A 142394-nucleotide genomic window follows, 5' to 3' on the forward strand; every position below is an offset into this window, starting at 1 on the left:
ACAATCTATCCCTCCTTTCTACAAAGTTATTAGTTTGCTTCTCTTGTTTATTTTCAATTATACAGTTTTATAACACGTTATCAGCACGAGACTCTGCCTTCTCAAGAATTTTTTTGAAAGCTAAGGTATTATTTTTATTCTCTCTAATTTATGGCTAACCTTACAAAACTTGAGTTCATTGTCCTTGATAGTTCGGGCAAGAATTATCTATCATGGGTGCTAGATGTTGAAATTCATCTGGACGCTATGGGTCTTGGAGAATGGAGACACCATTGAAGAAAAAAATAAAGCATCCAACCAAGAAAATTTCAAGGCTATGATATTCTTGCGTCATCACCTTGATGAGGACCTGCAGATTGAATATCTTACTATTAAGGATCCACTCATTTTATGGAAAAACTTGAAAGAAAGGTATGACCACCTGAAGAGGGTCTTCCTCCCAAAAGCACGACACGAATGGATCAATCTAAGGCTACAAGATTTCAAATCAGTTATGAAGTATAACTCTGAGATGTTCAGAATTACTTCTATATTGACACTATATGGAGAAACGATTAGTGATTCTGATAAGCTGGAAAAGACGTTCTCCACTTGTTATGCCTTGAATGTGCTCCTGCAGCAGCAATATCGAGAGAAAGGTTTCACAAAGTATTGTGATTTGATTGCTCATCTTCTTGTGGCAGAACAAAATAATGATTTGCTAATGAAAAATCACGAGAATCGAGCTACTGGCGCTTCACCATTCCCTGAAGTGAATAAGGTGTATGCCCACTACTCTAGGCGTGGAAAAGGTCGTGGCCCCGGTCGAGGTCATGGTCGCGGTCATAGTCGTGGTCGTGATAATGGTCGTGGTCGTGATAGTGGTCGTGATCGTGGTCGTAGTCGTGATAATGGTCAAGGAAGAAATTATTTCCCTAGCGTTAATCATTCTTCAAATAAAAATTACTACCAAAAGGGGAAAAAGAAGGATGAGAGGCATGAAGTGCCAGAAGCACGTGGCTCAGAAAATAAATGCTATCGTTGTAGTGGAAGTGGACATTGGTCACGTACATGTCGGACGCCAAAGCACTTGGTTGAGCTTTATCAAGCATCAATGAAAAGGAAAGAGAAAAATCCCGAAGCAAAATTTATCTCTGAAAATCATGCTGACATCACACACTTGGATGTAGCCGATTTCTTTGAGCACCCTAAAAGAAAGATAGACCACTTAATTGGTGATGGATAAGTTGTTAGAGATGATTGAGTTGTTTGTTTTTAATTTTTGCTAGTCGTTGTAGTTAGTAAATAATATATGTAACAATAGTTGTTGCATGATCTTTTATTTATTCAATTAGTTTTAATTAGTCTAAATCAAGTCATATTGCTATAGTTGGTTATTACTAAAATTTAAGCATTCTGTTTTTGTACACTTAATGTGAAAGGCTCTGACCTCTCTCTACAATTCATCTCTCTAAAATCAACCAAATCTCATGGATCCCAACCTTACTCGACCGCCTGATCCACCTAATATAACAAATAAGATTTTGACAACTCAGCAAATCCAACCCGAAAATCCAAATAACGGTAACCTCAACCCGATAACGGATAGTTTAGCATCTGATCCAACTGGCGGCAAGGTTCAACCACCCACCGAAACCACCCCTGCCGCCGGAAAAAGCATTGAAATTCCCGTCAACAACCACCAACACAGCCAAAATGTTCTCAATCTTCCCACCTTCCCTCAAACCCCTCAAAACCCTATCCCTAAGATTTCTTCCAATTTTGACCCACCTGCAAACAAATCTGCTCAATCCAGCAAAAACCATATGCAAGAACCATTCATGAAAAACCCCTCGATTCCTACCCTACCCAAACACCTTAATGCGAATAGAAATTCCAATAACACAAACAGAGGATCCGAGCCATACACCAAACCTTTGATTTCTAAACCAACTTTTGCATCTACAGTGCAATCAAAGCTCCCCTCTCTCACTAATGATGATGCTTTAACTGAAATTAAACATGGAACATATCTTGGGAAACCGGCGGTGTTCTTTAGTGCTGAGGACTATTTCGTTAATTTGGCAAAAGAGTGTAGATACACCATTATTGGGAAATTCTACAGAAACAAGCCCGCAATGGAAGACATAAGAAAGACTTTCACTAGCCAATTTCAACTTACTGCTAAGGTTGATATTACTTACTTTGATCCCCACCATGTTTATTTAGACTTTGCAAATAAAGTGGATTATAATCATGTATTTGCTAAGGATTATGTTAATATTGGTGAGGCCCCTATGAAAATCCTTAAATGGACTGCGGATTTCAAGCCTCAGGAGGAAACATCCATCGTCCCTGTTTGGATTTTGATCCATCAACTCCCTTGGCACTTGTTCAATTGGCAAATTATTTCTAGATTGGTTAGTAGTATAGGGGTGGAAATTGCTCCGGACCAAGCAACTTACTCAAAATCTAGGGGTAATGTGGCTAAAGTTAAAGTCGAGATTGACTTACTGAAACCTAGACAGGATCAAATCTGGCTTGGTTTTAAGAGATTGGATGGCTCAGATGATGGAAAATGGTTGGATATTGAATATGAGAAAGTTCCCAGCTATTGTTTGTACTGTAAAATGCAAGGGCATTTTGAGTCACAGTGTAGAAATAAGGTCAGAGATGAAAGGATAAAGGCTCAAAGAGAAGACCAAACAAGAAAGGAAAAAGATCAAAAAAATGACCAAGAAAACAGAGACGATTTCCAAACTGTCTCTCGAAGGAAAGGGGCCAGAGTGAGATTTGTTCAACCAAATGAACAACAACAGAATGATAACATCCCTAACAACCAGATTGATAACAATCAAAGTGGGATAAATAAGCAAAATTTTACTCATCCTAAGGCTTTTAAAGGTGAGAAGAAAAGAAATGACATTTATATCAATGAACCTACTGATGTACAGAAGGCATCAAAAGTGATTGAGGTGCCTGGCAAAGGCAAGGATAAAGTGACGGGTGATGGAGATGACAACAATATGATCCACATCAAGACCAACAACAAAAAGAGAAGATCCAGAAACAAGAAAAATAACCAACAATGGGACACCAACTACAATCAGAATGTTAGCGTGAACCAAAAACCAGAAACCATCAGAGAGAAGGGTCAACCAAGTGGAATGAAGAATGCTATTACAACTGATATTACCGACAGCAATAAAGTAATCACCAGGAACCAGTTCACTATTCTTCCAAGCAGTGATCTATCAGCCAATATTACCAACACCATAAAGGTGAATAACACCAATCAACTTGCTCAAAATGAGGAGGAAGTGAACAGCAAGCTTGACAGTGTGAAATCCTATCCCGTTGATCCCGGTGATGCCCAAAACAATTATTTGAAACTGATCAGTGGTACCAGTCTAGAGGAAGATCAAAATGAAGAGGTTAACACTATCAAGCTAAGTCATCAAGCAGAATCCTCGTTTGAAGATGATGGTAGTTCTGAGGATGGTGATTATGAGGATGATATGACTTCAGAGGAAACTGATGAATTTGAAAGTGTTGACAGTGAAAATTTTGACTATGATGATCACCTGGACAGCATAGCCATCAATGATCAACTAACCACTGATGAATGTCTAATTGAAAGCGTTAGCCACCAAAACCTTATAGATATTAACATCAGCTCTGAAATGGGGAGACTTATTGATCAATACCACATTTCGCCTAGAGGAAGAGGAAGAGGCAGAGGTAGAAGCAACTTAAGAGGTGGAAGACAAAGCGCAAGGGGAAGAGGTAGCTACGTCACCAACCAATTGCATGTGATTACGTCACAGGAACACAACCTTTCCAATTAATTTTAATGTTTAAGTCTCTATATTGGAATATAAGGAGCATCAACTCAAGTGGTGCTCTAGACAGACTGAAACAACTCATCAAATCACAAAAGTTCCCGTTCATAGCAATCAGTGAACCATTCCACAAAAGTGACCAGTTGGACAAATTCAAAAGGATTCTAGGCTATGAAAATGCACATTCCAATTGTAATAGCCAAATATGGATTTTCTGGGATGAGCTACTTGACTGTAGAGTTGTAGAGCAAACTGATCAACATGTGACTTGCACTATTGAATGGATGGGATCAAACATCCTGGTTTCGTCTGTTTATGCAAAATGTGATGCTGAATTAAGGGAAGAGTTATGGGACAGTCTTAAGAACATCTCCCATAATTACAATCTGCCTCGGTTCATAGCTGGTGATTTTAACTGTATTACGGATCCTGATGAAAAATTTGGAGGCAACCTTCATAGAATATCCAAGAGTATGCCTATTCTGCAATTCATCATGGACTGTGACCTGATTGACCCTGGTTATTCTGGTTCTAAATTCACTTGGTGTAACGGCTGGGCTCCTGAAAAAAGAGTTTGGAAAAGACTAGATAGGGTGCTGATTAATCAAGAGTGGATGAATCTCTTTGATTCAACCAGTGTCAATCATCTAGTTAGAACGGGTTCTAACCACTCACCACTTCTTACTATTGCTAAAGCTACTAATCAGGAGACTATTAGATATTTTAGATTTCTTGATTTTGGGCTGAAGAAGATGGTTTTAAAGAAGTGGTAAATCTGGCCTGGAATATTGAGGTTCAGGGATCCCTCATGTGGAGGTTCCACCTTAAGCTTAAGAACACTTGCAGAAACCTATCACAATGGTCTAGGAGGTCCATTGGGAATATTTTTGATATGGTTAAAGACTTGGAAGGAAAGGTTGCAGACCTTGAAAGCAAGATCCTGTTGGACAACTCTGAGACTAACAGATCTGATCTGAACAATGCTAATGCTCTATTAATTCAAGCCTATAAAAAGGAGGAGTCCTTTTGGAAACAGAAGTCTGGCATTAAGTGGTTTGTTGAGGGTGAAATCAATTCCAATTTTTTTCACTCTATTGTCAAAGGAAGGAAGAAAAGACTATCACTCAAGAAGATTAGAAAGGAGGATGGCACCTGGATCGAGGGCGATGAGAATATTGCTATAGAAGCTGTATCCTTTTATCAGAATCAATTCTCTAAAGAGGATATTGATTCTAACTTCTCTATCCTTAATTATATTCCTAAAGTTATTGATGATCTTGACAATGACAGTCTCTTTACTATCCCCACTATGGATGAATTAAGAGATGTTGTTTTTTCCATGAGCGCTAATAGTGCACCTGGACCTGATGGCCTTTCTGGAAAATTCTACCATTCTTGCTGGGACGTTATTAAAGATGATTTGCTTCTTATGGTTTTTGATTTTTTTGCAGGAAATCAAATCCCAAAATCCATCACTCACACCTGTCTCACTCTTATTCCCAAAGTGGACTGCCCCCAAGTTTTCACTGAATTAAGACCTATTAGCCTAAGCAATTTTTCTTGCAAAATTATTTCCACTTTGGTTAATAAGAGACTTAGTCCTATTATGCACAAATTGATCTCCCCTAATCAAACAGGTTTTATCAAAGGGAGGTCAATTACTGATAATATTTTATTAACTCAAGAAATGGTCCATAACATTTCTAATCCATCTACATTTGGTAATGTGGTACTGAAACTAGACATGGCTAAGGCTTATGATAGAGTTTCCTGGGAGTATATCTGTAAAGTCCTTAGACAGTTTGGTTTTAGTGAAAGATGGATTGATAGTATATGGAGATTAATGTCTAATGTCTGGTATTCTGTTAATATTAATGGAAGTAGACATGGATTTTTCCATTCCACCAGAGGTTTAAAGCAAGGAGATCCTTTATCTCCTTCACTTTTCCTCATAGGGGCTGAGTTGCTTTCTAAGCTCATGGACTCTCTAAAATTTTCAGATTTTATTCCTTACTCTATTGATACAAACTCTCCTTATATTTCTCATCTATGCTATGCTGATGATACCATCTTGTTTTCTTCAGGAGACCCTGATTCCTTGAAACTCATGATGGATAAATTGGAAAGCTATGAAAGAATTTCCGAACAGCTTATCAACAAAAATAAATCAGGGTTCTATGTGACTTTTGAGGATGATGACCTGAGAATTGACATCATCAAACACATCACTGGGTTCTCACACTGCCAGTTTCCTATGCAATACCTTGGATGCCCCATTTATGTTGGGACAAAAAAGATTGTCTATTTTAACAACATGGTGGCTAAAATAGCCAAGAGAATGCAGGGATGGCAAGGAAAACTTCTTTCTTATGGAGGAAAGGTTGTCCTTATTAACTCAGTTCTTCATGCCCTTCCTTTACATCTGTTAGCTGCAGTTCAACCCCCCAAAACTGCGCTATATCAGATAGAGATGATAATAGCAAATTTTATTTTTGGGGTATGGATGGAAACAGAAATAAAAGACACTGGATAGCATGGGATTATTTATGCTTTCCAGTGAAGGAGGGCGGTACTGGCTTCAGATCCCTCTCTGATATTTGCAAAGCCTTTTCAGCCAAAAGTTGGTGGAAATTCATAACTCAGCAGTCTCTTCTGAGGGATTTTCTTGAAGCTAAGTATTGTAAAAGATTTCATCCAGTAGCCAAGAAGAGAGCTTCGGGACAGTCCCATGGGTGGAGAAGGATGATGGACATTAAGAGCTCTGTGGAACCATGTATTTTTTGGAATTTTGGCAAAGGAGACGTCTCTTTCTGGTGGGACTCTTAGACTAATCTTGGACCCCTTGCCCTAACAGTTCATAATAGAAGGACTCCTAAAATAATTATGGTAAAGGACTTCTTCAGGAATGGGACTTGGAATCATAGTAAGCTTATGAGAACTGTTCCTCAAAATGTGTTTAATGTCATAATGGACATCCATATCAAATTTGCTAGGGATGATCAAGCTGTTTGGATGCCTGATCAATCAGGTAATTTTAGCTGTAAATCAGCTTGGGAGTTGGTGAGAAAGAAGAAAGGTAATACTCTATCAAGTGTTAATATTTGGCACAAGATGATTCCTTTTAGAATCTCCTTCTTCATGATGAGGGTCCTCTTGGACAAAGTAACTACTGATATAGCTGTTAAGAAATGTGGAGTCAACCTTTCCTCTATTTGTAACTGCTGCACTATTCACAAAGAGGAGAATGCTTTTCATCTGTTCAGTGAGAGTGATATGGCCAATAAAGTATGGGATTTCTTTTGCAATTCATGTGGCATTATTGTGAACAAAGGATTGGTTAGACATAGGGCAATGAAGTGGTGGCTTGTCAAAGCCAAGAATGATGTTCATAGAACTGTTCTTCAGTGTATACCAACAGCGATCTGCTGGCATATCTGGAAAAGCAGATGCTCAGCAAGGTTTGACAATATTAAGATGTCGGACTGGTTCATAATTCAACAAGTGATCAAATTCATTAAGTTGGTCATCAATTTGCAATTTCCAGACCTTCGGATTCCTATAGATTGGCATGATGTTTGTAAGGCAGTCGACCAGCTGAAACCTATGATTGTGTCTGTGGCTGTATACTGGCTCAAACCTGACCTCGGTTGGGTTAAACTTAATGTGGATGGCTGTAGTAAAGGGAACCCGGGATCTTCAGGAGGGGGTGGCATTATTAGAGATCATAATGGATCCGTGATATGTGCTTTTGCTGAGTATTATGGGGATTGCAGTAACAATCTTGCAGAAACTAAGGCAATGCTTAGAGGTATCATTCTATGTATCAATAATGGTTTCACTAACGTGATAGTTGAATTAGACTTTATGATTATTCTAAATTTGATCAAGAGAATTAAAAAGCCACCTTGGCAGCTAAATCACATTATTGAACAAGTTATGGATTTGATCAAGAATGGCAACTTTATCTTCTGTCACACTCTTAGAGAGGGTAACAACACTGCAGACATGCTGGCAAATCTAGGAGAGGAGGCCAAGAATACATTTATCTTCAGTGGGACTGTTTCTATTCCTTCTAATATTAGAGCCTCAATAAAGTTAGAAACTGATGGACTACCAAACTTCAGATTCGGCAAAAAGAAGAACAAATATGTCATTCATGACAGTGGATAATCTTTTGTTAATACTCTCCACTATGTACATAGCGTCACTTAGCGATGCTACAAATCCCTTAGGGGATTTCAAACACTTTTATGCACATGCTGGATATTTTTGCTTTCATATTTATCATAGGTTGGTGATAGCCAATTCTCATCCTGTTTTGGAGGCTAAGATTTATGTCCTCCTCCGTGTAATTATGATTTTTGGTAAATATACAGGTTGGAGTCACTGCCTAAACTCCTCCATCATATAGATGGAACCTTCGAGAAAAAAAAAAAAGCATTCTGTTTTGATTAGATAATATTGCGTTGGTATCGTGTTTCTCAATGTTTTGTGAAAGGGATCTTCTATTATGTCTAAACCCTTGGTCACATGTATGTTGAGAAGTTAGTTTTGTTTTTAACAAGAAACATCTGTTACTATTATTTTTCTTGCTTCCAGATTTCGCACAATTAGTAGTACTTTAAATACATAAGATGTTTAAAGAAAATTAAATGGTAGTTTAATTAGACTAATACTCTTGTGTTGTATCCTAATGGGTGTTTTTGCACGTGTGTATGTAAATTGTACTATTTTTCACAATGCATTTAATATCACACAGAATGTAAACATTGGTTTGTTACATTCCTTAATCTTCACTTTGTACATTCTAACAATCCTAATATTTAATGTATATTTATTTTACCTTATGTATGTCATTTCGTTTGAAGATATGGATAACTCTCAAAGCAAGTTTGGATTAAAATTCAATTATGAAGATATTTGTTTGATTGATTCTACTACTACACACACGATATTTAAAGACAAAAAATATTTTTCTCATTTACTTATAGGTAAGGCAAATGTTAATACCATTTCTGGTAGTACTAATTTGATTGAAGGCTCCGAAAGAGCCATCATAATTTTGCCTAAAGCAACAAAACTCATTATAAACGATGCCATGTTCTCTCCTAAGTCTCGAAGGAACCTATTAAGTTTTAAAGATATCCACAAAAATGGATATCATATTAAGACAATGGATGAGATGAATCTTGAATATCTTGGTATCACCAAGAATGTCTTGGGCCATAAACATGTTATAGAAAAGTTTCCCGCTTTATCTTCTGGCTTATATTGGACAAAAATTAGTTCAATTGAGGCACATTCTATTGTAAACCAGAAGTTTACTAATTCCAATACTTTCGTACTTTGGCATGATCGACTGGGACATCCCGGATCTATAATGATGAGGCGAATTATAGAAAATTCAAATGGGCATCCATTAAAGAACCTGAAGATTCTTTCAAATGATGAATTTTCTTGCACTGTTTGTTATCAAGGCAAGTTAATTATTAGGCCATCACCAACAAAAACTGGGATTGAGTCCCCTGCATTTTTGGAACGCATACATGGGGATATTTGTGGACCTATTCACACACCTAGTGAGTCGTTTAGATATTTTATAGTCCTAATAGATGCTTCTTCTAGATGGTCTCATGTGTGCCTACTGTCATCTCGCAACCTGACATTTGCAAAATTGTTGGCACAAATAATTCGATTACGGGCACAGTTTCCTGATAATCAGATCAAGTCTATTCACCTTGACAATGCTGCTGAGTTTTCATCCCAAGCATTTAATGATTATTGTTTATCAATTGGGATAAAAATTGAACATTCTGTAGCTCATGTTCACACTCAAAATGGTCTTGCAGAATCATTAATTAAACGTTTGCAATTGATAGCAAGACCATTACTGATGAAAACAAGGTTGCCCACTTCTATCTGGGGTCATGCAATTTTGCATGCAGCAACACTTGTTCGTCTCAGACCGAAAAACTATCATAAATTCTCAGCGTTGCAATTAGTTTTGGGTCAAGAACATAATATATCCCATTTAAGAATTTTCCAAAAATTAGGGGGAGAAAATAGTGAAATCATAAGAGAAATTTTGTGGGATAATCCATCATTATATCATCTTGATCCACGTACTTCTATTTGTGAGCAAGAGGTTCAAAAAATTATTCACCTACAGAAAATAGCAAATCAAATGCCAGACGCATTTACAGATTTGGAGAATTACCAAATCACATATTCCTGCAGAGAATGTCCCGGTTCGGATTGATGTCCTTGTAAGACCATCTACTAGTATCGTAGCTAATGAGTCCAAAGCACGCCTGAAGCGTGGTAGACTATTGAGTTCTAAGGATCAAAATCCTATAAAACGAAAAACAAACGGACAAGACGACACTATGAAAGAATCTCATAAAGGAATTCAAGATTTGAGCAATCCTATGATCCTTGAAGAGATCAATGAGCCTGAGACCCAAGAAAATGAGGAACTATCAATAAATCAAATTGATGATGGAAACAATTTGAATCGATTAGAAATAGTAATGGATTATGTCTTTGCATATAATGTTGCAACAAGAATTATGCAAGATAGTAAGGATCTTGAACCTCAATCCGTTGGAGAATGTCGACAAAGATGCGATTGGCCAAAGTGGCAATAAGCAATTAAATCAGAGTTGAATTCACCTGCCAAATGTGAAGTTTTTGGACCTGTAGTCCAAACACCTAAGGGTATTAAACATGTCGGTTATAAATGGGTCTTTGTGCGTAAAAGAAATGAGAAAAATGAAATTCAAAGATACAAGGCACGCCTTGTTGCACAAGGATTTTCATAAAAATCTGGTGTCGATTATGAAGAAACATACTCACCGGTTATGGATGCGATAGCATTGCGTTATCTCATTAGTTTCGCTGTCCATGAGAGAGTTGAGATGCATTTGATGGATGTGGTTACAACCTATCTTTATGGGTCACTTGATAGTGAGATATATATATATGAAAATCCCTGAAGGATTTAAGATGCCTAAAGCATGTAGTTCAAAGTCTCGGGAAATATACTCAATCAGATTGTAAAGATCATTATATGGTTTGAAGCAATCAGGACACATGTGGTATAATAGCCTTAGTAAGTATTTATCGAAGGAAGGTTATATAAATAATGCCATTTGCCCATGTGTTTTTATAAAGAAAACAACATCGAGATTCATTGTACTTGTTGTTTATGTTGATGACATAAACCTTATTAGAACTCCAGCAGAGCTTCAAAAGGCAATTGATTATTTCAAGAAAGAATTTGAGATGAAAGATCTTGGAAAGACAAAATTATGTCTTGGTTTGCAAATTGAACATTTGACAAATGGCATTTTTGTCCATCAATCTGCCTATATAGAGAAAGTGTTCAAACGGTTTTATATGGATGAAGCACATCCATTAAGTACTTCGATGGTTGTTCGATCACTTGATGTGAATAAAGATCCGTTCTGACCTCAAGAAAAGAATGAGGAAATTCTTGGTCCCGAAGTACCATATCTTAGTGTAATTGGTGCATTAATGTATCTTGCCAATACCACAAGGCCTGACATAGCATTTTCAGTTAATGTGTTAGCAAGATATAGTTGTGCTCCTACAAGGAGACACTGGAATGAAATTAAACACATATTTCGATATCTAAAATGGACTATCGATTTGGGCTTATGTTATTCTAGCAATTGCAGTCCTGATCTTATTGGTTATGCCGATGCAGGGTATTTATCTGACCCACACAAAGCTAGATCTCAAACAGGCTATGTATTTATTTGTGGGGGTGCTGTCATATCTTGGCGATCTACAAAGTAGGCTATTGTGGCTACCTCATCAAATCATGTTGAGATAATAGCTATTCATGAAGCGAGCCGTGAAGTTGTGTGGCTGAGGTCAATAATACATCTCATTCGAGAAAAGTGTGGTTTGAAATGTGATAAAATACCCACAATCTTATATGAAGATAATGCAACATACATTGCTCAATTGAAGGGAGGATTCATAAAAGGAGATAGGACAGAACACATTTCACCAAAATTGTTCTTCACACACGAGCTCCAAAAGAATGGTGATATCAGCGTGCAATAGATTCGTTCAAGTGATAATATAGCTCATTTGTTCACTAAGTCTCTACCAACCGCAAATTTCGAGAAAATGGTGCACAAGATTGGAATGCGAAGGCTCAAGTATTTGGACTGAAGTTCTCATCCGGAGGAGTCAATACATGGTGTACTCTTTTCCATATAAGGTTTTGTCCCACTGGTTTTGTCTTGTAAGGTTTTTAATGAGGCAACCAAAATGTATATTTTTAGAAATATGTACTCTTTTTCGTTCACTAGATTTTTTCCCACTGGGTTTTTTCTAGTAAGGTTTTAACGAGACATATTATCTATCAATGGACATCCAAGGGGGAGTGTTGTAATATATATATATATATATATATATATATATATATATATATATATATATATATATATATATATATATGAATGTCCATATAGCTTAGGTTTTCCTCATGTCCTAAATAAGAATAAGCACATGTACGTTTAGTGGCATGTAGGAAATGAAGAAAATGAAGTAACACAAGTTTGATTTTAACTCTTGGTGTTGTCATTGATGACTTCATCAAGAGATTTACCATCTCTATAAATAAATGGTTAAATTCTCATTTGAAAAGAGACATTAACAAGAAGTGAAATACAATCTGTCTCTCATTTCTACAAAGTTATTAGTTTGCTTCTCTTGTTTATTTCCAATTATAGAGCTTTATAACAGGTTCAAAATTTTCACAAGGCTTCTTTGTCGTTCATTTTTAGTAGCAGTGGCTTAAAAGAAGACAACCACTACTAAAAAAAAGGGCGTTTTCGACCAAAAAATTTCGACCACATTTTTGGTCGAAAACAAATCGACCACGCGCGGTCAAAAAATTAATAATTTAATTTTTATTTTATTTTCAGTAGGATTTCGACCACACGGGGTCGATTTTTTAAAATGAAAATATAATTTCGACCACGTGTGGTCGAAATTAAATTTTGTATAAATAATAAATGGGAAACGTTTAAATTAAAAAAAATAAGAAAAAAAACAATTTTCGACCACATGTGGTAAAAAATTGGACCACATTTGTATATACACATTTCGAACAGATCTGTTCACGCAGCACACTTGACCACATTTGTATTTTTTCTTTCTCTCTCTTTCCTCTCTCCCTTTCCTCTCGCTACCCACACACACCACCTCTCTCCCTCTCCTCTCTCTATCCACACCACCAGCCCACCGCCCCACCAGCCCAGACCCTTAACCCACCGCCTCCGACCACCGCCAGTCCACCGTCGGCGGCGCAGGTACGTCTTTTTTTTTCCAATGTCATGAACACTTACCAATGCATAATAATCTCATGTTATTAGCTACTTTACCTTTTATATTTAGTAGATTTGATAACTTTATTTAGTGTTCAATATTTGTTTTAGGGTTTATTTTATGTTATTTTTTTGGATTTTGAGTTGAAATTGAATGTTATTTTTTGGGCTGTTTTGGTCCCTTTTTTTGGGGCTATTTTGATTCTTTATTTATGTGCTATTTATTTATTTTGGGATTGTTTTTGTTAATTTTTTGGACTGTTTTTTGAGACTGTTTTTGTGGACTGTTTTTTGGGACTGTTTTTTGCGGATTGCTTTTTTTTTTTGGACTTTTTTTGGGACTGTTGTTGGTCATTTTTTTGTACTGTTTTTTCTAGTTGTTAATACATGGGTGGTTATTATGTAGTTATTAATTAAAGTTAAAAAGATTTAGGTACTTTATCTATCTAGTTTCAAACTGCGCATTACCAGTAGGAAGGTTATACTTTGAAATAAAATTCTTTTACTAATCATATAAATTAAATATGTTTTAACAAGTTCAAATTTTCTGCAATTTGTGTAGATGGAATCTCGTAGTTGGATGTACGATAGAACTAATCCTGGTCGATTTGGGTTGAAGAATGAATTTGTAGCCGGCGTTTATGATTTTGTTGACTATGCTAAAACACTTGAGGATTTTACAATTCATGGTGTGGTTAAGTGTCCTTGTTCTAAATGTGAATGTATGAAATTCAAGACCCAGAGATTGTTAGGCGACATCTAATGGAAAAAGGTTTTAAAAGTAATTATACAATTTGGACTAGTCATGGAGAAACGCATAACAATTTGGGTGGATTTCAGAACTTTGTTGTGGGTGAAAGTAGTAGGACGGTAGAACCTACTATCCAGAATTCTAGAATGCACGACATGGTTCAGGATGGTTATGGCATGCATTGGGGCTTTGAATCAAGTGGCCATGTTGAAGAACCTCACAATGAAGAGGCCAGCCGTTTTTATAAAAAGTTTAAAAAAGCTAGTCGGCCCTTACATGATGGTTCTACCCAGTCTCAATTATCTGTCGCTGTTAGATTATTGAGTATCAAAGCAGATAACAATGTTCCCCAAGGGGCAATGGATTCTGTGATTGACCTTATGTATGAATTGGTTGACCCGACTCTAGAGATACCCGATAATTACTATAAGGCAAAGAGATTGGTATCTAAGTTGGGACTCTCGTCGGTGAGAATTGATTGCTGTGAAAATGGCTGCACGTTATAATATAATGATGACGTCGATCTAGAATCTTGTAAGTTTTGTGGTAGTGAACGGTTTAGGGATACATGTAGCGGGAAGAGAGTGGTTGTTAAGGCGATGCATTATTTACCTCTAATACCAAGGTTAAAGAGGTTGTATGCATCTAATAGCTCTGCTCCTCGTATGAGATGGCACAGTGAAAATAGAAGGCCACCGGGTGTTACGTGTCATCCATCGGATGGTGAGGCCTAGAAGCATTTTGATAGAACCTATCCAGACTTTGCAGCTGAACCACGTAACGTTAGGTTGGGTTTATGTTCTGACAGATTCACTCCGCATTCTGGCTCTGCTGCTTCATATTCTTGTTGTCCTGTGTTTATAACACCGTATAATCTTCCCCCAGAGATGTGTATGACTAGTCCATATATATTCCTTAATTGCATTATTCCTGGCCCGCGTAATCCAAAAGTCTTGATTGATGTGTACTTGCAACCTTTGGTTGATGAGCTGAAACAGTTGTGGGTTGAAGGGGTTGAGACATATGACATTTCGCGTAAGCAGAATTTTAATTTGAGGGCCGCTTTAATGTGGACTATTAATGATTTTCCTGCGTATGGGATGTTGTCTGGGTGGATGGCAGCCGGAAAGTTAGCGTGTCCTCACTGCATGGAAAATACTAAGTCCTTCACTTTAAAAAACGGCAAAAAAAATTCATGATTTGATTGTCACTGTCGGTTCTTGCCGATGGATCATCCCTTTAGGAGAATGAAAAATGCATTCAAGAATAACACAATTGAACAAGATTGCCCACCTCCAATACTGTCTGGTGAGAATATTTGGGAGAGGGTTCAACACCTTCCAAAAGTTACCGAAGAAGAACCGTACAGATTCGATGGGTATGGGGTTTACCATAACTGGACAAAGCAGAACAATATAGGTGGATGTATCCATCCGAGAGGTAATGAGTCAATTTTTTTTTTGTTCCTATCTAATCTATTTTAAAATTTTTTAAAAATACACCATGATTTAAATGCAGGTCTATTGGTAAGTTAAAAAGGGCTATCAAGCAAAAATTGAAAGTAGAAGGCTCAATGTGCGAAGTTTATCTTGCCAAGGAAACATCCCATTTTTGCTCTTACTACTTTCAGAACGATGTGCCTTGTTTGAGAAACAGGCCTAATCGACACTATGATGGAGGTGTGAATAACTCTTTGTTGAAGCCGATATCGATCTTCAATCGACCAGGTGATGGGTCCAAAAAACGTGAGAGACCATTGAATCAAATGGAGTATAAATCAGCTTCGACACATAGCTTGTTAAATTGCCCAGAAGTTCAACCTTATTATGAGTAAGTTTACCAAAAATTGTAAAATTTCATCATTTAAATTGAGAATACGGGCTAACCTAAATTCCATTTTGTTGAACAGTCTCTTTGTGGAAATACATGGCCAAGAAACAGTGTCCGACCAATTTGGGACTTGGTTTAACAATTATGTAAGTTTTATATATAATTTTCTTTAGTAATGTAGCAACATTACTAAGTTTTGAGTTCTAATATTTCTAGCTTTCTAATACTTAACTTTTAATAGGTTTATAAGAATCCGTGTGGTTTTCATGAACAATTTTTGATGGACTTATCTTAGGGACCAACTAGTGTCCATTGTATGGACAAATATGTTGTTAATGGTTTCAAATTTAATACCCGAGAGTGTGCTAACCATATGAAAACTAATAACAGTGGTGTGTGGGTTAAAGGTGCTGATGGTGTTGATTATTTTGGTGTAATTGAAGAGATCTTAGAGTTAGATTATTCTGGTTGGCCTCTCAAAAAGATTGTTCTTTTCCTATGTAACTGGTTTGATCCAACCCCAAAAAGAGGTACGAGGGTACTGGAGGAGTGCAATATAATTGAAGTAAAGCACAAGCGGAGGTATGCAGGTTACGATCCTTTCATTATTGCACACAATGTTAAGCAGGTGTACTATGTCCCTTATCCATTAAGACCAGATAAGTCAGATTGGTGGGTGGTTATTAAAACCAAGCCGGTTGGTCGTGTGGAAGTTGAGAATGATTTGTCTGCTGCCTTTCAGACCGACGACACATCACATGTTAACCAACTAGTCGACTCAGAATTAGAAATTGAACTGGAGCATCCAGAACATATATTAGAAAAAGTGGATGTAGCACAAGTTACTGATGAAGCAGAAGAAAATGATAAAATTGAAACAAGCGATGAGGAAGAATGGTCAGACGAGGAAGAAAATGATGAAAATTAGCTTGTATTTCATTTTAGAACTATTTAATATCTGTAGTTTTATTTAATATTGTAAGACTTATAAGTATCTGAATCTTAATTGAATGTAAGATTTATAAGTGTCTCATATTGTTTGGGTATTTGGTTGGTATTTTATGTTTTGCAGATTTACTAACTTTAGTAGTTCAATGCTAATGTCATTTTGGTGTTTTTTGTTTTGTGTTTTAGTATTTACCATTAACATTTAATCTTTGTTTCATAATTTAATTGTTGTACTTATATTTATTTTGTAGATGGCAGGTGATAAAAAGGGTAAGGCTATTGCGAAAGCCCCAAAAAAGTCAAAAAAGAAGGGTTTGTATATACCACCAGAAGGCATAGAGCCAGGTCCCTTTCGGATTGGAGCTAGAGATCCTGCACCTTGCCTTCCGCCACTTGGCCCTCCGATGTCAGGTGTTGCAGATGGGTTGTCATGGAGTCAACAGACTGGTCATGTCGCAGTGCCACCATATTTTTGGCCTCAGGGCCAGACAGAGCCACATGCACGACGATCTCCGTCCCCTATCACACCTTTGACGATCCCACGTGGCCTCCCTGAGTTTTATCATGTGTCACAGCGAGCGGCCAGGAGTGGTACTCCGACAATTACTCCTAGCCCAACTGTGTCACAGCCATCGACATCATCTACTCCACATGTTGGGACGTCGGAGCGTGAAGAAAGTTGCTCTGATTCTGATGAAGAACGTCCCAAAAAAGGAGACCCTCCACAGATTTTGAATTTTGATATGAATGGTCATCTCATAATCGAGCCAGTTGGATACACGTAAGTTTATTTAGTTTGCATAACTTATTTATTTTATTATAAGACATCTAATTTTATGGCATCTAATTATCTTATTGTTTTAATGCAGCTTCTATCCAGGCAAAGCAACTAAAAGGATTTCAAAGACGATCAAAGGACTCTATAGAGGCACCATTCTGTCTTGGGGCAAGGTGCCAATGAAAATGAAGAAGCAGATGTTTCTCGAGTTTATGGTATTTAATATTTGTAGTAAAATACTATATGTTGATTGCTTATGGGATATTCCTTTAATATGCTCCCTAATCATATTAATTTCTTTGCAGACAAAGTGTTCCTGGAAGCCGGAACATCATGATTTAGTAGCGCAAAACTTTGAGGAAAAAGCGGCTAAAATACTTAAGGATGCGTTACTTAGAGCTCGTAATAATTGCGTGCAGCCTGATTGGATCCAAGATGAATGGTGGAAGGACCTGCTGCACTACTGGGCAACTGATCCGACTTTTTTGAAACGAAGCGAAAATGGGAAGGCCGCTAAAGCGTCAGTGAAGGGTGGATCGCTGCACACTAGTGGCGCCACGAGTCAAGTGGACTTGATGAAGCGGCTGGTATGTCTCCTTCTTTAGCTTTGTCAAGTGACATTTCTTATTCTTGTTGGATTGTGTTGGTTCAGTTATTTGGGACTGTTTTAGTTCAATTTTGGGATGGTTTTAGTTATTTTGTTGGACTGGTTTTTGGGGACTGGTTTTTTTGGACTGTTTTGCGACTTTTTTTGAACAATTTTTTGGGACTGTTTTTAGATTGTTTTTGAACAGTTTTTTGGGACTGTTTTAGTCATTTTTTGGACAGTTTTTACGGACTGTTTTTGGGACTGTTTTTACGGACTGTTTTGGTCATTTTTGGACTGTTTTTTTTTTCGGACTGTTTTTGTGTACTGTTTTGTGCGGACTGTTTTTGGTCATTTTTTGGACTGTTTTTTTTTTTTGGACTGTTTTTGTGGACTATTTTTTGAGGACTGTTTTTTTTTTGGCATTTTTTTGCGAACTTTTTGTTGGGACTGTTTTTGGGGACAGTTTTTGCGGACTTTTTTTAATTGTTAATTTTGATTTGTTTGTAGGAGCTCCAGAGGGGTCAGGCGGTACCTCAAGATGAGATCTTCAAGATTACTCACACGAGAAAGGAGAAGAATGCTGATGGTACAGACCGATGGGTTGAACCAAGGGCTGAGCGAACTTGGGTAAGTCGTTAGTTAACAATAATAATATATTTTTTGTACTAAATTAGACTACTAACATTGTATCCTTCAATTTTAGAACGAATTTCAACAACACTTTGGGGAGTTTCGAGCCACTCAGCCAAGTACCACGCAGATGACCGACGAGTTAATACAACAACAATGGATTGAGAAGGTTGCTCCCCCAACAAGGCATGCGACAATTTATGGGATGCCTAATGGAGCCTTTCGTCGATACTCGTCAGCCCTTGAAGCCGTAGGTGTTACTGATGATGAGACAGTTGATCCTAAGGAGTATGAAGCTATGAAGCAGCAAGTTGACCTGCTAACAAGAACACTTAATTCCTCGGAGGCCGGGATGTTGGGTATGCAATCCCAGATTAATAGCTTACTTAATTCGCGGCAGTTTCCGATTCCCCCGTGTCCTGGGGATGCTCGTAGGTCACAGCCTCCTAGCCAACCCCGACCTTCCCAAGGTAGACGACGTTGGTCACAAGCTGGGATAAATCATGCTCTTGTCGATGAGTCTAGTAGGGAGGATACGGATCATGTCTCTAACACCGAACATTGACTTTTTTTATTAACGTGCTTTTGGATTCTAATTCTGCTATGTTTAAATGGATATGTATATGAATGTAGTTTTAATTTGAACTAGAAGTACTTTTAATCTTAAGATGTTTAAGCGTTTGATCGTAGTTTATGATGTTTAAGTGTTTGAATGGACAATGTTTAAGTGTTCAAACATTGTTTATGGTTGTTGTGTTGCATTGTTGATGAATTGGATGACTGTTTTGGTTATTTGAAAATTGGCAGGTGGGATGTCAAAAACAGGCAAATGCTGAAAAAAATATTCCAGAATTTCGACCACAGGTGGTCGAAAATCAGCCCAGATATTTCACAATTTCGACCACATGTGGTCGAAATTGTACCCAGAAAAATACAATTTCGACCACACGTGGTCGAAATTTAGCAATATGGTTGCCATATTTCGACCACATGTGGTCGAAATTCTGGGTTCAATTTACAATTTCGACCACATGTGGTCGAAATTGTGAAAATAATTTTTTTTATATTTAAACATATAATTTAATATAAAAATAATTTTTCGACCACATGTGGTCGAAAATAATTTTCTATCCCTTAATTTCGACCACACGTGATCGAAAAAAATTTCGACCTACCTGTTAGCGACCTACACGTGTGGTCGAAAAAATGGTCGAAATAAAGGCCTTTTCGACCTCGTGTGGTCGAAATTTTTGGTCGAAAAGTCCGATTTTTTTAGTAGTGAACAAATCAGGGCATTTCACTTATTATGATAATAATTAGTTAGCTTCGAATTGCACAGTCAGGCTTTAAGCTCTGCGACTTTACTTTTAAATAATCTAAGTTTACAAATAGAATTTGAAAAATAAGATAACAAAATATCAAAATACTTATTTTAAACTTGAATTAAATTAGGTAAAAAAAAAATTATAACAATTAATTTGAAGGCAAGCTTAATTAGATAACAGTAACAAATTTGGTCACTATTGGTATAGGTGCTCCATGCTTATAAAGAACTTTGTTAGCCTTGTAGGTTAAAAGCAAGTAGCTATTTTAATGATGACATTGTATTATGCAGGAACCAAAAAAGAAAACGAAAGCTGTGAAGGACTAGCTCAGCCATACAAATCAAGATCACAGAAAAGGAAAATATATTCCAAGACATCAATCAGAGAAGGAGTATACATGGATCAAGATCTAATCTAGCCAATCAAGAAGATGTATATGGAAAGAAGTAAAATCAGCAGGATAATACTATACAAGATCTGAAGTTTAACAAAGGAAGATTTATCTCGGTCACAAAGGAAAGAAGATCAGCAAGATTTCACGGCAAATCACATCATTGTCACAAAGGAAAGAAGACCAGCAGAGCATATTCATATCTCAGACACAAAGAAAAGAAGACCAGCAGAGCAGATTCATATCTCAGACACAAAGAAAAGAAGACCAACAAGATTTCAAGGCAAATCACATAATTGCTACAAAGGAAAGAAGACTAGCGAAGAATATCTAAAGATCAATCAGGAAATCACTCAAATCCCTGATTGAGGATAAATTCCCTTGGGTTACCTTAGAGCGAGCCAAATCAGAATCAATCCTAGGAAAGATTGATTCATTGCCAAAATCTCCAGACATGAAAGAGAGACATCACAAGCCAAAGATGATCACAACTTCACTTGAGCAAAAACATCTATTCATTCCTCATCTTGTAAAAAGCACTATAGCTTGTAAAAGTCTGTGAGTGTTAGAAAAAGAAAAGAGAGAATAGATAGCTATACAAGTAGAGGCTGTCACAGAGGATAATTGGAGAACTGTCCAAAACAGGAACTACGGTTCAAAACGAACCACTACTGTAATCAAGTTACCACCAAGGCTCTAAGGAAACCCTTGTAACCCAAGGGGATTGGATTAGGCACCACACGAGTGATCCGAACCAATATAAAATCTCTGTGTCTCATTACTTTTTGTTCTCTACTGTTTACTGTAATCTGTCCGCTAACCAATGTTTGAGTCTTTGCAGGGAAGTCGACTAACTATCCAGACAGTCAACTAACTTAATCTCAATTCACCCCCCCCCCCCCCCCCCCCCCTCCTTGTGTTTCAAACTTGAATCATCAAGAAAACAGAATTGAAACTGCCGTACCAATATTATTGCCTTCTAAAACATTTATTTCTGTAACGTCCAAGAAATAAACTTGATTAGTATTCGTTTGAAGATGGATTAGAATTTTATGTTAGTGGACAAATTGTCACATGGAGGAAACAAAATCGAACACGAAACTAGCTAAAGCATGCCCAGTGAATAGACTATAGAGAGAAGAAATGTGTGACCACGAGGAAAAGACAAGTGAAGAGGGAAAGCAATAGAAAGTGCCTGTTTGGGTCTCTGATTGGCTATATATTCCAAATATATGATATGAAAGTTGTTTTGTCCTCCTCGATAAGCCAATTTCCTTGCTTGTTTTATTGATGAATTTGGTGACCAAATTCTAAGGTGTCGGTATCAATTTATTGGTAGAAACAAAACTGAGTGGTCGATTTATTTTGTTGCAAACTGAGTTAGGCAATATTAGTTTTGCAATTTTATTTGATTAGTCTAACTTTAACTTCTTACTTGAATAATAAATTTTAAATTGAAAAATTAATTTAAGGAGTTAAATAATGTTTTCACTAGAAAAAAAAAAGAACTTAACGGAGAAAGTGAAGTTGTCTTCAATTTTTATTTTTATTTTTAAAACTTCCAACTACAAATACTTGAATTTTACAATGTTAAAGCAATGATTCTGCTGTCAACCCAAATGTGGTGAAATAGGCCCATGTTGAAGTCTGCTTTAGGCCTTGGGCCACGTAGTATTTGCAACAATTAGCCAATTTTACATGTAATATTTAGTTTTTTTTTTTTGGTTTTGAAGACAGCTTTAGATTAATATAATTAAGAGTACACAGGGAGCTGATGCCCAAAGGCATCTACATCAGTAGTAATACTAGTACAAGGAAATCCTACACTAGATACCATTGGAGATATAGAGTTCCGTTGATTTCCTAAAGGATTGTTAACAAAGGTTGATGACTGTGCTATTGAAGCTGTGGAGACCGTTGATGTAGAACAAAAAATCGTTGTAGCGTGCTCTCCAGTTGGTCTTTGATTTTTCACATGTCGAAGGTGCATGTTCCCAGCATAGTCATCCGAGAGAACTTGATGAACAAAAGGGGGAGATTGGTCAAAAAAAGTTATCCGGCTTCCCGTCAAGTCTGCACCAAAATGTGCAAGCTTATCAGCTACAAAATTCTGCTCCCTGTATACACGACGCACTGGAGGATCATGGAGCTGGAGAAGGAGGTACTTGCAATCATTAACAAGAGGTGATTGAAGATGTGGGTGAGAGTTTAGCATTGTAATGACCACTTGAGAATCAAGATTAATTTCTAAATTGTAGAAGCCATGATGTAAGGCAATTTGCAAGCCTCTAAGAAGGGCAAGGAATTCTAAATTTAAGGGGTTTGTATTATGACCAATGCCAGAGAATCCCATTATCCATTTTCAAAGAGAGTTTCGAATGACACTTCCAATGCCAACTTTACCTATGGAGGGGTTTAGTGAACCATCAGTGTTGAGTTTAAAAGTTCCCTGTGGTGGAGGTTCCCATTTAATATACAAAGGAGTAGTAGCAAATGTGGTCTGTTGTTGCAAACCTAGGTATTGGTATTCTAGTGCCAAGTTCTCTACTGAAGAGAGATTTGGTTGATGTTTCTTGGCTTCAAACAAGAATTTGTTTCTGGTAATCCAAATATGCCAGAAGAGAAAAGGAAAAACCAGTGACGAAGGGAGTTTTTTTGGAAGAGAAATGGAGTTGTCGTGGATGACATCATGAAGCCATGAGCTTGGAGGTTGTGAAGTGGCTGCCAATGCAGAAACTTTGTCAGTCAACTGAAGTTGTATAAAAAAAAAGTTAATTATTTATTTAGTTATATTAAAAAAAAGTTAATTATTTAACTTATAATTGATGTTAACAAACTTTAGACCTGCGCTGCTCCTCTTCCTCCTCATTTTTGGTAAATTGTAATAGAGTAGTAAAACCAAACATTAATAGTACATAAGGATTTTGGTGCTTCTTTCGATGTATAAGTCAGTCTACTTAGGAGTATAAGTTTATACTTTATATATAACATTTACCACATGAATGCTCTAAAGTAATAAAATTGACCCTTGTTTATAAAAGAACTACTTTAAAGTTTAAACACTTCTAAGCATGCTATGAATGTTTACATGAAATTGTTGCCAAGTTTCAATGGCTTTTAACTTCCTAGGTTATGCTGACTTTTTACGTTCAAGTCTAAAGTTACATAGTAGTTGGATTCATTCAAATCGGAGTTCAAAAATCAAATTCAGAGTATGAAGTTACACTTTGACAAGCTTAACTTTATACCCATAAATTAGCACGCATCAAATTTCAGCCCGGATTCTGCAATTTCAATCCTGCAAGTTTGAAGTTGATTTTGAAGCAATTAAATATTAATCAAATAATTTATAATTTCGGCTATTCTTTACATAGCAGTGCTCCAAGCGTGTCTCCGCGCATTTACAGGAGCAGAAAATTTGAACTTTAGCTGGAGGGAAAGAAAAGGCCAGCCTGAGAATTGAGATACCATTAATATAGTACTAACTACTAAGCTCCAGTTAACTTCCCAAATCCCAAATCTAGGTGCGTTCTAAATTCTTGAAAAAAAAAAACTTTTTCCGAGTCATGATTTTACTGTTCTTCTTCTTTCTTTTTTTTTCCTATTCATTTGCCAAATTTAGTTGAAGCATGGTATTATATGGTATAGGAAATTTGACCCACATTATAGAAAATTGTAGTGTAAATTTATTTCATTTGATCTGGAATTTTGCTGGGTTCTTTTAGCTTAGGCGAGACAAATGTTGAACATCAAATTGCCTCTTTTCCCCCTGTAATTTGGAGCGCTTAGCACATTAAACAACGATACATATTCATCTAAATTTATTTCACTGAGTATGTTGTTGTTATATTACAATGCCACAAATATTTTTTTGGTGTCAATACTTTAGATAGCTCTATTTATCAGTTGAGCATGAAGATGGAGATCATACAAGAAAATCCCCTCTTTTTTTTTCTTGAGGTTCTGGGGTATTTCCTTTTTTTAGTTAGAAAGACCATGCATATAAGTTATTAGTTTTCATCTTTGCTCCCACAGTTATGTGTCCAACTTCCAAATGATCACATATAATTTGATCTTATCTCTCTTTTCTTTTTTCATTCAGCTCAAAGATTTAGTTGAAATATGGCATTATATTAATATACACAAAATATACATGGCAGTTTGGTATTCCAGAAGTTAGTTATTCTGTTAGCAGTTAGTTACCTTCACAAAGTTAGTTATTAAGTATAGTCAGTTCACAGATGTAGAGGATCAAATTACTTGTATATATAGGTGATTCACTCATTGTAATGATAAACACATTGAATAATATGATGCAATAATCTTCTCTCTTCTTCTTTACCAGACTCTTTTCTCTCATCCTCATTTCTTCATCTTGTTCATAATAATCTCTAATCATTAATCCACAGATTATGACATGGTATCAGAGTTTGAGACTCGATTCAAACTTTATGTAGTTGTATATTGATCACTCATTGATAAGAAAACAAAATTGCTTCCGCTAAGTTTGAAAATCTTGAAATCACTTTTCTGTAACAAGAATGGGAACCACTAATACACAGGCAAATGCAGCAGTGCAGAATGGTTTGAATTCATCACAAGATACCAATAATGAAACTGGATCTACGACTCAAATGAATGCTGGGATCGACTACTTGCATCCTCTCTTTAATCATTCATCATATGTGAGTGGTATACAGATTATCACCTTCCAACTAACATGTACTGAAAACTATTTCCTCTGGCTTAGTTCAATGAAGATTGCCTTAAGGGGTGAAAACAAGTTAGGGATGGTAGATGGAACTAGTAGTAAAGAAAAATACCCAGAAAGTATGTGGGAACATTGGGAAAGAGTCAATGCAATAGTCTTGTCTTGGATTATGAATATTGGGAAAGAGTCAATGCAATAGTCTTGTCTTGGATTATGAACACTGGGAAAGAGTCAATGCAATAGTCTTGTCTTGGATTATGAACTTTGTGTCAAAAAATCTTCTTGGTGGTTTGATGTATGCTACTGTTGCTGAAGTTGTCTAGTTAGAACTGCAAAAAAGGTTTAGTAAAGTTGATGGTTCTCGTACATTTAATCTTCACAAAGAAATTTCCACCTTAACTCAAGGAAATGCATCTGTCACAACCTATTTTTCAAGATTGAAAGAACTATAAGTGGAGTTTGAGGCTCTTGTGCATGCTCCTACTTGTAACTGTCCACAATCTAAAGAGTTCAAAATGCATCTTTAAAAACTGAAACTATTCTAATTCTTAATGGGTTTGAATGACACCTATAGTCAGGCAAGAAGTCAAATCTTGATCACTAATCCTCTACCAACTATCAATCAAGCTTACTCCATGATAATGAGTGATGAGAGTCAAAAAAGTATTGCTGCTTCTGCTGGTATTTTGGGAAATCATCCAATGGCAGGAACATGAGGGTTTGAAGGAGCAATGTACACAAAAGCTCATGGAAATCATGGTTATCAAGGAGGAACTTCTAATTCAAGCCAAAATTACCAAGGAGGACACTCAAAATTTAAAAGAAACTACAATTTGTTTTGTGAAATTTGCAAGATCAAAGGACACACCAAAGAAACCTGTTACATAGTGGTAGGCTACCCTCAAGATGGTAGGTTTAAAAAGATAAGGTTTGAAGGATAAGAACATGGTGTTGCTCATCACGTTTCTAGTGATGAGTTGAGATACAATCAAATGAGTTTAGGAGAATTTCAATATGGTCAGAATACTAATGTGTATAACATTGCAAACAACACAATGATAGGTGGATCAAGTGGCTCATCAAGCAACACTGGTGGAGATGACAGCCTTGCTCAAGCTCAGTTAAATCAAGTGAAGAACAACCATCCGTTCACAAAAGAGCAATATGAGCAGATTCTGAGTTTGCTGAACCAGAACAATCATATACTACTGCTATACATGCTGCAAATACAGTTGGTATGGATGGTACAGGTGAAAACAATAATGATTTACATTAAAACCACAGCTTGATACACACGTGGCATTACTGGTGCCAAATAGCCCTGAATGGATAGTGGGCACTAGTGCCCCTAACCATGTGGCTTCAGATATAAATTTGCTAAATAAAGAAACTATAGTTCAAACCACTACTCCAAAAAAAGTACATCTTGCCACAGGAGATATATCAGTGGTTACTCATACAGGATCTAGTACTATATCTACTAGAAGCACCATATCAAATGTGTTTTATGTGCCTCAATTCAAGTACAACCTTATATCTGTATCTAAACTAACTAGAGAATTATAGTGTTTTGTTTCTTTTTTACCTGAATTTTGTCTTTTTCAGGATCTCTTCACTAGAAGGGTGAAGGATATTAGTAAAAAAATCAATGGTCTATACTTGTTGCTTAATTAAATCACAAAAGATGGAAAGTATATCTGTGTTACAGTTCAAGCACCTGATCAACCTGTCTTACTAAATGTTTCACTTTGGCATAAGAGACTTGGACACTCTTCTGTCTCAATGCTTAATAGAATTCTTCCTACTAGCATACAAAGTATTAAAGAACAAGTCACTAAGTGTTTTATATGCCCCTGTGCTAAGCAAAGTAGATTACCATTTGTGACTAGTAGCATCAACAGTGTAAACTGTTTTGATTTGATTTATGTGGATCTTTGGGGACCATATAGGATTCCTACTTTTGATGGCAATAAATACTTTCTTACTATAGTTGATGATCGTTCTAGGTTTACTTGGATTTTATTACTTAAGCAAAAGTTTGAAGTATATCTTTCATTACAACATTTCTGTATATACACTAGAAATCAGTTCAATAGATCAGTAAAGTAACTAGAACTGATAATGGCACTGAATTTATCAACTCTTTATGCAGAAATTTGTTTAAACAACTAGGAATTATTCATCAAACAACTTGTGTATACGTACCACAACAAAATGGAGTAGCTTAAAGGAAATATAGACACATACTGCAAGTAACAAGGGCTATAAGACTACAAGCAAACATACCTATCATTTTTTGGGGACATGGTGTCTTAGCTGCAGTATACTCAATCAATAGACTACCTACACAAGTTCTAAATGGATATTCACCTTATCAAAAACTCTACAAAAGAAACCAGCACTAACTCATTTAAAGGTGTTAGGGTGTCTATGCTTTGCTAAGGACAATAATCAGTATGATAAACTGATGTCCAGGTCCAAAACTGTTGTACATATGGGGTACTCAGAAGTGCAAAAGGGCTATGTATTATATGACTTATCTAACAAATGTTCTTTGTGAATAAGGATGTCATTTTCAATGAAGATATATTCCCATTTCAAAAACAAGAGACCAGTTCAACACCAGTATTCTCACATAATGGACCAAACTCAGACAATGCAGATGAATGGCAGATCAGTACTATAAGACAAGGACAACTTGAAGTCACTAAAAGTAGTAAGAATGCACAAATACCACAACATGTTCAACCACCAATCATTCAGAATGATGTGCACACACCACCAGCACCAAATACAGCAGAACCAGAACAGAATCAGATGGTTGAATTAGTTCAAAACAATCAACAAACTCAGAATTCTCAATCAAGATAAGTTCCTACTAGAAAATCATCAAGAGGAACCAAACCACCAATTTGGATGAAAGACTTTGTATCATTTAATATTCATCAAGAAGTGCCATATTCAATGGACAAATACATCAGCTATGAGAACATATCAGACAAGTACAAGGCATAAGTTGTTGTTGTATCCAATGCCACAGAAACAATGACATAGTCTAAAGCTACAAAGGACCCTAAGTGGATTCAAGCCATGAAAGAGGAAATACAAGCATTAGAAAGTAATAAAACTTGTCAACTGGTGTCATTACCACCTGAAAAGACAACTATAGGTTGCAAGTGGATGTACAAGATCAAATACAAGTCAAATGGAGAAATTAAAAGATATAAAGCAAAATTGATTGCCAAGGGGTATAGCCAAAAGTGTGTTTAAAATAGTCACTGTGAGGAGTGCTTATAACTAGCAGCCTCGCAAAAATGGCACATCCATTAAATGGATGTGTACAATACATTCTTACAAGGAGATTTGACTAATGAGATCTACATGGAATTGCCACAAGGATTTACCACTCAGGGGGAGAATAAGACATTGTGTAGATTGGTAAAATCCTTGTATGGACTTAAGCAAGCACCTAGGCAATGGAATGCCAAACTATTAAAGGCATTAACTGTTACACCTCGAAAAATTTCATGTCATAGTATGGTAGATAGACTGACGCAGGGTAAGAAGTATATAATGTTTCTACAAGTAAGAAGTAGTACTTAATAGTTCTAACTAAGATTCCAAAGACATTTGAGGCAAGAGAAGAAAGTTCGTTGAAGAATGTCAAGCATAAGCCGTGTCTTGAAAAGGGCTTGCAAAGTACCGAGCTAATATGGATTTAGTAATGTCTTGAGAAAAAGTTATAACACTCCTTATATATATATATATATATATATATATATTGTTAATGATGTGTTAAATAAGTGTTAAGAAGGTTACATAAGGATTGGAGATCAAACGAAACGACGAGAGCAACTTCAAAGAAACTGGGAGTTATACGGCAAACTTATACGGCTCGTATAATTTATATGGTCCGTATAAGGGACCGTATAACCTGTCCAGAGAAGGGTCCTCCACTGGAAGTATTATACGGTCACATATACGGACCGTGTAAGTTATACGGACTGTATGTGTGTCCGTATAATACCCGATGGGCAGATTTTTAATTTTATATAAGGAGGCCCCAAATTTATTTCTTTCATTTCTCATTTTCTCTCCAACACTCTCAAAACCTCTAGAACTCTCTCTACACCATACCAACACATATCCAAGGGAAAATCAAGATCAAACACCAAAAAGTAGTGGAATCAAGTGCAAGAATGCTAACTAGGGTTGTTGGAAGCTAGAAATCTCCTTGAAATGAAGTAAGGGTTTTCTCCAAGTGAAGTATTTTCATCCAAAGACCATTCCTACGTAATCAAAGGTGAGTTTTATGTTCATTTCATGCTATTAAGAGTATTGAGTGGTTGAAAGACTTGGATTATGGAAGAAAGTAGAAAATGAGTTACAAATATGAGAATAGTAGTATTCTTGAGTAGTAGCTTGGCATGAATCATGATTCTTGACATGCTATGAGTTAATCTTGTTATAAATGGTATTAAGAATATTGGAGAAGCATTATATGAGGATGAATGTGGTGTTATATTATGGCTATGGTTATGAATGACTTTGAGAGGGAATTTTGAGAATTGGATAATGTCGAACTTGTCGAAGTTATTGATTATGATATTATGAATGTTGTTAATGATGTTTGGGAGTTGTTATATTATATGGAGAAAGTTGTAGAAACAAAGGAGATGCTGCCCAATTTTCATTAGCTTTAGCTTAGCTTCAAGTATGTTCCTGATTATCTAATCTTAGTACGAATTCCCTTGAACGTAGAATTACGAACTTGGAAGGAAGCGTTTAATCGGCAAGTTAGAAAGGCGTAAAGGTATGTGAGGCTAGTCCCTTCTTTTTCTAAGGCATGATTCCCATGACATGACTTCCTTTATCTTTTCATGACCTTCTTACATTCCAGAAACTATGAGTGTATGTTTATAAGAGCTTCTCATGAGATAAAGATAAGAGATATGTTACGAATATGATAATGATGATGATGAGTCTAAGGCCTCATTTGTTTACATTAAGATTAAGATGTCTGAATCTGAATACACATCTGAATATTAAGATGTGCATTAAGATCTAGATGTCTGGATCTGAATGCACATCCGAATATTAAGATGTGGTCTCTAGATCTGAACACTAAATGATTAAAACTGTTTGTTTTCAATATCTGAATGTGAATGTCAAAATTACACTATATCAATAAATTAATATAAAAATCTCATTTCAGCAAAATATATTTATTTTTTGGATTAGAAAATAATATTTTGAATATTAATTTTTGATAAAAAACATTTAAGGTATCTGAAATGCAAACTGAAACTTATATATCAATATAAAAAATTATTGTAACAAGGTAATTATGAATTCTTTACCAAATGCTAATTCAGAAATAGGAAAATCAAGAACGCATAATGTAAACATGACCCATGTAGCTGAACCAACTGAAATGGATTTTTTCACAATCAATGATGAAACGAAATGGTATTTCGGGATTTGGTTTGCTTCAATTCCCACACCTATATACGGTAGAAACCGGATATGAGTCATATCCGGAGAAACTATGGACCGGAGGAAGAAGAGGGCCGGGAGTTCGCACGAGGGGCGTCACACCTTCCCGGATAAGCGCTTTAATCGAAGTTGAGCAGGGGCGCCCTTTGGTCCGGTCTCTGTGCCACCGATGGTTCGGGGACTCTACCCGAGGGTTCGTCACCGTTGATCCGGACACCGTTTGCCCGTGTATCCGTTGGTCCGTTATGACCGTTGCTGAAGCGCACTAGTGGTGTCACGTCATGGTCGGCCACCAACTATGCGTGTGTCAGACGGCGCCGTCAGTCCAATCCCACCAAATCCGTGCAGGGGCTGTCCTTTTTATTGGTATTTTATTAATTCCTATTGTATGAGGCCCATGGGCTCACTGCTATAAATAGGGCATATCTACCTCCTTTGAGGAGGTTGGGCTCTTCTTACTTTCCAAGAACATTTGTAATAGAGAAACTCTTGTATACTAATTATTTCATCATTTAATTCGGCCAAGGCCGCCCGTTATTGTGATTAACGCATTTCATCTATCAAGTATCATACATTGCTCACAAACCTATATATATCGCTAACCTTCAAATATTTTGTTTACTTTGCCTAGTACACATCAAGAGCAAAACACATATCCTATACCCACCTATAAATTTAATTGATCACCCGAATCCGGGGTAAACAGTTTGGCGCCCACCGTGGGGCTAGGATAATAGTGGTCTTTGGCCTTGATTTCTACCATATTCATCAAAGCCAAAAACGTCCCTACCCATCTCTGTGAAAACGGTTCAAATGGCTGACGTCGAGCAATCCGGTCATGTCAATAATGCCGAGATCGTGGCGGAAAACGAAAGGAGCGGACTGCGGGCATTGCCGAACCCCGCTGATCCGAACCCCGTTGATTCGAGGGAAGGACTCAATCGGCAAAATACCGTAGATCAAGAGAATGCCGTTCCACCGGCGACCGACCCCCTAAACACTCATCATTCCGTTACATTGTCCCGGGATTGGGGCCGGAGAGAACCGGACGCACCAAACGATGGCATTAACTTGCGATTAATCTTTGAAATGTTGCAGGAACAAAGGGCGGCAATCGCCGAGCAAGGATTAGCGATTGCCCGACTGCAGAGCGGAAAGGGTGAAGCTGGGCCTGAAAAAGCTAAGGGTACAGTGGAAATCGGAAGGAACGAGCCACGGGTGGTCGAGAGTGATGATTCTGGGGCCGGATCCTCCACCGAGGTTCTGAAGATGCTCGAAACTTTGGCACAGCGAGTGGATTCCACCGAAAAGAGGGTCGAGACGTACAACTCTCGGGTGGATCAGATACCGGGGGCTCCACCTTTGCTAAAAGGGCCAAACTCAAAAAGGTATATTCAAAGACCTTTTCCTCCGAGTGCGGCCCCCAAGTTGATCCCGAAGAGATTCAAGATGCCGGATATTCAGAAATACGACGGCACCACGGACCCGCATGAGCATGTGACCTCGTACACCTGTGCTATAAAAGGCAACGATATGGAAGAAGATGAGATAGAGTCGGTATTGTTGAAAAATTTTGGAGAGACCCTATCGAAGGGGGCATTAACGTGGTACGACCATCTACCCGAGCATTCGATCACATCTTTTGAAATGCTCGCCGACGCCTTCGTCCGAGCCCATGCCGGTGCCATAAAAGTGCAGGCCCGTAAGGCTGATATTTTCCGGATAACCCAAAGGGACGACGAGCTACTGCGAGAGTTCGTCACCCGGTTCGAGAGGGAACGGATGGAACTCCCCCCGGTGCCAGAAGAGTGGGCCGCACAGGCTTTCACAAAGGGCCTCAACATGCTAAGTTCGGTGGCTTCGGCCAAATTGAAAGAAAGTTTGCTAGAATACGAGGCCGTAACATGGGCCGACGTCCACAATCGGTATGAGTCAAAGATTCGGGTGGAGGATGATCAATTCGAGCTCCCACTGGTAAGGATCAAAGTAAATAGAGGTTTCGAGGCACCAAGGAAGGGATACGAAACGAAGTCCGAATCATCGAAAGAAAGATTTCGGCCGTATCCCCATTCGGAGAGACAAAATGTCAGGTCAGAAAAACTAATCGAGAGTCCAAGCCATTTCTCTGGACGGGGCAGCAAGCGGGTTGAGCGCCCGTCGAACAGTCGGGGACTCTCGTTTAGGAGCGATGCCGGAAGTTCCGCCAGTAACAAGGTTCCGCCAAAAATTTCGGAGTACAACTTCAACGTTAGCACTTCGGGACTTGTCTCGGCCATTGGGCGTGTCCCCGATGTAAGATGGCCTAAACCATTGAGGTCGGACCCGGGTCAGCGGGATCCGAGCGTAGTGTGTGAATACCACGGAACCCACGGTCATAGAACCGAGGATTGCCGCCAATTGAGAGAAGAGGTAGCCCGGTTATTGAAAAATGGCCACCTCCGAGATTTGCTGAGCGAGCGGGCCAAGAATCATTATAAGGAAAGAGAATCTTATCAAAGGCCCGAACCTGTCGAACCCCAACATACAATCAACATGATAGTGGGGGGATTGACGCCCCTCGAGGGCCGGTAATGAAGCGGACGAAGATTTCTATTGTTCGTGAGAAGCGCACTCGAGGTCATTCGACCGAGGGATCCATCTTCTTTAATGACGAAGACGCGGAGGGCGTCATCCAACCCCACAATGATGCGTTGGTAATTTCTGTACTTGTCTTTAAAACTAAGGTCAAACGTATTTTGGTTGACCCAGGTAGCTCGGCCAACATCATCCGATGGAGAGTGGTTGAACAGCTGGGGCTGCTCGGTCAGATCGTACCAGTGGCCCGAGTGTTAAGCGGGTTCAATATGGCAAGTGAAACCACGAGGGGAGAGATCTCGTTGCCCGTAAACGTGGATGGCACCATTCAACAAACGATGTTATATGTGATCGAAGGGGACATGAAATATAACGCGTTATTGGGCAGACCTTGGATACATGGTATGAAGGCGGTTCCTTCAACATTGCATCAGTTGTTGAAATTCCCCACTCCGGAGGGGGTGAAAACCATCCGGGGCGAGCAGCCCGCAGCAAAGGAAATGTTCGCAGTAGATGAGGCGGCTTCCCGGCCCGAGAAGCCGGCTCAGGAAGATAAGGGTGCAACCGGAGGGGAGGTCCCCCAATAGCAATTAAGGTACACTGGACCGGGTCCAGTGCACGAGGAGGACGACTTCGGGATGCCCAGATCCTTTGTCATGCCGGATGACTCGGACGCGACCAAGTCAACCGTGGAGGAGCTGGAGCAGATCATCTTGTTTGAGTTCTTACCGGACAGAAAGGTATACCTGGGCACGGGGCTCACCCCGGAGCTCAGGCGTAAGTTAATTGAATTTCTTCGAGCTAACGCCGATTGCTTTGCATGGTCGCATATAGATATGACAGGTATATCACCGGAAATAGCATCGCACAAACTCAGCTTGGACAGGAAGTTTCCCCCGGTCAAGCAAAAGAGGAGGCCCATGTCGGAGCCAAAGCACGCCTTCGTGAAAGACGAGGTAACGAAGCTTTTGAATATAGGTTCCATCCGGGAAGTGAAATACCCGGATTGGCTTGCTAACGTGGTGGTGGTGCCCAAAAAAGGTAATAAATTTCGAATGTGTGTCGATTATAAGGATTTAAACAAGGCATGCCCGAAGGATTCATTTCCATTGCCTCACATCGACAGAATGATCGATGCGACGGCCGGGCACGAAATGTTAAGTTTTCTCGATGCTTACTCCGGGTACAACCAGATCCGGATGCACCCGGAGGACCAAGAGAAAACATCCTTCATCACCCGTTATGGGACTTACTGTTATAATGTCATGCCTTTCGGATTAAAAAACGCCGGTGCAACTTACCAACGCTAGTTAATGGGATGTTCGAAGAACAAATAGGAAGAACGATGGAAGTTTATGTTGACGATATGGTTGTTAAGTCCCTGGAAACAGAGGACCATTTAAAGCATTTGCAGGAAACCTTCGATGTACTCCGAAGATACAACATGAAGCTCAACCCCGAGAAATGTGCCTTCGGCGTCAGGTCAGGTAAGTTCCTGGGATTCATGGTGTCAAACCGGGGAATTGAAATCAACCCGGATAAGATCAGGGTCATCGAGGACATCGAGGTCGTGAACAACATAAAGGGGGTACAGAAGCTCACCGGGCGGATAGCGGCGCTGAGTCGCTTCATCTCGAGGTCCTCGGACAGGAGTCACCGTTTCTTCTCTTTGCTCAGAAAGAAGAACGACTTCGTTTGGACGCCGGAGTGCCAAGAAGCCCTAAGGGAATTGAAGAAGTATTTATCCAGCCCCCCGTTACTGCACACGCCGAAGTCCGATGAGGCACTCTTCCTCTATTTGGCAGTCTCCGAAATGGCGGTAAGCGGCGTTTTAGTCCGAGAAGAATCAGGTACGCAATTCCCTATCTATTATGTAAGTAGAACTTTGGGGGATGCGGAGACCCGTTATCCCCATTTGGAAAAATTGGCCTTAGCATTGGTAAGCGCTTCCAGAAAGCTCAAACCTTATTTTCAATGCCACCCCACCCCATATGTGTGGTAACCACTTACCCTTTAAAAAGCATCATGCATAAACCTGAGTTAGCCGGTAGGTTAACAAAATGGGCTATAGAAATTAGCGGTTACGATATCGAGTACAAGCCTCGGACGGCCATCAAATCCCAAATCTTGGCCGATTTTGTGGCAGATTTTACCCCGGCCATGGTCCCCGAGGTCGAGAAAGAACTTTTGCTGACCTCGGGAAAGACCGCGGGCATTTGGTCTCTACATACGGACGGGGCCTCGAATCTTAGAGGTTCCGGCCTTGGGGTTGTCCTTAGGACCCCGGCCGGGGAGGTCATCCGACAGTCCGTTAGAACTGCTAGGTTGACTAACAATGAAGCCGAGTATGAGGCTATGATTGCAGGTTTGGAATTGGCTCGAAGCATGGGAGCCGAAACAATAGAGGCAAAGTGCGACTCGCTTCTGGTCATGAACCAGGTGAACGGCGTATTCGAGGTAAAGGACGAACGAATGCAGCGGTACCTCGAAAAAACGCAGGTGGTGCTTCATCAATTTAAAGAGTGGACCATGCAGCACATACCGAGGGAGCAGAACAGCGAAGCCGATGCATTAGCAAACTTGGGATCCTCGGTTGAGGGGGAGAAAATCAACCTCGGGGCAACGGTGCACTTATCAAACACGGCCATAGAAACCGTGCACGCCGAAATATACACAATGGGCCTGACCTGGGATTGGCGCAATAAGTACATCGACTACCTGCGTGAGGGGAAGCTCCCAAAGGACCCGAAGGAGTCACGATCGCTGCGGACCAAGGCTGCCCGTTTTTGCCTGGTGGATAGTCAACTGTATCGACGGTCCTTCCTCGGTCCTTTAGCTAAGTGTTTGGGCCCCGGTGAAACGGAATATGTGATAAGAGAGGTGCACGAGGGGACCTGCGGCAACCACTCCGGTGCAGATGCTTTGGTTCGGAAAATCGTCAGGGCCGGTTATTACTGGAACCGGATGGACAAGGACACGAAAAATTTTGTCCAAAAATGTGACGGTTGTCAGAAGCATGCTCCGATGATTCATCGACCCAGGGAGTTGCTGCATTCGGTCATCTCACCTTGGCCTTTCATGAAGTGGGAAATGGACATTGTTGGTCCGTTACCTCGGGCACCAGGTAAGGCCCGTTTCATTTTGTTTATGACTGACTATTTTTCTAAATGGGTTGAAGCGCAGGCCTTCGAAAAGATAAGAGAAAAGGAAGTCATCGACTTCATATGGGACCACATCATCTGCCGCTTCGGCATCCCGTCTGAAATTACCTGTGATAATGGCCCCCAGTTCGTGGGTGGCAAGGTCAACAGTTTCCACGAAGGTTTGAAGATCAAGAAAATCGTGTCAACCCCGTATCACCCGTGTGCAAATGGGCAGGCAGAATTAACGAACAAAACGATAATCCAAAATCTGAGGAAGAGACTTGAGGCATCGAAGCATAATTGGAGGGAAATACTACCGGAGGTGCTCTGGGCTTACAGAACCACATCCAAATCAAGCACGGGAGAAACCCCGTTCTCGTTGGTTTACGAAGCCGAAGCCCTCATCCCCGTGGAGGTTGGCGAACCGACCCTCCGTTTCAGATATGCCACCGAAGAATCAAACGGGGAGGCTATGGCCGTGAAGCTCGACCTCGCGGATGAGCTACGCGAAGGAGCGTCGGTCCGCATAGCGGCACAAAAACAGAGGATGGAAAGGTATTACAACCGAAGAGCCAACTTTCGGCATTTCCAAGTGGGGGACTTGGTGCTTCGAAAAGTCACATTACATACAAGGAACCCCAACGAGGGAAAGCTAGGACCGAACTGGGAAGGACCGTACAGGGTAACCGGTGTAACGAGCAAAGGATCATACCAGCTGGAGTCCATGGATGGGCAATGCTTGCGCAACAACTGGAACATAGCCCATCTAAAGAGATACTACTGCTAAGGTATGATCTCCCCACATGCTTTTTGTTAACCGTATCTTTCTTTTGCAGGAAATCAAGGACAGCACAAAATTAGAAATTTAGGACTGAAAGCACGCGTTGCACTCTTTTCCTTAGTGCGGTTTTGTCCCGAAATGGGTTTTCCGACGAGGTTTTTAATGAGGCAACAAGTACAACGTGCTACGCAACAAAGATAAAGGGCCAGCACTCGGACACACGAGGTCACACCTTCTGAGTGGGGGCTTGATAACACTCACCCGACCTCGAAGCTCGGATAAATGTTAGGGGGCACAACACCCACATCGAAGCACGCCACGATAAAGAAAAACGAAGGCCGGCCACCGGTCATTGCCATCGATGTAAGGACCAAACGATCATAATGAATCGTGTCCCATTCAGCATTTGCCACAGCAAAAATAAAGGCTGGCCACCGGTCATCGCCTTCGATGTAAGGACCAAACGATCATAATGAGTCGTGTCCCATTTAGTGTTTGCTACGGCAAAGATACAAGAAATAAAAATTCTCATATGTACAAACATTTACAATACAAAGACCATGGCATTGGTCGTATTTCGGCGTTGTTCAATTTATACGCCCTACACCGGGCACTGTGGTCGAAATTCGACAAAGTCAACGAGGTCATTACGAACCGGCCACAAAAAATGCCGGTCCTAAAGAGGCGCCTATCACGGGCACGGAAAGATCCGAGGTCACAAAACATCTTAGTAAGCCCTACGGGCAGAATTAATCAATGACTACGGGTCATCTTGTCCGAAAAATGGACCGATAATTCAAAGCAAAATAAAAACGAGCGCTCAAATGAAGAAACAAGAAAAGTGCAACTTTCATATATACATAAGGTACTTTTACAAAGAACGCTTTCACATCAAAGGTCAAAAAGCCAGCAAAGACAAAAGGCAAAAGCCAAGTAAAAATCCTATGTTAGATGGCTGGAGGCAGAATGATCGGACTCGGTTCTCTCGGAATCGTCTGAATCGAACCCGAGGGCGTGGTTTGCCTCCTCCTCCATTCCTTTGGCCTGATTTATCAGGGCCGGGAGATCGGAGAATCCTTGCTCGGCTTCCTCGAGGGTGAGCCGCCGAGACTTCCACTTCTCGTACTCGGCGACGATGGCAGTATGAGCCTCGGCCGCCTCCACGCCTTTCCAGGCTTCTTCTAAATCAGTCTCGACTTTAGCTAACTTAGTCTCCAGCTCGGCCCGGTTTGCCACAGCAATATTCCTTATGTGAACAGCAGCTTCTAGCTCAGCCTTAAGAACATCGTTGGCGCTCACCGCCTCCTCCAGCTCGGCTTTCAAGCCCTCACATATCCGAGACCGCTCCTCGGCTTTCCCTTCAAAAACTCTCATACGTTCTTTATACAGAGCGGTGTCGGATTCCAGTAGCCGGTTCCTCTCGGCTAGGCCCGCTGCATCGGCCTTCACCAAATCCAGTTCCCCCCGGAGTTGGGATACGGTGGTCTCCAGCTCGTCCAGCCTCGACGAAAAATGGGCCTCGTCTCGGCTAAGGCCAATCTTCTCAGTCTCGAGGCTTCGGTTATAATCAGTCATGGCGACCAATTCGCTCTTCAAATGACGATTTTCGTCCTTGGCCGCATCGAGCTCGGGACAAAGGTTGGCAAGAACAGCCGCCCGACCCAACTCTTCATCTTTTTCTCGGAGAAGATGCTTATATTTCTCCGTTTCTCGGCCTTGGGCATCTAGTTGGCCTCGAAGATCGTCCATCTCGTGTTGGGCACGGATGAAGGCCTCATTGACCAGTATCACACTCTGCAAGAAAAACAAACATAAAGAATCAAACAAAGTGAGCATAAAGTCTGATGATATATAAAGGTGGCTGAGGGTCTTACCTGGTTGCCCGCGTGCATGCCTTCGTTCATAAGGCACTGCCAGGTGACCCCGGTCATTTTACGCTTGTCCGAGTCGGAGACAAGAGGCCGTAAGTAGCTTGCTACTCCCACCGGGCGCGATAGAAAGCCGCAATCCTCGGGGACAGTGATTACGGCCGATCTAGTCCTTCTTGGTTCTACGCTCGGGGCTGGGAAGATGGTCACCAGGTTATCTCTAGAGCCAGATTTTGACTGTCGGTTAGCCGGCCTCGTGGCCCGAGGAATTGGCAGATGGCCGAAACCCGCAGTTTCACCGGTAGCAGGAGGAGTGGTTGAAAACATATCTTCAAAATCTTCAGCTCTCCGAGCCGGGGTAGATGAACTTGGCGTGGACTCAATGTTTCTGGCAAAGACCGGGGGCTCCGCAGTGGAAACAGGTTCATGGTCGGGAGACGGATGTGCGTGAATGGGGGCTTCGGTCTCCGGAACTGGGGCAATCCTTTGATCGGCTGCAGTGACAGCCGTTTCCCACGGTCCCTTCCTCTGCAGGGGAGTATCTTCCGGAGAAGTTCCACCTGAAATGTCGACAAAGTCAACCGACCGGAGGGGAGCCGGGGAGAGGATTTCTTCCGCACCTGAAGGAAAAACGGAAATCAAGAGACCTTCGTTGACAGAAGGCAAAGGCGGAACGGAGGCGGTCTCCTCGGGTACTGGAGTCTTTGACGGAGCCGGGTCGACCCTCCGAACTATGATGTCGGGCTCCGCTTCTTCTCTCGGGGGCCGGGCAACACCTCTTGCCTTCTTCCGTTTGGGCGGCTCCCCCTTTTCGGAGGGCCGTTTCCTTTTGGCAGCTTCGGCAAGAACGCGGGAAGAACCCGCCGTGTCGAACGCGGACGCCGGAGCAGGGGAAACGACCCCCGACTCCGAGCCCTTCGGCAAACCTGAACGACAAAGGCATAGGCAGGGCTAAGAAAACGGACGACCGCGAATGGCTAAAGATACAACAGAAACGGAGGAAAGTCAAACATTACCATGATTTTGAGCAATCCATCGACCACGAGACAAATGGGCCCATGTTCGGTCCTCATAGGGAAGCTGGCCGAGGAGTGTCGTGACCCATTCACTCAGATCACGAATAACCGGGGGAACAAATCCGTTTGCTGCAAAAAATAAGGAAAGGGCAATAAGGAAACAACACTAAAAACAGCTAAACAAGTAAAGACGATTGCTCAAAGGATCGAACTTACGCTTATCGTTCCACTTCTCCGGAAAAGGTAGATGGGCGGCCGGGATTATGTCCTCGGTTTTCACCCGGACGTAGCGTTCTAGCCATCCCCTGTCCCGGTCTTCGTCCATCTTCGAGAAGAACGGGTTCCGGCTACGCTTGGTTAGTTTTATGACACCGCCCCAGAATATTCTCGGAGAATACAGGCGTATTAGGTGGCCCAGCGAGAATTCCTTCTCGGCTCTGTTGGCCAGCAGCCGGAGGCAAGCAACGACCCTCCAAACGATTGGGCCGATCTGTGCCAAAGTCACACCATAGGTCCGGCACATATCCAGTATGACCGGATCAATCGGGGGGTCGAGTTTAAGGGTAAAGGGATAAGAGTACACGTACAAGAACCCTTCCCGGTGGTCGGTAATGGATTCGTCCGGCCCGGGTGCAAAAACCCTCACTGGGCGTGTGTTCCACCCGCAGTCTGCCCGGACCATGTCAAGCTTATCCTCGGTTATAGAAGAAGGATATCGCCTCACGTCGTAACCCCGGTCTGAGATGGCAGAGGGCTTTTTCACCTCGAGGTCTTTATTGAAGTTAAATTTGGCCGGTATAATATCCGAGGCCGTGGTCTCGGGGTTGCTCCTTTGTTTAGTCGGAGACACAGTCTCGGCCCTCGGGGATGAAACCAAAGGAATTTCGGGAGAAGTGGTTTCAGACATATTGTAGGAATGAAGGAAAGGGAATTTCTGAGGATAATGCAAAGGAAACAGAGGAAATGGTGATTTGAAGAGCAACTGGAGCAAAAGGCAGTTGGCGAGAATGATGACAAAATTAATCTCCCTTTCACGTAAAAATAAGCGAAGATTTGGTAGTAGATTTGCTGTAGAAAGGATGAAGGTAGAACGCAGAGGAGAGAAGAAACAAAAGAGAAGATCGTAAAAGTGAAAAAAATGAGGAGATGAGGGGCTTTATATAGGCATAAGGAGGGGAACGGTTATCGAGAAGGGCCAATCGGGGATCGCCACGTGCCCCATCATTAATGCGAAGTGACCCGAAACGACGTGCAAAAGGCGGTTGGCAGGAGCGGACCATCCGGAGCAGGGCACGTGGCCGTCGAAGGAAAAGGCATGACGCAACTATTCCCGCCAAAATGAGGAGATAAGAATAGGCCATCCGGGAGGTCAGTTGTATGATTCGTTCACTTCCCGTTACTCCGATGGATCGTTGACCCGGGAAGCGTGGGGGCTATCTGTATACGGTAGAAACCGAATATGAGTCATATCCAGAGAAACTATGGACCGGAGGAAGAAGAGGGCCGGGAGTTCGCACGAGGGGCGTCACACCTTCCCGGATAAGCGCTTTAATCGAAGCTGAGCAGGGGCGCCCTTTGGTCCGGTCTCTGTGCCACCGATGGTTCGGGGACTCTACCCGAGGGTTCGTCACCGTTGATCCGGACACCGTTTGCCCGTGTATCCGTTGGTCCGTTATGACCGTTGCTGAAGCGCACTAGTGGTGTCACGTCATGGTCGGCCACCAACTATGCGTGTGTCAGACGGCGCCGTCAGTCCAATCCCACCAAATCCGTGCAGGGGCTGTCCTTTTTATTGGTATTTTATTAATTCCTATTGTATGAGGCCCATGGGCTCACTGCTATAAATAGGGCATATCTACCTCCCTTGAGGAGGTTGGGCTCTTCTTACTTTCCAAGAACATTTGTAATAGAGAAACTCTTGTATACTAATTCTTTCATCATTTAATTCGGCCAAGGCCGCCCGTTATTGTGATTAACGCATTTCATCTATCAAGTATCATACATTGCTCACAAACCTATATATATCGCTAACCTTCAAATATTTTGTTTACTTTGCCTAGTACACATCAAGAGCAAAACACATATCCTATACCCACCTATAAATTTAATTGATCACCCGAATCCGGGGTAAACAACACCCACTTATATTTGGGTTGCTAATCATCAAAGACCCATCAGGAATCCATCTTTAGCTACTGTTGGAACTTTTTCTGATAGTTGCATCATACATTGAACTTCCTTTTAACCTAACGTTCTTTTTACATTTTTTTTTGTGGTAAATGTGGAAGAGAAACAGAGACTAGAACCTAGGGAAGTGGTACTTTTGTTGCATCAGCAAGGGAGCAGAGGCGTGAAAAAATGGTATTTGGTTGAGAAGAGAAGGCAGAGGTGTAAAAGGTTTTGTGAATAACGCCTGTTATGAGTCTGAATGAAATAAGACTCTCTCCTACGGATCTGATTTATTCAGATCCATTAAGAGGCTTTATAAGGAAACAAAACAAATGCACTTAATGGGCTGAATCTGAATAATTAAAATTCAGACCTTAAAACCAAATGCACTTAATGGGCTGAATCTAAATGATTAAGATTCAGACCTCCATTAAGTGCAAACAAATGAGGCCTAAGTCTAGAGATTCCAAAGCTCATGATATGACATTTTTACGAAGCTAATGATCCTTATACGATTCTTTGATGTTATTCATTGTTGCTAGACTCACCTTATAATGCTAGTTCCTTCAAGGTGAGGCATGATGATCATGGCTACTCCATAATGGAATTGGGGGTTCTTAACCTTACGTCACCCCGATGGAGTTATAGTTTGTCTTTGAGTTCTTATGCATGCTTTATGATAAGTATATGATAATGAGATTACACCGTGCCTATATGGCCGGGCAGACACTGCTAAGGCGGGGGGCATATACACCATGTCTAGATGGCATGGGCAGACACCACTAGTGGGCGGCATAAGATGGTTACCCCGAACGCGGGAGGCTTAGACGCGGGCTAATGATGATCACACCGTACTTATATGGTCGGGCAGCTTATATATATACATACTTGATATGATGTTGTCTATGATGTAAGTTAGCATGCATTATTCCGTCTTAAGTGACATTCAGCTACAGGTTGTTTCCTTACTTGATGTTGCCTTATCTCTTCGATATGTTATTATTGTTCATGCCTTACATACTCAGTACAATGTTCGTACTGACGTCCTTTCTTTTTGAACGCTGTGTTGATGCCCACAGGTAGACAGGGAGGTGGCCCAGTTTCATAGGAATCTATTAGCAGCTACACAAGAGCACCCCACTATTCCGGAGGTGCCAGTTATTAATGTATTCTTTTGTGTACATATATGGGTATGACGGGGTCCTGTCCCATCTTTATGTCTCGGTACTCTAGTAGAGGCTCGTAGATACGCATGCGTGGGTAGCGGTTGTCTCATGGATATAGCAGCGTATATTTTTGTATATCATTTTTGCAGCCTTGAGGGCTTATGTATATTCACGTACTGCCTTGGAGATTTTTATATGTTCAAGTTGGGTATGATGATTAGCATAACGAGTGGTGCTCGGTAGTAAGCTCCGGGTACCCGTCATGGCCCCCTAGTCGGGTCATGACATTAACTAGTTTCAAGTTCAAACAGTCTTAATATAATCATTCTTTGTTCATTAGAAGATCAGATCAAGAAACAGTTATAGTCTTCGTCTATGTAGATGAAATATTAATCACAGGTACTAGCTTGGAACTGATACAAGAAACCAAAGCAGCCTTGCAGAAAACTTTCAAAATAAAGGATCTGGGAGAACTCAAGTATTTCTTGGGCATAGAATTTGCTAGATTAGCTTAAGGTATAACTATGCATCAAAGAAAATATGCCTTAGAACTAAAACAGGTATGGCTGCTGCTAAGCCTGCAGTGACACCAGTTGATGCCAACACTAAACTTACAACTAAGCAGCATGATGATCAGTTTGAAGACAAGTTTGATGTCTAAACTATTGAAGATCCATTGGTTGATCAAGAAGCATATCAAAGGTTGATTGGGAAACTACTGTGCTTGACAGTAACCAGACCAGACATAGCATTTGGTGTTCAAACTTTGAGTCAATTCTTACAACAACCAAAGAAAACATACATGGATGTAGCAGTAAGGATTGTCAGGTATATCAAAAAGGATCCCGGTCAAGGATTACTTCTATCCAACATACACAAGAATGAGGTTGCAACCTATTATGATGTAGACTGGGCTGCATGCCCTTTGACCAGGAAATCTGTTACAATGTTTCTAATCAAAGTTGGTGACTCACTAGTATATATCATGGAAGTCAAAAAAAATAGACTACAATGTTAAGAAGCTCAGCTGAAGCTAAGTACAGGAGTTTAGCTACTACAATAGCTGAATTAACTTGTTGCTTGGAATGCTAAAGGAAATAGGATTGAAAATCACTTAACCAGTGATGATATTCAATGATAGCAAGGCAGCGCTACAAATTGCAGCTAATCCAGTTTATCATGAAAGGACAAAGCATATAGAGATAGACTGCCATTTTTGTTTTAAGGGAAATGATTCAACAAGGCATGGTGATTACAAAGTACATCAACACCAAAGACCAACCTGTTGATATACTAACCAAAGGTCTGACTAAGGTGCAACATAAGGTCTGACTAAGGTGCAACATAAGTATCAATTCACCACATCCATTTTGAGGGGGAGTGTTAATATACAATGAATATACGCAAACTATACACAGACTATACACGGCAGTTTGGTATTCCAGAAGTTAGTTATTCTGTTAGCAGTTAGTTACCTTTATTGAGTTAGTTATTAAGTATAGTCAGTTCACGGATATAGATGATCAAGTTACTTGTATATATAGGTGATTCACTCATTGTAATTGAATAATACAATGCAACAATCTTCTCTTATTCTTTACCAGATTCTTTTCTCTCATCCTCATATTGAATAATACAATGCAACAATCTTCTCTTATTCTTTACCAGATTCTTTTCTCTCATCCTCATTTCTTCATCTTGTTCATATTAATTTCTTATCATTAATCCACAGATTATGACACATTCTAATGGATGATGAATTTGAACCAGCTCAGTGAAAGCAGTGGTGAAGCTAAAGGGAGCCAAGGGGGTTCAATTGAATCCTCTGTGCCAATAAGGTAAATACAACTATTTTTGGTTATATATGTACTATAATTCTACTGTAGTGGTAAACGGGTTCAAAAATTGCCCCAAGTCACAAGTTCAAATCCAAGGTGCAACACTCTAGTAATCTTTGAATCTCCTTGGATGAATTTCTCGCTCCGCAAATGTGTGTAAGTGTATATCATTAGTGTGGAATTTGATTGTCCACTATTTGTGTAGGTTGTTGGGTTGTTCATTTTAGTTAGAAAGATCATGCATACTTTTTAAGTACTTAATTTCATTTTTGCTCCGGAAAGTGTATAAGTGTTCAACCTCCAAATGAACACTTGTAGTTGATCTTGTTTTTCTCCCTCTCAGCCGCCAGGTTTTTGTCGAAACATGGTATTCTATAGAATGGGGATTTGACCTAGATCACATAATGGTTTTGCTTCCGCTAGGATCTATTATCTTTAAACTGTTAAGATGATAATGTTTCGCTCTCTATACAGAACGGCTGTAATGCTAGGCTTGTTATACCATTATAATGTAAGTAAAGAAGCACATACAAACTTTTGTAAAGGTATTGAAGATCTTCAAAGTAGTGAAGCTTGTTTCTTTTCTTTTATTTATTTAGGAGTTATTAAGCTAGTTTACGAAATCAAACAGAAAAAAATTTCCGCTTGGCAATCAAAATCAATCATAAGAACCAAACAATAATTAAAATTTAAGCGAGCCACAATGAAGCTAATGACACTTCTTGTGATTGCGGCAATCTCAGGCCTAAACAAATTTGAACGAAAACCACATGGTACCTAGCTAATGCAGTAATCAATTTTCAGAGTCTGCAGAGGCACTAGGTTGCAGCGCTGCCTAATTTCCATCACTCACCTGTGTATTCCATTGTGAGCCAATCATAACTCAAATCATTTGTAGTTAAGAGATTTGGATAAGTAATTGGCAATTTGGAAGAACCAATACCTTTTTTTGGTGGCCAAAGTGACTTTGATTAACAGTGTGCTTGACAGTTTCCCCACTCATCTTATATCTTTGTTCTAATTCAAATAGCCAAATAAAATAAGGAGGAACTTCTTATAGAAAAGGGCCAGTGAGCAACATAAATTCTACTTGATAAGATGGCATATGGGTTAAAACCTAAAGAGAAGGGGGTCTTGGAATAAGGAATTTGCTATTAGACAACAAAAGTCTACTTATTGAATGGCTTTGGATATATAATGATAATGAAGATGCCTCGAGGAGGAACATTCTAAATGCTAAATATTGTACTCAGAGTTACTGGTGTAATAAAGTGGTTTCCTCCTTATATGATTGGGGTCCTGGGCACGGTATCAGGGATTTTTTGGAAGTTTTTAAACCAAGTTCTGTTTGGTAAATGGGAGACGATATGGTCTGGCATGATCTTTGGATAGGGCAGACTAGGAATTCCCTGACCTGATACAGTTTCTCTCCATTGCTGAACTGCAGCTGCACAACGCAGACGCAGTTGGAATGGGAGATAGTGTCAGAAGAATTGACAAAACTGGGAGGTGGAAAGCCTAATGGCATTACTAAGTACTAGTAAATTGCTGCGCAAACTGAGAATTGGCAAAATGAAACGGATTGGTGACCAAAGACTAAATAGGCCTGTTCACATTAAGGCTTGCCATCATAATTTGATCAACTAAGTAATATAATTAACAATTGGCCATGGAAGCTGGTCTTATGCTATGTTTAGCTGAATAGCTTTGTGTGAGGCGTGCCTGACTCTGGAAAACTTATAGAAGAATAGGAATCGTTCTTTGCAATAGGTGTTGAAAGTACAATACAGAGATGGAGTCTAAACATCTTTTTTCTACACTGCACAGTAGCTAAGATATATGGTATTTATGTTTTGATCATTGCTGGTGTACACTGGGTAATGCCCTACACTCACAAAGATGCATATGTTAGCTGGTGTGGCAGGTCAGGAAACCCTTCAGAAAGATATGGCATACTATAGCGGGCTGCACTCCGTGAACCTAGTGGAGAGAAAGCAATCTTAGATGTTTTACAGGGGTTTTCACCCCTATTCCCTCTTTGAAGGACTAATGTTTGAACTTACTTTTTGGTTTTTCTGAGATTTGCAATAATGTGGATGGATGTTTGGATTTCAAAGCTCCATTAATTTTCTAAAGGAGCTTATGGTTTTTGTGAGATATGGCATCTTCTAGATGCTTTATCTTATTAATAAAGTTCATAAGTACTTTGTCTAAAAATGACCTTTCTCGTGGTTGTGTTGCTATAAAATGAGAACTTTCGAACACTGACCAGATTGCAACAAGGAAGTTGATGGGGTAAGGTAAGACCTCCACAGTTGTGGTGGCAGGGCTGTGTTGTGGAGGAGGTGGGCAATGGGAAGAGGGGTTGCTCGGATGAGCTGGACGAGATGGTAGGATAGCTGCTTCAATGTAATGGGGCAAAGCCGGTGCTAGGGGTGTTGCGGTGTAGTAGCCTCTATTAATGAAGAAATATTTCTTTCTTTATATGTTCCCCGTAACCTTTTGTGTTTCTACTCTACAGTGTGAAACAAAGGAAAAAATCATGGCTGTTCTGGATAGCCTTAATTCAAAAGCCGTTTTTCTTCTTTTTTTGGCTTCTAAAAGTACAAACTGCATTTCTACTTTCTGTTCTTTTTATGGTCAAGCTGAAACCAGAAAAGAAAAAAAAAGTATTGTAACTGGACACATTTTTATATCCCCTCCATTTTGTGTAACTCCCAGATTTCTCATCCCTCGTTTGTTCTTATGATAGTGCATGTTCTTCCTGAAAGAGTAGACATAACTGAATGACTTAATAATTTAATCCATTATCAATTCAACAATATTGAGATTCTTGAAAACCTTATAATGGTAATAAAAGTAGTGAGAAAAGATTCAAAAACTTTATATAGGCAAAACTTAAAATTTTGTCTAAGAAACAAGAAATTGCTACTCAATTTCCACACGGCTTTGGGCAATTCCAATCATGTTCCATGACTAATGTCTATCATACAAGCTGTTAAATGACAAGACTAGATTGGAGCTTGCTCAGGTCAAGTGGCAATCTCTATGGAACATCATGGGATTGGATTATGATGTCTCCTTGCAAAGCTGCTCAGGCCACAAAAGGATTAGCAAAACCTTCTGGTCGGTTTCCCCTCCAAAGATTATGTATTGAAAAGCTCAATGGTAACATACATGAAAATAGTCGTGGTTAATGCTAGAGTTGCCTCCATCAGACTTGGACATCAGGGAGGTGCTTGGCCAACTATCTGTTAACCTAAGTTGCTTATGGACAAATTATCTAATAATGGAATGAATAAAGCCGGACGGGTATAGCGGATTATATCAGCGACCCAAGTCCCAACTAGCATGAGACTAGGTTGATTGATTGATTAATGGATTAACCTGCTTGCTTATCAGAGAAATGATTTAAGGTTTGCCATTATTCCAGAAACCTTGGAGAAAGCATTTTAACGTGCTTATGATGAGGGATCAAACCTGGGACCGCTTTCTCTGTAGTGTTGTCATACAAGATAAGGCTATAAGCCAGCAGGCTGGGCGAACCTAAGTTATCTTCTCATCTTCCTTCAACTTCTTTTAGCCTGGATTAGTATGAATTGTTCAAGTAAAAATTAGGAAACAGATTACTGGTAAATCCAATGTGAGCCACAAATCAAAGAAATCATCAGATAATGTAGTTTTCACTCTTTTGGGGTATTCATAACGACGTGTCGTGACAGACAATAGCAAGGGGTTTACAACATGTTTTGCATAATACACTCTTGACTCTGCTTTATTGTTTGTTACTCTCTACAGTATTGCTTACTATATGCTGCAAAACAAACTCAATTAAACTTGATCATAACTTAGCATATCTCTTGAGATTTTCAGCAGCATCTTTGGCATTTTCAGGTACAGACATGTTGACCTTAAGAGTAACTCTTGATGATGCTAACAAAGTCTTGTTTTCCTCATTAGATGGATCAATCTTCCAAAGACAAACTTCCCAAACATGAATGGTTTTTCCAATATTGATTGGTACAGCCTCAGCAAAAACAAGGTCACCAAGATGAGCACTCTTAAGATGATGGATACTGAGATGAACTCCAGCCACTCGAGCAAAACCGGAAGCCACGTGAGCTCCCATACTTGCCAAAGACTCAGCTATTAAAGCTGAAACTCCACCGTGCAGCACCTTAAATGGCTGGCAACACTTTTCTGTCACAGGTAGACGACCAGTGAGTTTGTGGGGTGTGATTTCTACAAACTCAAAACCAATTCCATGAAGTGGAATATCTAGAACTCTAGCCTTTACCCCTGATGATGATGATGGTGGTGGTGGTTCCATATTCTCTGTTATCTTTTTCTCTCTTCAAATCTTGGGAAGAAAACTCTTGGTCTTGGAGATTGACTTCTGGCCAATAGGGTCCAAATTGGACTGAACTTTTTCTCACACTATAGTTCCTACAAAGTTGAGTAAGGCATCCATTTTTCAACAAGATGAAGATATTTATACAAGAAAGTTTCAGTCTTGAAATCAAATATTGTGATATTGTGAGTCTGATATGCTCATGGGTATGAAAGAATCTTGATGGAAGTGCCACAGAAGAACCAGATTGAAGATAAATATACAAGAAAGTTTGAGTCTTGAAATCAAATATTTATGAAATTGTGAAATCTGATATGTTTATGGGAATCAAGAATCTTAATTTAATGTGGCAGAGAAGAAGTTGTTTGAAGAAGAAGATTTAATGATTGGGGTTTGGTTGGCTGTGTGGAGGCACAAGGTCAAACGGTAGAAGATGGTGGTAGGTGGAATATGAAAGTGGTGTTTGGCACGAAGCTAAAATTATCCCGGTATTATAATTTTAGGATTAATTTATCTTACCTTTTGGGATAAATTTCATCTTTCAGATGGGATAAAATAATCTCAACCTTAGTGTGATAAGGTGGATATCTCACCCTTGGAATTATGCTTTATTTTGTATCATGTTTGGTAAGAGGCATAAGTTTATCTTACTTCTTATCAAATACGGTATAAAAAATTAGTGCCGGATATTTCGGCCTATATGCACCAAACGACTCTTAAGGGTAGAGTTTGGGCCTAACTCATAATTGAGGGGCAAATCATAATGATCGGCACCTAATTTGCGAGTGATGTCCCTTCCAAATTTCACAATGTGAAAAGTACATTAAATTAAAACAAACAATAAGGTGTTGGACCACATAAGTCTCATCGAATTTCGGATAGATTTGTGAAAGAAAATTATTTTATTGACAAACTCAAATAATTCTCTATTAATTTTTCATCAGAAAATAACTACAAAATACTACTGTTTCTATTTATAATAATATGAAATTTACTTTGACTAAAATATGAAAAACATATTTCTATATTCCTAGTTAGACATGAATTAAATAAATACTAAATCTAAATAAATTTGATTTCCTACCATTTTGAGTTTTTCTTTGTCAATTTATAACTATAAGATTCTTTGTTTCCTTCTTTTTTATACTAGTAAAACTAATCAAATAAACAACTTATTTGATAGTATCCAATAATTGATGATGAAGGGTGGAGCTCCTGTGTTTGTTACGGATTTGACTGAACCCAATAATTCTTATTCAAATTTTAAATATGTCTTAAGATTGAATATGTAGAAATTATTGAGTTAACTCTTAATTTAAAAAAAATTAGAATCTCGAACTTATAAGCTTACTATTTAACTCTGCCACTGCTGCGGAGTGCTGCAACATCTAACTCCAATTTCGTCTGGTATCATGATTCTTTAGCACAATTTGTTATCCTGTCTGAGTAAACTTTCGAAAGGTCAAATATATTTATTAAAAAAAAAAAACTTATTCTAAAGAAGGAAAATAGTCAAAAATGTTTCTCTACTTTGGAAAAATGACTAAAAATATTCTCTATTACAAATTTAAATAAAAAACTCCTATCATATCATTAAAGTTTTCAAATGTACCCCTATCTTAATGAAAATCTCTAACATAACCCTATTTCATTTTTAAACCCGCTTCATTTAAATCAAACTCAACAAAATAAAAAATGCATATGGGTTAATTGTTCTTGTGTCTAGTGGCTCCAAATGTAGGACTCAGGAATAAATTGATCGCATATGTGTTTTTTATGTAGTTGGTCTGATTTAAATGAAGCAGGTTTAAAAATAAAAAAATCGAATTATATTGGGGATTTCAGTTAAGATAGGGATATATTTGAAAACTTTAATGATTGGAGGGGTATTTTTGACCCAAATTTATAACGAACGGATATTTTTAACCTTTTCTCCAATAAGGGGCATTTTTTACCCTTTATCTATAATTTTCAAATGGTAATGAATTATTTAAACTTAATTTTTAAGATAAGGAGTTGTTTTTGTCATTTTCTCGTACAACATCGAGTCCGGAACCAAAATGCCTCAAAAAAAAAATATTTTGAATCAAAATACCCCAACAAAAAAAATACCAAACTACCTTTAGCGCAGTAATTTACTGCGCTAAAGCAGTTAACGGGGACGGCTCTGTTAACTACTATAGCGCAGTAATTTACTGCGCTATAGTGTCCCTCCCTTTTGGTTAACCCTTCTTCCATTACACTTTTTAACGTACTTTGACCATAGATTAATCATGCTTCGGGACCCCGAAACTTTAATATTTTATATAGAACCCTACTTATTTTTGTGCGATTAATAAGGTAGGATCAATACATCAAGGATACAGAAAAGTCGGATGGCCGTTTTAGTGGTTGAAAAGTGCTCGAATGTCATTTTCGTTTGAAGGCTCGGTGACATTAGCTTGAAGTTCTTTATGAATACTTAAACTTGTTCATTAATAATTAATTCAAAGTTAGTCAAAATGGCAGCATTCATACAAAAAAAAAAAACTTAATTAAATTGCATCATTCATAACCTTGAGTAGATGAAAATACTTAACATACTAATATTCTTCAAAATAACAGCATAATCATAAATTAAACTTAAAACTAAAATTACAAAATTCTTAATCATCATCAGAGTACAAGTCCTCAATATCGTCCTCAGAAAAATATTGGCGGTTTCTTAAGACACATCTTTTTTCAGTAGCAGTTAGTTCTCTACCGGTTGATGATGTTTGTTCTTCGGCCAACTTTAGCATGTAAAATCTACATCGTCTTGCCAGCATTCTGTTGTTTTCTTTTCTAATCCTTTGCACGGTAAGCTCGCAAGTTTTTGGACCTACTCGAGGCATGGTTAAGGAGTGCCTTGTTGGGATTGGAGCGTTGAGATTTTTCAAGTCACGAACAAGACGTTCTGATTCGACAAGCCGATGTGACCATTCTCGGCGTAAACCGCAATAATATTCCCGCGGATCTGAATATTTCACACTGCGGAAATCATCATTACGCTCTATTAGAAGGTGGGATTTAGCTCATCTAGTTTGAAATCACTGGTATCACTCGAAAAACTGCTGTGATTTGAACTCTCATCGTCACTGCTATTTGGTTCTTTTGGAAGGAGTAAAGACCAAGCTGAGTTTCTACTACTCGACATTGAATATGGTGTAGTCTAATAACAAAAGAAAGGGCTACTTAAATAGTTGCAAACCCCCAAGTACCCCCGGGGGAAGGGAGAGGGTCTTTATGACCCTACCTACTTACCTTATTGTAAGAAAAATATTAATCTTCATCGGACATTTCACAGTCCGAATCCCACTTGGATCTAAATCTTGTGCTACTTTGTATACCATATTCTACCCTATGGTAACGTATTTGCATCCGATTGTTCTCTTTGCGAAAATGATTAAGAGCCAAATTAAACTCTTGTGGAGTTTCGCGAGGCATTGATATAGCACGTTTTTTTGGGCGTTTAAGCCCTACTGACGTTAACTTGTGCTCCAGTGCTGCAGCCTCCCTAACACGCCAATCTCATTCCTCTCTCATTTTATTATTGTATTCTCGATTGAATCTATCGTTAGGGTTATTTGAGTAATGAAAATCATCATCATCTAGTTCCCAGGTCTTACCTATTGCTTCAAATATGTTTGCTGGAGTGAACGATATAACACGACTAATATCTCTAAATTGGTCAAAAAATGACATAGTAACTCAATTTTGTGTGGAATGTTGTGTGGTTGGTAACAACTATTCGTCAAATTACGTTATATAAAGTTTGATTTGAATCATGACGGTTTTCTGTTTGACAGTTAAGGTGATGATATGGGGCAGGGGTATAGCGCAGTAAAATAGTGTGTTATACTAGTATAACGCATTAAATTACTGTGTTATACTGTCATAACGCGGTATTTTACTGCGTTGTGACAGAATAACGCAGTAATTTACTGCGCTGTTCTGACATAACACAGTTATTTCATGCGTTATGCAACACTCCGTTCTTAATTTGATTTGACGTAACACTGCAAGACACTGTGAATTGCATGCATGCGTTGGTTCTATATTCAAACTTCAAATCCTATTAATACCGAGTTCGTATAAGGCAAAAAAAAACAAAAAATTCAAAGTTTCATCTAGTTTTTGCATTTTGTATTCCTCTTAAATTATTCAAAATATGGCAGATGTTCCAAGAATTAGAGTTTCTTTATTCTGGGACGGACAAATTATATTCGAGGAAAATAATTTGCGCTATGGTTCTTCCCCAAAATACCATGTTAAGTTTCCACGTGACTTAAAATTCTCAAAACTACTCCAAGCCTTGTATAATAGACTACAAGTTAGTAGAAGTGATTTTGATCTAAATATAATTGGAAAATATCCAATGTCATTTACGCCGCAAGGTGTAACTAGTTATGGACAGTGGGTCATTCAAGACGATGATTCTTTGACTGATTATTTGAAGGCGCCTTATGATTATAGGCAATGCATAACTTTAAACGGCCTTGAAATGTATATAGAGAAGGTCCCCATTAATCAACTTGAATTCATGGCTAAGGCTCCTCGGGAAGCCCGAAATAGACCTCGTCGGGAAGCCCCGTCTATAATTCAGGCCGAAGTCACTCAAGCGGAACCTACTTATCAACACAATTACCCTGACATGAGTACGTATGAAAGCATTTTGACTAGCCAAATTCCTTTGGATAGTTTAAGTCAGCAATTTGACGGGCAGTGGTAAATATTCATTTTTTACATTATTATTATTATTATTATGTGCAGTGGCACTTGAATGCTACTAATGATGTCGACTATATTATTTAGGGGTTATACACCTGATATGGATCATATCGGACGGTCTCCTCAATCGGGATGAATGAATCAGGTTGGAACATCCTCAGCCTATCCAACAACTCAAAGCGATGGTCCTTCCTCAAGTTTCGGTGCAGTTGATTACTATCGATACATCTATTTTTTTTAACATCAATAGTGTTATTTGATGTGTAGTAGTTAAAACACCCTAATTTCTTATGTAGGGAGAATGTGGTGGTTGCACCAAATTATAGGCAAAGGCCTGCTATGGATGGTTCGGATTATTCGAATTATAAAGTGACATCATCCAGCGATAGTGAGGAAATACCTAATGCGGAGCAAAGTGACGATGAGATTGAGGTTGGAACTAATCCTCAACATCAAGTAGAACTGTTGCAAGACATGATGAACAGTCCGGCACACGAGGAGGAACTGAATTCACAGCAACTATTTGAACAGCAAGAGTCGACTCCGATTCAGCCGCAAAGCCAATTTCAACAGCAAGAGTCGACCCCGATTCAGTAGCATTCCGATGAGATCCCCTATCTTGATCACCTTGAAGATCGCCCAGATGCCTTTGCCTTTACTGGGGATGATGATCATATTCGGCGAAATTTGTGGAAAGAGCCAGTGGATCTTTTAAAACAAAAGGCTCATATTGAAAAAAAAAGATGATTTTCAGCTCGAAAAAATCATTGCAAAGGGATGTTAAGATTTATTGCATCCAGGGGATGAGGGAGTTTAAAGTTGACGATTCCACACGAAAACTTTGGCGATTGGTCTGTAAGAGAAAATATCAAGGCTGCGAATGGATGCTCTGTGGTAAGGAAACTACTGAAAAGATGTGGACTATTTCAAAGTTCTACACAAAGTACACTTGTGATATGGGTGACCTCCCAGATGATCATTGCAATCTAGATACTAATTTGATTGCACGTGTATTAGTTGGCGACATTAGAGAAAACCCAAGGTATCCCCTTCGCTTAAGTTTATTTTATTTTTGGTGTTAATATAATGTTCCTCGTTGTTATATGCTGATATTTCAACTTTTTCAAGTTCCCTATTAAAGATTTTATTAGAGCCGTCCTGAAAGTATATAGCAAAACTGTTACTAGGAGGAAGGCGTATCTTGGGCGTAGGCGTGCACATGAGATAGTCTTCGGCAATTGGAAGGGCTCTTTCAAGACGTTGCCGAGATACATGGCGGCTCTACAACACTTCAATCATGGTACTGTTGTTGAATGGAAGCTCAAATCGAAGCCTGGTGTGCCCGGTAATATTTTTGATTTTGTGTTTTGGGCCTTCAAACCACGCATTGATGGATTTGCTCATTGTCGGCCTGTAATATCAATAGATGGAATACATGTGTACGGGAAGTATGACATAAAGCTGCTAATAGCAGTTGGAATGGATGCAAATGGAGCTATATTCCCTCTAGCTTTTACAATTGCAGCTAATGAGAGCATTAGTACGTGGGGTATGTTTTTGGACTACTTAAGGCAACACGTTATTAAGGATCACATGGGAATATGTGTGATATCAAACAGACATACTGGCATATTACACAATATGTTCAATTTGTAGGGGTGGCAGCCACCCTTTGCCTACCATCGTTATTGTTTAAGGCATTTGAAGGCAAACTTCCAAAAGACATATCGAATCCCAGCACTTTGCAATTGGATGTGGGCGGCTGCAACAGAGCATCAGGAGAAGAAGTTTAACCTGCAGATGGACATTATTAGGCGGGCGAATGAGGAAGCCTTCCACTGGTTGAATGCAATTGATAAAGACAAATGGACATTACACCAGGATGAAGGTAGGCGATGGGGTATGCTGACAACAAACAGCTCTGAGTCATTCAATGGCTTGTTGAAATCTGTACGGGGACTACCCGTCACCGCAATGGTAAGAATGACATTTAAGTAGGTTGTGGAGCGGTTCGTCAGTAGATTAAAAGAGGCCAAAGCACATGCAATAGCAGGTCTAAGATGGATGCCAAAACCGTCAAAACTGTTCGAGTACCACAAATATAAGGCTCAGAAACATGACCGGATGGAGTACAACCCTGCAGAGCGCATATTTGAACTCACAACAAGTGTGCACCAAGGTAAAGGAGGTAACGTCCACACAATTTGTGAGATTCCAAGAACATATACATGCGGCAAGTGGCAATCATATCACATGTCATGTTCTCATGCCTTCAAGTGTTTTATCGCAGTGGGAAAAAACGCCTCCCCGTACATGGCTGAGGAATATACAATTGAAAATTATGCAAGAACGTATGCTGGAAGGTTCTACCCACTTGGTAGTGAGAGTTATTGGCCACCGGATCCATTTTCAATGGTTGCAAATAAAGCATTTATCCGTAAATTCAGAAAGAATGCATACTCGCGTATTCATAATGAAATGGATGTTCCACCGGGGAAATACACTCGAAAATGCTCATTTTGCAATTATGTTGGTCATGATAAGCGCAAGTGTCCCTTACGACATGGTGGTCAAACTACATCTCGCGATGGAAGTAGCTCTCGTGGTGGAGGAAACTTTCGTGGTGGAAGTACCTCTAGTGGTGGTGGCACATCTCGCGAGCACATCTCGTGGTGGTGGCGGAAGATCAACTCAAGGGCATTAATTGATGAAAGTTTTTTAAGTTTTTTTCTTACTTTGATGATTGTATTTTAAAAAGTTTGAGTTTCTTATTAATGAACAAGTTTAAGTATTTTCATCTACTCAAAGTTATGAATGATGCAATTTAATTAAGTTTTTTTTTTTTTTTTGGTATGAATGCTGCCATTTTGACTAACTTTTAATTAATTATTAATGAACAAGTTTAAGTATTCGTAAAGAACTTCAAGCTAATGTCACCGAGCCTTCAAACGAAAATGGTGTTCGAGCACTTTTCAACCACTAAAACGGCCATCCGAACTTTTGTGTATCCTTGATGTATTAATCCTACCTTATTAATCGCACAAAAATAAGTAGGGTTCTATATAAAATATTAAAGTTTCGGGGTTCCGAAGCATGATTAATCTATGGTCAAAGTACGTTAAAAAGTGTAATGGAAGAAGGGTTAACCAAAAGAGCCGGACAAAAAAAAAAAAAAAAGGAGGGAACTATAGCGCAGTAAATTACTGCGCTATAGTAGTTAACGGAGCCGTCCCCGTTAACTGCTTTAGCACAGTAAATTACTGCGCTAAAGATAGTTTGGTAATATTTTTTTTTTGTTGGGATATTTTGGTCAAAATATTTTTTTTAGGGACATTTTGGTTCCGGACTCTACAATATCCCATCGCCTGGCCCACCGAGTCGGTGACAAATTTTCCATTCACTCCACCTACGAGTAATCACCACTCAGGACCCATATGCATTCATATGTCCCCTCAATTTCGATAATAATCTGTTCGACAGATTTATGTAAAGCTATCTTCTCGAGCTGCTCCTTCCAAGACAAACATAGTACATATTTGGTTCTGTAGAAAAGGAAAAGAAAAAGTACTACTACTGTTAATAGGAAATGATTTTAAGTATATCTAAATACCTTATCTCTTCAAAATAATTTTTTTCTAAATAAGCATTTTTGGTTTTGGAATTTTTTTGCCCACGAGTTATTAATTAGTGATTAGATGAAAGGGTACATGTACTTCAATGGAACAGTACATGAATAAAAATCAGAATAAAATAGTAACTCAATAACCAGAATTAACTATTTTTCCTTCTTAGAATGTCTCTAGTTGTGCTGTTTGGTGCTCTGATTCTAGAGAAGGTTGATGGGATCAGAACATAATAAATTTGAAATATTTTATTCCATATCCATTTTAACTACTATTTGTTGTGTTTTTGCTTGAGTTGTACGTAGATTTGAAAAAAGAAAAAAAGTATTTATGTGTTTTGCTTGAGTGGTAATTAAGTAGATTTGGAAAAGAATAAAAAATCTTTGCTCGCAATTACATATTTTTATTTTATCGAAAGGGATAAATAGAGGTGACGTGATATCTCATGTAAGCCTGTTATCCAGTTTGAACCGGATCGGACCGGTAACCGGTTAGTAAACTGGCCAGTTTCCGGTCTAAAAACCGGAACCGGCCACCGGTTCCGGTTTATCGGTTTCAAACTAGAAACCGGACCGGTCCGGTCCAAAACCTCTTTTTTTTTTTTTTGGTATAGTATATATATATTATAGTATTTATTAGTATATTGTAGGTATATTTACATATGTTATATAAGTTTATATATTTACTGACTAACAACATATACGTATATATATATTAAGTTATATGCTTAAGTTATACTACATATACCTAAAATATACTAAGAATATACTTATATATATCAATATACTTAGGTTATGTAACTCATATATATATATATATATATATATATGTTTAAGTTATATGCATACTATATATACTTATATATGTTTAAGTTATATGCATATTATATATACTTATATATGTTTAAGTTATATGTATTATAACTTGAGTTATTTATAGCTTAAGTTTTTTCTAAGTTTATAAATTCCTATTTTATAAATTAAGTATATTTATATTATAAGTATATTCTTAGTATATTTTAGTTATTTTTCAAGTATATAACTTTCTAGTTTTTAATTTAAGTTGATGTATATTATAAGTATATTCTTAGTATATTTTAGGTATATTCCTAACTTAATATAAGTAAAAATATGAACACAAGTAAATAGAAGAAAGCTCAATGAGCCATATATTTTATTCATTCATGGATAACATTTATTTGTAAGTTGTAATTTTTTTTTAACTTGCAAATAATACATGAGTTGCAAAGAAATAATAGAATAATAAAATCACCAATTGTCAATCATTTGGTTAATATCCGCCATATCATATTCGGTCATGAAGATATCTTCAAAGTCTTCCATTTGGTCGGCTCCACTTGCTATCAAATCTTCAATCTCTTCCTCTTCGCCTTCCACCGCTTCTAAGTTTTGGTTGCGTCGCTCTGATCTAATCCAATAGCGAATGCACACTAATACTGCAAGCTAAATCCAGATAATGAGTGTCTATGGTCTCCAATTTGTTGTCTTCCTTGGCTAAATGCACTCTCCGAAGCCACGATTGATATTTGAACCGTAAGGATATCTCGAGCCATTCTTAAAAGTATCGGATGACTCGCCTTGTATTTCTTCCACCATGCTAAGACGTCCAAATCATCAAGTTGATCGATATCCACATTTTGTTGCATCAAATAAAGGTGATATTCATCAAAGTTTGCATTAGAAGAAGGAGTTGGATGTGAATGTAAAACGTTTAAATGCAACAAACCCGACAAGCCCTTTTTGCTACTTTGAGAAGTAGTAGGGCGTGGAGCAACGGGTGTAGCATTTTCTTCCAAATTAGAATAATGACTAAAAACTTTTCTAAATTCGACATCAATAGCGAGCTCGACTTCAGCTAAAGATGGTTCAACTTCCTTCAACTTCTAAAAAGGTATAAATTTGATTAACCAATGCTCTACTATAAGACATTTTTAAACAAAGATTTAAAAGAGAACCCAATATAAATAAAGTTGGGATGGAAAAAAAATTCTTCTTAAATTTTGTTGTCATATTAAAAATAGCCGCTTGATAACCGGATTTATATTTATACTCTTGTAAAACTCTAGTTATTTCCGCTAAGTAGGCTAAAATTCCGGTTACCGTGAGATAGAATTGTCTAAAAAAAGCAAGAGTTGCATTATAAAATTTTTGTAAGAGTTTAACACATTCCTTAACATCTTCCCAATCGGTAATATTTAACCAATCATCATTATTCGTATTAAAATGGTTGTGAACTTGTTGTATGGGAATCCTATACTCATATGCTTGTTGTAACATAATGTAAGTGTAGTTCCACCTAGTCTCAACTTCTACTTGAATTTTCCTAGGTCTAAGGCCATTTTCCACACAAGAATTCTTAAAATCTCTCAGTTTTGCCCTATTAGCATTACAAAAAAGAAACGCAACCGCATTTCTAACTTTTTGAATAGAATCTTCAAAACACTCAAGACCATCTTTAACAATCAAGTTTAAAATGTGACAACTACATCTCACATGAATTTTTTTTTTATTAGCGGAGGGTTTAATTCCCTTTTTAAAAGACCAACTGTCTTTGTATTATTAGAAGCATTATCTAAAGCAATACAAAGTGTTTTTCTATAAATGTTAAAAAATCTCATAATAGTAGACATTGAATCCGCTAAAACATTTTCATCGGGACGACCTTTCCCTTCATCATATACAAAAGCTATAATTCTTTTTTGCATCACCCAATTATCATCAACCCAATGACATGTAATAGCAAAAAAATCTAACTTGTTAAGACTAAGACCCAAATCGGCGGTAAGAGAAACATTACAATTTAAAGAATTAAATACATGGCGCAAATAAAATCTATTTTTTTATACAAATCTATAACATCCGCTCTACAAGTACTTCTAGGAATACCCTCAAATAACGGATTATAACAACATTGAATATAAGTAACTAACCCTAAACCCGAAGGAAAGGAAAATGGTAAACAATCATAAGCTACCATTTTAGCTATTTCTACACGCTCTTTTTTCTTGTCATACTTAAAAATTTTACCGGTTCGTGGGTCTATCGTCATTTGAATACCCCCCATATTTGAACCCGTTTGCTCTCCCCAAACATCCTTATGTCTACTTTTCATATGATTCGTTAGTGTACTCGTTCCACCATCCTTACTAGTTTGTTGCTTAAAAAAAATCTTGTTTACATATATTGCATGTAGCTGTTTCTCTTTCCTTATTCTTAGTCATAAATCCCCAAATTTTAGCGGTTGACTTACGAGTTCTAGGCGGTTTGTCTTGTGTATGTGATTGTGCAGGACCTGTATCTCTTATGGGATTTTCGGGGGCTTGTGTTTTATCATCATCATTATCATCAATTTCATTAAAAGTGTTGGTATAATGTTGTTGCATTGCCTCATGATCTAAAAGTGGATTATTTCCACCAACATCAATACCTAAATTAGGTGTTTCGTTCACAAATGTTTTCTCATTAAACTCACCCCTAACGATACCACTACTACCGACACCACGTCTAAATCTCTTCGCCATTATTAAATAGAATTAATTTAAATCACATTCAAATAAATCACAAGAAAATAAATTGCAACAAATTAAATTGCGTAAATTAAATAGCGAAAAATAAAGATAGAGTTGGAACGAAGGTACCAAATTGCCGAACTAATTTCCAACAAAGTGAAGGCGGCTAGAATTGCAAATCCACCAAAGCTACTCCGAATTGTTGCAAAATCACCAACTCCACCAACAATATTATAATTGCAAAATTAATAATTGAAACTAGAATAAGACTTTATAATATTTAATTGAGAGAAATTTAAAGTGGCTAATTGTTGCAAAGTAACTATAATTGAGAGATTGAGAGAAAGAGAAGAGTGAATTAGTGTAGATTAAAATGGAAATGGAGAAGGGTTTATATAGGGGTGGGGGATGGGTTAAAGTGTTAAAAAAAAGTTTGGGAGGGAGGGGGGTTGGGGGGCCCAAAAGGGGAGTTTGGAACCGTTTGGCAACGACCATTTTTGCAAATGGACCTTTGGCCAACGGTCCAGCCCAATGTCCCAATGGCTACATTTAAAAAAAAATAAAAAAATTGACCGGTTTAACCGGTTCCGGTCCCAAAAATATCAAAACCGAACCGGATAGTATTAAACGGTGAACCGAAACCGGTTCCGGTTACCGGTTAACCAAAACCGGTTGACAGGCTTAACCTCATGTATCTTTCCTTCATCATGTTGTAGAAGTAAGAATAAGAAAAAAGAGAATGACCTTACTACAATTGTTGTGGTAGTTTTAAGCTTGGCTTAATACATACGATGATAGGCAACCCCTTAAATTTGTCAATAAATTTCATTAACACATTTGAATTATAATTTGTTCCAATTGAGCACCTGGAACTCGTAATAAAGTGTTTCAATTAGACACTTTCAGTTCAAATTTTGAAAAAACTTTTGCGTGTGGTTACAAGCATCTATTAGGTTGTTAAATTGCGTATGTCATCTCCTTTAATTATATGCATCAACCTCAATTACAAAACATCTGGATTTTTACGACTTATTAAGGTGAATGCGTATAATTAAAAGTGATGACATATTTTATGTGACTAACTTAACTACCTAATAGACTCTTGAGAACACGAACAAAAGTTTTAACAAAATTTGAAAATTGAAACACTTTATCATATGTTTAGGTGCTCAATTAGAGTATGAATCCAGAATTTTAAAAGGATGGGTTCACCATTTTAAATAAAATAAAAAATAAAAAAAAGGAAGTGCATTTAGTTGGGTTTGATCCCATGACCTTAAGGGATTAAATCTAGCGCTTAAACAGTGCTCCACCCAATCTAGTTTGATCATGTGTTCCTTTAGTTAATATTAAATATATTTTAAGAACTATATCATAATATACCGAGTTTAGTCGAGTGACTATGTGTTCACATAATTCATTTTTTATGCATAAATTCGTCCTCGAGAACAAGTCACAATTCAAATATCTAAATAAAATTTACTGTCAAGTTAAAAGGAGTTACCTATGTATTAAGTCTTTAAGTTTTTTGTACTATGCTCTTCAACACCCTATGATTGCAGTAAAAAGCATAGAGTGACATCACTTGAAAGCTCACTCATGAATGGACAAGTTTTACTGCAAATCTTGCTTTAGAGGAGATTGAAAGCCCGTTTGGATTAGCTGGAAAAAAATAGCTTTTAAGTATAAATGCTTAAAGTACTTTTTAAGTGCTGAAAGTTATTTTATAAATAAGTAATTACGTGTTTGGATAAAAGTGTTTAAAGGATTTTTAAAAGTAAGGGTAGTAGTGGAATTAATAGAAAGTATAAGGGATAAAAGGGTAAAGTTGTTGGTCAAACCAAAATGACTTTTAAGCCCCCCCAAAAACAAAAGTTAGGGTTGGGCAACTTCTTGGTTTTGGCTTATTTTAAGTACTTTTTAAGTTAATTTAAGCTGTTTTTTATTTTACCAAACATCTAAATAGTTAAAAATGGCTTATAAGCTGGTTTGACCAACTTAGAAGCCAATCCAAACAGGCTCTGCTATTGGTAGTGTCACATTCAATTTCGTCTTTCAGCCGTTTGATTGGTAATCACATCGCCCATCATAACTCATAAGATAGTCTATCATCTTGGTTGGAGAGAAAAGCTCGTAGTAAACCTTTGTAAGATAAAGGTATTTTCAGTAATTTATTGAAACTAGTAATTTATCAGAACTTTACTAAAATCAGTAATTTATTAAAAACCAATAACTTTCCAGTAATTTACGAAAATCAGTTTCTATTTTTCAAAACCAAAAACGTTAAAGGCAGAAATTAGATGAAACATAATTTTTTTTTAGCCCACAAGTTTCTTGTGTGTCCTTAAGAAATTCAATCCCTTCACAGTTGTCAAGGTTACTGGATTAATTTTTCCTAGGATAGAATGGAAAACTATTCTGCAATAGCGGCAATGCAAATTGCAGAATTTCAGCGAACTCAAAAAATCACACTGAAAACTTACGTTTTGCTATTGAAAGAAATGCAGAATGTAAGAGTGAAGAGGGGATATAAAGTTCGAATCAGTGACCCAAAACTGAGGCAAAGCCTTGGAATTTATAGCAAAAAATTTGGGTATGAACAGGTGCGAAAATACCTGTTCATCAAGTGTTGTGTCTGTTCGGTAATACCAGTTATACCGTTGGGAATAAACAGTCCACGAATTTTATTTAAATTAAAATTCGGCGAAAAAATTAAATTATTAAGGGAAAATAAATAATTGAATTTTAGAAATAATTTGGTCCAAAAAGATTATCAATCAATTGACCAAATTCACAAAGCCGAAGCCGAGCGATGATGACAGCGCGAGGGGAGTAACTTTTTAAGAGCTAGAAGATGTGATTCTATATATAAGCTCACAATAAGTGCTTCCCCCCACCAATGAGAGACAAAGTGGCACAAAGTGCCTTCGCAAAATGAATTTATTTGAATTTCATTTCTCTCCATTTTATTTTCTCATCATTTCCTAATTCACACTACACTCATCTTTAAAGTTCATGTCTTTAAAGCCCAACAAAAGGAGGATCATATACAGGGTGGGTAACCTTTTTACCTTTCTTTTAGTAGGCAGTTATCTTCAGGCACTCCCTTTTGCCGGTTATCTCTTCCTGAGACAGTTGTTTAGCAAAAACCTTTTTCTATTAATTTCTCTTGCAATATATTAATCTTTTTTATCTCATCTGGATCTCATTTGAGCAAATTGAAAATCCTATGAGAAAATGTTAGGCTATAGTCAAAAACTTTGTAAAATATTGCAAACATTAGACCACAATTTAATATTTTATTTGTAACGTTGAACAACGTAAGAGCAAACATTAGATCCGAGATATCACAATATGAAAGAATAATTACGCAAGGGTTGTATTTACATAACTTTACAAATAGGGACAATCCAAATAATGGCCTAAAAAGGACATTTGCGTAAATCCACTAAAATAAAAGGCCATGACAAAAAAAATAAAGGGAAAAAAAGAATTTTTGAAATTAAAATTAAAAAATATGTTTGGAAGACAAGAGTGCTTGCACATGATTTTCACTTTTAAAAAAGGTTGAAATTTTATGAGTGAACCATTATTTCACTTGTCAGATCAATTTTTCTACTTGAAGTTCAAGTTAAAATAATTGATCAAATTCTAAAATAAGCGTTTATTTAAAAATAATATTTCGAAGTTTGAAGTTGATATAATGAGGATACTTTATACTCAAACTAATAACATGTGGGAAACAAAAAAACCAAAGAACAACAAAGTCGCCTAAATTTCCGAATCAACCATTGTTTTAATTCACTATCTTCCTAACTTCAATCCTCCTCTCTGTTTTTGCCTTCCAAATTCATCTTCCACATAAGTAAAAACTTCTCTCATTTGATAGACAAAAAAAAAATAAAAAATTAAAGCTGAGAGAGAAATAATGAATTTACAGCAATGGACACCACCTTGTAACAAGCAATGCACCAATAAATTCTCGGCTCTCACCCAAATTCCTTGTAATTTACTCTCTTAATTCCCTTCTTCTTGTAATTTAAAGGTCACTTTTTTGTGTTAATATATTACCAATTGGGCATGTTAAATTATTGAAATTGATTGAGTAGTCATACGAGACTGGGGATATATTTGAACTTGTAACATCACTCATAAGTACAAGTAATTCGATTCATTGTACATTTTGATATTATTTGTCAAGATTCTCTTTAGTTTGACCAGAGACTAGTATGCCATAAACTTGATATTTAGAGAACATCTGATTTGTTGTTTGTATTAAATGACAATTGTTTAGTATGCAATAAGACGGCCCAATAGACAGGTGATGCATCGATATAGATAATGCATATAGGCGAACCCAATGAGACTGGGATTAAGACGCAATGCATTAAGTAATAGTTCGAAAAAAAAGAAAAAAAAGTTGATTGTTGCACATGTTCAGTACACTGCAAACTCGTGTATAACACTTTGATTATTACCGTACATAATCATATGGGTGCATACTTGCTGTTGCAGACACCTTCAACCTTTGAAATTATTCTTTTCGACGTTGTATAGTTTATGCGTTCCTCCTTTTAGTAGTTTATTTCTTGGAATGCGTCTAACTTGAAACTATAACTCGAATTTTAATGATGTGTAAATTTTTGTAGGGAGAGTTTTCTGCAAAAAGGCCTGTGATGCTGATGGCGATACATGGGAGGAATGTAAGTTTCAAGATTCTATTTTTATGAACGTTGTTGGTTTCAGTTGCATGTGTTCTTTACCTTGGTTCGTAAATTGTTATGACTTATGAGGAACGTAACTATGTTGCATGTGAAAAGATTGCACCAGTTAATATAAAGTTTCTAATGTTGCATAGGTATGATCATGTTATTAATTAGGAGTGTTGGCTTAGGACCGCTTAGTTTGTGAACAAGCAATTAATTCATGACTCATATTTGCAGAAAGTCCATGAAGTTGCTGCCCTTTGTAATTGAACCAAAAACATATCGTTGAGACGTTTTTTTATTAGATTAATTAATTAATGGTTAGGAGACGTCTTTTTGTTAAACTTGAAAACTTGATGCTTCTCTATTCAATTAAGGTAGAATAGAAATGAAAAGGTATATGCAGGTTTGGAACAATGTGATGAGATGTGCTATAAGAGTGCTGTTCTGAAGGATAAACAATGGAGTGCTTATATTGATCGTGCCCCCGGTTCTGCTAGCTATTCCGAGGTTTACCATCTCTTCTTTTTACACTTGTTGTCAACATGTGTTTTACTAAAAAATCATTCACTCATCAGACATATTGGAAATTTGAATAAGTACTCACTTATACGATGTGTATATGTCTTCAAAAGAACTTGATGATAATGCTGAGAAATTGTCCAACAGAACATGAATTCGTGGTAACTGATAAAACAAGTATAAGGTGCGTATTAACTGGACTTGGAAAAAAATTTCATACACCAGATAGCTAAGATTTGTGAATTGTACATGTGCTATACTTCTGTTTCATCTTTTACATTAATAGTTGGCCTTCTAATTTTGACTGAATTTTAATTGCAAAGAAGAGAAGAGGTAGCTCCTAAGTTTTTTACATCTTTACTATGTCGCCAACTGATATGTTGTTTGGAGTACAACTTTCAAGTGGACGTACGAGTGGCATTTACGATGTTCGTACCTGCAGATGTGAGTATGACATATACTGTTCTTTTATGGATGCAGGATTGTCATCGTGCTTGTGCAGCTGGTTGTGGTTTCAAGGTCAGTTTGTCTTGTTTAAAAAAAATGGGGGAAACATGCTATAGAAAGTGTTGATGATCAAAATATTTTTTAACTTCTGTACTTTCTCAATACCCCACATTGTGGGATTTCACTGGGTATATTGTTGTTGTTGTTGTTACTTTCTCAATCCTTGCTGTGACTCTGTTTGTTAGGACTAGGAAGAGTAAGAACAAAAGAATAATGAGATCTTGAAGAAAAAGGACTAGTAGTAAATCTTTCAAATTCTTATGGTTTAATGCCTATGCAATTCATGTCCATAAGTCAGAGGCGGATCTAGGACGAGTATTGCAGCCTTTGCAGGTTCAACTAAACCTATTACTTTCTGCTTGAACTATGTATACATACGGAAAAATAATTTAAACATATACGTATAATAACATCATGCTTATTCTGAACCCTCACTGACTCTGGATATATATTACATTAGCCTCTTTTTCTCTTGCTTCATTGGATGATGCCAAGTCCTTCTACAAAGAATGCATATTCATCTGCATTTCTATATTTCATTTTTATCTGACTATTTACTGTTTTGTTATTCAGTTTGATATTCCTTCTGAGGAAGTAGATAAAATCCAATCAAGCAGGTCCTCCAAGCTACCTGCAGAAGAGGAGCCAGCTGATAAAAAGAAGTCAACATAAATACAATGCAGAACTTTTGTGACATTTCCCACAAATGATTGTGTAATGTTCAAGAATAGCAATTAGTATACATAATTTATTCTACTAGGGGATTACTCCTTTAATTCAAAGATTTGTTCTACAGCAGATAACATGGGGTGAAAGTTGAGTTTTGAGATTTATAGCTTCATTAGCATTTTACTTATGCATGTGAAAGTGCTGATTTTTTGTATAATATTTACTGTGAAATTTTCTGCAAAACATAACAGAAGAGAAATTTTCACCAGGTTGTCCTTTTTGGGACAGCTGTTTAGTAAATGACCATTTTCTGTATTTCAACTTATGGACCTTTTAAACCATAGTTTATCCCTTTTAAGCAAACTGAAAATCTTATGGAAAACGTTGCATAATAATCTAAACTTATGTAAGTTGTTGCAAATGTTATACGACAATTAAATATTTTGTTTATAAAGTTTAGTAACATATGGGCAAATATTAGCAGAGTCTTATATTTCTGAAAGGGTGATTTTTTAAGGCTATATTTACACAACTTTTATAAATAGGGACAAAATCTAAATGATGATCTTAAAAATGAACGTTATCATAAATCAACCCGTAACAGAACGGTCCAATTCATCTTGGGCCTTCAAAGCTCAAACCACAAAAGATTTGCCGATTATCCCTTGATGGACAGCTATCTATCAAATGTTAGGATAACTATATAGTAAATGAATTTTTTCTTTGACCTTTTAGACTGTCCACAATCTAAAGATCTTTTGAGCAAAATAATTTATTTATGAAAAAACGTTAGGTCATTATTTATTATTGTGTATGTTATTGTTGGTGCTAAATGATAATTTAATATTTTATGGTGAGGTTGAGCAACATTAAACTCGAAATTATTTAAAAATAAAAAAAAAGGTAAATAGTGGCTCAGAAAGGGTAAATCAGCGTCAAGAAGTTTGTGGCCCAAATAGAAATAGGAAAAGAGGTTGTTCATATGTCGAAAACCGTACTGCCTCAATACAATATTGTGTAAAATGTTTATGAATGGAGGTTCCTAGTTACAATTTTCAAGATTGAGGAAAGCTAAAACCTAGGTTGAGAAATTGAAAACATCTATACTAGTATAACTTACAATGCCGCAGGTGAAGATCGTTGCGAGGAATTTCATGGACATGGTGGCTTCGTTGCCTGCTGTGAAACTCGACTTGCTTTACGACAATTCCTTTATCTGTGAAGCCATTCTTAGGTATTCCCCTAATTTTGATCCAAAGTGCATAACCATTTATTTTCCTCGTTTCTTAATCTTTTATGTATTCCCTTTAGTGATTTTTCACCAATTTAAACCATGTGCTGTGTAAATTTGGATGTAAAACAAGTTTACTTTGTCTTTGTGCTTATTATTCTGGAGAAATGGGACTTCGAGCAATAGCCATCCATATAACATACACCAAACACAAATTTATAATGTTGAATGCTCTTAAAGAAAGTATTTATACTTTGTTTTGAATACCTACATTGCAACAAGAGATTGTTTACTTAGCAACCACTATCCAAGAATATACCTCGGGCTATAGTACGGAAATACTATGTCAACTGACAAGAAATATGACTGTGGAGGTTATTGTCATTATGAACCTGATAAAATGTGGTCTTACAAAGAGATTATATTTTGAGTATGATGAATCTAATGAACAAAATAAGCCTTAGAAGACCTTTTTGATAAGATGTAAATTTGTAGATATATGTTGCTCATGATTAGTTGTACATCTCTGAGCAGAGTAGTTGAAAATATGATTTGAAAAAGAAGAAGAAAAAAAAAAATCTCTTTTGGTGATATTATTTTGAATATGTGCTATTGGATGTGCTTCATTTGTTCATTTCTTCTGCTAGATCGTTACCTCCCTTAGCGAAGAAGTATCTGCTACAATTGTTGTATATAGACATACCAATCTCGGCCAAGTCGATGGAGGAGTGGGTGCTTCCAGATGGATTCTCAAAGCATAAAGTTGCCATTGATAGATTGATACAGCTGAGAGTAATGACGGAAACATTTGACAGGTTGTTGAGCAGATTCTTCTCTTTCTTGATAGCTACTAAATTTTCCTCTTTTGAATAATTCTGCCGGCTTATTCCAATTTTAGTAATGAAAGTGATGGTTAAACTTTCTGTGCGCCTTAGCTAGATACTGGAATGCTTCTCAGGCAACATAGGGAGGTTGGAGTTGTAACTAATATAGGAGTGGAGTACTCGTAAAGGATCGAGTGAGCCTGAAGACATACTTTTACGCAACTTTGTGTTCTCAGATTTCTAGAATCGACAGACTTTAGCTTCTACATCCTAACAGTAATTTATTTCTTTTACTTCGCTGCTTGATCTCCCAGACCCCACTTTTGGGATTACACTGGGTATGTTGTTGTTGTACTTCACTGCTTGATCTTTATGTGGTTGTCATATTTTTACTTAGCACTTTAAATAATGGCGCGCAAGCAAGAGTAGGAACTTTGGTCAAAATAAGCAAGCATGATTTAAGGGAATATCTTGAAATGTCAATGCTTTCTTATCTTTCTTTTGTTTTTCCTTTTAAATTTTTGCTCTTTATAAGCATTAGCAGTTTTAGGTATCCGAAATCATGCCTCAACTAGTGGAATGACAGAGCCTGGTCAGGGGGTGGTTCACAATTTCTTTTCATGTTATTTTAGTCTGTTTTAGATTGTTGAGCGCCACCATTTTCCTTTGATTTTTTACAGGAAAAAGGAAGCCACTTATCAACTAAACCCGAAATTTCAATTTAATCTTCAGAAGCATATAGTCCATGGGTAAACTTCATTATCTTATGTATATTATTTTTTGTGGTAATATTTTTTACTCGATATCGAAATATCTGTCATATCCTTGGTCTCGTAATTGCACTGTTTGGATTATAACCTTTGAGTTCAATTACTGTAGGGGAGTCTTACCAAGGGAACCAATGCCTTCTAATATCACTGTGAGGCTTCCTAGCTTGGAGGAGTTAGAGGCATATGCCATTGAACAGTGGGAGGTATGACTTGCATTTTGTTAATAGTTCTTGTCCATTGATTTTCCTGGAGAGTTCAGAATATGTAATAATATGTTGTGAGACAATCTGCTTTGCTTTCGGTCTTGATCAATCTGCAGCCTGAATATAATTTTGGCAACTCTTTTTATGACTTGCAACTGTCGCAACCAGTGCTTTCTGCTGCACCTTATAAGCTCCAGTGAAGCTGGGAAGACCACAAACATAAGCTCTTCGATGATGAAAATTTTCCAGCGTGGACTTTTAAGTCAGAGGTACCGTCCATTTCAGTATTATGGATATATATGTACTCACACACATATGTTTAGTTCCTTGTCCATGTATGGATGGAAGATTTTTTAATAATTGACATAATCTCCATGATTTCATGCCTTCTTAAGCAGAGATGACAGAGAACCTCCAAGGTTGACTGAAAGTGGGTTCCAGTTCTTGGTACGAGTTACTGAATTATCTCAATCAATCAACGTTTCATATGAAAATGTATTGACCGTGGTGTATTACAGCTAATGGACACAAATGCACAGCTTTGGTACATCATCAGGGAGTACATAACAAATGCTGAGGTAATAATTCTTGATGCTTTTCATAGTATTCATTTGTGACCACCTCCTTCTCTCTCTCTCGGGTTTGCTTTTTCATCAGAAGCACCATTCGTCCATTTAATGAAGATTTCCTCTGTATTTTTCGTATTAATGCAGGAGCGAGGTGTGGATTCAGCAGATCTTATTGCATTTCTTTTGGAGCTAAGCTTTCATGTTACTGGAAAGGTATTATTAGAGAGATTCTTGAATTAAGTTTGTCCTGGAACTGTAGTAAATGATACTCCCTCTGTCCCAATTTATGTGATACACTTTCCTCTTTAGTCCGTCCCCAAAAAGAATGATACATTTCCTTATTTGAGAACAATTTAACTTTAAACTTTACCTTTTACGCTTAACGAGATGATCTGTAACCACACAAATATCTTTGGCTTGTTTTAGACCACAAGATTCAAAGTCTTCCTTTTTTTTCTTAAACTCCGTGCCCAGTCAAACTATATCACATAAATTGGGACGGAGGGAGTACCCTTTTTTTGAACTCTAAATGCATGAATTTAGTTGGTTTTGGAGCTCTGGTGTTTGGTTGAAAAGTGGTGAAACTGTTTTTGCAAAATGTTCACTTTGTTTCAGGGCAACAGTAATAAAAAGTTTGAAAAACTGAAATTATTGCGGAAAAGTTTTTCAACCATTTTGCCTACCAAACGCTTGTAATCCTCATTTCCTCAGTATGCTTGAGTTTCGTATGTTTCTTGAATTGTCTTCTGATATAGGCATACAACACAAACACATTAACTGATCTCCAGCGAAGTATAATTAAGGACCTTTCAGATTTGGGACTGGTTAAGCTGCAGCAGGTGAATACTACTAATTGCCCCATCAATGAGCTCACGGAAATGAATGAATTTATCTTTTCCATGATGTTCTTAATTATCCATTTGATGTTGTTTAGGGAAGGAAAGAGAGTTGGTTTATTCCCACCAAACTGGCGACCAATTTGTCAATTAGCTTAGCAGATACAACTTCAAGGAAACAGGTGTGCTGCACTCTCAAGTGTTCCCTAGAGTAGTTAGGTCAAGCTACACAGAAATCCAGTTTTATTTATTTGTTTTCCATCTTTATTTACAGTTTTCTTATGAAGCAAGCGTGTCTCAGAAATTTAGAATTTTGTGCTTCCTCAGTTCCTGTCATCCAGATTTAAATTCTCAAATTTGTTTGGAAGGAGTTCAATGATACCTTACTGACGGCAAATGCATCTTTTTTTCCCTTCCCACCCACATTCATCAGGGATTTATCGTTATTGAAACAAACTTCAGGTTGTATGCATATTCAACATCAAAATTACACTGTGAGATCCTACGCCTTTTTGCAAGGTATGCAAAAAATTTGCTTCTGTTGGTTGTGTTTCTTTCTTTCCAATTTTATCTCTGTTATGCCTAATACACTCTGTGTTTGGCTGTTGAGTGTTATTTTCTAGTAGTAGATTTCTTTCATTTAACTGCAGTGGTTAGATCTGCGAGTAACAAATTTTAGCTGCAAATACAGGGTGGAATACCAGCTTCCAAATCTCATTGTTGGTGCTATTAATAAAGAAAGTTTGTATAAAGCTTTTCAAAACGGCATTACTTCTGAGCAGGCAAGTTTCAGCTGCTATTTGTTTATTGACAAGCATTGTCTTATTTCAGATACAACTAGTTAAAATTGTCTGAGCAAGTCAACTGTATGTGGAGTGCTATATTTGTATAAAGCAAAAAGTTGAAAAAGATTGATGGTGTGGGACATTTTTGTTGGAAATTCTTTTTAATTCTTTGTCAGCTACATTTAAGAAAGAAAATAATATGTTGGCTAGCTGATAGATGATGATTGTTGATTAATCGCGTAGCTCTCAGAAAAGGTCTTTTTATACTTTTGTTTCTGGTCCCTCAATCCACTTATCATGTTTATCACGTTGGTACACCTTTCAAAATTAGCACGCACTTGAATGCATGAATGGGTTACAGGAAACTATTGCGCTTTTGGTGCTATAGTTCTTACTGCAGTACTGCATTATAGTTCTGTATAAATTAGAAAAAGTTAAATATGACAAAATGGAAACCTTTGCTTGAGTTGTTTGGAGTGGTTTATGGTCGACTTCAAATTATCCTCATCTATAGCTATCCAATATATTGGCTTAGATGTCATGGTGATTTGTTCAACCCCCCACCCCCACCCCCCCCCACCCCCCAAAAAAAAAAAAGGACCAAGCTGTCATGGTGATTTGTCAAAATGTTTCAAGTGATACTATAAAGTCTTCTGTTTGGACGTAGTTATACAGCACAAATTGAGCAGCTACTCTGCAATTGTCTTCGCTTGAAGTTAAAGTTTTGACTGCTGTTGTGATTTTGATGCATGGATTGCAGATAATTTCTTTCCTTCAGCAGAATGCACATCCTAGGGTTGCAGAGAGGACGCCATCTGTGCCGGAGAATGTTACTGATCAGGTTTCTTCACGATTTTCGATAGCATTGATATTGAAACAGAGTGTATTTTGGTTTATTTGAATTATTACTAATTGCACCACATTTGATTATCATTTGACGGACTCTTGTAGAATTTATTCTTGACTAGTAACACGTTCCCACAATTGTGGCAGACTAAAATCTATTAAACCAATTCAACAAGATATGGTTCATTGACAAAGATAGACTAATGAAAAGATTTATTGGAAAATAAGTTGTTGTCCAATTAACTAATTCAAATACCACTTTCTCATGCCAGATTAGATTGTGGGAATCTGATTTGAATCGCGTTGAGATGACGCCGGCCCACCTGTACGATGAATTCCCTTCTAAAGTGAGCGCTAAGCACCATGATATTTGCTTTACAAACTTAATTTTGATTAACAATTTGATATGTTTTGCTGTTTAACATGATTGTTTTTGCTTACTAAACTGTAGGATGTCTTTGAGGCTGCATGTGATTTTGCCAGAGAATATGGAGGATTACTGTGGGAGGACTCTAAGCGAATGCGTCTCATAGTTAAGGCTGATATTTTGACTGAGATGAAGGAATTTCTTCGTCGTCAAAAATAATAGCTCCCTTCTTTTCTGAAGGCCTTCATTTTGTACGGTTCATGAAGGGTTTCATCAGTTGTCCTCCGGCTATGTATTTTTTCCCAGTTTGTCTTGTACATGAGTTTTATTGTGGGTGCATGTTTTCATTGTGGTTCGGCTGCCTTCTTTCGACACCTTGTGATATCTATACTCACGATGGGATTACAAATCATCTCTCTCTCTCTCGCAAATGCTCTTTGATTTTGACCGTGATTTCAGTGACAAACATATTAGCTTTGGGATAGAGTGAGCGAGATAACACGATTACCAGCAGCTATTATTTATTCTAAGCAATATATTCAAGATTTTGGAATTGGTTCAGTCGTAACAGTAGTTGTAAAGTAAAAGCCCAATTAATATTCTCCTTTTCCTTTGGTTGCGTTTTTGCGTGCCCCCCTGTTTGAATTCAACTGGAAGAGGATGAATTCTTTTAAGAGAATACACAGCAAAATGAAGAAAAGAAAACAAAGGTAGCTTCGTAGCTAAAGACATTCAACTCTCTTAATAACCTAAAAGAATCTTTTCAATCTATCACCCAAACATACATATTAATTATAATACAATGACAATGTTCTCTATATTTTCTAAGCATGTTATCACACATTACACTACCAAAGCTAACTAGTTGCAGTCATCAAACACTGTCTACATAGAATCATTTTGTCAAAATATCCCTAGCACGAGCTAGCGCTCCTCCAAAATCTTCTGATGCTAACATGAAATTTTGGAAATAGACAGTTGTTCTCCTGTCCACATCTTTGGACAAAGACCGTTTTTGAGTTTATATAAGCTCAAGAAGGAACTCATAATTCAGTAGGTCCTCCAACAAAGTAGATAACTGTAAGCTCTTTCTTGGAAATTTCCTTTTTTTAGCCTATCTGGGCAATCTTTGCATGTGCATGTCACCATCACTGTTCGCATTTCTCACAAATTAAGAATTCACACAGTTATAAATCATATCAATATTTTTCCTTTCAAACATAAGAGCTAAATACCTAGCAAGTGCTCTTCTATTTTCCCTCCCAAGTGTGTGAACAGTTTCTCTTTAAAATTCAAGATGGTAAGACCTCTAAAGAGTTGCCTGCAATTATCCCTCAAGATTGCAAACATAACAATAGGATTTATGGGCATTGCGATGCTTATTTATGGTGTATGGATGATTAGAGTTTGGCAGAGAGATGCTGCGGACTCACCATCATCCCCTGATTATGCTCAGTTTCCTTGGTGAGTTCTCAACTTTGTTCAATTACTTTGACAACCTTGTTTCTTTTTTCATTTTGAGTCCAGAGGCGGATCCATGGATTCTAATAAGGAGATTCACGAAAATATAAGAATGTCACACTTGAGATACAACCTTGCGAGCTAAATTCATTTTTTGAGCCACTTTGGTCGCTTACTAGGAAACTGCTCTTATATTAAGGGGATTCAACAATCTATATGTATATGCAAAAACAAAACTTTTTTTTTTAACCATATTTGCACAGTATAATTATGGAAGGAACCCCTCTCAGACCATGTAGTGCCGTCAATGATTTTGACTCCTTGCTCTATAATACAGTCTTTGCATATAAGAGAAATGCTAATACTGCTGAAATAATGGCAGGTTCATCCATGCATTTCTTGGTGTTGGTACTGCTTTATGTGCAATCACTTGCCTTGGTCATATCGGTGCGAACTCTGCCAATTCCTGTTGCCTCTCATTTGTATCCTTCTTCTTTATAGTTCTCATATGTCATATATGTTCTTAGGAAAAAAAAATTGGCGCAAGGGGGGGTTGTTGGAAAAAGAAGCTGCATAGACAGAGATCAAAAGACTGGACCTTAACTAAAATTATAGTATATTTTCATCATATTTGTGCTTCTTCTATTAGAGATTGGAATGGGAGCTGATGTTTTCTTGAACTCTGACTGGGAGAAGGTATGCATCTATTGTTATTCAAACATTGTTGTTCAATTATCTTTTCGTATTCTCTTGATCCTGACATCAACAAAACAACCTTGCTGCTTCTCTCCAATGTTCTCATTATGTGTTACCTAAATCAGGATTTACCAGAAGACCCATCAGGAAGGTTTGATGATTTCAAGGATTTTGTCAAGTCAAATAGCGATGGCTGCCAATGGATTGCCCTGCTCTGTGTTCTAACACAGGTAAGAAAAAACCCTTCGAGAAATTTCAGTATGTTTTTTAATCTGAAACTATGTTACGCAATACTTAATAAAAACTTTTGTTAAGCAGGTGGGCTGTATCTTATTAGCTACAATTCTAAGAACTCTTGGGCAAGTTAAGGAATATAGTGATGGGAATGAAGGTGAATATGCAGAACCATCGGCTCCGCTTCTGCGATCTCCAGAACTGCCACCAAGTCCACTGTATCCATATGTTATTGGTGAACCAGTTAATAGTGAAACAAATTATGTCTACAAGATTGTTTGAGTTTTGGAACACAAAGGTTAGATCCATAGTAAAAATTAAATCTTGAAATTTCTTTTGGCTTTTTATGTTATTGAAGTATTCCAGTGTCTGCAGAAGCTGAAGTGAATGAAGTTTTCATCTATGGAAAGATGGTTGCTGAGACAGCACTAATTAGCACAACTCAAGTATTGAACTTGAAGTTTGGATATTGAGACAGAGATAAAACCTGCTAAGGCAGCTTAGTCAGGAGTATTGCCTGTGATGTAGCTTCTCCAATAGCTTAAGAATGAATTTTATGAGAGACAGATAAGACCATATTTGTGTATTTAATAGTATTATTTTGTAACTTATGTTTTCCGCGGTATCATTTCATTTATCACGGTGAATTATATTTGTTGGATATGCTATTGTAGTATTGTCAATATAAATATTGAATATTGAGTAGAAAAGATGATTGGCATCTTCCTCCGGAAACTCTAGCTATCTTAGACAAATTTTCATTAAATGAGAAGCAAAGGCAAAAATTAAAGACCAACGATTTGAGGGACAAAAATTAAAGACCACCCCAAGATAGGGACATTCATGCGAATTGCCCCATTTGCAAATTTTTCCGGGCATTTTGCACGATTGCCCTTATTCGGGGGTGGTCTTTAATTTTTCCCTTTCGCTTAATGCCTCGAGGTTCTGAGTTCGAACCCCGGCTCAGTGAAAAAAGAAAATCGCAAGGCAGAATTTCGTAACAAAATTAAGCTTATTCGGGCAAAAGTTAGGCCTTAAGGCAGAGATTTGCATTAAGAAAAACTTTTGCCCAAAATTAGGCCTTAAAGGCAAACCTCTGCCTTAAGGCTAACTTTTACCCAAAATTAGGCCTATTCGAGCAAAAGTTAGACCTTACAGCAGAAATTTCGCGAAAGCCTTGCCTTGTGATTTTTTTTTTTTTATTGAGCGGGATTCGAATCCAGATCAAGATATTTTCGATTACTTTTTTGAGTGAAGGACAAAAATTAAAGACCGGTGCGCTTGAAGGGCAATCCGCACAAAAAAAAATGAACTTTTCCCGAGCGACTATTGAACACCAAAATATTTCTAGGTTTTATGAACCGTCTTATTAAAAAGTAACAGCAATATCCTACTAGAGGTGGAGTCTGAATCTGGGTTCTACATGATAAATTGTTTGTACAAATCTTATATATATATATAAAAGCAGGCAATAGGCTCGCCTACGTGGCGCTCTAAAAAATCAGAAATCATATTTATCTTTTTTCCTTTTTTTTTTGCCTCTTTACTCCTTTTTTGCCACTTAATTTGCTAAAGAAAATTAAAAGGACACGCCTTTTAAATTGACAGTTTTAAAACCTCCCTTTGTTAATTACTATTCCTCTTTCCCTTTTCCAACTAAAGCTATTTTTCTTCACTTTCCGTCCTTCTCCTTTACCTCTCCCTCCCACTGGCCAGCAAATTCTCTTTTCCTCTTCAACATATATTTTTTCCACCTCATTTATGTTAATTGTACTACTCAGTATTTTGTCTATTAGTTGTTTCGTTGCTCACGCATTGAATTAAACAAGTTTCATTTGATATGGTATGTGCTCTTTAATTTCGGAGAAGCCATCAAATTAAATATGGATACACCGATGACACTGGAGACGGTAACAAGTTTTGTTAAGAAAACGAGGCGGGCAGCGGAAATGATAGCACCAATCATGGCAGAAACAGAGTGTCTAACTTAAATGCAAAGACAAATTTGGAGTTCTTCCAAAAGAACGATCACCTCACATATGTACGTATCCTTTTAAGATTGACTACCTATAGAAGTTAAAGTAGTCGGGATTGATAGTTCCAACACCCATATTGTCAAACAAGACAACCTTATAATATATTTGTTATTTAGAGCCACTCGAAGTTGGTTTCCGGAACCAATTTATTTGGTTTTAAAACTATACATGTACAAGCATTGATTTTTATTGTTTTAGGTAAGCCGTTTTGTACTTCCTTTGATAATCTAACCTACACAAACCCGCGTTTTACAAACTTCTTTCACTATTTGCAGTAATACAACATTATTGTTTTTCTGGCTTCTCGCGCGGTGTCCGATACTTGCATTGACGCTCCGATTAATCAAGGTCCAACTCAACACGGTAACACAATATTAATCATGCATTTAAAATGTTGAATTACCAACAATTTGATTTCTTTTACTCAAAGATATGGTTTTTTTTTTCTAAATAGAATTTGCTTATGAAAAATTTATAATCATATGTTTTTAAGCATATGTTTGTTTTCGTTCCACTCTTTGTGTGAAATTGCTTATATGGAAAGTGTTGCAGCTAACTAGAAAAAATGGGTATGTATGATAGAATTAAGTCATTAACTTTAACATGCATATACAAGCAAATTTATTTCTATATCGATCAAATTTATAAGAATAATATATACTCCTACATAATTTAAGCAATATTGATCATAGAACTAACTTTTATATGCATATATATGAAAAGTTATTCCTATATGAGTGGAGGACTATTTCTTGAGAACTCTATTATAAACTTATAAAATACATATGAGATGCTTCTACTGAAGGTTTTTTCCCGTTTTGTATCTTTTCTCTTATATATTAATTTTTCTAAAAGATCTTTCATATGTATATCTTGCATATATTTGTTACTTTCAATTTTTCGTCTGCATGTATTAAAAGAAGTTTATTGACTGCGCGAAGCGCGGGTAAATTTACTAGTTAAATAATTTTTTTAATATAAATATAAAATTTGAACCAAAACTATTAAGTTCTACCCACCGTCGTTATCACTGTGGCTCTAAAAAATAAAAAATAATAAAAAAAAATAATAAAAAAAAAACTGTGGCTCTGCCCCTGTATCCTACTTCAAAATGCTTGCAAGAAAAGGGAAAATTACAAAGTGGTAATTAAATACATCTTATATTGTACACTCTCAAAGGCAAAAATAAATTGCAACCATAAAACTCTGTAGTTGACAAAGCCACAACTGCTGGTAATTATGGCATACCTGAAGATTAGAAAACAAACAAAAAAAGAGTACACTGTGTCTTCAAGAAGTAAACTGTAACTATACAGGAATTTACAAATTAGGAGATGCAATTAAAAAGCTCCATTTTTTGGCTAATCTAACTTAGATTCAACCCCTGCCCTCGATGACTCGGTCGGTCCTTCTAATCAGAAAAGAAAAGAAGACTTTTAGAACTTAAATGGTCTTAAGGATGCCATGACATTTTTGTGCCTGTAAATCATGTCATCGGGGGTATGATGGAAACTAAAAATGTTTGTAAATCTAGAAAGGTCATGCTTTAGGGAAAAAGATTAAAAAGGAAAGAGTGTCACATAAAATAGAACACAGGGAGTAACAATTTCCCTAAATCAATAAGACATATGCAAAGGCTTTCCCTAAATCAATAAGAATACTCAAAGGCATCCGCTTAGCTTCCCACGAGAATAGGAAAACACTACTTAGTTTCAGAAAGCACATAGAACTAGATCAAGGTTGAGAATTAGGCTCTCGAATTAAAGGGTCATTTTAAGACGGGATTATGGAAAAGGATCAAGAAGGCTGCAGTCCATCTTTGTACTGAAACAGGAATGCGAAAACTTTCCTCGACTCTTGACCTAAACAAATACACACACACACAGAAAAGAGAGAAGGGGAAAACATAGTTTCAGGAATGTGTGAGAGTAAATAAGATATAGCAGGACCGTATTTACTCCACCCCAAGATAACTGAATGGTGGAACAACTTATATCCAGCAGAAACTTTATGCCTCTAGTGCTTTACAGGACCATCGAAACCTGTTATCTCACTTTTAATAGGAAACGGTTTCTCATGGAGAGGCAGCAACCTAAGACTCTATTTACCATTTATCATTTAAGCCGTTAAGTGGGAAGAAGCAAACTTAAAGGACTAGGAAACTAGCTCCAGCTAGTCTCTGTGTGTGTGTTTGGGGGGGGGGGGGGGGGGGGGTGTTTGTAAAAATAGCCCCTGAAATTCTGCAGAATAGCAGCATATCTAGGTCATTGCAGGATTTTCACATTATAAAAAGATTCCATCAGCAAGCAAAAGAACCTAGATCAGAATACAAAGGCAAAGAAACACGTCCATTCCTTTGCAAGGGCCACAGAAGAAATATTTAGTCAGAACTTCAGTTTAGGTGGTCTGCCGCTTTGCATTTAATTCATCATTTTTCATTTGGTCCTATTTTGTTAGGTAACATTCTCCCAGCCATGCAGAGTGAGGGTCGTAAAACAGCTCGGAGCATGTTCAAAATTAGACACTAAAACCCAGTACTACAGTGACAGAAAAGAGCAAAGATGCACTCCAGCTTCTCTGACATTGCAGAGTTTCCAGTTAGCAGGGAAAATCATAAACACTCGGGCTGCAACATTGGAACAAATTTCCACTGTAAACAGATAGATAAGATGATTACCACTAGTTTGATGTCAAGCTTAAAACAGACAATACACTCAGTCAATAAACTGAAATAACAGTTAGAATTTAGGATAGAGCACTTCCCCTGGACACAGGCACCACATCATAAAGACACAAAAACACTACAGAAGAATGTATAAGCACAAAAATCGGACCAGCCTAAGCTTCAAGCTATATCACTTAAAGTAGTTCTCTTTACCAAGTTCTTGCTCAACTAATCTGGAAAAGTCTTCTCTAAGGGTAACGTAATTGAGTGAAATTCATTTTGTATCGTACAAGAAAGGAATTCCATTTGTGTATTTGCTCCTGATAAAAAGAAATAAGGTACTCTATTCCATTACATACATGGATCTGGCATGCCGTTACGCACAGAGGAAAAACTGGTACACCTCTGAAGCATTTATCATAACTTATTAAATTGCCACAAGCAATTTCATTGTTTTATTGATAAGTTCATCATTACTGATTGATATTACATAACATTTTCACTATGACAAATTACCAAATGCCAACCATCATTTTCCCAAGCATGTCATCTCTATAATGTATTTCAAAAACCAAAGTACAAAAGAATCAGCTTAAGAAAACAGACTTTTGCTCAAATTCTGTGGCTACCATGCAACCAAAATATAAATCCTGACTTGATCCATGCAACCAAAATATAAATCCATACCTAACCCTTTAACAACCTAGACTTAGCTATTAACTTGTTCCTGCCCTAGCCGTCTTTGATCTAGCTGGCCTGATAATTGCCTAATTGGGGAAAGAAAGCCCCAGACTACCTAATATTGGGACCACCCACAGGACCTCAAAACAGGAAGTACTTAGTGGCTGTTATGCACAACATTTAAATGTATTCATCGAAGGGGGATAAAAAGAGTACAACTGAAACATTATTTTCCCTCTGCAAAGATACTTAAGTCTCTTAGGATATCTTAGATTCTGCAGAGAATTTTCAGAACTTCAACTGTGGGGGAGGCATGGGATGGGAGAGTTACTGTTCTTAGAAGTTGCTCAAAATTTACAAGCTACTCTGATATTCAAGAACAGACTATGAAATCTATTATTTAAACTTAACAAATTCTGCCCAAACTCTGCGGCTATCGTGCAAACAAAATATAAATCCTGACCTAACCCTTTAACAACCTGGACTTAGCTATTAACTTGTTCCTGCCCTAGCTGTCTTTGATCTAGCTGGCCTCATAATTGGGGAAAGAAAGCCCCAGACTACCTAATATTGGGACCAGGAAGCACTTGGTGGCTGTTAGGCACAACATTTAAATGTATTCATCGAAAGGGGATAAAAAGAGTACGAACTGAAACAGTATTTTCCCTCTGCAAAGATACTTAAGTCTCTTAGGATTATCTTAGATTCTGCAGAGAATTTCCGGAACTTCAACTGTGGGGGAGGTATGGGATGGGAGAGTTACTGTTCTTAGAAGTTGCTCAAAATTTAAAAGCTACTCTGATATTCAAGAACAGACTGTGAATTTTATTATTTAAACTTAACACGCAGCTTCTATCTTCACATAAACCACACATGAAACATACCATTCACGATAGCATTTCAAGCACAGCGCGTGATTGCATTTGGGAAGGAAAATTTTGCTGTTCATTTCCATGCAGATTCCACATTCCTCTTCCTTTTCAATGTCCGAGTTAGAACACTGTCTGTAATCCTCGTCATCTCTTCTCCTGTATCTCTCCTGGCAAACCGCTTTTTGCTTTTTATCTTCTGAATCAGTAACACCTCTTTCAAGTTGAAGTAAGGAGGGATTAATAACAGCTGCACAAGATCAATGATTATTAGCAATCATTATAGCTGATTTGTCTTAATAGTTTACAAGATTGTATCAAATGAAAGAAAATGTAGAAACTCACCATAAAACTCCCTAATGCTTGCTTTCGACAGCTTGTGATATCTATACTAACGCTGGGATTACAAATCATCTCTCTCTCGCAAATGCTCTTTGATTTTGTTACATCCCTCGTTTTCACAAGTTGGAAAGCGTACGAGTTCAATGACATTAGTAACAGAATAAGTTTGATGAATTTTGAAACTGTTATATATGGTCTTGATATAGTATTTTATTTTAAGTAAATCCCTTTTAGTAAATATTTGATAAGCATGATTTTCTATAGTTATTACTGTTACTACTTTTGGGATACATTTTTAATTATGTGTGCGGTATGAGGACATTTAGAAATGAGATTTTATTTGTTATGGGTACATAAATTATTTTCTCTTATGAAAAACTATCTTTTTCCATTATGAGAATTGATAGTACAATAATTTGTACTATTGATGTTAAGTTGAGGAAAGATTATAATTTGACGAACATGATTTCTAGATGTATTAGTTTTTATGAAATACGTGTATGTCTTAAGTTGATATGATATTTCAATAACAAAATTTTTGGAAGCTTATGTATTTCAAAGAAATATTAAAATATTAGTGTATGAGATTATATCTTATGATTTTACTTTTTACATTAAAATAATTGGAGGGGTGGCATATCATCCACGTTACCACATGAATTTTGGACATGTATTAGACATCATCATTACCTATTCATTCTTTATAATTAAGAAATTTGGCCAGCAATAATCTTTTTCTGATAAGTTTCCATCTTACTCCATAACATCCCGTATTTTTGGACTAGGAAATTGAAACATCCAACATGAACAAATTTACCTGAGCCCGAAGAATATGGTCATATTCAAGCATGAAAATTAAGAACTCGATGTATACAAGGAATAAAGTCCCGAAATGATTTAAGATGGAAAAAGTGTGACAACGATGATTGGAAATAATATTTTGCGTGTATCAAAAAGAGCTATGAACTAGTGTCATGTTGCATAATCATGATAATGAGTATATGAAGTATATTAAGAGTAGTCCATATTTAATTAAATCAAGATTAAGAAATAAATTACGTGTAGAATTATTATAAACATTCTATTGATTTTAAGGGAGACAACATGGGACACATCGGTCCCACCAAGGGAATTACTAGCATTGGATAAAGATTAACATCAATAGTTGGAAAAGGATTAAATGGCCTGTCCAAGTGTTGCTACGTGGAGAATTCATGTGCTTACAAGAAGCTAAGTTAATTCTAAGGGATGAGTAAAATAAGGGACACATGTCTTCTTATATACCAAGTAGACTAACTGCTTCCAACACCCATTTTCGTTAATTTTAGCAACAAGTCATTGAGGGAATTAAACGTTGGCAGTACCTATTTTCTCATTTTGGGAGCAATTTCCAAACGTAACCAGCAGCCCCAAGTTATACTTAGCTAAATAATTTCTCATGAACTTATGCAGCAACGTTTCACACTTATTTTATGAAAGCAAGTATAGTTCTTGTTCAAATATCTAACAGGAGCAAGATTGTTCTTGGCAAATTTAAGTGAAAAGGATGGTTGATAGATTCATCAATTAAGGTATGTTTTATCCTCATATCTTGTTAATTAAGTTGTTTACGAAAGAATTCCCTAGTTTAAAGTGGCGGAAATGGTGCTACGAAAGTATTAACTAGTTTGTTGACATGATTGCCTTGTGGACTATTTTGGTGAGGTTTTTGGGGAAATTCTCAAGTGGTTATGTTGCTATTTAGTGTTGTTGCTGTTGTTGGGGATATTGTACGTATTATGGACCGTTTTGGAATTGGATTGGAGTAAGGGTTATAGAGGAAATGCTACTCGAATTTTGTTAAGTTCCATTTGTATGCAAATTAAATTGTAAATGGTGTAGGTGGTCTAATCGTGATGTTATCATCTTAATTGTAGTCTTACGAGTTCGAGAAGTAGACGTTGGACAATTAGATAGAAACCCAGGTATGTAAAGCCTACCTTTCTTTCTTTTGGCATGGCCTTTATGAAACGAACAAATAACACATATGTATGCTTTTAAAGAAAATTCTATTCTTAAAGCCACCAGGATAGCCAATATCTTTGACTTCCATAAGCCATTCCACATGGTTTGATACGTACTTATGATGTTCGAAGTTCTATTCGATATGTTTCCGAATGTTGTTAGAAAAATATTTGATATGGCTAAAGTCTTGGATATATATTTTGATACGTACATATGACTCTAAAGGCTCCATTTGATTTGATCCATAAGGATATTTAAAAGTTCCCTAATATGATTGTTACTTGAATTTTCAAAAAGAGCTTCTGAAACGTTTTTAGAACGTTCTGTACTTCAAAAGTTTGTAACTTTCGTATACTAATTCCGGTTGACCCGAAACTGATTTCTGAGCCTTCGGATGTCGTAAATATATTTGTCCATCGAGTTTTGGAATTTATTTAATTATATGCATTTAGTTTCTCACTACTCCACTCGTGGATGCCTCAATGTTTCCTTCACTGAGCCCGGGCCAGGATATGTTATCACGCGTATTCCACTGCATTGTTCGCCGCGCCTCGATGTGAGGGGGCAGGTATACATGTACATGGGTTGTGGAGTATGTTGTGCCATGTACACATATTCTGATATATGATGATATGATATGATATGGCCATCTGATATGTTTGACATGTGCACATTCTGATATGATATGATATGATATGTTACGGAGTTATTCCCTACTCTGGAGTTATGCTGTGTTGTGGCGCCAGTGTCGGGGTGGCGACCACGTTCTGTTTACCCAGTCCCGTAATGGGACCAGATATGACATATGTTTTCTGCATGCACTATTTATGCTTTATGATCAGCATTTTGCTATTCCGGATATTCCGTTCATTTTCTGTACCTTCTGCTTCGGTTATGACTTTGTTTACTACGTTCCGTGCTTTACATACTCGGTACATATTCCGTACTGACCCCCTTTCTTCGGGGGCTGCGTTTCATGCCACGCAGGTACAAACGACTGATTTACCGATCCGCCCGCTTAGGATTCTATTCTGCTGTCTTGGAGTGCTCGGTTGTCTGGAGCCTACGTCTTGGTACAGTCTTTTGCCATTGTACATATGTATGTGGTTCAGGGGTATGACGGGGCCCTGTCCCGTCTTGTGATTCTGTTGCTATCTGTAGAGGTCTGTAGACATATATGTGGGTCATGGGTCGTGTTTGTTCGATTATGTCTGTGACTTGTGCCTTAAGCGGTCCCGTTTGTTATTATGCCCAAAACGGCCCATATGTTTGTTTATGTGTGTATATTTGGGGCGATGTGTATTCCGCCAGCCTACAGGATTGATATGATGTTTTTGTATGGGTGACCGCTTAAGATGATGTCTGTTCTCAGTATTTGTGCAAAAGAACGTATGCTAAATTTGGATAAGTCTTTGATATGTCGATCTGGTACGTAAGTCTGTTTGGGTGTCCAATTAGGGCACCAGTCGCGGCCCACGGGGCTGGGTCGTGACAGATTTTGACCGTGATTTCAGTGACAAGACATATTAGCTTTAGAATAGAGTGATAGAGATAACAAAACCGTGACTTCCATGATTACCAGCAGCTATTATTTATTCTAAGCATCATAATCAGCTCATATATTCAAGATTTTGGAATTGGTTCAATCGTAACAGTTGTTCTAAAGTAAAAGCCCAATTCACCCGATTAATATTCTCCTTTTCCTTTGGTTGCGTTTTTGCGTTCCCCTGTGTTTGAATTCAACCGGAAGAGGATGAATTCTTTTAAGAGAATACACAGCAAAATGAAGAAAAGAAAACAAAGGTAGCTTCGTAGCTAAAGACATTCAACTCTCTTCATAACATAAAAGAGCCTTTTCAATCTATCACTCAAACATACATTGTAATTATAATACAATGACAATGTTCTCTATCTTTTCCAAGCATCTTATCACACATTACACTACCAAAGCTAACTAGTTGCAGTCATCAAACAGTGTCTACATAGAATCATTTTGTCAATATGTCCCTAGCACGAGCGAGCTCTCCTCCAAAATCTTCTGATGCTAACATGAAATTTTGGAAATAGACAGTTGTCCTCCTGTCCACATCTTTGGACAAAGACCATTTTTGAGTTTATATAAGCTCAAGAAGGAACTCATAATTCAGTATGTCCTCCAACAAAGTAGATAACTATAAGCTCTTTCTTGGAAATTTCCTTTTTTTAGCCTATCTGGGTAATCTTTGCATGAGCATGTCACCATCACTGTTCATTTCTCACAAATTAAGAATTCACACAGTTATAAATCATATCAATATGTTTTTTTTATGCATTCTTCAAAGTTGTCCTTTCAAACATAAGAGCTAAATATATAGCAAGTGCTCTTCTATTTTCCCTCCCAAGTGTGTGAACAGTTTCTCTTTAAAGTTCAAGATGGTAAGACCTCTAAAGAGTTACCTGCAATTATCCCTCAAGATTGCAAACATAACAATAGGATTTATGGGCATTGCGATGCTTATTTATGGTGTATGGATGATTAGAGTTTGGCAGAAAGATGCTGCGGACTCACCATCATCCCCTGATTATGCTCAGTTTCCTTGGTGAGTTCTCAACTTTGTTCAATTACTTTGACAACCTTGTTTCTTTTTTTCATTTTGACCAGAGGCGGATCCATGGATTCTAATAAGGAGATTCACGAAAATATAAGAATGCCACACTTGAGATACAATCTTGCGAGCTAACTTCATTTTGTGAGCCACTTTTGTCGCTTACTAAGAAACTCCCCTTATATTAAGGGGATTCAACAATCTATATATATGCAAAAACGAAACTTTTTTTAGCTATATTTGCACTGTATAATTAGGGAAGGAACCCCTCTCGGACCATGTAGCACCGTCAATGATTTTGACTGCTTGCTCTATAATACAGTCTTGGCATAAGAGAAATGCTAATACTGCTGAAATAATGGCAGGTTCATCCATGCATTTCTTGGTGTTGGTACTGCTTTGTGTGCAATCACTTGCCTTGGTCATATTGGTGCGAACTCTGCCAACTGCTGTTGCCTCTCATTTGTATCCTTCTTCTTTATAGCTTAGGAAATATTTTTTGGCCCAAGAGGGGGTTGTTGGAAAACGAAGCTGCATAGATAGAGATCAAAAGAATGGACCTTAACTAAAATTATAGTATATTTTCATCATATTTGTGCTTCTTATATTAGAGATTGGAATGGGAGCTGATGTTTTCTTTAACTCCGACTGGAAGAAGGTATGCATCTAAGAAATCTTTATCACATTGTTATTCAAATATTGTAATCTTTCTGTATTCTATTGATCAAGATATCGACAAAACAACCTTAGCCTGTTGCTTCTCTCCAATGTTCTCATTATGTTTTACCTAAATCAGGATTTACCAGAAGATCCATCTGGAAGGTTTGATGATTTCAAGGATTTTGTCAACTCCAATCGCGATGTCTGCCAATGGATTGCCCTGCTTTGTGTTCTAACACAGGTAGGAAAAAACCCTTCAAGAAATTTCAGTATGTCTTTTTATTTGAAAAAATATTACGCGATTCTTAATAAAAACTTTTATTAAGCAGGGGGGCTGCATCTTATTAGCTACAATTCTAAGAACTCTTGGGCAAGTTAAGGAATATAGTGATGAGAATGAAGGTGAATATGCAGAACCATCGGCTCCGCTTCTGCGACCTCCAGAACTGCCACCAAGTCCACTGAATCCATATGTTATTGGTGAACCAAATTATTTATACAAGATTGTTTGAGTTTTGGAACACAAAGGTTAGATCCACAGTAAAAATTGGAAAATCTTGAAATTTCTTTTGGCATTTTATGTTATTGAAGTTTTCCAGTGTCTGCAGAAGCTGAAGTGAATGAAGTTTTCATCTATGGAAAGATGGCTGCTGAGGCAGCACTAATTAGCACAACTCAAATATTGAACTTGAAGTTTGGAGATTGAGATAAAGATATAACCGGCTAAGGCAGCTTAGTTAGGAATATTGACTATGATGTAGCTTCTCCGATAGCTTAAGAATGAATTTTATGAGAAACAGATAAGACCATATTGTGTATTTAATAGTATTATTTTGTAACTTTATGTTTTCAGTGGTATCATTTCATTTATCACAGTGAATTATATTTGTTGGATATGCTATAGTCAATATAAATATTGAATATTGAATATTGAACAGAAAAGATGAATGGCATCTTCCTCTGAAAACTCTAGCTGTCTTGTGATAAATTTAAATGAGAAGCAAGGACAAAAATTAAAGACCAATGATTTGAGGGACAAAAATTAAAGACCACGCCAAGATAGGGACATTCGTGCGAATTGCTCCATTTGGGCAATCTGCATGATTTCGCTTATTCGGGGGTGGTCTTTACTTTTTGCCCTTCACTTAATACCTCGAGGTTTTGGATTCGAACCCCGGCTCAGTCAAAAAAAAAAAAAAAATCGCAAGACAGAGTTTCTTAGCAAAATTAGGCCTATTAGGGCAGAAATTAAGCTTTAAAAATTAGGTCTTAAAGGCAAGCCTCTGCCTTAAGGCCTAACTTTTGCCCAAATAGGCCTAATTTTGGACAAATGTTTAGGCCTTACGGCAGAAGTTTCGCGAAAGCATTGCCTTGCGAATTTTTATTTTTTTATTTTTTACTAAGCAGGATTCAAACCCATAACTTCAGAGTATTTTCGGCTACTTTTTTAAACGGAGGACAAAAATTAGAGACCAGCAATTTGAGGGACACAAATTAAAGAACGGTGCTTCCGCACCAAAAAAAAATGAACTTTTCCAGAGTGACTATTGAACACCAAAATATTTCTTGAGTTTTATGAACAGTGTTATCCTTCGGTAAAGAGTAACAGCAATATCCTACCAGAGGTGGAGTCTGAATCTGGGTTCTACATTATTATAATTATTCTAGCTTACTGATTCTTGATAAATTGTTTGTACAAATTAAATAATATTTTTAATATAAATATAAAATTTGAATCAAAACTATTAGGTTCTACCGACTGCTGTTATCATTGTGGCTCTGCCCCTGTATCCTACTTCAAAATGCTTGCAAGAAAAGGGAAAATTACAAACTGGTAATTAAATACATCTTATATTATACACTCTCAAAGGCAAAATAAATTGCAACCATAAAACCCAGCAGTTGACAAAGCCACAACCGCTGGTAATTATGGCATACTCGACGATTAGAAAACAAACAAAAAAAAGAGTACACTGCATCTTCAAGAAGTAAACTGTAACTGTACAGGAATTTACAAATTAGGAGATGCAATTAAAAAGCTCCATTTTTCTGCTAATCTAACTTAGGTTCAACCCCTGCCCTACGATGACTCGGTCGGGTTCTTCTAATCAGAAGGTGGAAAGTAATCCACCTGCATTTCTAAATCTAGTGTGACCAATTTCTTGGTCCTTAGTATGATTCAATCCCCAATAAAAGACCAGCATTGCTCATCTACCTTATATGAGTATCATAGTGGTCAAAAACATTATCCGGCACGATCAGGGGTAACTTGTCTATGTACATGAATAGCCTTCTCAGGTTCTCCCTTGTTATCGTTGACATGTCCACTACGTCATTGTTGTCCATGTATACCCACAGGTCCCCGGAGTCTACCCTTTTAAGGCTATCGCGGCAGAAGGGGCATGACTGTGACCTCGAACGCCTGCAAGTATTGTATTAGATCATATGTAAGTAATTGGACATAGAAAGGAGGAGATATCATGCTGAATTTACATATTCTGTAGAGTAATGAAGTACAAAGCCCTAGCAGAAAATATATGACAACCAGCAAGAGCTGCTAGTCTCCCCAAAGAGTCCCTTTAGCAGAAAATGGTACTTAGATTCGTATGTCGCATACCATAAGAACTTGATTACTTCCAATACTATTTAGGATATTGCTACGGCTTATAATCGACTTAACATAATCGGAACACAGAAATATGCCCAAAGTGCTGTTCCTTTACTTCCCTCTTAATAATTTCTCATTCGGTCTAAGACACTATTCAACATTGTCAGTATACAGTATTCCTTCCGTTTCATTTCATGTGAAGGTGTTTGACTATGCACACCATTTAAAAAAGAAAAAAAGACTTTTAGAACTTAAATGGTCTTAAGGATGCCATGACATTTTCGTGCCTGTAAATCATGTCATCAGGGGTATGATGGAAACTAAAAATGTTTCTAAATATAGAAAGGTCATGCTTTAGGGAAAAAGACTAAAAAGGAAAGAGTGTCACATAAAATAGAACACAGGGAGTAACAATTTCCCTAATCAATAAGACATATTCAAAGGCTTTCCCTAAATCAATAAGAATACTCAAAGGCATCCGCGTAGCTTCCCACGAGAATAGGAAAACACTGATTAGCTTCAGAGAGCCCATAGAACTAGATCAAGGTTGAGAATTAGGCTCTCGAGTTAAAGGGTCATTTTAAGACGGGATTATGGGAAAGGGATCAAGAAGGTTGCAGTCCATCTTTGTACTAAAACAAGAATGCGAAAACTTTCCTCCACTCTTGACCTAAACACACACACACAGAGAAAAGAGAGAATGGGTAAACATAGTTTCAGAAATGTGTGAGAGTAAATAAGATATAGCAGGACCGTATTTACTCCACCCCGAGATAACTGAATGGTGGAGCAACTTATATCCAGCAGAAACTTTATGCCTCTAGCGCTTAACAGGACCATCGAAACCTGTTATCTCACTTTTTTACTAAGAAACGGTTTCTCATGGAGAGGCAGCAACCTAAGACTCTATTTACCATTTATCATTTAAGCCGTTAAGTGGGAAGAAGCAAACTTAAAGGACTAGGAAACTAGCTCCAGCTACGGTCTCTCTCTCTCTGTGGGTTTTTTTTTTTTTTTGGGGGGGGGGGGGGGGGTTAAATATAGCCCCTGAAATCTGCAGAATAGCAGCATATCTAGGTTATTGCAGGATTTTTACATTATAAAAAGATTCCATCAGCAAGGAAAAGAACCTAGATCAGAATACAAATAGCAGCATATCTAGGTTATTGCAGGATTTTTACATTATAAAAAGATTCCATCAGCAAGCAAAAGAACCTAGATCAGAATACAAAGGCAAACAAACACGTCCATTCCTTTGCAAGGGCCACAGAAGATATATTAGTCAGAACTTCAGTTTAGGAGGTCTGCCTCTTTGCATTTAATTCATCATTTTTCATTTGGTCCTATTTTGTTAGGTAACATTCTCCCTGCCATGCAGAGTGGGGGTCGTAAAACAGCTCGGAGCATGTTCAAAATAAGACACTAAAACCCAGTAGTACAGTGACAGAAAAGAGCAAAGATGCACTCCAGCTTCTCTGACATTGCAGAGTTAACAGTTAGCAGGGAAAATCATAAACACTCAGGCTGCAACATTGGAACAAATTTCCCCTAAACAGATAGATAAGATGATTACCGCCAGTTTGATGTCAAGCTTAAAACAGACAATACACTCGGTCAATAAACTGAAATAACAGTTAGAATTTAGGATAGAGCACTTCCCCTGGACACAGGCACCACATCATAAAGACACAAAAACACTACAGAAGAATGTATAAGCACAAAATCGGACCAGCCTAAGCTTCTAGCTATATCACTTAAAGTAGTTCTCTTTACCAAGTTCTTGATCAACTATGCCGTTACGCACAGAGGAAAAACTGGTATACCTCTGAAGCATTTATCATAACTTATGACAATTTCATTGTTTTATTGATAAGTTCATCATTACTGAATGATATTACATAAAATTTTCAATATGACAAATTACCAAATGCCAACCACCATTTTCCCAAGCATGTCATCTCTATAATGTATTTCAAAAACCAAGGTACAAAAGAATCAGCTTAAGAAAACAGACTTTTGCTCAAATTCTGTGGCTACCACGCAACCAGAATATAAATCCTCACCTAACCCTTTAACAACCTAGACTTAGCTATTAACTTGTTCCTGCCCTAGCCGTCTTTGATCTAGCATTGGGACCTCACTTAGTGGCTGTTATGAACAACATTTAAATGTATTCATCGAAGGGGGATAAAAAGAGTACAACTGAAACAGTATTTTCCCTCTGCAAAGATACTTAAGTCTCTTAGGATTATCTTAGATTCTGCAGAGAATTTCCGGAACTTCAACTGTGGGGGAGGCATGGGATGGGAGAGTTACTGTCCTTAGAAGTTGCTCAAAATTTAAAAACTACTCTGATATTCAAGAACAGACTATGAAATCTATTATTTAAACTTAACACGCAGCTTCTATCTTCACATAAACCACACATGAAACATACCATTCACGATAGCATTTCAAGCACAGCGCGTGATTGCATTTGGGAAGGACAATTTTGCTGTTCATTTCCATGCAGATTCCACATTCCTCTTCCCTTTCAATGTCCGAGTCAGAACACTGTCTGTAATCCTCGTCATCTCTTCTCCTGTATCTCTCCTGGCAAACCGCTTTTTGCTTTTTGTCTTCTGAATCAGTAACACCTCTTTCAAGTTGAAGTAAGGAGGGATAAATAACAGCTGCACAAGATCAATGATTATTAGCAGCCATTATAGCTGATTTATGTTAATAGTTTCCATGATTGTATCAATTGAAAGAAAATGTAGGAACTCACCATAAAACTCCCTAATGCTTGCTTTCCTTTCATGAGTTTGCATGGTTGTGGTGCCATCAACATAAACCTAGAGAGCAAAAAAATCCAATCCAATGTCACAGTTATTGTGACAGGAAAAGCGGCTTGAAATAGAGGGGATTAGAAATGCATGAAAATGAACAATCCGAACCTTGTAAATTAGAATTCTCAACAATCCAAGGGCACCAGCAAGGTGGCAATCAGTCCACTGAACTAAGAAAAGGAACAAGTGCGCTGCTGGACTGTAGGACAGTCGCATCTGTAGGCAAGCTCCATCGTACTCTCTGGGAAAGTCAGATGCCCTGCATCCCAAATTCCAACAATCACATTCCAAATGACAGGATAAAGAAGGAAACACTAAAACACTGAATTACCAGGTCCAAACAAACATGTTCACCATACAAAACAAAGGGAAGTCATCAAAACCAACCTCAGCAAATTACAAAAGCCACTAGATAAAGGAGGGAGAATAAAAATGAAAAGACAGAAATGAAGAAAATACAGTATGGAGAATGCAACAATTTACTTCCTCTTGTGATTGTTCAGTTAAGTAACCACATTGCAACAAATTGATTTTCAAGGAGAAGAAAAAAAGGGGGACCGAAAAAACCCCCAAGAGTGGGCGAATCAGCAGCATCCCCTTACAGCAAGTACATATCGTCAAGATGAAGGTAGGCCTTAAAATCATAAACAAAAGGCTACATACTCATAATATTAGAGTTTAGACGCTCTTACAAGCTAAGCATCAGATTAGCATTAAAAATGATACCTTTATTTCTTTTGAAGCAATCAAAGAAGTAAACTCCAAACAAACACTGATAACAACCTCCCTTATTCAAATGCACCACAGTTCTAAACACAGAGAAAAACGAAAAAGGAAAGGGGGCAAACACGTTTCATCACTGCCACAAAATCTAACCATTGAAATTTCACTTGGAACAAAGAACATACTGGAAGCAAAGAAAAGAAAAAAATCTCAAAGAATGTAACAAATAAAAAATCAAAAAGCAGGAAAATTTGAACCTTCAGAATTTTTAGCAAGAAAAAGAAAAAACCCCACATCAGAAAAATCATTCAGAACAAAATAAACCAGCAAACAAAGAACAAGAAACAAAAACCCATATCAGACCAGCAAACAAAGAAGAAGAAGAAAAAAAAGAACAGAAAAACCACCTCAGAACCGAAATATATCAAAAAAAAAAAAAAGCAGACTAAAGAATAGAACAAAAGGGTCATACAAAGATGACAGTAAATTCTATACAACAACAAAAAAACATACATTTCCAAGCAGTACTAGTACTAGATAAACAAGAACAAGAAAAACAAGGATGACACACAAAAAAAAAAAAGTTGAGTTTTTTTAAGGATGTTAATGAAGAATAAGTTGACTTACAAAGTATTAGCATGTTGAATATCAGCTTCAAGAACTTTGAGAGAATCCTTGAAGGATTTTCTCATTGGCCCTCCTATTCCTATTCCACCCCTATTCATATCCTTAATCTTCCCTTCTCTTTCGCTCTTTCCTCTAACCACCAAAAAAAAAAAAAACTTGACTTTTTCTCACAGCCAAACAGTACTTACCATAACTAATCCACTCCTCTTTTTTTTTTTCTTCTCAAAATCTGTTTAGTTGATGAGAGAATTTTCCCTAAATTGTGATGACTCTCTGTGTGTGTTATGTTCTTCTATTCTCTGCTTCTTTACTCTACTTGAGGAAGAAAGAGAAAATGGAGTTGTTATTATTCGACACGTGGACTTGAGATTATGACTCCCGAAGAGGCTTGAAATGTAATATTGATGATATTGCTTGGGTAAATTTGGAATTTAAATTCCTAAAATTAATGGACCGCTAACACAGTTAACACCCACATCAATGTGAACTAGACGAACCTGTAGATTCTGTTAACTGGTAAAAATTCACCTGACCCTATATTTATACCATAATATAAAATCAACAAGAAAATAATTAGTTAATATAAAATTAAACTATTTAATATAAAATCTGGATGTGAGTAAATATGTATCAAATTGTTTTACCTCCATTGATCATAGTAAATTCAAATCAATTCGATTGTGAATATGAAATGCGAAAAGAATAGCTTTAACTTTATTGATAGGAATTTTCAATGGGCATTTGAATTAATCGTTACTGAATTGTAGATACTAAATATTTTTTAAAAAGGTATGAACTAGATCAATTCACAACACTCATTTTATATCTTCTAATCTTCTATAATATTCAGCAACTTATTAGGTACTAATAAATTACTTTATGCAACTTTACTACTATAATAATAATATACACGGTGTAATCTCGCAAATAGGGTATGTGAAGGATAGGATATACAACACATAACTCGAGGTAACGAGGCCATTTTCAATTTATGTAACTTTATTATTTTAAGAATATCGATTTATTTAATCCTACGTACGCTTATATGATATTTTTTGCAAACAGCCGTATGAGTTGTAAATCAATTTTGAAACTCTATCACCTAAAAAGGAAACCCTATGACATAAAAAAAAGAAAACCTATCACCCTTTATAGTACAAAGAAAAGTTGTTATTTCTATATTCTCTCTCCTGAAGTCAAATTAACATTTTAGTACTATACCTAATTATGTCATAAATTATTTAAAAAATGAACTTTTTACATGGGTAAATCTGATTCACTAAAGATAATGAATGTACTATATAAACTGACATGAATGTAAAACAAGTTTTTTGAGTCAGTTTCAGTTCTGAGTTATGTTACACTTGTTCTATTTCTCTTTCTTTGTTATCTGCTTTCTTCACTTATTTTATTTTATTTTTTCAGTGTATTCTGTTTTTTTCTCTTTTGTTTTTATTTGGTTAGTTTTGTTTTGTCTGTCACTTTTTCCTTTACTTTCGGTTGCTTTCCCACCACGCACCGATGACGGCTGACCCACATCCTTGTTCATTTTTGCCCTTTCTATTTCCTCTTATTTACACCTCTTGCCCCTACTCTGCTTTTGACGTTTTCTTTTTTGCCCCTTTACCTAATTTTGTACCGCCTCATAATTTTATTATTTTCCTTTTACAGGACTGTCAGTAGTATATTAATTTTCTTAGTTTTGACCTTATCTTGATATAAAATCCTTCCATCTTAAAGATAATTACGGGATTTCAACGCAAGCTTCAACATAAGTGCTTCAAATTCTTTTTAAAACATGATATATTAAGGGGAATTATTGCTAGATTTAATCTCAACAAAAATATCTCACATAAGATAATATAATATTTGGCTGAGGTATATAAATAATTAATTTCAACTAAAAAAAAGCTCCATAAGATAATAAAACATTTGCTTGGTAATGTTAAATAATATTCGTATTAAATTATACAACATATATGTATTATATGCGGGATAGAATATTGAACAAAATGGATGTGTTAATAATGCAAGACATATTTTTCCTTAACTATGCATCTTATTAACTATAGCAAGTAACGTTGTACAAAACCAGCGAGTCTAATTCCTGCATAATTTACTTCTAAACCAAACTAACACCTCAATCTCAAAGGTTTACAAAATAACACTACATTCACAATTTTTCTAGTTAAAATATTTAAGAAATGATTCAAACAATGCAATAAGATTATTTAACTTTTACGACATATATTTCTTTTGAAAAATGTAGGATATGCAAAAAAAAGAAAGAGGACTAAAAAGTACATGTATGAGTCGAAATTTAACAATTCACTCATAATCATCTTCTATGGACTCGTAAATTGTGGGAATTGTTGATGATAAGCAAATATAAGAGGAGAAAATGTCCCTTTAGGCAAGAAGAAAAGAAACTATTTTAGATTCACCAATATAAGGCAAGACATTCTAAGCATTTCTATTCTGTATATTATAATTACATAAAGTTTATTTGGTATTTGTTTTAATGAGATAACAAGGAAATTAATAAATTACGAGCATTCAGAAATTGCAAGAAATTACGACACGTAACTATTTTATTTTAGCTTTAAAATGTTTTGGACAATTACATTTTCAATAGCAACAATCTTGAATGTAATCTTAGTAGTTCGTATCACAAAAAAACAATGGACCATCTTTTCATGCTTAGTTAATTTGTTTTTATAATGATATATATATTTGTAGTCTAGACAACAAAAGTATTCTAGGCGTGACTATTATAAATGCGCTTTTGATTGCAACTTAACGTATGTGCGTATAATAAGATTAGTATTATCCAAAGAAAATAGATTAAAGGAATTGAGTCCTTTTCGAATTTCAGAAGATAATAGAAAATGCTCTTTTAAAATTGGTTGGTGTTTTGCATAGTTGAAACAAGAAAGCATAAATGCAAGGGAAAAAAATTAAAAATAAAAACCTTGAAACTAATTCAATGTTAAGAATTTAGCTCGTAATAAAATATAATCTTAGATTTAAATCTGGTTATTTCAATAATTCAACCTTGTTGACTTTTGAATGAAAGTAGGTAAATCGATTAGCTAGATAAAAATATATAGGGGAATTTATTTATTTTACAAGAGGGTGATGGTTGTTTAAATTAAATTTTCAAGTGTCAAGCATCAACATATAATTTTAATTCATCATGACCAATTCCTTACCAAACTTAATCAATTAAACATTATATATTCCGTCATCATTCAAAGTGCAGAATTACGTACAATATGGAGTATAATAGAATCACTATTTCTTAATTTCACCAACCTCAGCAATCATACTTCTGTGTTGGGTGATAATATTCCATTATTGCAATATTTTAATTATGATAAAGGTAAGTTTTCAATCATAAAGGTATCAGTGATTTGGTTGCTTTTTCTTTTTTGTTTTCTTAGTGTGCTTTGATTATTCATGCTGCATTTGTTGGGAAAATGCTTTTCTTAAGTAGTAGTACTATTGTTTTTAGGTAATAAGATTACCTTCAAAGCTTTACATAGCATTTCAATAATACCTTCTTCTTCTTTTTTTTGAAAGTGGAATAAACAGATTTTCGAAATGTTTTCGAAAAAATCAGGTCTAAAATAGGGTCAAAAGTTTAAACATTGAATTTATTGCTTTTTTTTTTACCTTAAATTGGAATTTCTACCAATAGTTTTTTTCCTTTTCTTTCTGGAATTAACATTTCTTCCTATCAGTTTATACGAAACACTTTCCTTTATCATTCATTTCAAAAAGAATGACACACTTTTAAATTATAAAATAATTAGTTTTAAACTTGTCATTTTACTAATCCTAGTGAAAAACTTTTATAACCGGACAAAAGTTATCAAAAGTTTTAAAAGGTGTATAACCACAAACATTATGACATGATGTAGATTATAAATCTCTTTTTAAAAAAAAAAAAAATCTTAATTACCGATTCATATTATGTTACTGTGGAGAGAGTAGGAAAAAGCAGGTGCTGTTGCATCTATCCTAAGAAATAGAGGGGGTCCTCTCAACATATTTTGAGAAGTTGGACTCCTTTTAGTACAAAATTTTTCTGAGATGCGAGCTATTTGGTGCTTGCTGATACCTATGAGTAATTTATCAAATTCATAAATTTTCTTTCTTGCAATGAGTGGAGTGGATCCCAAAAATATTGCTAATTGCACTTGCACTTGCACTTGCACCTACATTTTTCTCTCCTATAGACAGGACACAAAAAGATGGAACGTGCGTAAAACTAGCCTTCCTGCTATGTAAAAAAGTTTTGTGTTATTAATTTTTCATTTTTAATCAATTTAAGAATGATACTTTTCTTTTTTATATTTCATATTTTCAGTTTACGTGGCGGCATCACTAATTAGGGAGTTAAAAGAGGTTCTTCTTTTACTACAAATATATCAATGATGCTACACAAATGATGCAAATATACTTTTTTTTGCTAACAATTGTTTTTTTTTTTAAATAAGATTACCCATTTTTTAGTAGATTTATTTCTCTAAAGCCACGTGATAATTTCTTTTCCTGGGGGGTCGGGTCTGGTTCGTTTAAAAAAATAGGTAGACTAATTTTGTTTAAAGCCACGGAGATATTTTTATAAACGAACCAGACCTGACCCACCAGAAAAGAAAATTACCACGTGGCTTTAGAAAAAAAAGTCTACTAAAAATAAATGGGTAGACTTATTCTTTTAAAGCCACGTGAATTTTTTTTAATTAAAATAAGCTAAATATTTTTTTTTGAAAAAAAGCATTAGCGAAAAGAGTATATTTGTAGCATTTGTATTTGTGTAACGAGTAACGACACTGGTATACATGCACCGCTTTTTTAACAAGAAATATATCTATTCTAAATCGCAAAGTTGAGGAGTATATCTCCACTTTTGTCCCATTAATATTACTATGATCTTGTGCGACGCATGATTGTAGCGTCGCAATACTGAAACCATTTTGTTTTCTCCACTTAATGGTATACGACACATGGCTGTTGTTCAGGTCCTATGACGTCTTATTTTATCAATTTTGAGTATTTTAATTCACCCTATCGCTTCCACTAAATTTTATGTCGTTTCATACCATCCCTTAACATGTTTGAAACACACTGTAACCCTCAAGTTGAGTCTCAACTAGTTACAAATGCTACTGAGCCTTACAACGAGTACCAGGAACGAGGGTAGCAGTTAGTTAATCTTATCATCCTCGTTTTATTCTTACCATTTGGTCATATGTTTTGGCTCAAAGATTTGGAAAAATATTTTGAGATTATTTCAAATTGACCCATTATTTCAACTTCAAATTTGAACTAAAAAATTTGAAAATTAAAAAACATGTTCTAGGTGGGAGTTTTTAAAGAAAAATTCAAGTGTCACTCACACAATTTCAACTGTATTTTCATGTTCAAACACAATTTCAGCTTTTCGATACCTGTTTTAACTTTCACTTTAAATATTTCCAAATCTCAAATAACTCATATTTAAACGCCTATTACAGTGACATTATTTGTTAGGATCTATTTTTATAAGAACGTCCATTATTTTATAAAGAGAAAGAAAATGAAAAGTTTGTGGAACTCTCACCCTTTACTCATTTAAATAATAATTTTGGTACTTGATGTGTATTTAATGTATATACACAAGGTTTTCTTTAATTTTTTAAAATTTTATGCTCACACAAGCATCTTCAAATAAAGAAAAAGTTAGTAAATGGAGAGGGACACTTAAAAAAAAAAAAAAAAAAGGGGGTGAGTGGCCAAAGTTCTGTGGTTCACAATTATAGGAGGACAAGAACACAAAGTTTAGTGCTCCCAATTTTATTGCTCATTGAAAACCCTGTTCAACTCTCATTGCATTATTTATTTTAAAAAAAATACTAGAAGTTGGATTCACGAGTACAAAATTCGGACATAAATTTAGTTTAGTCAAGCGGAGACCACCGGTTAGGGGTGTTCATGGTCCGGTTTGACTCGGTTTTTGGTTAAAACCAAAGCAAACCAATTAAGTCGTTTTTCTTTTGTATATTCAAATCATTCTAGTATAAATTCTATCAGTTTCGATATTTTTGGTTTTATAGGTTTTATCGGTTGATTCGGTTTTGCGATTTTTTCGGATTTTAAGAATGTATTAATACAAAGAACTTTTGAACTAAATACGGCTTTGACCGTGATCCATTCAAATCTAAGAATCTTCTTAATTAATTCATTAACTTTGTTTAGGTATAGGCCTATGGCTGTTGGTATAGGATTTGCAGAAACATAACATCTACTTTTCATGATTCTAGTTACCTTCTTACACATAGCCTTTTGATATTACGCAGCCCTCTAAAATTTTTGTTATCTAGACTCATCGTGTTTATGAAGCATTGAGAAGAAAGCACAGAAGTTAAAACGGAAAATGATAAACGGAAAGACAAAGTCATCTAACAAAGCTTTTTATATTCCAATTGCCATTTTCTTTCCTTTAATTTGTTACGGATAAAATGCTAGTTTATTAGTAGTAATTCAGATGGCATGTAAAAGAGGGAGCGGTAAAACTGGATTTTTTTATTTTACCTTTAGCAAATTTTTATTTTTATTTTACCTTAAACTTAAATGGGCTACCATTTTCTTTCCAATTATTGAATTTGTATTGGACTTGGAATCAGCATATATATATATATATATATATATTAAATGTGTAAGTATCTATCGGTTTGGTTCGGTTTTGGTTCGGGTTTTTTTGCTTTAACACCAAACCAAACCAAGAATTATCGGTTTTTAAAAATTTAAAATCAAATCAAGTCAAACCAAGCCGGTTTTCGATTTATTAAGTCGGTTTGACTGAATTTACATGTTCGGATTGGTTTTTCGGTCTCATTTGAACATCCCTACCACCAGTTATTAATTGCTTTGAAAGAAGAACCATAAGATCATTAGCCAAGAGGAGAATGAAGATTTTTGTTTCGTGAAGTTATAGTTAGACAAGATGCACATCTCCACCATTAAACTTTTTTTTTTCGCTTAGTCTTCCATTATCCACATTAATCGATTAATTTGAATTCGCATCACGTGAACTCATCAAAAGAAACTCACTTTCTATTGAAATTTCTCAATTTTCTTTAATCGAATATGAGACCCCTAATTGAAAGTGAAAAAATCTCATCCATCTAACCAAATCCCTTAATGGTACCATTAGAGGTATTTTAAAAACATGAAAGACATTCTCCAAATGTCAATTTATTTCCATTTTTTCTTTTTATCTTGTTTACTCGACAGATATATATCACTAACATTCTTTCAATAATGTCAGTATTGAGTAATTCTATATATCTTTATTCACAAAAATTTAAGCAAGAAGAGATCACTTCTTTTGTTTCTTCAATTTTTCTTTTCTTTTGGAAATGTATAGCATGACCAGGTTTAGAAGCTAGGTACTAGATAATGATGGAGTTGTCGCTTTAAGGTGCTGCTCCCTCCGTCTCATAGTAAGTGTCATTTTGGTAAAAAAAAAATTGTCCATAATAAGTGTCATTTTAGGAAATCAAGACATAAATTGATTAGTTTTTTTCAATTCTACCCTTAGATAATAAAGTAACATCTAAATAATTATTGGAAAAGCTACATAATAACTTGGTATGGTTGGATTTTCAATGTCAAAAGATTTACTTCTTGTGCATGCTCTAATCAAAAGGTAAAAGTAATTTATTTTTATTATATAGGACTAATTTGATAAACTTCACATTGCATTATTAGTTTCTTAATATGCTTGTTTTTTGCTAAGGTGACACTTATTATGGGACGGAGGGAGTATTTACAATTCTTTTTGAAATTTTGATAAGTTCAACAGATAGCATGGGACCAATGGTTGGTAAAGAGAATTTAAAACTAACTTATCTGTATTAGTCTAATGTTGGTGCTAAACTCTTCTAGAATATTCATATTTTTAACTTTCTTGGAAATTTTATATCATTTTATCGAAACTTCATTTTTGTGTAATTGAATGTCCTGTCTTTTTTTTAACAAATTATTCCATAAGATAATATTATACTATATAATGGAATAATCATCAAGTCAACTGATCAAAGGTTACAGTTACAATCCAATTGAAAAAATATTTTCAAAAAGAATCGGTTGGATTTAACTTCACAAAAACTCAATTTCGATATCAAGAAATTCCTGGGTTTCAGAACAAGGTAATCGTGATCTCTATGGTTTTCTTTCCAAATTATTCCTTAAAAAATTAACTATCTAAAAAGTAAGAATTACCAATGAGAAACAAACTAACTTTATTTTTCCCTTATTCATTTGATATAAGAAACATAGTTATTTTTATTTTATTTTTGGGTCAGGAGAAACATTCCAGACTTCTCATTTGTATAAGAAAGACCGGCTAAGAATTTTATATTCGAGACTTCTGATTAATAGCGAAGATATTTAACCATCACAAAAGACAATCTAGAGTAAATTGTTGTAGTACGTAGTTGATGTTTGAATACGAGTTTGACTAATGTCATTCCTTTTGAATTGTACACCTTCTTCTTCTGCTTTTTTCACCCTACTTTTTTTGGGTTTTTCTTTAGCCCAATATCTGATACTTCTTCTATATATGTACTTTCTCTGAGAGGTCTATCAGAAACATTCTTTCTACCTCACAAAGCTAGGGGTAAGCTCTATATACATCATACTCTCTTCATACCCCCCACTTGTAGGATCACACTAAATTTGTTGTTGTTGTTGTTGTAATATCTGATAGTTTAGGATTCGACTAATTGGAATTCGTGCAAAAAAAAATTCTTTAAAAAATAAACAGCTTCCTACCAAATATTTTTTCTGTTAACCCACATGAATAGACATAAGTTGTACAAATTGGTTAAGTAGCAAGAAAAGTAGGATGGGCAAAATATGAAGGGATTTAATTCAAAAACAGGAAAATTGTGAATCAATTGATTATTGGGAGATGAAAGCTAGCTAGGAAAAATATATTATTATATTATATAAATGGCGGGTCATGATCATAGAGATGAAGCTTCGTGATAGGGGCATGTTGTGGGGTTTGATGTCAAAATCAATAGGCAAACATTAAATAAAATAACATTATCTTTTTTATCTTTCAATATAATATCACTACCCCACGAACCATGCAATCGAATAAGGATAAGGACATGAATGCAATTGTCTAGTTTTTAATTAAATATATCATACTACAGTTGTATGATATTTAATAATATCCACTTCCAATCAATTTTTCTCTCTTTTTCTTTCTGGATCTTTTTCTTTGCTAGTTGTTTTCAATAAAACTGTCAACAAATTGGAAACCATTGTTCTCTAGTTTTGGACCAATTTTAATTTGGTGCAACGATTCAACAATGGTACTAGCAGTTGGAATTTAAATAAAGATTGACTATTTGGGGCTTTGTTTCTTTCAAACAAAAATAATAATTATAAAAAAGAATTCTCAATGTTACAATATTCATTGTCCTATTTGATCAAGGTATTTCTAGTTTGAGAATCTCACAGTATTCTTTATTCCTTTAAGGTTAAGCATATTGTAATTTTATCATGTTGGGAGATGAGTCGGGTTAGGGACAGATTCAATATTTGAAATTTACGGATTTTGAATTTTAGTCCATTTGAGCTACTGTATTCTAAATTAATAATTATATATATTAAATAAAAATTTAAAATAAATACAAAATTTAGATCATAGTTACTAAATCCTGCTAAATTCACACCTTCTACCCTACCTTTGCCTCTGGTTAGAGACTTAGAGTGAAAGATGTGTAGGGACTATTTGATTCATTAGGCAAAAATGGGTATTTATATGTTAAGAAATAAAAAGGTTTCTTATTTTGCCTTATAATTTCGAAAATCTTTAAAAGAACTATTGTTTATTTGTACCAAGTAAAAATAACTTAAATAGAGACGCATGCCTTGCGCTGGTTACATAAGGGTATCATATATAATTTTTACCAAAAATGACATGAAGAGATTTGTCAAGAAAACACTAAATTAGTGTAAAAAAAGTTTTTACTGTGAAAAATTAAAGTTAATTTTTTGGAAGAATAAATACCATAGATATTTAGAAGAGTTTCTAGAAAGTTATATTGTAATATCTTTGATATATATACTTAGGAAATGTCTATAAATTCTAGATACTTGGATATTTGTAGTTGAGGGTAGAATTATCTAGATCCTTTTGTATCTAGAATAATATCATAATAGTCTAGAATAGTGGTAGGAGATAAGAGTAACTAGATTTTTCTTATAGATGTATCTAGAATAATATCTAGAACCATCCCTAGACAAGTGTAAATAGGGTGACCTTGAACATTTGTAATCAAGCCAACCCAACCCAATTGAAAGTCATTCAAGCCAATTCAAGAGTCTTCTTCCATTACAAAATTCTCCTTTCCAAAGCTTCCTCTTCTTTAGTTGAATCTTCCAATCTTAGTAACGATCTTGGGCTAGCATAAGGTTTCTCCGATTTACTTTTCTTCTACTATATTTCTCTACATGGTATCGGAGCCATAGCCGTAGATTGGCTTCTGGGTTTTATTTCAAGATCGGGTTAGTGGTAGATTCAACTGGTTTCTAAATGAATTTGAGTGGTCGTGTTAATGGACTGGGGATGGAAATGTTGAACCAGTCCAATTACAATGTATGGAAGACATGTATGGAGTCATACCTTGTGGGAGAAGATTTGTGGGATGTTGTTAATGGTAGTTACACAAGTCCTCCTATTGACGGACCTGAAAATAGCAGCGCAAACAAGAAGTGGAAGCAAATTAATGCGAAGGCGGAGTTCATCCTGAAAAGGTCCATCTCACACAACTTGTTTGATCATATTATAAGGTGCAAATCAGCTCATGAAATTTGGAGGACCTTTGATCGTTTGTTCAACAAGAAAGATGAAGCCCGGCTTCAAATATTGGAGAATGAATTGGCGAACACCACTCAAGGTAGTCTTTCTATTGCCGAATATTTCTTGAAGATTAAGAACTTATGTTCAGAGATCTCATTATTAAACCCCGATGAGGCTATCTCTGAAGCACGAATGAGAAGAATTATCATTCGTAGTTTGAAGTCAGAATATATTCCTTTTGTTACATCAATTCAAGGATGGGCTCAACAACCATCCTTGGAGGAGTTTGAGAATTTGTTGTCATCACAGGAGCTACTAGCCAAACAGATGGCTAGTGTATGTTTTAAAGAAGGGGAAGGAATGCTCTTGTAGCCGATAAGAGGAACTTCAAAGGAAAAACATTCAGAGATATGCCACACTCTCGATCTCAACGTGTTTCCAGCTCGCTAGAAAAGGAGAGAGAGTCTACTAATAACTATAAGAAGACTCTCAAATGTTACAGGTGTGGTAAAATAGGACACATAAAAAGATATTTCCAAACAAAAGAGAGCAACATGACTCAAGTTAAGAAAGCTGCTGAAGAAGGAGAGGACCAGGGAAGGTGTTTCATAGCTGAGGCTCGAGTAGTAGATGCCCTGGCTTCCTTCAATTTCGAAAGAGACTGGATCATGGATTCAAGAGATAATACTGTTATATCCCGTACTTTTGTACATTGGGATATTCTAAGCTAAACGCGACAAGTTAAATACAAGACTATTTTAGGGCACGAGGTAGAGACTTTTAACTCCCGATTTCAATGCACAAGTTGCCTATAAATTTTATTTGGTATAGGAATATTATTGGAGATTAGGGATTAATTAACCATGATTATATTATTAAGTGGGATTAAAATTTAATCACTTCATTAATTAAGCCTAAGAGGTCGTGTGGGCCCCACCATAATAAAAAAGAAATCAAAATAAAAAAAATAACAAAACAAAGTGCAATGGTGAGTCAACAAAGGAGGGAGTACGTGTAACAACATTGGCAATCATATATATAGAATTGAGTATAGTGCAAATGATATTTTTCAAGTCATTGTTGCAAACTAAACTTCAAGAACAAAGAAAATGTATTCATGACTGTTTCGGCCAGCTTGATTTTTGAAGGAGGAAGCTGATTTTTGTTGCCTAATAAAAGTTCTAAAGTGAAGGCATGGAGATGGAGATGGAAAGTAAGGCAAACTCTCGGCCATAGCCATTGTTGGCCGAGAAGGTGAGCTTTAGAGAGGACATAATTAGGAGTAAAATTATTAAGATAATTGTTGGTGTTCAAGGCATACAACAACGTGTAGTAGTTGGTGGAGAAGCAAGAATAAGTATAAAACTTTAAGACACAAATTGGATCCAAGTATTCAAGGTAAGAATTGATCATTTCTTTTACATTTAGAATGAGTTTGGATGTATTGTGAATATGTATAAATGTAAATTGAGTGTATAAAAGTTGTGCACGTTGGTGTTAAATTGTTGTTGTTGAAGTTTATATTGAAGCCGTGTGTGTGTGTGGGGGGGGGGGGGGGGGGCTGTGTTAAATGGGATTGGTAGGTTGATTTAATTGAAGTTTTGATTGTTGTGGTCGTTACAAACATTACCGTGAGGATGGAGTTTAAATGGTCCAAATTAATGTTGTACTCGTTGTGGGCTGTGGTAAAAACTAAGATAGAGTTAATATAGTTTCTTGTATTGTATAATGATGTAGTTAAACGTGAGTTTGATGTGTAAAAAGAAATGGTATATGTTGATGAAGGAAAACAGTCCAAGCCGTGGACTGTTTTAGGAAAAAGGATGGGTTAAATTACTTTGAATGTTGATTGTTATTGTCATGATTTCTATAATAGGAATAAGGATAATTGATGGTTAAAAATTGGAGTTGAAGTCGTTGTGGGCTGTTGTAGAAGTTAGTATGCCGTTAATATAGTTTCTTGCAATTATGTAAACAATGTTGCTAAATGTGTTGTTGTTGTTGTTGTTTTGGTTGAAATAGGGAAATTGCGAGTGGTATGGTATGTTGGTTGGGCTGTCCGGAATTCCCTCGAGTCATGCTTAAATAGTCTCGGATTGATACTTGAATGCATGACTAGTGATATTGGCTTAGCGATAGTAGTTGGATTGTATACGAATGGAACGTCGTCTAAATTGTTTGGAAAGGGATATTAACGTTAGAATACGTATTGAATTCCCTCGTAGCCTAATCGTAGTTTTTGATATCTTAATATAGGATAAAGTACTATTGGGCAGCGTGTACGAGTTGTATTACGACTAAACGCTAAAGGTATGAAACGCCTATTCCTTCTTTCTTTTGGCATGTCCTAGATGTAAGTAAGATATAATATGAGTCTTGGGGTAATCCTACTCTCTAGTTCCAAGCATGACTCATGATTTTTATTCGTTTCTTGATATTAGCACTTCCAGGATAGTCGAGCTATTGGCTCGAGTCCATTATATGACTAATATATGATGTATAGGATTCCCTACTCTTAAAGAATTCCATAATTAAAGGCGTACTTGACTTTCATAAGCTACTTCACGTTAATTTGATACATGTATATAATCCCTGAAACGTTCCTTGTTATAGTTCGTGATGACTTTTAGAAAGAACTAATTATGATTGTTATCCTGATACTTGAGAGCTGATTAGTTACTTGTCTACTGAGTCTCGAAAGATGATTTGTATGTATATGGTTTCTTATCACTCTGCTCGTGCCTACCGTTACACCCTTCACTGAGTCCAGGGCCAAGACATGTTTTCGTGCGCAGATCCACTGCATTATTCACCGAGTCCCTCACTAGAGGGCCGGGACACGTTATATATATATATATATATATATATATATATGATGATATGATGATACGGGGACGGCGGCCAGGATGGCATATGATCATTTATTCACCGAGACCCTCACTAGAGGGCCGGGACACGTCATATGTACATGTATATGCTGATTTTATATGTTTATATACAGTATGATTATCTAGTTATGATTATTAAATCCTATAATGATTTGGGTATGATGTTGACACATATGATTTATGTTTAAAGGTAAGTCTTATGGTTTCTGGTTGTTACCTGGGGTCCTACACCCCTCATTTCAGATATGATCCTATTTACTATATTTCATGTTTTACATGCTCAGTACATACTCCATACTGACCCCCTTTCTTCGGGGCTGCGTTCATGCCCGCAGGTACAGACGCTCGTTCCGGAGATCCGCCAGCCTAGGACATCTATTCAGCTATTTTGGAGTGCTCCTTTGTTCCGGAGCCTAGCTTTGTGGTATAAATCCCTTTTATTATATATATATATATGTGTGTGTTATTCAGGTTACGGTGGGGCCCTGTCCCGTCATATGGTATCGTTGTTACTCTTAGAGGTCTGTAGACATATGTGTGGGTCTGTATATAGTTGTTGTTTTGTTGTGTAGACGTAACCTATGTTTTGGGGCGTACCCATTCGTAGTGGCAGCCTTGTCGGCTTGCGTAGATATATATATATTTTTTTGTGGAAGGTGTGTATAATGGTAGCCTTGTTGTCTTATGTACTACTGGGACGTTCCCCTATATATGACAGCCTTGCCGGCTTATGTGTGATATAATCTGCTGAAAGTTGTAACTCCTCAGGAGACAGGTGGCTGTGATATGCATACATGCTACAGTTTTAACGCAACGTCTTGCCTTATATATATAAGTCCTTTGTTATGCTAGCTGTAGATGATTATAGTTAACAGGTGTATATGAGTGTCCAGCTCGGACATTAGTCACGGCCTACGGGGTTGGGTCGTGACAAATACGGTCCATCACGTGGAGAAGGAAGACATTGGTATCATCAACAAAAAGTAAGAAGATTCCAAAAACGTTCAGACTAGTGATGTGGTAGCTGCTACCGAGGAAATCAACGAAGCAGATCCTGAAACTGGTAATAAAAGTCTGGACGTGGAGGATGTTGAAGTAGATCCTAAGCATGAAGTTTCTAAAACTATATATGGCAATGGTGACCATTTTGGAGAAAGCATTGAGGGAGTTGTAGTGGAAGTCTCTGGTCAATCATCTGCCAGATCAGAGTCAATCACTAGCTCAGATCAAATACTGGAAGCAGATGGAGAAGCTAACGGTCAAATAAATGAACAGGTTGACCTTGAAGGCTCAATTTCATATGGAGAGACAGATAATATGGTTCTCGGATGCTCCGAAGCTGCCAAACAATTTATTGAGGAACTAGAAAGGGAATGTATTGGTGGATCCTATGTTGGTGTTGAGTCTTCGAAGGGTATCCATGGTCAGATCGTCATTGACTCAGATGGTTCTCTATATAACACAATCGTTAAGGAGCTAAGAGAAAGGGGGAGTCTGGAAACTCAAGAATATGAAGTTCAGCATGAAGATGAGTCACGTGGTTCGCAAAGGCCAAAAAGAAATAGTGGCAAGTCTGCCTGCTACCGAGATGAAAATTTTATCAAGAGATATTCATGTTTCTTTGGAGGCCCAATTATTTGCGGAAAACCATCGTCATTTGAAGAAGGAAGAAGTGTTGAGAAAATATTGTTGAGATCTTCACCATGGCACGCTCAAAAGCTTCGTCTGAGTTCTTCCACGACAAGTTCAGGATAGCTTCCAAGAAATTACTTTCAGGGGGAGTGTGAAAAATTAAAGTTAATTTTTTGGAAGAATAAATACCATAGATATTTAGAAGAGTTTCTAGAAAGTTATATTGTAATATCTTTGATATATATACTTAGGAAATGTCTATAAATTCTAGACACTTGGATATTTGTAGTTGAGGGTAGAATTATCTAGATCCTTTTGTATCTAGAATAATATCATGATAGCCTAGAATAGTGGTAGGAGATAAGAGTAACTATATTTTTCTTATGGATGTATTTAGAATAATATCTAGAACCATCCCTAGACAATTGTAAATAGGGGTGACCTTGAACATTTGTAATCAAGCCAAGCCAACACAATTGAAAGTCATTCAAGCCAATTCAAGAGTCTTCTTCCGTTACAAAATTCTCCTTTCCAAAGCTTCCTCTTCTTTAGTTGAATCTTCCAATCTTAGTAACGATTTTGGGCTAGCAGAAGGTTTCTCCGGTTTAATTTTCTTCTGCTTTATTTCTCTACATTTACACTGTTGTGGAAAAGAGATTTATATTTGGAGACTGTGACACTATGATACATGTGGTTAGAGCATTTGAGTAAATTGAAAGGGGTAATCATGCAAATGGTTTTCAATGAATCAATTGGCGTGGGGTGTGGCTAGCTCGAAAATTGAGTTTTGATTTAATCATTTTTGGACCCTTTTGCCAATCAAAATCGTACGCCTAGTAAGTTAAAGGAACAATCGAATTTATTCTGGAAATCTGAAGATCAATCAATATTTCAAGTATCTACGTTTTCAAGGGAAAATTCAGTCGTAATAAAATAATAATTTAAATTATGGTATCATTTTCCATGTCGTACCTAGTTAATAAACGTATGATTCAACGGAACCCAATATTTTCTACATGTATATTCTAACGTTTGTAAAAAATCCCTAATTGACCTGACGGCTTGGTGAAATCAATCTGGATTGTTGAGCTCGAAAATAACTGATCGGGCATACTAGAGACATTCCCTATTTAGATCCTCATCATTTTTCATTTCCTTAGTCGTCTTGAAATTTGTGCAAATGATTCCTTTTGGCAGCGTAGATTGATAATTGATATACATCAAAGGCTCCTCAAGTATTTATGCACGGAAAAACTTTACGTTTTGATCTTGATTGACGTGACCGCAAAAATAGTTATTTTTAAAAATATTAAGAGGCTAAAAGAGCATGTTTGGTCTACCAGTTAAAAACTGCTTAATTTGAGAAGTGATTTTTTTTAAATGTATTTTTATTGTGAAACAGTTTGTGCTTGCTTAATTTATTTGAAAATGCTTTTGACTGCTTTTAATTTGTATACTGTGTTTGACTAATCTTCTTAAAGAGTGCTTTTGAATGTCAAATTACGAAAAAAGATAAGTATCAATGAACGTTTACTATCAAGATTATCTTACAGAGATAAACTATTTTGAATATCTATTATGATTTTTTTTTTACTTTTATTTAATTAAAATTTAAAAGTACATATTAAAGTAACTATAATCCATAGATAAAAATAAATAAATTAAATATTGATATAATACTAACACGGTGATTTAAATATACTAGAAAACTACAACCAAAATAAAATTTAAAAGTATTCCACAAATTAAAATTTAACATAAAGAATTATTAATTAGAAATTAATGAGGGATATACTTGGTAAATATGTATTTATGATAGGGATATTTTTGCTTTGAAAAAAATAATTTTCTGCTTTTTTTTTTTTTTTTTTTTTCTGCTTCTCCCCAGCCGCAGAAAACCTATTTCTGCTTCTACTTAAAAGCAGTTTTAATAAATGGCCAAACACCTTAAATATCCAAAAATAAAATAAAATGTGTTTTTGACTTCAAAACCGCTAAGTACGCTCTAAGTGACTCTCGCAAAACAACTTTTGTAACATTATTAAGAGAGATGACATAAATAAAGATCATTACTTAATATTAGCCATAAGCTAGTCAAGCACGGAAAATTCAACAACCCTTCACACAAGTTTGGGCCCTTGCATCTTATCGAGAACTATTGGACATGGCCTTGACTATTTGGGCCTTACGAAACAATATTGTGGAACACACGCATATATACTAGGGGAACTTTCATAAATACAAGATATATAAGAGTTACTTATATAATATACTACTAATTTAGATATTACAAATTATGTAACGTAAAGCTAAAAGCAAGGAGATTATTATTATGAATAAAAAGCTAAATATAAGGTAGTGTAGACGTAAATACACTATATAACAATGTATAAGAGGTGTATATACACACTTAATAAAAGATATATATACACATTTACCACTGTTATATATTATATATACGATATTTATATATTATGAAGTTTTGTGGAGGTGGTGATTTTCTTACATGGTAATTAAAATGGAGATTGTTGTGAGGTCAAAGTGGTGATATGCATCTCTATTTTCTCCCTTGTATTTTATTTCTTGATGAAATAAAAAAATTACTAATGCTTCAAGAAGAACACAATTACACAATATTTGGAAAAATTACTTGGAAAATGTATTGCATTGATATTATGTGCTTGCGTGTTTATTAATAATTTACTTAAAAAATTATTATCTAAAATAAAATAAAAAGAATTAATGTTTGAGAGAAAGAAAAACAAAGTTGTTGGAGAGGTCGCCTAGTGGGTAAAAAGAGTGATAGACATTAGCTAGGGAGAAGATAGACATTGGATATTTAATTAAGTCTTATGGGCAAAGCAAAATGTAAATTAAAATGAGGCTACAAGGAGTGCAAACTGTTAAGTTGGATAGGGCAATTCGCAGAATTGCCCTTCTTTTGGGGTGGTCTTTAAATTTTGCCCCTCATATTTGAAATCTTTAAATTTTGCCCTTCGGTTAAAACCCACGAGTTCCAAGTTTGAACCCCCACACAGTCAAAATTTAAAAAAAAAATCGCAAGGCAGAGTTTAAATTTCGCTATGCCCCCACCGGCATACACTTGTGAAGGAATTACCAAAGTTATGCCGGACCCGGCATACTTATGCCTTATGGGCAGACTTGGCATAAGTATGCCGGGTCCGGCATAAAAGTTTGCCCATTAAAAGTATGCCCCCACCGGCACAAACTTGTGAAGGAATTACCAAAGTTATGCCAGACTCGGCATACTTATGCCAAGTCTGCCCATAAGGCATAAGTATGCCGGGTCCGGCATAAATTTGGTAATTCCTTAACAAGAGTATGCCGGGTCCGGCATACACGCGACCCAAACCTTGCCTTGCAATTTTTTTTTTAATTTATGCTTGAGCGGGGGTTCGAACTCAGAACCTCATGATTTCTGCGTGAACGCTCAGAGTTGCAATGCGAAGGGCAAAAATTAAAGACCAGCAATATGAGGGGCATAATTTAAAGATCACAAATATGAGGGACAAAATTTAAAGACCAACCCAAAAGAAGGGCAATCCGCGCAAAAAAATGAGTTGGATAGTATACATGCGTGAGTTCCCATTAATTTTCTTCAGCACATACACAAAGCCCGTGTGTCTTGGACCGCCAGAAGGTATAATTGTACAATGTTACTTCAACATTGTTAGGATTTAGGAATGAAACAACAATATTCTTCAGCTCTTACACAAAGCCCGTGTAGCTCATCAGACAAAATGAAACATCAACATTTTGTTCGATTCTTCTATGTTCAGAATCCGTTTGGTGTCTTTAATTCGAATTTGTTTCAGAAAATTTAATTTGGAATAAACGTTTCCTGTCATAATTCTATTTTCAGAACTCGAAACTAAAATTTTTAATTAAGAACAAGAAAATTATTTACCTCCCACCATAACCTTTGGTGATACTACAACAACAACATGAATATTCATTACACGTGGAAAACGTATAGAGGAGAGATTGTATTATGGAGTTTAAAGATTAGGTTCTTCAGGCGGACATAAAGGAAATTTTATTGATTAAGGGTGTGTTTGGTACGGAGGAAAATGTTTTCTAATTTTCTCATGTTCGTTTGGTAAAATATTTTCTTTAGGAAAATAAGTTCTTCGAAAATGGAAAATATAACTTCCCTAGTAAAACTAGGGAAAACAAATGCACAAGTGACATTCCACCGACCAAAAAAGAAAAAAAAAATCTTGAAAAAAAGTTTTGCATTTTTTTATTGACTTTTTACACCACCCACCTATTCCTACCCCCTTCCGAATTTTATACTTCATATATTAAATTTTACTTTTATAAAAAATTTATAAAAATGGGAAGTTTGCGTGATTATATTTGGTGCGGGGTAGGGATGGGGCAAAGTAGGGTGGGTGAAGATGAAATGTGTTCGAGAGTGGGGGTTGGTGCTTGAGATGGGTGGTGGGTGGTGGGGTGGGGGTGGGGGTGGGTGATGGGGGGTGGGTGTGGCGTGGGGTGTTGGGGAGCTTGAGTGGGTATTTTTTGAAAAATATTTTTTACCAACCAATTGAACATGATAAAATAAGTAAGAAATTCACTTATTTTTCATTACCCAACCGAACATGAAAAAATAAATAAAAATTCACTTATTTTTCAAAAACATATTCTACATGAAAACATTTTCGTCCATGCCGAACACACCCTAAGTGAATGGATTTTGGTAGACATAAATCTATTAACAAATAGGTTAAGGTAAAAATTGATAATTTGGTAGACACAAATACCCCTATCCACTATCTTATTCACGAAAATGCTTTTCTGTCCCAGAAACAGAAAATGCCACCAAACTCTCAGTTCAGGACCTTCAGCTTTCAGCTGACAAAACCACAGAGATTGGATTCTTTTCATTAAAATCTTCCATTGAATCAATGCTAAAATGAATACCCTTATCGCAAAAAAATTGAATCTTCATATTTTCCAACAATTTTCACCTTCATATTCATCCATTTCCAAGAAAACCTCATATCACATTTATCCATTTCCAAGAAAATTTCCCTGTACTACCAAGACTCTAACTTTCTGTTCTGTTACAGCTTTTGAATCATTATCTTGTGGTGGTTGGGATGACCCAAGATTCATTGATGATCCAATTAACCCTGGTGAGTCCAACCAACTTCACAATTTTCTTAATAAACTAGGAGTTAATGATAAAAAGTTTGTCTTTGTGTACCTCTTGGGGTTTGTTTGTGCTTTAGCAATTTCAAGGGTGAAAGTTTCCTCAATTATAGCAATTCCAGGTTGTGTTATTGTTTTTGCACTTGGGTTTTCAATTGGGGTTTTTAATGGTGGTAAAATGAGCTTAGATGGTAATAAGAGATTGCATCAAGATCAAATTTTTAGAGGTTTTGTTGAGAAACTCAGGGAATTGGTGGCTTTTCTAAATGGCTTTGATGTTGAAATTGGTAACTTGAAGAAGGGTGTTAGAAAAGGTATTGTGTATAATCAAATTACTGTGGAAGATTTGCAAAGTTTTGACAAGAGTCTGGAATCTGTGAATTTTTCTGCTCTCAATGCTAGAAAGGTTATAGAGGGTTGTATTGAAAGTTTGTCATTTGAGGGCCAAGAATTTGAAAGAAATATCAGTCAAAAGTCAAGTAAGAAGAAGAAGGAGCCAGGGAAATATGGCTTCGACTTCTCTCAGATTGCTGCAGGTTTGTTTCAAACAAAGTCGGGTTCGAAGTCTAGTAAGATGAAAGATCATGGTGAGAGTGAGTTGATGGACACAAAGATGAGTGGCTCTAAGCAAGGGAATATCTTGAATTCTGCTACTAAAGAAAGACGTTTAAACTCATCGTTTGATATGAATCTAGATGGCATTAGTGGCACTTCGATGCACAGTTTTGATGATGGTACCACTAGGCAAGACAAAGTGGATGAGAATTTCAATTTTTCCGAGATGGATAGTAATACTGTTAAATCGGTTTTCAACAGAGAAGAGTATAGTTATCAGACAAGCAGAGTACAATTCATGAGGAACCAACAGGTGCCTCATAGAACGAGTCATCCTAGTAAATTTGAATCTTGGGCATCTGATGATGGCTTAGTTGATTCTATGGATTTTAGTGTCAATATGGAGCAAACTAAAACTGAAGCATCTTTGTTGCATGAAAATAATGTGGAGAATTTAGAAGGAATAAGTAGCCACTTCGGTGAAAAAGAAAATGATGAAGATACTTACAGGCATTTTGTTGGAGAGGAGATGAGAGATCATGAAAACGAACCCTCCATGGCTAGAAACGAGGCATCAAATGAATGTGAATTTGATTACTCTCCATCTTCAGCAGGTTCCATCGATTTGCAATTTAATACGTACCTTACTGAGGCTAATTTTCTAGTTAAAGAAGCAAAGGACTGTTTAAGGAGGCAAGATAGTGAGAGGCATGCTGAGAATGCGTTTTACGAGTCTGCCATATTGCTCTCAAAAGCTATAGATATCCGGCCCATGAGTTTATTGGCTGTGGGACAGTTGGGAAATACTTACCTTCTTCATGGAGAACTTAAGTTAAGGATCACTCGTGATTTGAGAGCTTTACTAACTGATTCTGTATCGGTCAATAAACGGACTAAAATACGTGATGCGCTAGATGATACGGTTCCAAGGAAAGACAAACTTACATCTTATCTTGTAAATGTCTGTGAAGAGTGTGAAGAATTACTTATTAAGGCAGGAAGACAGTATAGATTGGCCGTGTCGATTGATGGGAATGACGTGAGAGCCTTGTATAATTGGGGGATTGCTCTCTCGTTGCGTGCACAGTTGATTGCAGACATTGGACCTGTAAGCATCTTCTTTCAGATAACTAGGTTACTTTAACTAATTTTTTTGTTCTGGTGGTTTGAACTGAAAATCATCATGTAAAGGAATTAAATCTCATATTTTGGACTAATATCAAGTAGCATAGTTTAGCGGCTTTGTGCTCTTTTCTAAAGCTATCAGATTGTCACAGTTCTTCTGACAAATTCCAGGGCGCTGCACGTGATGCTGACAAAGTTTTCTTGGCTGCAATTGATAAGTTTGATGCTATGATGTCCAGAGGAAATGTTTATGCACCTGATGGTATGAGAAATAACTATTCTTCTATACTGTAATTTAATGTCTTTTATGTGTACTAATCGATGGTCTTCTTTCTGCTTTTTGTTTTGTTTTGATAAGAAAACTAGGGAGAAGTATTTGCCATCACTGCTGAGAATTATGGACTTATAATCATTCCAGTCATGACCATTGTTTTTAAACGCTTTTCTTCTTCGTCCTCTCTTTTGCTATGGAGTGTAACTTACAAGTAATGGAATCTATCGACAAGAAATGAGCTTTCCCTCGCACTTCTTTCTTCATAAGTTTGTAATGTTTTTGACTATTAACTAATGAGAGGACAAAGCTGGTGTCATCTCAGCACCAGCTGACATGCCGGATCACCTAGATAAACTATTGCACACACTTTTTTTTTTTTAATCTTTCTGCTTTGCTAATCTTTAAGTGGAAAGTGATATGATATCTTTGGCGAATTTGAAGTTGGAGAATAACAAATGAACTAGGAAGAGCATGCGGAAAGCAAATATCACCCCACCCCTCCCATTTATGGTGCTCATTGTTTTTGTGATAAAAGCACTCAGCTGTTCATTGTATAGCTTGGCTCATTGGTACTGGGATCTGTCCCAAAGGAGAATAGAAGAGTTCTGTTTTTGGTAACTTGTCATGTGGGCTTTAAGACAAATTTTCTTTGTACAGCTCTTTTCAGATGGGCCACAGCATTGCAGCACAGATCTCGCCTACGACCTAGAACTAGTAGAGAGAAGGTGAAGTTATTGCAGCAGGCTCAAAGGTTATACAAAGATGCCCTTCAGATGGACTCTGATAACCTTCAAGCACAAAAGGCCTTGTCATCCTGCATATCTGAGCTCAAGTACTGGTATAGATAGTCATATGATGAATGAAAGTTATCCTTCGTTTTGACCATTTGATAATATTAAGCCCTTGCATAAGCCAAGCTTACACATCTAGCATTACTGTATATTTGAGATAATAAGCAGGGAGCTATTTCTTTTCCTCAAAAATTGTTGCTTCCTACATACAAATCTCTCATTCATCTGTCAATAATAGACAAATCAGAAGGAAACTCAGGCTGCTGTTTCTTGATTAGTAAACCACTCAATTGTACTTTGTATCCTTTAATTTACTCCAATTATATCTAAAGTTGGAAAGGAAACCCTGTCAATCAGCCTTTAAATCTGCTAAAGGTTTAAATTTTCATATATCTGCTAATGACAACTACTAGCTTCAGTTTTAAGGTATTCGGCAGGTTTCGACGTGCCATTAGCAGTTGTATTTACACGGTTTGTGGAAATTCTTTCGATTCTGCATAATTGTTTTCACTTGTCCTTTATTTCATTTTTCATCACTAACGTATCTACTGGTGTTACTAGAGGTTGATAACTAAACGTAACTACTCGCTAAATTGAAAATCAAAACTAACTTATGTTTACATTTTTTTTTTTAATGGAGTTGCTGAGAGAAAAGGATTTTTTATGAGTAAAGCCAACACACGACATACCACACAGACAGAGAGTCCTGAAGACATGTTTTTTTGTCTTGTTTTTGTCACTTGCTGGTGTTAGTTATAAAAAGCTGGCATTTCATCATCAAGCTGGCATATGCACTTGGAAAGTCTTGTTGTCCAAAACACATATGCATGTAACTGAAACTGGAATTATTTGGTGACTTGACATCATTCATTTTATGCTAAAGATGGTAATTTTTCGTCCTTTTTTTTAATTATTATTATTTATAACGGTCATATACGTTGATTATTCCACTAGGTATTTGCTACCTCCACCAACACATGTATTATTTATGAAGACTTACGCAAATGGAAGCAAATCACCTAGTGGCTTTTGTGTTTGCTAGGATTTGAACTCTGATATCATGATTTTCACCAACTTCATTACTGTTAGGCCACACCTTTCAGTGTCGGAAGGATTCTTTTGTTCTCTTTCGTTTTGCTGGTCGTGTTAATTTGGCCAATTCATTTCATAATTAGAGTGTGTAAGATTCTTAATGAAATACAATTAAATTACCTTTATAAGTAGTGAGTTATTAAGTTCTCAAGGAAATTTGCTGTCGCGGTCTTGACTTTCCCTTAAAGCGATTGAAATCTGCAATACTTTCTTAGTGAGGAAATTGATAACTTGTTAGCTACTCTGTAAACACAATACTACCTTTATTTTCCTCCCAAATAATCTTATTCAAAAAGTAAATCTTATTAAACTAACAGACTATCTAATCTATCCTTGCTCCAATTCACTATAGATCAATTAATTATTCAACATAAGAATACTTAAAGAAATTTTACTTTGGGTGGTTTTAGCATTACGAAATTGTAGTAATTCTTCTTGGCGTTCATTTATTTTGATAAATTTGATAGTTTTAGAACAAAGAAATTTGTGACAGAAAATTCTTCTCATTGTCCATGCTTTTTATCAAAATGGTTGTGTAATTTCATAGCACTATACTCCAGAAAAAGACCTTGTTTTCCTTGCCAGAAAGTAGGTATTCATTCATTCAAAGGCCATTCATTAGTTTCTAGATTCTTGGACTAAAATTAACTATCTGCCAAAAAAATTGTGAGCATCTGGATAATTGATTGAAAAGTTTTAGTCCACACAAAATTCAGATTTGCTCTCCTTTTATATACTCAAAAATATCGACCAAAAGTCATAAGATTAATACTGATAGGTATTTTCCAAACAGGAAAAAAAAAACAGAGAGAGAGAGAGAGAAATAGTACATGATAATAGTTCAAACAAATTGTTTTCCAATCACCACCAATAAGCCTTCTGTTCATTCAAGCAAAATTTATGCAAACATAGTCGCATTTAAAAGACATTTAACAATATATATATATGTGGCAAATATGTGTTCATTATTGCTTTGATGTATTCTCCCTTTCTGGTTTACGCCTCGCATTAGCAATACTCCTGAAAACTTCCAGAATTCCTTTAAATGTTACAACTCCGATCAAATTATGAGCCTCATCCATGACCCAAATGGAATTAGCACGATGCGCAAGAGCTTGAATCATCACAGCCACCAATGAACTCCATGGATAACAAGTAATGGCCTCAGATCTTCTTGCTGAAGAATATCGACCTAGCACAGTAACTTTGCTTAAGCCTGATTCATCATCTGAAGAACAACTCGAAGCAGAAGATGATGATGAAGACAGTGAAAACTCTTCATCTATTAGTTCCGCCATTGCCCCAAGTTTCTTTTCTTGTAACCTCGTCTTGACCAACTCGATCAAGTCCTCTGGAGGACCACCGTAGTCAATGTAAGTCATGAGATCACCAGCTGAAAGGGTCGCGATTGCTGCTGCAACCGTCTCATCACAGTAGGCCAGAGTGAAGGGAGAGATTTCACCAATCAATCGGTTGTCTTCATCGACAACTGCAACAGAGCTCTGCTCAATATACGCTCGAGTAATGGCATCCAAGGAAGAGATTGCAGGGTCATGATAGCTAACAGTCATCATGTCGTGATTTATGATGTTGACTGATTCAATTGTAAAAGTGGGCATAGGAGAGAAGACTCCAATGGAGTTCAGAAGGAACCGGACAATGTCTTCCTGCATTAGCCAGCAGTATTCAACACCGTTGTGATTCGTGGGACTCAGAGATGATGCTTTGCTCAAAAGTTTTTTCCTCGAAGGGGTGCTCCTGTAGTTTTGAATTGGTATAACCAGGTTCTGGGCACCTTCAAGAATGTAATCAATGGCTTCCAGCAAGCTGAAAAACACAAGAAAGACATATGAGAAGTCTGCAATCATATCGAGCCATCAATCTACTATGCTTGGTAACATAGATCATTTGAATTAAATTGATACATCTCACTCGGATCTCATTTACTATAGCTTTGTGGGTTCACAATTATGACCCATAATTCACAACCATACCAACAAACACAAAATAAACGAGATTACTCTTCTTATGGTAATATGTCTCAATCTCAAACCAACTGGGGCCAGCCAATACTATCAACAACAAAATTAAGCAAAAATAAAATGTTTAGCAAAGCATCAATTGAATGATACACACATGTCAAGCCTCAAAATATGGTTAGATCTCAATGTGCCAAAGGTTATTATTCACATAAACAAGAAAGCAAAATCAGAAAACGGCAAAGTTAACTAATGAAAAAGTAGATCTAGAATTTGAATAAATGAAATCAGAATAAACAAAGTTATAATGAAAAAAGTTGGGATCTTGATTGCCCAAAAAGAATCTTTTTTCGTCTCAGCATATTCTTTAGCAGTATCCCCACACATTATCCTAATCTCACCTCTGCTTCCAAATACGAAAAATATACGTTCAAGAATCTATAGGAAAAAAACAATACATAAGCTATAAAACATCATAATAATAATAATAATAATTCAATGCGGTGGATAAAAAAAAAAAAAAGAAAGATCCAAATTATTACCTTGAATTAGGATCCAAATGCCTGACAATAGAATTCCCTATAGGCAAAATCTTGTCGACAGGTGTCTCAAGGGCCTTAGAAGGATCCCTCAAATTCTCTTCTTTACATAAAAAGAGAATCACATCAACCATACAGATCTTCCCTACACAGCGACACACCGAATCCTCCCCACCCTTGTTAGAATGGTCACAACTCCAAACACTTACATGAGTCTCACCGGATTTTTTCAAAGCGGTCAACGCCTCAGATACAGTGGCTTTAGCCGGAATTGGCTTTAACGCCGGCTTACCTAAACACAGGTCAGATACCTCACGATTCAAAAAACTTACTGCCATACAAATGCAAGAATGTTTTATACCAGATGGAGACGGTGACCGGAGATTATTATTTTTTCTCGGAAAATTGGATTGATGACTTTGGTGATGATGTGAAAAATGTGAATGCAAGGTTGAAGATAAAGAGGAGATTGAGGTATTTATAGGTCGTTAATACTGGCTATAGCCGGTCACAGGTGACCTATTCTCCCTTTTTTTTTTCCTCCACTCGTTTTTTTAAAAAAAAAAATTACTTTTTTACTACACTTTTTAGCTAGAGGTAGGTTCGTAAATAACGAGAAAGAGAAGGAAGGTTCTAGTGAGATTGTTTGATATGTCGAATCTATATAGCTGTAATTATTTATTTGTCTTTATCAAATCAAACCTACTTTTATTTAAAAAGTTACAGTAATATTGTACTTTTGTTTGGTACGATTTGATGTTAACTTTAAAATAGAATAGAAGTACTAATTGACTAAGTTTGGTGTTAAGCAGATAGTGTTTGAATCCAAATCGAATTAATTTAATTACAGACACACGCATACATGAGGGGATCCAGGTTGTACAGTACTCCTCTAAGAAGAGAGATGGTCAATGTCAGGGATTTCATTATAGTTGAAAAATCTATTAAAAAGAAGAATAATTATGGAAAAAATTAATTAATACACCTTTGGACTTTGAAAATTTATTTTTGGATCATAAGGAAAAAGGGTCAGAAATTCTTTTATGTTGGAATGGATGGAGTATTATTCGAGCCGAGGGGCTATCAAAAACAGTCTCTCTACCTCCAATAAGTAAGATCTGTGTACACTCTACCCTTTCCAGATCCTATTTTGTGGGATTGCACAACGTATGTTGTTGTTGGATGGAGTATTATTGTCTGCTAATTCTGTAAAAATCCATAGTTTTGGCTTGGGCCAAGTGATTACTTCGTTCTCCGATATCCAAAATAAAATTTAAATTTCGAATCCACCTATAATATTTTATACGTTTTATTACATAAATTAGACAATAACACTACGCAAATCGTGACAGGCTCATGATCTCACATATTAGTGCGTTATTTCGAAAATATAAAATTTAATTTATATATCAAAATTATTTATAAAATAGTTACCAATATATGGAGTAATTTCTATTATATATAAATGTGGTAGAGGGACAAACAATGCAATCAATTTCTGTACCAAGAGCAATAACAATTGTACTATAAACTCGGTCAAATCTCATTGGTCATTGAATTTGTTATTCATTCTAATAATGAAAACGTGTATTAACAGCAATATCAATTGTACTATAAACTTGGACCAACCTCATTGGTCATTGAATTTGTTATGCATTTTTATGAAAATGACTACTTGGCCACATTACTAAAAATATATGTCCAAATTACTTGTTCATTTACAAAATTACAATAAAATTAATTAAATCTTTCCCATCTTACCCTCTCCGTCCCATATTACTTGGCTACTTAATATTTATTCTCTTCTCATGTATACACGTGTGTTCTTCAATTTTAATTCTCTGACACATTTATTCCTCCGTGCACTTTTACTTGTTCGCTTTTGATTTTTCAAGTTCTTTAAGAATTAATAAATGAAGTACTCCCTCCGTTCCATATTACTTTGCCACATTACTAAACTACTTTTTTATCTCACGTAGACATATGTCATAGTACTCTGAATATTTATTCTCTTCTCATCTATACACTTATGCACTTTAATTTTAATTCTCCGATACATATTTATTTCTACCGTGCACTTTTACTTGTTCACTTTTAATTTTTCACGTTCTTTAAAAATTAATAAATGAAGTACTCCCTCAGTCTCATATCACTTGGCCGCATTACTAAAAATATATGTCCAAATCAATTAGTGCACTGAGAGCAATATCAATTGTACTATAAATTTGGACCAATCTCATTGGTCATTGAATTTGTTATGCATTTTAATGAAAACGTGTATTAAGAGCAATATATCAATATCAATTGTACTATAAACTTTGACCGACCTCATTGGTCATTAAATTTGTTATGCATTTTTATGAAAACGTGTACTGTATTTCTGTCGGTTACTGTACTAAGAGCAATATCAATACTAATCGTACTATAAACTTGGACCAATCTCATTAGTCATTGAATTTGTTATGCATTATTGTGAAAACGAGTATTTGGTTACATTACTAAAAAAAAAAATATTCAAATTACTTGTTCATTAAAAACCCCGATAAAATTAATGAAAATTTTCCCATCTTATTTTCTCCGTCCCATATTACTTGGCTACTGAATATCTATGCTCTTCTCATGTATGCACGTATGCACTTCAATTTTAACTCTCCGACACATTTTGCACTTCAATTTTAACTCTCCGACACATTTATTTCCTCCGTGCACTTTTACTTGTTCACTTTTGACTTTTCAAGTTCTTTAAGAATTAATAAATGAAGTACTCCCTCCGTCCCATATTACTTTGTCACATTACTAAACTACTTTTTTATCTCACGTGGACATATGTCACAGTACTAAATATTTATTCTCTTCTCATCTATACACGAATGCACTTCAATTTTAATTTTCCGACACATATTTATTTTCACCGTGCACTTTTGACTTTTTTACGTTTTTTAAGAATTAATAAATGAAGTACTCCCTCCGTCCAATATTACTTGGCTACATTACTAAAAATGTATGTTCAAATTACTTGTTCATTTATAAAGCCAAGTATAATTAATTAAATCTTTCCCATCTTACCCTCTCCGTTCCATATTACTTGCCACATTACTAAAAATATATGTCCAAATTACTTGGTCATTTACAAAATCAAGATAAAATTAATCAAATCTTTTTCATCTTACCCTTAGTAATAAATGTTCTTGAAAATAGTCAATTTTGATTAGAATGTATTTATTGGAGAGAGATAGAGGTAAGATAGTAAAATACATCTTTTATTTATGATTTCTTAAGGGGCGTGCAAAAGGAAAAGTGACAAGTAATATGTGACGGAGGGAGTATATATTTCACCATAACATTCATATTTATTGGTATAAGTCTCAATAGCCTTGGCAAATAATTTAAAAATGAGTAATTAATGTGAAGGATAAAATTAATAATAAGAACAAACATCTTTCTCTTGATATGTTAACATGGACAAGTAAAAGTGAACGGAGGGAGTGATTTTTATCCCCGTTTTCCTTCTTTGTCAATACTTTAAATGTGAAGAGAGGACAAACAATAGCAATGCAAATTTGTACCAAAATTTATATAAATTGTACACTTTAACTAACTACTTTTTAATTCCACTTAGATATATTTTCATTTCGGAATTAAAATTTGGTGATTTACAATATAACATAAATTTTTCTAATTTTGATTTCTTTGTAACAATTCTTTTTATTTATAATTGTTAATATAAAAAATTATAATATATTTTTTAATTAATTTAATAAAAATATTTTATTAGTTTTGCTTTTAAAAAAATCCAATATATACAACAATGGTTCTTATGTTTGGATCTGAACAATTAATTAATTGAGATAGATATCTATCGGTATACATATAAGATATTAAAGAATTAAAAAGAAAAAATCTAGATTTCAAAATATTAATTTTCCCTTATATTCTTACTAATTTTCTATTGCACATCGATGAACAACTTTCATTGTCATCATTGTCATAATAGTCAGAAAACAATCCGACTCTTTCCATCTCAAAGACTTAATTCGATCACATGTTTTTATTTTTTAAACTCCATTTTCTAAATATAACTAAAGTGATGGCACATAAAATATATTTTGTATATGTTACTAGATATAATAACAATTTTAGAATGTTTTTAAAAGTTTTTTTCAAAATACAAACCTTAAAGATTGGCTAATTAAAGTGAATAAACATAAATGCACGGGCATATATTGCTAGTTAACTATAGAAAACCCGTCGGTTAGATATTTTCAATTTTCTATCACAAGACTCTGTGCCCGGGCGGATCCAAAGTGATTTTTTTTGGGTTTGATTAAGATGTTTTAGCTATTTTCATGAGCAACTCCGTCTTAGAATTGAAATCACATTAACTAAAGTTAGATCTTAATTTTGGTATTTAGCGTAACGTAAGATGCATATACCGGGTTGTCTGAACTGTGACAAAAATAGGTCAACCGAACAATTAAAGGGTAGAAACTGAAACTTAGCTTAATTAATTGTTGGAAGACATTTATTATCTGTGCCCACTTTCGTATACCACTTGGCAAACCAGCAGAGTGATTTAAAAAATTAAAAGTTGTATCAGTAATAGTCTAGTAGGTAAGAGTGATGGATGCCGCTCGTTAATGTTAATTAGAGTTATTGGAGACTTAAATGGAATATCGTTTACAAATTTACGTTGTTTGTTAGTTACGGATGTGATAATTCGACTGGTCCTTGTTATTAATATCAATTAAAGCTAAGTTTTTTTTAAAAAAAAATCGATTGAATCCCTTATATTAGAATTTTATACTACATAGAAGACCAAAAAAATTTTGTATGAATGAATTTTTTTAATCCCGTTGATGTAAGTGAAAAGCAAAGCTAAAGGGAGTTTAGAAATTGCTTGATCAAATCTTAATTGTGGCATTCTTTAATTTTTCTTTAAATCTTCTTATGAATTAAAAGTTATGGTTCCGTCACTTGTAAAGACCTACTAATTAGACCCTACTAATTTGGTTGAATCGCTCATATTTTTTTTTTTGTCACAAATAAAAGATTAGTACTGAATAGTAGTGGCATCTAGACTATTAAAATATGTTGGATCAGAAATATTCTTTAAAAAAAAAAATGGAAATACCGTCTTTTTTTTTTTTTGGAGTCAAAACTATAGTCATGTTGATAAGCTTTCTTCAAATACAATGTCCGCTAAAGTCTTTTTTTTTTCCGCTAGAGTTATGCAAGTGAAAAACGTAAAGAATTCAGAATTGTTTTTTTTTTTTTCAATTGAATCTGATAGGGTCTAAATGAACCAAAATAGATGCTCATAAGGATGTATGTAACCTATCACAAATTAATTTGGAATTGAAGCGTATTTTTTTTGTTGTATTTTTTCAAAATTCTTTCCCGAACCCTGCGCATAGCGAGAGCTTAGTGCATCGGGCTGCCCTTTTTAATATCCACAATTTTGTACCACCTTTCTCTTTCATATATAATTTCTTTATCTATGTAAAACATTTATAGATACTTTAGTTCTAAAACAAACGCCATGTGCCAGTACCGAACTGAAACAAATAAGTCATTAATTAATCATATTATATGTAGGGCCTATGTGCTGTATTCGATATTAATGTCAAATCGTGATACGGTCAAGTACTAACAATATATTCAAGCTGTATTAAAACTTTCTGTGTCACACGTCGTTATAACAATTTGTCTAATGTTTTGCCTTGCCTATAATAGTATCGATTATATGTATTTCTAATAAGGATGTTTTCAGAAGAACTCTCTAGATCCCTGAAGCAATAGAAAATGAAAGGGGCCACTTACGTGAGATTTTCGAACTTTGATTATTGTTTTGTCATAACTTTATGATTTGGATTAAATTTATCGTTAAAAGAAAGAATTTCATAATTTTTTTTGTTTTTCATCCGGTGTTCGGTACTTGCATTTGAGACAGACTATATCCCAATTCGCGCCGCATAGGGCCCCATTCTGGACCAAGCACTCCCTACCATTTATTTTTTCATATTCAGAGCTCGAATCCGACAGCTATAGTTAAGTTTTCAGGCAAACGCTCTGGGTATGAAAAAATACTTGGTAGAGAGTGTTTCGTCCAGAATGGGGCCTTATGCGGCGCGAATTCGGATATAGTCATTCTCAAATGCAAGTACCGAACTCCGAATGAAAAACAAAAAAAATATGAAATTCTTTCTTTTAACGATAAATTTAATCCAAATCATAAAGTTATGACAAAACAATAATCAAAGTTCGAAAATCTCACGTAAGTGGCCCCTTTCATTTTCTATTGCTTCAGGGATCTAGAGAGTTCTTCTGAAAACATCCTTATTAGGAATACATATAATCGATACTATTATAGGCAAGGCAAAACATTAGACAAATTGTCATAACGACGTGTGACACAGAAAGTTTTAATACAGCTTGAATATATTGTTAGTACTTGACCGTATCACGATTTGACATTAATATCGAATACAGCACATAGGCCCTACATATAATATGATTAATTAATGACTTGTTTGTTTCAGTTCGGTACTGGCACATGGGTTTGTTTTAGAACTAAAGTATCTATAAATGATTTACATAGATAAAGAAATTATATATGTGTATACGGTAAAAATCGGACATATGTTAGAACCGGTAAGACCAGAAATCGAAGGAAAAGAGGGAATATCGTCATCTGGTCCGGTTCCTCCATAGCCGAATTGATCGTGGCCGTTGGTCCGAACTGATTGTGGCCGTTGGTCCGGGAAATCGTGGCCGTTAGTCCGGGAAATCCTGGCCGTTAATCCGTTTTGGCCCGGTCTCTATGCCACCGATGGTTCGGGGACTCTTCCCGAGGGTTCATCACCGTTGATCCGGACAGCCGTTTGCCCGTGTATCCGTTAGTCCGTTATGACCGTTGCTGAAGCGCATCAGTGGTGTCACATCATGGTCGGCTACCAACTATGCGTGTGTCAGACGGCGCCGTCAGTCTAATCCCACCAAATCCGTGCAGAGTTGTCCTTGTTGATATTATTTTATTAGCTCACATCATATGAGACCCATGGAGGTCACACTATAAATAGAGCACATCCCTCTCCTTTGTAGGGGCTGGCTCCCTGGGATCATCATCATTTTTGTACTAGAAGATATATACAAATCTCTCTCTCAATATTAGATTTTGGTCCGGAATCATTGTGTTCATCTCTATTACTTGTTCAAACAAATAATATTTATATGTTAGTAGATGTATAAATCCAAAGTGGTCCTCTAAGCATCATCGTTTTCTTCACATCTTAACCATACGAATCTTGTATCCATCAAATATATCGAGATTCAAACACATATCCTATACCCGCGTATAAATTCAATTGATTTGCCAAATTCGGGGTAAACAATATGAAAGAGAAAGGTGGTACAAAATTGTGGATACTAAAAAGGCAGCCCGATGCACTAAGTTCCCGCTATGCGCGGAATCCGAGGAAGAATATAACGCTTGAACTAACGAATAATTTTGTCCAAACTTTCAACAAAACAAAATTCAATAGGTTTCTTAAACATATTTTAGGAAAGTGGAGAAGGTCCAGCTGAATATTGGTGAAAAGAAGAAGACCGCTAATGTCTACAGAAATATTAGTTTGAATTGTGACTTTTTTACTTTTGATCTTTAGAAGGTCAACTCCAGGGGTCATGTTTCTCTAGTCCTATACTTTACTTTTAGAAGAATTTTCAAAAAGAAATATTTCTCTTTCAAATATTTTGGTTGATTTGAGCAAACGCATGAATTTTGTGTCAAAAGCCTGAATTGTCAGTTTAGATATTTGGAAAAACAACTGTGACAATATATTGATATTTTTTTAATCTTATTTAATTAGCAGCAAAAAGGAGAAAAAGAAAAGCATAGAAAATGTACCCTTTTCCAATTTAAAATTAACGCACGATCTGGTTTTGATAATCCACTCTGAGATATTACAATACAACCATTTGTTCAACTTGACAAGGAGATTTAACAAGCCAGGCATCTAATTTCTAGAATAATTTAACTAAACATTATAGAAATGCATCAAAGTTTTGAAGGTTCGTTTGTGTTCCAAAGATACTAAACGCATATTGAACCCATAATTTAACAGTATAATAAGTTTAAAACTGAAATTTTAAAAGTTCAACCCGTTAACGTTTAATTTTGGACTACATCAGATAATCTTCCGCCCTAATCTAAAAGTGAACTCGGGAAATGATAAACTCTCGCTATGAGGTACTTCTTTTTTTAATGCGCTTTATATCTCGTGAATTCGAATTAATTAAGTCATTGAATTTTTGATATACGATAACTCAGGAAAAGTAAAATGGTTCACTTCGACCACAGAAATGATCACAATAGAACTTTGGCCAAATTCTTTTGTCGCTACAAGAAAAGAGAATAAAATGGACAAGTTGCTTGACTTGTAAAGATGGAAGTATCATATATATAATTGCAGAGCGTATATTTTATTAGATTCCTAATGTGCGGAGCAAAGATTTTGTGAAGAGAACTAAAACTCCAATTGAGTGGGAACTTTGTCCATTTCTATAGCACTACAAAAGTAACAAGTTGGCCTTTTAATCAGCGGCGGAAGCAAGATTTTCATTAAGGGGGTTCAAAATATAAAAAAGTAAACACACGAAAAAGCCAAAAGAGGTTCAACGTCTACTATATATATATATATATATATATATAAAATAAATTTAACCATGTATAAATAGTGTAATTTTTCACCGAACCTTCGCCCTGCTTTTAATGATATAAATTGTACTGTGGAATTATCTCAAGGACAAGACAATCAATTACAAGTGAGAGAAATAGAACTCAGAATAATTGAGAATATGCCGCACCACTATGAAATTTTCTTCAATGCTGGTGGACTTTACCCTAAGTGACAATAAAACCAGAGTTTTATTAAAAGCAAATCATTAGTTGTCCGTATTCGTTTTAAAATTCGATTAATTAAGATTTACCGGAAAGTTTTATTTCAGGGAGTAAAGTGTGTTGGGTGTGCGAACAAAGTACCACATTGGTAGTTGAAAGAAAAAAGAGCTACCTATAAGGTGTTGGATGCTCTTAAGAATGTGAGGTCTTTTGGAAAAAATCGTACAGGCTTGGCCCAAAGCGGACAATATCACATTATGTTAAGAGTATCTTTGGGTCATTTAACCCAACAACTGGTATCAAAGCTAATGGTTTGGCGGGACGAGTATAAAGATGGCGAAATGTGGCGTAGGGCTCGGCTTAGTGTCTTTGCCTGTGTATGGGCCGATTTACGACCTTTACCCATAGCTTTGGAGACGCATACACGGCCTTTGGGCTTCGGTGACCGTAAATACACCACAATGTGGGTGGCACACAGACATGTTGAATCTCTGACCCGTGAATTATGGTAATGAACCATGTGGAACTTAATTCGAGGGGGAAATTGTTGGGCGTGCGAACAAAGTACCACATTGGTAGCTGAAAAGAAAAAGGAGTTACTTATAAGTTGTTGGATGCTCTAAATGATGTGAGGCCTTTTGGGGAAAATCGCGCGGACTTGGCCCAAAGCGGACAATATCACATCATGTTAAGAGTATCTTTGGGCCGTTTAACCCAACAAAGTGTTTCCTATCATAGACGATTTTATTCTTAGAGCTCGAACTTCAAATCTCTTGCTACGGATGAAAAGTATGTTCCACCCTATCATACCCGTTGATGATACTTTACGTTTTCGTTTTACATAATTAGATTGGTAACGTTTTCGCTATACATAATTAGATGGGTAACTACATAGTAGGAAAGACGTAATTGAACATAAACGCGAAAGACTTTATTCGAACTCAAACTTGTAATAACAGTTCAAATCCTAACCTCGTGATCAGTGTATTGGTCCTATTGTATTTTTCGAGCTCCTGAAAATGACTGACATTCTTCTATCACATTTTTGTTTATTTATTTTTGTAATTAATTACACAAACATATCTAAATATAGAAACAAAAACATTTTGTTTTCGGAAGTTGAAGTGACCACATTGTTACCTGTTTAAAGAAAGTGTATATTTGATTCTTGGGCATTAGAGAAAGTTTTTCATTTATAAAAGTAAGGTAATTTATAAACTTTCTTTTGTTTGGTGGTTTTGTCATAAGTATTCTTTGTTAGAACCTAGATTAAAAAAAAAAAAAAAAAAAAACAAGAAGGAACTAATTGGAGAATGAAACGTCACAGACAAACTCTTTCATGCCCATTATCCAAACACAAAACAAGTTTCTTCCCAAAATTTCACGTCATCACTCTTTTAGAGTAGCATTTTTTTAGTTTATTTGAAGAAAAACACGAGATGCTTAAGAGTATGATGGTTGCTAATTGCAGTTGTGTGCTCTATCAAGAAGATTACCTAATTTAATATTCTTTCTGTTTTATCTAAGTTGAAAAATAATAGAAAGCTATCAATGTATAACGTCAACATCGTTAGCCAAATATTTTGTTAGTACTGGATTTTAAAATTTAGATTTCTACATACCGTAAAAAGGTAAAAGGAACAAAATTAAAATTAAGAGAGAAGGTCCTACCGGGAGTCGAACCCAGGTCGCTGGATTCAAAGTCCAGAGTGCTAACCACTACACCATAGAACCACAGAGCCAAGGCGCTTTTGTTGTTTGCTGTTCACCAAATTATATTTAACAACCTATGTGGTGGAGATTGTTTGATCACAAAATGGGAATCGCCTTCATCTACCAAACAATAAGTTATTTTTTCAAAAGATGTTAAAATATCTAATAATAAATAAGGGAGAATAACCTATATATACATAAGAATAGGGTATAAATAATCGCTAAGTTAGATTATAGCCCATACATATCTAATTCATACATTATATCCCTAGGCACATTACTGTCCATGCATGTAAATATCAAGTCGTACTGCAGATGTTTAACCAAACTAATTCAACACCACAATTAACTGATTTCAGTCTCTTTAAATGAATCTCAATGAATGCTGACATGTTAATTAAGGTGTACCAAATTTTGCATGGTGAAAATTTATTTGAACCCAATATTTACATTGTATTAATATAATAGATGCATGACATATGTGAACAACACGTGATGGACATGCTTAACTAATATAAATTCTCACCAGTTCAAATCACTTAACCTAATAAAATTAATAGGATTTCATATAAATATGAGCGCAAATCTATATTTGACCTTTTTGCACCTTACTGTTATAACAATCATCATCATTCCTCCTTAAAAAAAAAGGATAGAAAACCATTATTTTCTTTTTCCGCAAAACGAAATATAATGATTAACGAGCATTTTCAAAACAAGGCGGCGCCTACTGTCTACTAGCTAGTGGGACTACTTGATGTTTGAAATTTTAATTATGAATTATTAAACAAGTGATTATTCAAAATAGTAGTTTTAAAACATATCTTAATGCTAATCATCTAGTTGCCACAAGCATTATCTAAGAGCCCGTTTGAATTGGCTTATAAGTTGCGTATAAGTTGCTTATAAGTTGTTTTCAGTTTTTTTGAGTGTTTGACTGATCAGCTTAAAGTCATTTTGTGCTTAAAATAAGCTAAAAAAAATAATTGAGCCCATTTGACTTAACTTATCTAAAGCAGCTTATAAGCTAAAAACAACTTATAAGCCAAAAAAAAAAAGTTAAACTACCCCAATTTATTATTTTAGCTTATAAGCTGCAAACAGTTGCAGCTTATAGGCATAAGCCCATCCAAACAGGCTCTAAATCTATTGTCGGAGCTTAAGTATCTATCGTCTGCCTACTTTGAAAAGACAATTGTACTTACCTCAAAAAAGACCAAAAAAATAAAGTAGGACGTTACGTTCAATTTGGTTGAGTGTTTGACAACTTTATTACTAAGTAGTATATTTTATTTTACATTATCACGAGGGCACCTTTTCCCTCTTTCTGAATTTTGAAATCATAGGTTATGTACTTATATTTCTTAAACTAGTTGGTATAGGTGTAACCTGTTTTTTTAAAATGTTTTATCATACAAAGGAACATAAACGTCACAGAATAATCAAAACACAATTAAGAATTTCGTACAGTAGATTCTTTATGATCACTAATTATTCATTTTTCTTTATAATCACTGAAGGACTTAAAGTAAGAATATTTTATTAATGAGCAAGGGATGATTTAGACCAGAGAAGTTAGGCGTGAATATCGTACAAAGGCGTAAATATCGTACACTACATTGTTTATGATCACTAATCATTCACTTTTATTATAATCACTGACGGACCTAAGTAAGAATATTTCATTGATGAGCTAGCAAGGGATAATTTAGAAGATAGAAGTTAGGCGTGAACCTAACGTTAATATTAATTATAGGCAAAATATAGAAGCTTCACTAGAATTTAAATACCTTATAAATAGGTGCAGCAAAACTATATATGATTGGTTCAAATTAAATTAAATTAAATTAAATTATAACTATAGCGTTTATGTTTTCCTTAGAAATGCACATTGAAATAAAGTGTACATTATAAAGGCGTTTATTGTCTACACTTGATTCAAGAAACTTTCACTATAGTGTTTGAGTAGATGTTGAAACTTTTTCTCGAACCATATATAGTATTATTATTTGATTAGATCTGATTAGATCATCAAATCATTTATTTTTCTTGAGATTTTCTAAATCTTTAATTAGTTCTAGATACATATCAAAGGCATTCAATATTTGAAGTTTATGATTCCTAATTGGTCTCAAGCTAATACTATAATATAATTGAGCTCACAGTCAAATATTTACAGTATTTAATTAGTATTTTCTTAATATATATAAAAGATCTGAAAATTACTGGAGTTGCATGAACTTGTAACCAATATTACAGATCAACCCCTACTTACACAATTTTTTTTGGAAGTATGCAACTATTATATGGCATGGGAATTACACCTTGTACAAAAATTAATTATATATTACTTTGTTAGACATCCCGTAATGTTGCATCTCTTTCGAGATTGGAACCTTTTATATTGTCCATTATCATAAATTATTAACGTTAATATCCAAATTATTCCCATCTCTACCCAAACGAAAAAGGGTTACCTGACGGCGCGATATGTAGCTACTGTTTCATGAAAATTACGTACTCCTATTTCATTAAAATAAATATGAGACAAAAACTTAAGGGTGGCGTTCAGTTTTTCGGTTTGGTTTTATCAAACTTCGGTTTGGCTATTTCGGGTTCGGTTTTTTGAAGGTGGACACCGAACACCGAACCAAACTAGTTCGGTTCGGTTATTTCGGTTTCGATTTTTAAAAGTTCGGTTTCGGTTTTTTTGATATAATATTAGAAGCGATTCCATTGACACTAATTCATATTCTCAAAAGCAATAAAACATAAAACTGATAAATTGAAATTAAAATCAAACAAACAGGATACACAAGAACAGAAAACTATAATCATGATATAGGATTACTAGGTGTTATATACATACCGTAAGAATAATTAAGAAAACACATAAAGGACATACATTAATCCTAAAGACACATCCTAGTTACCTTTCTTTGTTAAGGATATTTGATTTTCTCACTTGAAGTGAAAAATTAGGGATACAAATGCAAAAGATGACTTATTACAATTGAGTTTTTTTTGCTTTAAACTTAATGAGCCTGGACTATTTTAATTTTTTTTGGGTAATGTATTAAATTTCGGTGCGCGTTCGGTTTTTCGGTTTGGTTTTATTAAACTTCGGTTCGTCTATTTCGGTTTTGGTTTTTTTATGGTGGACACCAAACACCAAACCAAACTAGTTCGGTTCGGTTCGGTTTGTTGAAGTTTCGGTTCGATTCGGTTAGATTTTTCGATTTTCGGTATTTATGTCCAACTCTACAAAAACTGCCCATTTGAATAAAAAAAAAAAAGAGAGAGAGAGAGAGAGAGAGAGAGAAATTGATAAAGAGCTAGAACTAGAACTACAACGAGAAAAAAAACCTGATAGAAAATATTTCTTCTTGCAAATGCTACGTATAAGACAAATCTAGATCAATCAAGGGAGTGATTTTCGAGGCGATATGGTTATTTTCAAAAGAATAAAAGTAGATTGTTTTGTCTATTTTGTCTTCAACTATAAAAGTGGGAACCGATGAAAGGTTGGGCTGGGTGATTAGACCATGCTGACAAGGATGGAAAAGGAAATCCATGTGAATAGATATACACCCAAAATCAAAATTATCGGCTATTATCTACGTAATGGATGGCGTTTGCCACGTGGGCGTTTCTGATATGTGGTCTATAAATTTCTCAAAGGGACATATTAAAGCGGCGACCTCCATGCCTTCTTATAATTGTTGGAACGTTGAAATGTACATGGACGAGTAAGATTGTCTTAGATTTATATTTATTATTATATAATATTAGACCTATCTCGCCATTGGTTTCACGTCTGGTATTTTAGCCATTGGATTATCTTGTTGAGTTAGTTTCAAATTTTACCGGTTAGAGTATTAAAGATTGTGATGAAATAATAAGTACTTCATCCGTCCAGTTTCATTTACCATTTACCATGTATATTAAAAATAAATGTTTATTTTTACCTATTAGGTTTATAAAATTAAGAAATAATTCATCATCTCATACCTATTTTACCTTTATTATTAATTGTTGAGTTGGAAACTTTAAAAAATTGTTATTAACTGCACAACTTTTAAAGTATTTTGATTGATTTCATCATTAAGTTACTTAGCAATAATTAAGGATAATTGTCATTCTATTTTGACTCTTTAACAGGAGTATTAAGTCAATATATGACAAGTAAACATGGACGGAGGGAGTATGTACTAACTATCTTTTTGTCAATATTCATAAGTATCGATTTCATATCAAGGGAATCAGGTTGTACTTATTAGAAAATATTTTATTTTAAAGTGAACTTTCCTACACGAATTCAAAATAGTCGGGTTGAGGATATACCAAACACAAGGATGCATGGAACACCAAAAACTAAACAGGCTCAACACATAATCAATCCTTTAAATTTATCAGGATGTTCCATTTTGACGCCCAAAATAAGCTTTGTTTCGATTAAGCACCTCAACTTCTAATAAAGTCTTTCAATCAATCACTTCTAGTTCAAACTTTGAAATCTTTTTGCGTATTTTCCATTCGTCTATTAAATAGTTAAATTAATCACATAAAATATGTTATCTTCTTTATTCGTATAGTAAAATATTCACTCATCAATTTGCCCGCGGAATTTCTACTAACTCCTCCAATTTCTTTTAGCAGAGTTTGGTACAGAAAAGAAAACCCATACCTCTGGGCTCTGGTCAAATATAAAGAAGGCCATAACCCCGTGTGACTTCCGTGTTTTGGTCTTATCGAGTTTGAAACACGCACTGCATCTTTTTGGGAATCTGGAAAGTGTCTTATGGGCTATAGTTGTTGGAGGGGTTGCCGTATAAGACCAAAAATATGTTGAAAAGTTTCACAACATTAATTGCAACTTGCCACCATTGTTTATAGTAAAAAAAAAAAAAATGCTTTATCGATACACATTGACATCATGGTCAATAGTTTCGTACATTTTGATTGTACGATAATGATGGTTGATGTAACAGAAGCGGCGTTTCATTACATGTCATTTCGGCGGTGCGTTTTTTCAATACCTTCAATCACTCCCCTTTTATTTTCTTTCTATTATATTATGAAGAATTTGAATGCTCTCTGTTTCGAGTTGTGTCTTCTCCATTGAATCCATGAAAAGAAAAAAAAGAAAAAATCGTCCATTGAATCCGGCTTGGGTTGTAACCTGAAGGCAAAGTGACTATGAATAATTTAACAAGTTGTAAACAACATGACATTAGAACTATAAAATTATATATTCTTGTTCTTAGTGTATATACGTAATATACAATGTTTTTTGCTCAAAAAATATACCTGAAATTAATCACGAAAATTCAAGTATAAAATACAACATACAATGCATACTTTTTGCAAGAAATAAGTCGTGGGATTGTTATCATTCAACTAGGGGTGTTCATTATTCGGTTCAACTTGGTTCTTATTTAAAATCAAATTAATTTAATTTAATTTATTTCTTAATCGTTAAAACCAAACCAACTAAATATACATGTTTATCGGCTTGGTTGTTGTCGATTCGGTTCAATTTGGTTCAGTTTTTTCGATTTTTAAGAAATCCAATAGTACTTTTTTTCTTTCACTTTCAATTATATAAGAGTTTTTCATCCTTTTCCAACTTATCATTCGTTATTACCCTTTAATTGTGGTGGCTAAAATTTTCTTGTATCATGGAGATAATATCTGAAGATATATAAGCTTTAATCAAGTGCATAAAGTTTATAAGATATAAAAAAAATAAAAAAAAATCTAGGTAAATCTTCATAGTTGTTTTTTCTTTTAAATAAATAAGTCAGGATTCATGACTTTCTTTAAAGAAATGAGTTTAAGGTGTAAAATTCATTAGCCCGTTTGAGAAAAATAAAGTTTCAATGAAAAAGTATACAAAATAGTTAAAATTATTTATAAAATTTAATATATTGCATATATAATTATTAAAAAACAAAGTGTATTATAACTTACCGGTTTAGTTTGATTTTTTCTTCGATTTGTTTAATAAAATCAAATCAATTGTTATCAATTTTTAAAAATTTAAAACCAAACAAATATGAACTTAATTAGTTATTTCGATTTTTAATTTGGATCTACCAAACCGTTAACACTCCTAGTTGCAGTAACAAAGTTAGAGAGGAGGTTATGCCAACAAGGTTATGACGCATAGTTTTTTCAGCATATGGGACGATTATTTATATTGTCGAGTAAGTACTAATAGGCTCTAATGCTCTATTATTAGAATGATGGTTGAGGATGAACAATCTAAGTATTTATCAAGCTAAGGGACGAAGTGTTCTTGGTTACTAGAAAGCTAGAGATGTCTGCCTAAAGTTTGAGTTCCACATTTGAAGAGATTTTGACTTCTCCAGGTTTATTGTTGGTTTTGATGTTGAGCTAAAATGCTCAAATACTCTCAGGGGTCTCGAATATTCGAAGTAATAATTATATATATGATTATATGTAAGTTGAAGTTCAATAAATTATGATTACCGATTTATCATACCGCGAAACTTCGAAAATCGAATTTAAAAATATAAAATCATAACGAATTAATTTGATATGATAATGGTATAGTATTTTATAAAAATTGAAAACCGAAACTCCCGTCCGAAGTTTCTAATACCATATCAGACCGTACCATACCCACCCCTATATCGAACCATCAATGTTCCACGAAAATTATAAGGGCTCAGCTCTTTGCCTAAGCCTAGATTAAGCTATATAAGCTATTTTAATTAGCCAACAAAAGAGAGTAAAAGTACCTGACCATTCATCAAATCAAATGAAATCGAACACATAAATTTACCTATAATATTCTTTAAATTTTCGGGTAAGTGACCAACCATACAGAATTTCACATACATGGGCATGGCACATCGAGTGCTTAAACTCCAACATGCCCACTTTATTTCAAAAGCTTCAACTAAGTCGAACAATCAAGCTTGGAAAATAACAACTGCATCCAGCCATCCAACCTCAATGATCTACATAAAAAAATTATTTAGTTTTTAATTGTAACGACCCGTTTGGTCGTTTAGCACTTTTGGACTCTTTTTCGTTAAAATATCTTTTTCGTAACTTTAAATGGTATTCTTAACTTGTGGGGATAGGGGAATGTTATATAATTGATGTGTAATTTTTGAAATATATTTATTTAATGTGTGTGAATAGCTTATTCATAGGAATTTTATTTGCAGTTATATAAGGTATAAGTTGGAGAATTAATTTGGTGGCTAGTGAGCCTAATTTACACTGTTACATATTAGTTGGGTGACTAAGTAATTTGGGTAATTTATAAGAGTGGGCTAGGCCCATTTATTCCTAGTTCACATACTAGAATATGTGATATATTAGGGTGAAAGAATTATTATTGGCTTTTGGGATTAAAAGTTTGCATGAAAAGAAGAAAGAAAGAAAAAAAAACTGCTCACCGTGAGAAGAAGAAGTGGCAGTGCAGTTCCCATCAAATACTATAATTGAATTGATTTCTTCATAGTACCCTCCATTAATTCGTGTGCAGTTCTTGTCTTTATATATTAGAAATTGGTGAAACTTAGAGATAGCATAATGATGACTCAATGATTGGAATGATAAAACAATATAAAATGGTTGTTGGATAATGGTATTTGTACGTTTCTTGTTTGATGGAAAGCAGTGGGTCCCTACTTTTCTTTTGATTTTGAAATTCTCTTTATTCATCATGATTACAACTTCAATTTTGGCATATTGAGTCTATTAAAGTCAAAAGCAATTCTTGAGTTTCAACCTTTTTTTACTGAAGCCAAGTTTTCTTTTTGTTTTCTTTTTCTTTTAGAGTTATCTTTTATGTCCTTGTAATTGTTTCTCTATTTTACTTTAGTTTGTGTCTGTAGCAAATTAGCCATTGCCACTGTAGGTCCTAGTTTGTTAAGTGAGTATACTGTTTGGAGGAAGTCATTATTTTTACTAATAACAGTACAAGGAGAAAAAAAAACTAAGTATACTTAATAGGTTATTAAATGAAAACATGATCATATATAGATTAGATTAAACCAAGCAATTGATTTGGTTATTGATATATCTATATCTATATCTATATCTATATATTTAATGCATTAGAGGTGGTTGACTTTGCAATTTGAAGTTTTATTCTTTTTGTTAATTTTATATATTGTGTAGATGTAATGGAATATTGAGTGTATTGGATTATATGAAAACCTTCAAATCCATGGTATTTGAGTTGTGGAAAGTGAGAATTAAATCCTAAGTTAAGATTTAGACTCGTAATTAACGTAAGTTATATATTTGATAGACAATGTCCGTTTGGAAGCACTTCGGAAGGGAAAAGCTTTGGTGTGAGAGTTCGTGGCACCTGTTCGGCATTGAGGTAGGTGGTCTACTTTAGTTAGACTCTAATTAGAGAATCGTATGTAGTTGTAGAAAGTGACGGGGATAGCATATAAGCCTTCGGGCATGAAGTGGAGGTGGATTCCAATTAGGTTGGCTCTGTCAGTTGTTATGTGGGCTTATCGCCATATGTGTTATTTTCTGTGATTATCACTTGTTTGTATCTCTGTCATATACTAGCTCCCTCATTATATGAAAAGGAATGATAACATTAATATGACTTGTATTTGTTGATTGTATATTGGTGATATTGTTGAGACTGATATCATGTATGACATGCCTTCCATATTATTCTTGTGATGATGGTGAGCTAAGTGATTGAGAGACTCCGAGGTTTTTGCCGGAGATTGAGAGTGACAGAGAGACTCCGAGGTCCTTGCCGGAGATTGAGAGTGATTGAAAGCCTCCGAGGTTTCTGCCGGAGAGCACGAGTGGTACATGGACTTCGCGGGTCCCCCATGGGTCATGTCTTTGAGGCACTGCCCTTAGCATATGTGTACGAGAGTGGGGTGAGAGAGGTGACTGTTGCATTGCATTGCATTCATTCACTCATACATTTGACTGGTCATTTGGTGAATCATATCTGTCTTCGTTGATTTCATGATTCCTTTACACTTTACTTGTATATTATATGTGACCATACCTGTTTGCTCTATGTGCTACTTGTTAGTTTCCACTCCTTCATGCGTTATCTAATCATTGTCGGCCTATGATGCTTACCGGTACTAGTGTTGTACTGATACTACTCTTGTTGTACTTTTGTTGAGTGCAGAGTACGATCCAGGCTCCAGTTCTACACCCCGTGGCTGATACGCGAGGGTGACATCTTTCAGTAATTCAGGGTGAGCTACTTGGTCATCCGTGGCCCCTGAAGGACCTCCTCTATTTATTTCTGTTTTTGTATTCGACAGACAATATGTAGCCTTCGGGTATTTTCAGACTTATATTTCGTACTATGTTAGCGCTCTTGTACCATTTGACCAGATTTTGGGGTTGTCGTGACATTTCTAGTTATGACAAGTATTTAAGACTTGATAACTTATTCTTATTTAATTTTCCGCTTATTTAACTTGTTATTAGTAATGTGGTTTGCCTACTCGGAGGGATAGTGTAGGTGTCACCACGACTCGCGAATTGGGTCGTGACATTAATAGTATTCAAGTTTATCAATAATT

At 36.1% G+C, this 142394-nt stretch overlaps 10 protein-coding genes and 1 non-coding gene across 13 annotated transcripts; 6 read left to right on the forward strand and 5 right to left on the reverse strand.

Annotated features, from left to right (window-relative positions):
* Nucleotides 1-38075: 38075 nt before the first annotated feature.
* Nucleotides 38076-38708, reverse strand: LOC132624575 (uncharacterized). The gene has a single exon (XM_060339335.1). The coding sequence runs from the start codon at nucleotides 38706-38708 to the stop codon at nucleotides 38076-38078; it is 633 nt and encodes a 210-aa protein (XP_060195318.1).
* Nucleotides 38709-43914: 5206 nt separating this feature from the next.
* On the forward strand, nucleotides 43915-46731 carry LOC132624576 (uncharacterized mitochondrial protein AtMg00810-like). The gene is made up of 4 exons (XM_060339337.1): nucleotides 43915-44000; nucleotides 44091-44328; nucleotides 45123-45190; nucleotides 46638-46731. The coding sequence occupies exons 1-4, from the start codon at nucleotides 43915-43917 to the stop codon at nucleotides 46729-46731; spliced, it is 486 nt and encodes a 161-aa protein (XP_060195320.1).
* A 2103-nt stretch (nucleotides 46732-48834) lies between these two features.
* On the reverse strand, nucleotides 48835-49984 carry LOC132623349 (1,4-dihydroxy-2-naphthoyl-CoA thioesterase 1). The gene has a single exon (XM_060338090.1). The coding sequence runs from the start codon at nucleotides 49518-49520 to the stop codon at nucleotides 49032-49034; it is 489 nt and encodes a 162-aa protein (XP_060194073.1). The 5' UTR covers nucleotides 49521-49984; the 3' UTR covers nucleotides 48835-49031.
* Nucleotides 49985-64792: 14808 nt separating this feature from the next.
* LOC132623669 (uncharacterized) lies at nucleotides 64793-68153 on the forward strand. The gene is made up of 5 exons (XM_060338460.1): nucleotides 64793-65446; nucleotides 66092-66145; nucleotides 66555-66658; nucleotides 67151-67189; nucleotides 67751-68153. The coding sequence occupies exons 1-5, from the start codon at nucleotides 65371-65373 to the stop codon at nucleotides 67847-67849; spliced, it is 372 nt and encodes a 123-aa protein (XP_060194443.1). The 5' UTR covers nucleotides 64793-65370; the 3' UTR covers nucleotides 67850-68153.
* Nucleotides 68154-68614: 461 nt separating this feature from the next.
* LOC132621446 (general transcription and DNA repair factor IIH subunit TFB2) lies at nucleotides 68615-74689 on the forward strand. Of its 2 annotated transcripts, none has more exons than XM_060335720.1 (15): nucleotides 68615-69080; nucleotides 69725-69892; nucleotides 70582-70650; nucleotides 70781-70874; nucleotides 71043-71143; nucleotides 71270-71321; nucleotides 71393-71452; nucleotides 71588-71656; nucleotides 72199-72282; nucleotides 72378-72461; nucleotides 72713-72798; nucleotides 72971-73061; nucleotides 73825-73905; nucleotides 74183-74257; nucleotides 74362-74689. In XM_060335720.1, the coding sequence occupies exons 1-15, from the start codon at nucleotides 68968-68970 to the stop codon at nucleotides 74494-74496; spliced, it is 1362 nt and encodes a 453-aa protein (XP_060191703.1). In that variant the 5' UTR covers nucleotides 68615-68967; the 3' UTR covers nucleotides 74497-74689. The 2 variants fall into 2 exon arrangements, with proteins under 2 accessions (XP_060191703.1, XP_060191704.1); XM_060335721.1 differs by having other exon boundaries at nucleotides 68635-69080; nucleotides 71273-71321.
* Nucleotides 74690-75490: 801 nt separating this feature from the next.
* Nucleotides 75491-77403, forward strand: LOC132621447 (tetraspanin-19-like). The gene is made up of 6 exons (XM_060335722.1): nucleotides 75491-75741; nucleotides 76121-76220; nucleotides 76354-76434; nucleotides 76560-76664; nucleotides 76753-76966; nucleotides 77044-77403. Exons 1-5 carry the CDS (start codon nucleotides 75575-75577, stop codon nucleotides 76948-76950), a joined length of 651 nt encoding a protein of 216 aa, XP_060191705.1. The 5' UTR covers nucleotides 75491-75574; the 3' UTR covers nucleotides 76951-76966; nucleotides 77044-77403.
* A 7159-nt stretch (nucleotides 77404-84562) lies between these two features.
* On the forward strand, nucleotides 84563-89404 carry LOC132623643 (tetraspanin-19-like). 2 transcript variants are annotated; one of them, XM_060338424.1, is made up of 8 exons: nucleotides 84563-84832; nucleotides 85178-85225; nucleotides 86253-87844; nucleotides 88216-88315; nucleotides 88428-88508; nucleotides 88647-88751; nucleotides 88840-89038; nucleotides 89119-89404. In XM_060338424.1, exons 3-7 carry the CDS (start codon nucleotides 87678-87680, stop codon nucleotides 89020-89022), a joined length of 636 nt encoding a protein of 211 aa, XP_060194407.1. In that variant the 5' UTR covers nucleotides 84563-84832; nucleotides 85178-85225; nucleotides 86253-87677; the 3' UTR covers nucleotides 89023-89038; nucleotides 89119-89404. The 2 variants fall into 2 exon arrangements, with proteins under 2 accessions (XP_060194407.1, XP_060194408.1); XM_060338425.1 differs by lacking the exon at nucleotides 85178-85225.
* Nucleotides 89405-90345: 941 nt separating this feature from the next.
* LOC132621753 (E3 ubiquitin-protein ligase AIRP2-like) lies at nucleotides 90346-95594 on the reverse strand. The gene is made up of 5 exons (XM_060336135.1): nucleotides 95297-95594; nucleotides 94055-94205; nucleotides 93886-93952; nucleotides 93556-93790; nucleotides 90346-90932 (listed from the first exon to the last, which is right to left on the reverse strand). The coding sequence occupies exons 1-5, from the start codon at nucleotides 95392-95394 to the stop codon at nucleotides 90722-90724; spliced, it is 762 nt and encodes a 253-aa protein (XP_060192118.1). The 5' UTR covers nucleotides 95395-95594; the 3' UTR covers nucleotides 90346-90721.
* Nucleotides 95595-115484: 19890 nt separating this feature from the next.
* On the forward strand, nucleotides 115485-118954 carry LOC132621633 (uncharacterized). The gene is made up of 3 exons (XM_060335969.1): nucleotides 115485-117524; nucleotides 117713-117803; nucleotides 118473-118954. Exons 1-3 carry the CDS (start codon nucleotides 115623-115625, stop codon nucleotides 118661-118663), a joined length of 2184 nt encoding a protein of 727 aa, XP_060191952.1. The 5' UTR covers nucleotides 115485-115622; the 3' UTR covers nucleotides 118664-118954.
* A 1558-nt stretch (nucleotides 118955-120512) lies between these two features.
* On the reverse strand, nucleotides 120513-122676 carry LOC132621893 (CBS domain-containing protein CBSX5-like). Its single transcript, XM_060336364.1, has 2 exons — nucleotides 122220-122676; nucleotides 120513-121525 (listed from the first exon to the last, which is right to left on the reverse strand). Exons 1-2 carry the CDS (start codon nucleotides 122552-122554, stop codon nucleotides 120664-120666), a joined length of 1197 nt encoding a protein of 398 aa, XP_060192347.1. The 5' UTR covers nucleotides 122555-122676; the 3' UTR covers nucleotides 120513-120663.
* A 10101-nt stretch (nucleotides 122677-132777) lies between these two features.
* On the reverse strand, nucleotides 132778-132849 carry TRNAQ-UUG (transfer RNA glutamine (anticodon UUG)). The gene has a single exon. It is a non-coding gene; the product is annotated as a tRNA-Gln (tRNA).
* Nucleotides 132850-142394: the final 9545 nt, after the last annotated feature.

Source organism: Lycium barbarum, chromosome 12 (genome assembly GCF_019175385.1).
Source record: "Lycium barbarum isolate Lr01 chromosome 12, ASM1917538v2, whole genome shotgun sequence".
Taxonomy (NCBI): Eukaryota; Viridiplantae; Streptophyta; class Magnoliopsida; order Solanales; family Solanaceae; genus Lycium; species Lycium barbarum.

What these genes read in the sequence shown, in the direction of transcription:
- LOC132624576 (XM_060339337.1), top strand. Translation starts at nt 43,915, where the DNA reads ATGGCTGCTGCTAAGCCTGCAGTGACACCAGTTGATGCCAACACTAAA. An exon ending in GATGATCAGTTTGAAGACAA is followed by an intron (nt 44,001 to 44,090) that starts GTTTGATGTCTA and finishes GACAGTAACCAG; the next exon opens with ACCAGACATAGCATTTGGTG. An exon ending in GAATCCTCTGTGCCAATAAG is followed by an intron (nt 45,191 to 46,637) that starts GTAAATACAACT and finishes GCTGAACTGCAG; the next exon opens with CTGCACAACGCAGACGCAGT.
- LOC132621633 (XM_060335969.1), top strand. Translation starts at nt 115,623, where the DNA reads ATGAATACCCTTATCGCAAAAAAATTGAATCTTCATATTTTCCAACAA. An exon ending in TGATTGCAGACATTGGACCT is followed by an intron (nt 117,525 to 117,712) that starts GTAAGCATCTTC and finishes GACAAATTCCAG; the next exon opens with GGCGCTGCACGTGATGCTGA. An exon ending in AAATGTTTATGCACCTGATG is followed by an intron (nt 117,804 to 118,472) that starts GTATGAGAAATA and finishes TTCTTTGTACAG; the next exon opens with CTCTTTTCAGATGGGCCACA.
- LOC132623643 (XM_060338424.1), top strand. Translation starts at nt 87,678, where the DNA reads ATGGTAAGACCTCTAAAGAGTTACCTGCAATTATCCCTCAAGATTGCA. An exon ending in ACTGCTGTTGCCTCTCATTT is followed by an intron (nt 88,316 to 88,427) that starts GTATCCTTCTTC and finishes CTAAAATTATAG; the next exon opens with TATATTTTCATCATATTTGT. An exon ending in TTAACTCCGACTGGAAGAAG is followed by an intron (nt 88,509 to 88,646) that starts GTATGCATCTAA and finishes TACCTAAATCAG; the next exon opens with GATTTACCAGAAGATCCATC.
- LOC132621893 (XM_060336364.1), bottom strand. Translation starts at nt 122,554, where the DNA reads ATGGCAGTAAGTTTTTTGAATCGTGAGGTATCTGACCTGTGTTTAGGT. An exon ending in CATTTGGATCCTAATTCAAG is followed by an intron (nt 121,526 to 122,219) that starts GTAATAATTTGG and finishes TGTGTTTTTCAG; the next exon opens with CTTGCTGGAAGCCATTGATT.
- LOC132624575 (XM_060339335.1), bottom strand. Translation starts at nt 38,708, where the DNA reads ATGACTGATTATAACCGAAGCCTCGAGACTGAGAAGATTGGCCTTAGC.
- LOC132621447 (XM_060335722.1), top strand. Translation starts at nt 75,575, where the DNA reads ATGGTAAGACCTCTAAAGAGTTGCCTGCAATTATCCCTCAAGATTGCA. An exon ending in GATTATGCTCAGTTTCCTTG is followed by an intron (nt 75,742 to 76,120) that starts GTGAGTTCTCAA and finishes AAATAATGGCAG; the next exon opens with GTTCATCCATGCATTTCTTG. An exon ending in TGAACTCTGACTGGGAGAAG is followed by an intron (nt 76,435 to 76,559) that starts GTATGCATCTAT and finishes TACCTAAATCAG; the next exon opens with GATTTACCAGAAGACCCATC.
- LOC132623669 (XM_060338460.1), top strand. Translation starts at nt 65,371, where the DNA reads ATGAATTTACAGCAATGGACACCACCTTGTAACAAGCAATGCACCAAT. An exon ending in TGGCGATACATGGGAGGAAT is followed by an intron (nt 66,146 to 66,554) that starts GTAAGTTTCAAG and finishes AGGTATATGCAG; the next exon opens with GTTTGGAACAATGTGATGAG. An exon ending in CAGCTGGTTGTGGTTTCAAG is followed by an intron (nt 67,190 to 67,750) that starts GTCAGTTTGTCT and finishes TTTGTTATTCAG; the next exon opens with TTTGATATTCCTTCTGAGGA.
- LOC132621446 (XM_060335720.1), top strand. Translation starts at nt 68,968, where the DNA reads ATGCCGCAGGTGAAGATCGTTGCGAGGAATTTCATGGACATGGTGGCT. An exon ending in CAGAAGCATATAGTCCATGG is followed by an intron (nt 70,651 to 70,780) that starts GTAAACTTCATT and finishes CAATTACTGTAG; the next exon opens with GGGAGTCTTACCAAGGGAAC. An exon ending in ATACAACTTCAAGGAAACAG is followed by an intron (nt 72,462 to 72,712) that starts GTGTGCTGCACT and finishes CACATTCATCAG; the next exon opens with GGATTTATCGTTATTGAAAC.
- LOC132621753 (XM_060336135.1), bottom strand. Translation starts at nt 95,394, where the DNA reads ATGAATAGGGGTGGAATAGGAATAGGAGGGCCAATGAGAAAATCCTTC. An exon ending in ATTCAACATGCTAATACTTT is followed by an intron (nt 94,206 to 95,296) that starts GTAAGTCAACTT and finishes TTTGGGATGCAG; the next exon opens with GGCATCTGACTTTCCCAGAG. An exon ending in AAGCATTAGGGAGTTTTATG is followed by an intron (nt 93,791 to 93,885) that starts GTGAGTTCCTAC and finishes GATCTTGTGCAG; the next exon opens with CTGTTATTTATCCCTCCTTA.
- LOC132623349 (XM_060338090.1), bottom strand. Translation starts at nt 49,520, where the DNA reads ATGGAACCACCACCACCATCATCATCATCAGGGGTAAAGGCTAGAGTT.